General features: G+C 43.2%; 6 protein-coding genes across 14 annotated transcripts in view; 4 read left to right on the forward strand and 2 right to left on the reverse strand.

Moving 5' to 3' along the window:
- LOC110498217 (G-protein coupled receptor family C group 6 member A) overlaps positions 1-1,348 on the reverse strand; it is an 11,565-nt gene extending 10,217 nt beyond the window's left edge. Inside the window, exons 1-2 of the mRNA XM_036955220.1 lie at positions 989-1,348; positions 321-606 (exon numbers count right to left, since the gene is read on the reverse strand). Of these exons, the coding sequence (XP_036811115.1) occupies positions 321-606; positions 989-1,173 (471 nt within the window). The 5' untranslated portion in view covers positions 1,174-1,348. The remainder of the gene's footprint in view (positions 1-320; positions 607-988) is intronic.
- A 7,393-nt stretch (positions 1,349-8,741) lies between these two features.
- Positions 8,742-29,899, forward strand: LOC110498214 (NACHT, LRR and PYD domains-containing protein 3). 2 transcript variants are annotated; one of them, XM_021574841.2, is made up of 11 exons: positions 8,742-10,115; positions 11,836-11,888; positions 13,408-13,521; positions 19,507-19,553; positions 22,377-24,165; positions 24,281-24,454; positions 26,591-26,761; positions 26,933-27,103; positions 28,349-28,558; positions 28,659-28,693; positions 28,981-29,899. In XM_021574841.2, the coding sequence occupies exons 1-11, from the start codon at positions 10,071-10,073 to the stop codon at positions 29,544-29,546; spliced, it is 3,375 nt and encodes a 1,124-aa protein (XP_021430516.2). In that variant the 5' UTR covers positions 8,742-10,070; the 3' UTR covers positions 29,547-29,899. The 2 variants fall into 2 exon arrangements, with proteins under 2 accessions (XP_021430516.2, XP_021430519.2); XM_021574844.2 differs by lacking the exons at positions 8,742-10,115; positions 11,836-11,888; positions 19,507-19,553.
- Positions 29,900-43,151: 13,252 nt separating this feature from the next.
- On the forward strand, positions 43,152-68,771 carry LOC110498234 (hippocalcin-like protein 1). Of its 3 annotated transcripts, none has more exons than XM_036955262.1 (4): positions 43,152-43,383; positions 61,792-62,335; positions 66,110-66,215; positions 67,305-68,771. In XM_036955262.1, the coding sequence occupies exons 2-4, from the start codon at positions 61,958-61,960 to the stop codon at positions 67,400-67,402; spliced, it is 582 nt and encodes a 193-aa protein (XP_036811157.1). In that variant the 5' UTR covers positions 43,152-43,383; positions 61,792-61,957; the 3' UTR covers positions 67,403-68,771. The 3 variants fall into 3 exon arrangements, with proteins under 3 accessions (XP_036811157.1, XP_036811159.1, XP_036811158.1); XM_036955264.1 differs by having other exon boundaries at positions 67,309-68,771; XM_036955263.1 differs by lacking the exon at positions 43,152-43,383 and adding an exon at positions 58,515-58,625.
- Positions 68,563-80,720, reverse strand: khk (ketohexokinase). Of its 6 annotated transcripts, XM_036955257.1 has the most exons (9): positions 80,464-80,720; positions 79,783-79,899; positions 78,850-78,984; positions 78,088-78,222; positions 72,793-72,865; positions 70,425-70,571; positions 69,640-69,728; positions 69,246-69,403; positions 68,563-69,130 (listed from the first exon to the last, which is right to left on the reverse strand). In XM_036955257.1, exons 1-9 carry the CDS (start codon positions 80,553-80,555, stop codon positions 69,033-69,035), a joined length of 1,044 nt encoding a protein of 347 aa, XP_036811152.1. In that variant the 5' UTR covers positions 80,556-80,720; the 3' UTR covers positions 68,563-69,032. The 6 variants fall into 6 exon arrangements, with proteins under 6 accessions (XP_036811152.1, XP_021430540.2, XP_021430541.1 ...); XM_021574865.2 differs by lacking the exon at positions 78,850-78,984; XM_021574866.2 differs by lacking the exon at positions 78,088-78,222.
- Positions 80,721-83,784: 3,064 nt separating this feature from the next.
- ankef1b (ankyrin repeat and EF-hand domain containing 1b) lies at positions 83,785-109,040 on the forward strand. The gene is made up of 11 exons (XM_036955269.1): positions 83,785-84,030; positions 85,661-85,796; positions 92,722-92,921; positions 93,215-93,364; positions 99,347-99,470; positions 99,984-100,303; positions 100,552-101,066; positions 102,264-102,490; positions 104,991-105,145; positions 105,938-106,072; positions 107,145-109,040. The coding sequence occupies exons 1-11, from the start codon at positions 83,791-83,793 to the stop codon at positions 107,298-107,300; spliced, it is 2,358 nt and encodes a 785-aa protein (XP_036811164.1). The 5' UTR covers positions 83,785-83,790; the 3' UTR covers positions 107,301-109,040.
- A 25,735-nt stretch (positions 109,041-134,775) lies between these two features.
- LOC110510484 (synaptosomal-associated protein 25-B) overlaps positions 134,776-144,179 on the forward strand; it is a 96,126-nt gene continuing 86,722 nt past the window's right edge. The window contains exon 1 of the mRNA XM_036955261.1: positions 134,776-134,913. The gene's annotated coding sequence lies outside the window, so the exon portion shown is untranslated. The remainder of the gene's footprint in view (positions 134,914-144,179) is intronic.

The following is a 144,179-nucleotide window of genomic DNA, read 5'->3' on the forward strand; positions in this document are numbered from 1 at the left end:
AGGGTTAGTCACTAGATAAAGGGTTAGGGTTAGTCACTAGATAAAAGGTTAGGGTTAGTCACTAGATAAAGGGTTAGTCACTAGATAAAGGGTTTGGGTTAGTCACTAGATAAAAGCTTAGGGTTAGTCACTAGATAAAGGTTTAGTCACTACATCAAGGGTTAGTCACTACATCAAGGGTTAGGGTTAGTCACTACATCAAGGGTTAGGGTTAGTCACTACATGAAAAGTTAGGGTTAGTCACTACATGAAAGGTTAGGGTTAGTCACTACATCAAAGGTTAGGGTTAGTCACTACATCAAAGGTTAGGGTTAGCATACCTGAGCCACTAAAGGTAGAGCTAGTAGACGGGCAACAGCTATTGACTTCTCCGAATACCTCTCCCCAATTACCACTTTAACATGTGGTGTGGTTACATTAGGCTCCACCCCCTGCCCCTGGATGTCCTCCATCATGCTCAGTGTTGCTCTGATGGCATTTGTTACATCCCCACAGGTGTCGTATATTTCGTATCCGACACTCACATTGGGCAACATCTGAGACCTGTTTATCTCTTGGATGGCATAAATCATCACTTGCGATCGGAGAAACATCTGCACGTCGTAACTGCAAACATCATACAATTAGAATGGTTTGGAATAGCGGACTGTACGTTCTAGTTGCAGTCTTCTAGTTACATAGAATTCTAGTTACATAGCATTCTAGTTACATAGCATTCTAGTTGCAGTCTTCTAGTTACATAGAATTCTAGTTACATAGCATTCTAGTTACATAGCATTCTGGTTACATAGCATTCTAGTTGCAGTCTTCTAGTTACATAGCATTCTAGTTACATAGCATTCTAGTTACATAGCATGCTACAGTAGTTGCAGTCTTCTAATTACATGGAATTCTAGTTAATAGCATTCTAGTTGACAGCAAAGTACACATTACCTACAAAGACACAACACTTATTGATGACGCTCATTGATGTTCACTGTATACTCACTCAATGCATGTCTTTTGCGGAGGAATCGTGGATCCATTAGTTTTCACCTGCAGGTAAACAGGAAAAAGTCCACCCACAACAATGTCCCCAGGGACATAAATATGACGAGGATTGTTGTTGACTGAACAAGAAGGTCCCGAGACTATTGAGGTTACAGTCACAATTAAGAGCAACAAGACCCACATTGTGTATTTACTGTAGACTGGTGCTGAGGTCCTGTCTGTGTAATAACTCTGTGTCACTCCCTGTCTATTGAAGACCTGTATATGACAGAGGAAGTTTGAATATTTGCATACAGACTACAAAACAGAATTCAGAGTAACAGCATTGTCTGTTTTTTTTTACCTTTATTTTACTAGGCAAGTCAGTTAAGAACAAATTCTTATTTTCAATGACGGCCTAGGAACAGTGGGTTAACTGCCTGTTCAGGGGCAGAACGACAGATTTGTACCTTGTCAGCTCGGGGATTTGAACTTGCAACCTTTCGCTTACTAGTCGCTTACTAGTCCAATGCTCACTAGGCTACCCTGCCGTGCTCTAACCACTAGGCTGCCCTACTTTCTAATTAAGGCAATGAAATTAATGTGTAGTTCTTATCTATGAAGATGAAAGGAAACCAAACACTTGTAGAATAAAACCCACCAATGTATAATAGTATTAATGATGTATTCTTTAGGTTCTCAATATGAAACTTCTGGTTTGTGGTTTGTTTACAACCATTGTCATTTTCTAAGCACTCGTATTCAGTTTTTTGAGGGGGCTTTCTAGACACAATCCAACAGGATAATTGCCTTGTTCAAGGGCACAGCGGCAGTCGGTTTGGAATCGGACACCAGTATCCCCTCAAATGCCAGTTGAGTGTGTCAGTGTGTTATTCTTTTAGTACTGTAGCAAGATGACTTTGAAAAGATTAAAGAGGGACTTGACTTGCAGGATCCGGGTAGAAGTAAATGTTTTAATACAGAGTTTTGGGGTACAATGGCGTAAATAATGTGTGCCTCGGCTATCTTGCAGTGACTGTGTCTGTTGGAGCTGCTGGCACTGTCACATGAACCAATGGCTGGAAACACTTGCCTGGAAAACAAAGATAGAGGAGAGACAGTAGCACAGCTACCGCAGGCCATCTGAGTAGTGACAGCTGGTTTGTCTGTGACCAATCCTCGTCTGGCATGGTAGGAGATGCTTACGCTAAGGGAGATTTGCAGTAACTCAAGAGACAGGAGTAGTTGTCATTCTTACACGTCATTCCACCATAACAGCTCTTCAGAGCACCCGGTTAAATAGTGTTTAGGAGTGCTTCTCCATGATAAAAATAGTAAGAAATAGATGTCATTGTTGTATTTTTGGGGGATTGTGTTTAATTTACCTTAATCTTAAATAGAAATACTGAACTATTTTAACATGGTTTATTTTAAGCTAATTTCCCTATGGCGGACAGAACGTGTTGCTACATTACACTGACTAACGTTTTCACCACAATAACTACAGGAAATACACATCCCTTTTTACTTCAGATTAGTGATGTTTGTATAAAAGTTTACAGTCGTCACAATCTCACGAAATCGATTGCTTAAAACAGATCAATATATTTGGTTTAGCTCGTGTTTTTCTCATGTGCACCTGTCTGTAGATGATCTTTGAACTCCGCTGTGATTTTCAGACCATGGAGGCAATCTTTTAAATTGTTTAATTTTACGGCTCCTCGTATGAATGTTTTTAAGCTATCATTCAAATGAAAACCGACCCCTGTTTGTCACGTATCCACCCCCAGGCTGCCCTGCATCACGCACACCTGCCTTCCCTTGTCACGCACGTCAGTGTTGTTGGACTCACCCATGATCTATTTATTTCCTTCCCTATATTTGTCCGTTCCCCAGCTCTGTATTGATTGTCTTTTGTCTCTGTTCCTGTCTCGTGTCATATCCGTTATTTAGTAAATGTTTGACTCCCGTACCTGCTTCGTCTCAGCCAGATCGTCAGTTTTTGTTCGCCCAGCCGGTACAGGAGTTTTTTTGTTTTGTTTTGTTGGTGACGTCGGGGTGCATTCCGCCACGGATGGAACCGGGGGTACCTAAGCCAGCCCGTCGGGCATCCACGCCCTGGCTGGCCGGAGAGGTTTCCTTGCCTCTGTCAGCTCCGCGGCATCCTATCCCTCATCACGCACCACCGGATCATCGAGCTTCCTCTCTGCAGCGGGATCGTCAGGCTCCCATGCCTCAGCCAACTCGCCAGGCTCTTACGCTCCTGCGGGTTCGTCGGGCTTCCACGCCTCAACCGGCTGGCCCAGCGCCCATGTCTCGGCTGGTTCGCCCAGGTGGTAGGCCGGGTGGTGCCCTACGGTCACGTCTGCTCCCGCAGTACCCATGAACACAAGTTTGACACATGAGTGTGTCGGGAGTAATTTTTATGCCTTCGTCTTCAAAATATCACAGCTTATTTCAGCATATTGATTATGAATTTAGACATTTAAAACCAGTGTTTTGACACTCGGCTATAACTCAAAATACACGACAACAGAATATAAACGGTAATTGTAACAATTTTCCAACAGCATTCTATTTAAGCCAGTAAAAACTACTGAATGAGCCCAAAACATGTGGTATGATTTATTGATTTTGATGATATTATTGAAATCGTGAAAATACGTTTGTCTTGCCTGTCAGAACTCGTAAACTACAACACAACATGTCAATCTAACATACATGCTACTGTATATTCACAATTACCAAAGTTTGAAACCGTAAATGAATCAACTTATAACTATATTCCAAAATGAGTTTACCAAAGTTGAGAGTTAACTATTGAACAAGAACCGATCAACTCAGATTTAGATTAGAGAGCCGCTTTCTTGTCGATTCAGTGTGACAGCCTTCTCACCCGCACTTAAAACGCGCACAGAGGCTCAAGGTCATCCACACACTAGTGCTGAGCGATTAGTGTTTTTGAGGTCACTTCACGTTTCAGTTCGATAAAAAAAAATCACTGTTTTCAATTTCGCAAATGTTTTAAAACTTTAAATGCGTTATGAAATAATGACATGAAAATGATTTTAGGGCAGGTTGTCAGCTCTATCTGCCCGGACGCTAACTGCCAATCATGATAAGCACCCGGCCCGTTAGAGTAAGTTCGAGATTTCCCCGTCTGCCCTTACGCTAACTCACCAAGACCACCCAACCTGTCTATTAGGTTAGGTTCAAAACAAAGAAATCAAAACGTCTTACCTGCGTGAACATCTGTAGGAGGATTTTAAAGAGTAGTTTTTTGGTAAACTCCGTTCCCTTCTTTGTCAATTACACATGCTGTGCTGTTCATCAGTCTCTTCCTATCACGAGACAATTTATAATATTGTCACCCCATCAGACTATTGTCTATCGCCAGTTTTGTACGGCGCAGCGCGGCTCGGAACGGAACATACCGGACCAATTTTTCTCTCCATGTCCCTGGATTTCAACTGCTCTCTGGACATTCATACCCGGATCTCACAGCTAGCTAGCTGCTATCCGTGTGACAGTCGGCTTTCGTCGATTCCGGAGCAAACATCGATTGTTCCGGTGCTAGCCAGCTCCGTCAATCACTCCTGAGTTCCATCATTCACTCCTGGGCTGCAGTCACCTATCCGGACCCGTTTCACTGCCTACGCGGAGCCCCACCGGGCCTTCACAACTGGACTGCCGACGTTATCTACCTGAAGGAGATCCGGCTGGCTCCTCTGTCGCGACGTTACCTGAACGCCCATCTGCGGCCCGCTAACCGTTAGCTGTCTTACCGGCTGCTATCTGAATAGACAATCGGACAATTTATTTATTTTTATTATTATTATGTTTTCTTCTCGGGCCTCTATAACTATATCTATTGTTCTTATTTTTGTTGTTGTTGTGTGATTTGGATTAATCCCCTCTACCTCACGGAACCCCACTAATCTACTGACCGAACGCAAGAGGTGGCTAACAACAGACTCCATCCTATGCTAGCTTGCTACCGGTTGGCTTGGCTAGCTGTCTAAATCGCCGTGACCCTCAACCAACCTCTCCACTCACTGGACCCTTTTGATCACTCGACTAAGCATGCCTCTCCTTAATGTCAATATGTCTTGTCCATTGCTGTTCTGGTTAGTGTTTATTGGCTTATTTCACTGTAGAGCCTCTAGTCCTGCTCACTATACCTTATCCAACCTATTAGTTCCACCACCCACACATGCAATGACATCTCCTGGTTTCAATGATGTTTCTAGAGACAATATCTCTCTCTTCATCACTCAATACCTAGGTTTACCTCCACTGTATTCACATCCTACCTTACCTTTGTCTGTACATTATACCTTGATGCTATTTTATCGCCCCCAGAAACCTCCTTTTACTCTCTGTTCCAGACGTTCTAGACGACCAATTCTTATTGCTTTTAGTCGCACCCTTATTCTACTCCTCCTATGTTCCTCTGGCGATGTAGAGGTGAATCCAGGCCCTGCAGTGCCTAGCTCCACTCCTATTCCCCAGGCGCTCTCTTTTGATGACTTCTGTAACCGTAATAGCCTTGGTTTCATGCATGTTAACATTAGAAGCCTCCTCCCTAAGTTTGTTCTATTCACTGCTTTAGCACACTCTGCCAACCCGGATGTTCTAGCTGTGTCTGAATCCTGGCTTAGGAAGACCACCAAAAATTCAGACATTTTAATTCCAAACTACAACATTTTCAGACAAGATAGAACTGCCAAAGGGGGCGGTGTTGCAATCTACTGCAAAGATAGCCTGCAGAGTTCTGTCCTACTATCCAGGTCTGTACCCAAACAATTTGAACTTCTACTTTTAAAAATCCACCTCTCTAAAAACAAGTCTCTCACCGTTGCCGCCTGCTATAGACCACCCTCTGCCCCCAGCTGTGCTCTGGACACCATATGTGAACTGATTGCCCCCCATCTATCTTCAGAGCTCGTGCTGCTAGGCGACCTAAACTGGAACATGCTTAACACCCCAGCCATCCTACAATCTAAACTTGATGCCCTCAATCTCACACAAATTATCAATGAACCTACCAGGTACCTCCCCAAAGCCTTAAACATGGGCACCCTCATAGATATCATCCTAACCAACTTCCCCTCTAAATACACCTCTGCTGTCTTCAACCAAGATCTCAGCGATCACTGCCTCATTGCCTGCATCCGTAATGGGTCAGCGGTCAAACGACCTCCTCTCATCACTGTAAAACGCTCCCTGAAACACTTCAGCGAGCAGGCCTTTCTAATCGACCTGGCCGGGGTATCCTGGAAGGATATTAACCTCATCCCGTCAGTAGAGGATGCCTGGATATTTTTTAAAAATGCCTTCCTAACCATCTTAAATAAACATGCCCCATTCAAGAAATTTAGAACCAGGAACAGATATAGCCCTTGGTTCTCCCCAGACCTGACTGCCCTTAACCAACACAAAAACATCCTATGGCGTTCTGCATTAGCATCGAACAGCCCCCGTGATATGCAGCTGTTCAGGGAAGCTAGAAACCATTATACACAGGCAGTTAGAAAAGCCAAGGCTAGCTTTTTCAAGCAGAAATTTGCTTCTTGCAACACTAACTCAAAAAAGTTCTGGGACACTGTAAAGTCCATGGAGAATAAGAACACCTCCTCCCAGCTGCCCACTGCACTGAAGATAGGAAACACTGTCACCACTGATAAATCCACCATAATTGAAAATTTCAATAAGCATTTTTCTACTGCTGGCCATGCTTTCCACCTGGCTACTCCTACCCCTGTCAACAGCACTGCACCCCCAACAGCAACTCGCCCAAGCCTTCCCCATTTCTCCTTCTCCCAAATCCATTCAGCTGATGTTCTGAAAGAGCTGCAAAATCTGGACCCCTACAAATCAGCCGGGCTAGACAATCTGGACCCTTTCTTTCTAAAATTATCTGCCGAAATTGTTGCCACCCCTATTACTAGCCTGTTCAACCTCTCTTTCGTGTCGTCTGAGATTCCCAAAGATTGGAAAGCAGCTGCGGTCATCCCCCTCTTCAAAGGGGGGGACACTCTTGACCCAAACTGCTACAGACCTATATCTATCCTACCATGCCTTTCTAAGGTCTTCGAAAGCCAAGTCAACAAACAGATTACCGACCATTTTGAATCTCACCATACCTTCTCTGCTATGCAATCTGGTTTCAGAGCTGGTCATGGGTGCACCTCAGCCACGCTCAAGGTCCTAAACGATATCTTAACCGCCATCGATAAGAAACATTACTGTGCAGCCGTATTCATTGATCTGGCCAAGGCTTTCGACTCTGTCAATCACCACATCCTCATCGGCAGACTCAACAGCCTTGGTTTCTCAAATGATTGCCTCGCCTGGTTCACCAACTACTTCTCTGATAGAGTTCAGTGTGTCAAATCGGAGGGTCTGTTGTCCGGACCTCTGGCAGTCTCTATGGGGGTGCCACAGGGTTCAATTCTTGGACCGACTCTCTTCTCTGTATACATCAATGAGGTCGCTCTTGCTGCTGGTGAGTCTCTGATCCACCTCTACGCAGACGACACCATTCTGTATACTTCCGGCCCTTCTTTGGACACTGTGTTAACAACCCTCCAGGCAAGCTTCAATGCCATACAACTCTCCTTCCGTGGCCTCCAATTGCTCTTAAATACAAGTAAAACTAAATGCATGCTCTTCAACCGATCGCTACCTGCACCTACCCGCCTGTCCAACATCACTACTCTGGACGGCTCTGACTTAGAATACGTGGACAACTACAAATACTTAGGTGTCTGGTTAGACTGTAAACTCTCCTTCCAGACCCATATCAAACATCTCCAATCCAAAGTTAAATCTAGAATTGGCTTCCTATTTCGCAACAAAGCATCCTTCACTCATGCTGCCAAACATACCCTTGTAAAACTGACCATCCTACCAATCCTCGACTTTGGCGATGTAATTTACAAAATAGCCTCCAATACCCTACTCAACAAATTGGATGCAGTCTATCACAGTGCAATCCGTTTTGTCACCAAAGCCCCATATACTACCCACCATTGCGACCTGTACGCTCTCGTTGGCTGGCCCTCGCTTCATACTCGTCGCCAAACCCACTGGCTCCATGTCATCTACAAGACCCTGCTAGGTAAAGTCCCCCCTTATCTCAGCTCGCTGGTCACCATAGCATCTCCCACCTGTAGCACACGCTCCAGCAGGTATATCTCTCTAGTCACCCCCAAAACCAATTATTTATTTGGCCGCCTCTCTTTCCAGTTCTCTGCTGCCAATGACTGGAACGAACTACAAAAATCTCTGAAACTGGAAACACTTATCTCCCTCACTAGCTTTAAGCACCAACTGTCAGAGCAGCTCACAGATTACTGCACCTGTACATAGCCCACCTATAATTTAGCCCTATCAACTACCTCTTTCCCAACTGTATTTTATTTATTTATTTATTTTGCTCCTTTGCACCCCATTATTTTTATTTCTACTTTGCACATTCTTCCATTGCAAAACTACCATTGCAGTGTTTTACTTGCTATATTGTATTTACCTTGCCACCAAGGCCTTTTTTGCCTTTACCTCCCTTCTCACCTCATTTGCTCACATTGTATATAGACTTGTTTATACTTTATTATTGACTGTATGTTTGTTTTACTCCATGTGTAACTCTGTGTTGTTGTATCTGTCGAACTGCTTTGCTTTATCTTGGCCAGGTCGCAATTGTAAATGAGAACTTGTTCTCAACTTGCCTACCTGGTTAAATAAAGGTAAAATAAATAAAAATACATAAATTGTCAATTTAGACTACATCTATAAATATGATGGGCCAGTGGTCGCTCAGACCTTCTGGGGGGACTGTGAAACTGTGGATGCCACTGATAGACTTATTTAGAAAAATGTCAAGGACGGAGGTGGACATGACTTTAAAATTGTAACGACATTAACATTTTAAATATGTTCCAAAGACATCGGCAGCTGTTCTAGCGTTAAACAATTGCAGCCATGGTTGCCAATTGGTTGTCAACAGCCTTTTGGCTATTGTAGTCTTTTGACTGTTAACAAACCGGAATCTCTAAAGTTGTCAGAAGTGAGGCATGCAGCATGCAACTAACTGTGCCAGCGCCTGACCTAAAACCAACCCGTGATCTTACCGCATTTGACCACTTCCTGTTTTTTGCTGTTTAACAGGAAACCAGACTTCTAGGAAACCAGTTTAAGCAAAGATTGTCTATTAAATTGACAAGACAGTCAAGTAACCGCTCTAAATATGGAAATACATGTCCTCAGATGGAAGACAGGCAGGAGAAGGCGAGATCAGGTGGGACTATTCTAGCCAATGAGAGGACAGATACGTGTGTGAACAGCAGGCCATGGAGATAGACACTGTATATAGACATAAGAGGACATTTGAAATATATTTAATATATTTTTTACTTTTGTGAGTGTAATGTTCATTTTTGTTTGTATTTCACTGTTGTTTATCAATTTCACTTGCTTTGGCAATGTAAACATGTTTCCCATGCCTATAAAGCCCCTTAAATGGAAAATTGAATTGATAGAGGGCTCATCTTTTTGTATCTGTGCCATTATAGTGTCTGACAATATGGGCAGCGTCATTGAGGCTATCTCCATTTTTAAAGAAGTAAATGTTGTTCTTCTTCATTGGCTGATTGCTCCCAAATCATAGGAAACCCCCACCCACTGTACTGCTTTAAAATGGTGGAAGCCCTCAATGGCAATGTCCATGCTAAAACAGATTATATCCATGACCAGTCCTCTCTCTATGACAACTGGCACAAGATATAGTCTTTTTTTTTTTTTTTAAGTTGCCGAAATGCCACTTGCCTCTACTTATATCAGTGTATTCGTAACAACTCAACCATTACAAAATGTATATTCGATAAAATAAGCCTCACGTAGCAAATTCGCAATACATTTTTCCGTTACCAAATTTGACTGTTACCAAATTCAACACTCTCATTTGACTCCGTACAAAAACTCCTCACTTTGTGCGATTATTTTTGAGGATAGATTTTGGCCGGAGGGAAACCTCTCGCATACCTCTTCCTCTCTGGTTTAAAGCTACCTAGTAACCAGACTGCCATTTTCTGTGTCAAATGCAATGGGGTGGTTCCAAGACCAACAGTAAATACACCAAACCTGTAAGTCTGTTTTTTTAAATCCACATTTTTTACAGTCCCATTATACTATTTTTAATAGTTTATTGATGTTCCTGATTGTTTTCGGTGGCTGCTGTGGTGTATCTGTTCTTGATAATAAGAGGGGAGGGAACCCAGTGTGAGGAATATGTGAACCCTTGTTTGCTTACATTCTGTCCCGCTCTCTTACATCCTGTTTACCCAGTTATCGAAAAAAACACACCCATTTAACCTGAACATCAACAACGTTGCTATGTGATTTGAATCAACACTATTGTGTTTCGTGATCTCAAGCTTTAATATTTTGTGATTCCTCACCAAACCGTGTTTTAGGGACCATCCGCAGTAGAAATCTGACTGCCTAAATTTTCACCCGATTCTACATGTAAAATCTGTGAGCACTCGGTTAGCAAATTATAGCCAACACTGTACTTTGTTCAGAGGTGCTAAGTACTCTCGGCCAGCAAACGCTATTGGTGTGTCTGAACCCTTAGATTTGAGGTTGGTTCAGGGGTTTGTCTCATTAGTTCCATTGCGGCGCATATTCTCGTCTGATATTTATGCAGACAATGTCCTAGTTATCGGCACCCCAAAAGGCTGCATGACTGGGGTTGGTTTTAATCGTGTTCGAATCACTTCTAGATGAACACACGATGGCAACATTCCTGTGTATTCATGGTATGGAGGTAGGAGATATGAAAATGAAAGTAGTCCTGTTTTGTAGTATTGCTATAGGTCTAGCGGGTGTGTAAGAAATATATTAGCTATTTTCACAGCCGGAATTATGAGTGCAATAGCTGTCGGTGGGGTGAAGGAGCTGGGTTTTGATGAATTAGCAAGTTGTATGTGTGAGGAAGGCTTGGCCACTCACTGGCCAATCAATTAGTTCCATGGCTTAATTCTGCATGTGTTGGTCTCAAGTTTTGTAGGTTACTGACAGTCTCTACTTTGTCATCAACTCCAATGCCCGTAATCTAACACCTACCTCAGACCACTCGTAGAAAAGCTAAGTGTGTCGTTTGATGCTTTTTTTGCCCTCCATGCGTCACTTTATACACAGATCTCCACTCAACATAGAATCACATGGTTTATCCATCTCTATGTGACCATGATAACTTCAGAACAAAGTTGACTACAAATACCAAGTTGTAATATATATAATATATATATATATATAATATATAGTTTTCATGAGTGACTTGGTGTATAGAGAGAAGAGGAGAGGGCCGAGCCCTGGTAGACATCAGTAGTGAGGGCCGAGCCCTGGTAGACATCAGTAGTGAGGGCCGAGCCCTGGTAGACCTCAGTATTGAGGGCCGAGCCCTGGTAGACCTCAGTAGTGAGGGCCGAGCCCTGGTAGACCTCAGTAGTGGGGGCCGAGCCCTGGTAGACATCAGTAGTGAGCCGTCTTGAAGCTTGACTGGTTAGTGTAGCTTTTACTACTTGAGAAAAAGTTACAGGGACTCTGTTCAAAAGGTTATCTTAATTTGAACCCTGCATTTGTTTCTGTAGCCCACCAGAGGGGTGTGATTTTTGTAAAGAGGGTGTGCTATCCTCAGTGTATGAAATCTGGATCACCTACTTTCGGAGATACGCTCGCCAATCCAAAATGGGTAGATTTTGGGAAGTGTGTTGCTAAATATCTGCGCTATGCTCAGGAAAATGAGAAAATGCCCCAAAAGGTCTTCCAGTGACATCTTTCTTTTTCCTTTCACCTCACCAGAGGAGCAAGATGGAGAGGAAGAGAGAATGTGGTTGTGGCCATAGATCTCCACTGTAAGTTTGGGTGTGTGTGTGTGTGTGTGTGTGTGTGTGTGTGTGTGTGTGTGTGTGTGTGTGAGAAATCAACAAACATAATCTTGGTCAGACTTTTGGCAAGTCAAGATGATGAAAAATACCATAACACATAATCTGCTCTACTGTGTCAATCTCCAAAACTAAATATATATCTTTTTGTTATGTTAAGGAATGGATCATGAATTGTCTACTCGTATCTGATAATCATTTCAAGTAGCATGCAGACACAATATCAGTCCGATTTATTAAAGGTACACTATGCAGAAATCACTCATTTGCTTGTTGCAAATGTTGACAAAACAAGCAATTGTAGTCTAGGTAATCATTGTACCATCTAAACCACTTTTGAATATATTTTCTATAACCAAAAATATAGTATTTTCAGCTGATTGAAGCTGGTGTACAAAACCGAAAGTATAAGATACAAAGAAAACTAAATTTAACTTAACAGGAAGCATAAAAAATAGAGCAGATAAAACAGATCTACCACTTCTTAGACTTGCTTTCAATAATGTTTTATTTAATAATTATTAAACAAGGCAAGTCAGTTAAAGAACGAATGAATAAGAATGACAGATCTACTGTATAATAGTAATAAAAATGTATTTTTGAATTTGGTCACCCAAAAAAGTGGATGTATTACAGCTTTAATTAAACAGAAATGTAACTTTAAATGAAACTCACATGGCCAGATCAGCTAAATTACGAAACGGTGATACATCAGACTTCTTGCACACTGCCGTTTCTGTGCTGAAATCCATGCTTGTTTCTAAATGTGTGTGTTTTAATATAATAACAGCCGGGCCACTATCAGTATGATCATTAAATCAGGGCTAAAGCTATTTATTGTGTCGTGGTGTTGTGGTTAGGGGCAAGGAGACATGTTGGTGGTAGGAATGTTGTTTAAAAAAAAAAATGCACATCAATGTCCCTTTTCATTATATTATTCATTACATTGTACTTATTCATTCAAATATATTAACAAAAAATGCATGTTGCATGCTGAAGTGTAGAACTAAATGACTAAATAAATTACACTCCAAAATCACACATTCAGAAGTTTTCAGACCGCTGATGTACAAAACTCAGGTCTCAAAATGTGCAGGTTGTCATGAATCTTGCCCTGGTGGCCATGCTGCAGAGTGGTCACTAGCTGGCACATACAATCTGATTTTAAACCTTACCCTAACCTTAACCACACTGCTAACCCTAATGCTTAACCCTAACTTAAAATTTACGATGTAGCCAATTTTGACATTGCAGCTGGCCCATTTAGCGTAAAAAAAATCGCTCAGTTTTGCCTCCAGGACAAGATTCATGACCATAAATATCAACCACAACATTGCAGAATGTGCTTTTGTAGTGTAATGTGCCTTTTAACTTGAAGTGTCATTCCTCCAATTGCAATTCGACATAGCACAAAACAGAATCCAGATGGAAAATGTCTCCACTGTGTCAACTTCAAATAGAATGAACCTAGTGTCTTTGTTTTTATCAGGGTCCATCAGGAGAGACCCGGCTCACCTGTACCCAGCTGTGTATCTATGAAGAGTGAAAATTCTATATATCTGCCAATCGACTTCAGTGGTGGAGACTTTACCCATGAACCAAGGTACAGTAAAACAATATATATGACTATATATTTGCAATGAATGAATTATACAAAAAATCGAAGTCACATAGTCAGATTTTTTCAGTCATCCGTTGTACGAAAACAGCAGTGGTGGAAAAAAGTACCCAGTTGTTATACTTGAGTATAAGTAAAGATACCATAATAGAAGATGACTCAAGTGAGTCTCCTAGTAAAATAACAGTTGAGAAAAATTTTAAAGTATTTGGTTTTAAATATACTTAAGTATCATCAAATCAAATCAATTTATTTATATAGCCTTTCGTACATCAGCTGATAAGCCCTTCGTACATCATAAGTAAATGTAATTGCTAAAATATACTTGAGCATCAAAAGTAAAAAATAATTTCAAATTCCTTACATGAAGCAAACCAGACTTCACTATTTTCTTGTTTTCTTTTTAGCCAGGGGGCACACTCCAACACTCAGACATCTTTTCAAATGAAGCATGTGTGTTTAGTGAGTCCACCAGATCAGAGGCAGTAGGGGTGACCAGGGATGTTCTCTGTTTAGTGAGTCCTCCAGATAAGAGGCAGTAGGGATGACCAGGGATGTTCTCTGTTTAGTGAGTCCACCAGATCAGAGGCAGTAGGGGTGACCAGGGATGTTCTCTGTTTAGTGAGTCCACCAGATCAGAGGCAGTAGGGGTGACCAGGGATGTTCTCTGTTTAGTGAGTCCACCAGATCAGAGGCAGTAGGGATGACCAGGGATGTTCTCTGTTTAGTGAGTCCACCAGATCAGAGGCAGGAGGGATGACCAGGGATGTAATCTGTTTAGTGAGTCCACCAGATCAGAGGCAGTAGGGATGACAGGGATGTTCTATTGATAAGTGTATGAATTAGACCAATTTCCTTTCCTGCTAAGCGTTCAAAATGTAACGAGGACTTTTGGGCGCCAGGTAAAAAAGTATATCATTTTCTATAGGAATGTGGTGAAGGTAAAGTAAAAGTTGTCTAAAATATGAATAGTAAAGTACAGACACCCCCAAAAAACATCTTGAGATGTACTTCAAAGTATTTTTTGCTTAAGTACTTTACACCACTGCAAAACAAATGGACTCAACTTGACATAGACTCTGAAAACCAGACCGCTGGGAACAAACTGGTTCTATCAACGTTGTTTCAATCTAATTTGTTGACGTATTGTGACATGGCATCTACGTGGAAAATATATTGGATTTGAAAAAAGTAATCACCTGTTGTTTTGAGGGTGAAATTTCAACCACAGGATTATGTCATCAGGGTAACCACATTTCAACATAGACAAAACCTTACATAAAATATGTTGAATGTATACCTTTAAAACAACGTCAGATTTTCAACGTTATATCTACAATCAGAAGAAAAAAAACAGTAGGTTGGGCTACACCTCCTAGGGGAGAATTGATCTATAGCTACGGTTTGGGCTCCTACCCAAGGCTTTAACCATTCCCAGCCCTGCTTAGCTATGATATTTGTCCCTGATCAATACCGACGTGATATCGTGAGAATGATTGTTGAGAGATCTCCACTTAAAAACAAAATCGATTCACTGTTGTCTATAGAATTAATCTCAAAGGGTAGGTTTAACAGAGCAAATGAAATATGACCATGCTTTATCAATCATCAATGATGCTATTTAGGACAATATTGCATTTGCAAAGCCATCAACAGCAATTGTTTAAATTCAACCCAGAATTCAACAGCAAAAATTGTCAATAGCATAAGCCTTGGGTTTCAAGGTCTGGTTGATTTTAAAATTCAATGATATTTAGTGATATTGAATTGTGTTTGATTGTGAATGCAACCAAATATCAACATTTGAAGGAGATGTATCTTCTGCTTGGATAGTTCCATCTGTACCACTGACTTAGTCTGGCTTTAATGTCAGTTTTTCTACAAATTGATATGTTGCATTCACTTCTCCATTGCAACCAAAAATCGAAGATAAAGAATAGGATTAAATCAAATCAAATTTGTATTTTAAAGTGCTTAAAAACAGTTATTTGATTTAGTCCTATTCTATAACATAGATTTTTGGTAAAGAGGGAGATGTGAATCCAACATATACATTATTAATTTGTAGACAAACTGAAATTAAAGCCAGACTAACAAACCGGAATTAAAGCCAGACTAACAAACCGGAATGAAAACCAGACTAACAAACTGGAATGAAAGCCAGACTAACAAACTGGAATGAAAGCCAGACTAACAAACTGGGATTAAAGCCAGACTAACAAACTGGGATTAAAGACAGACTAACAAACTGGAATTAAAGCCAGACTAACAAACTGGAATTAAAGCCAGACTAACAAACTGGAATTAAAGCCAGAGTAAATTAGTGTCTCAGATCCAAGCAGAAGATAAATCTCCTCCAAATGTTGATATTTGTTTGCGTTGTCAACCAAACACAATTTCATATTTATTTTGTAAGACAGTAAATAGCCTAAAATTAAGGCTGTTTTACAAACTAATGTAACATTCAACCTTAAAATGAGTAACACATCCATGGCCACATTTTGAGGTTACTGTAACTATAAACGTCTTCTTATGTAATCATATAAAGTGTGCATGTACAAGACAGCATGCAAGGTTCGCCGCAGGTCAGTGTAGATCTTCACATTGCTGTAATAATCTGTCAGAATCTCAAACGCCATTGATCACCATGCAGTCCAGGTTGTTTGGTTCTGCTATTAGACGAAGCACAGTGATACATTAATCTGATGTAGAAATAAACAAAATATCTGACATTGACTTCTCACTGTGATTTTAAATGGTTGAAAGCGCAGAGATAAAAATGTGGGTGACAATTAAACCAAAAATCTGACATTGTTCGTGCATTGGAATATGGTTGTGTTTTTAGATGGTTGAAAGCAAGGTGATAACACATTGGAAATTCAACTAACATTTTGTGTGGGTGATTATAGCTTGTAATGTCATTGATCAATGTCTCAACTAAATATTACTCAACTATCCACATTAACATGATGTAGGTTACCCAGTGGGAGGACTGGGTTCAATTTGAGTTGAAGGCAGTCAATTCAGGAAGTAACAATTCAACATTAGAAAAAAGCCTATATATTTTCAATGACTGAGGAATAGAATCTATTTATGTACATTTTTTTTAAAAACTTTATTTAATTAAATAAAAATCACTTCCTGAATTGACTGCTTACAAGTTGAATTGACCCCAACCCGGCTGGAAACATCTGACAATGTGATTTTTCGAGAGAAATGTTCCTCTACAGTAAAGTGGTATTCCTTAAATCGCAGTTTAACATACCACAAAACAGCATCCAGATTAAAAAACGATGTTTTTCCATGTATGAATATGTTATCCCATGTGTTTCCATGGGCTAATAGCATTAAGGCCAAATCCAATGTTTCAACAACAACAAAAATCTCACCAGTCTACAGACAATGCCACATAATGACAAATCAAAAACAGTTTTCTTGAAATTGTTGCTAATATATTAAAAATTAAAAACACAAATACCTTATTTAGATAAGTATTCAGACCCTTTGCTATTAGACTTGATATTGAGCTCAGGTGCATCCTGTTTCCATTGATTATCCTACAACTTGATTGGAATCCACCTGTGGTGAATTCAATTGATTTGACATGATTTGGAAAGGCACGCACCTGTCTATATAACGTCCCACAGCTGACAGTGCATGTCAGAACAAAAACCAAGCCATGAGGTCAAAGGAATTGTCCGTAGAGCTCCGAGACAGGATTTTGTCAAGGCACAGATCTGGGGAAGGGTACCAAAAAATGTCTGCAGCATTGAAGGTCCCCAAGAACACGGTGGCCTCCATCAGTTTAGAACCACCAAGACTCTTCCTATGGCTGGCCGCCTGGCCAAACTGAGCAATTGCGGGAGAAGGGCCTTGGTCAGGGAGGTGACCAAGAACCCGATGGTCACTCTGACAGAGCTCCAGAGTTTATCTGTGGAGATGGGAGAACCTTCCAGAAGGACAACCATCTCTGCAGCATCTGCAACACTGGGAGACTAGTCAGATTGAGGGGAAGATAAACGGAGCAAAGTACAGAGAGAACCTTGATGAAAACGCTCGTGACCTCAGACTGGAACGAAGGTTCAACTTCCAACAGGTCAATGACCCTAAGCACACAGCCAAGACAATGTAGGAGTGGCTTCGGGACAAGTCTCTGAATGTCCTTGAGTGGCCCAGCCAGAGCCCGGTCTTGAACCCGGTCAAACATCTCTGGAGAGACCTGAAAATAGCTGTGCAGCTACTCTCCCCATCCAGCCTGACAGAGCTTGAGAGGATCTGTAGAGAAGAATGGGAGAAACTCCCCAAATACAGGTGTGCCAAGCTTGTAGCATCATACCAAAGAAGACTTGAGGCTGTAATCCCTGCCAAAGATGCTTCAACAAATTTCTGAGTAAAAAGTCTGAATACCCACGTAAATGTGATATGTCAGTTTTTTTTTTTTTTTTGGCTAAAATTTCAAAAAATCTGTTTTTGCTTTGTCATTATGGGGTACAATTTAGAATCAGTCTGTAATGTAACAAAATGTGGAAAAAGTCAAGGAGTCTGAATCTTTTCTGAATGCACTGTACAAGGGTTCTAAAATTCAAAATCAAATAGCTACATAAATGATTCATGGTATGACCATCATAAAACAATTCTTAGCATTCTCAAGTATTTAAGGAAAGCAAATTGGCTTGCCCCAGAAGTGTAGAGTTCCAGTGACAAGAGGATTTTGAGATATCTATCTATTTCTGATGCTAGAAAGTGAATAAAAGTATATTGTATAGATCAATAAAAATAAAGAAGGCTAACTTAAAAAAAAAAAAACATCTTTACAAGTACAGTATTTATTTGTTATTTTACCAGGAAGTTGACTGAGAACACATTCTCATTTGCAGCAACGATCTGGGGAATAGTTACAGGGGAGAGGAATGAGCCAATTGTAAACTGGGGATTATTAGGTGACCGTGACGGTTTGAGGGTCAGATTGGGAATTTAGCCAGGACACCGGGGTTAACACCCCTACAATAAGTGCCATGGGATCTTTAATGACCTCAGAGAGTCAGGACACCCGTTTAACATCCCATCCAAAAGACAGCACCCTACACTGCCCTGGGGCATTTGGGATATTTCTTTAGACCAGAGGAAAGAGTACCTCCTACTGGCTCTCTAACACCATTTCCAGCAGCATCTGGTGTCCCATCCAGGGACTGACCAGGACAAACCCTGCTTAGCTTCAGAAGCAAGCCAGCAGTGGTATGCTGGGTGGTATGCTGTATAATCACTGTTTGTCAGTTTTATGTAATTGGTGTTACCACCTTGAAATTCACTCATTACAAAAATATACGAGCGCCTTGAGCATTTTCTCCAGTGTGCAAATTGTTACCAGGAGAGGGGTCTGTATTAAAGAAAATGATTAGTTAATCACACCCTTTTAGTGTGTTATAAATGTTTGTGTTCTGTTGAAGCTATGCCTTTTCTAAATCCAAAATGTAATTTAGTGTTACTCAATTGAATTAAGTGAAATAACAATTTGAGCAAAATGATTAATCATATAACATTTAGTAAATTATTTTTTAAACATTGATGACCTTAGATTTTAGAATTTGTGGCCTCCATTTCAGAAAATCCTAATTTTCCTAAAATGTCTCATTGGTGTTACCATCGTTGGTGTTACTACTCCTACTGATGGCACAATGTTATCATATTGGTAAAAAAAATATTTGTAGTAATTAAGCTTCTACAAATTGCCATGCCTAAATGCCACCATAATTCAAGAAACACCTACATGTGCAGGGTTGTTCAGTGCACATGAACGGGTATCCTGAACACAGGTCTCACAGCCACTCCATATGTACTGTATAATAGGCCATGGTTGCCTGACATTTTGTTTTCATGATAAGAGTCAAATGAAAACATATTTTTCTAAACAATTGAAAGCAAAACATGTTCTGCAAAAAAATATTCTGAATTGCTTCTTCTTTTTTTCAGAACAATTGGTGACCAAGAGCAGAGGTCAGAGTCAGAGATTCCGAGTGGTCAGTACACTTGTTCACTGATTGGCCAGCTTTAGTCCTTTCTTGGTATCAATTCATAAGGAATGGATCACTATGATTGTTTAAATTAAATCCTTCATAAATGATACATTGTTTTCAAGGGATAGTTCTCTCAAAATAGAGCTTCATGATGTTTTCCAACTTGTCTTGGCTGTAGTCGATCCCCAGGAAAGTTGTTGTGTGTGTTTCGATAACACTTTGCTACGACACAGTGGAGCAGCTAAAAGACCTACTGTTGTCGCGACGCCCCAGTCGACGCCCCAATCATGTAAAGACTTCTTTTTCACACAAATGATGGTGCAGTGAAACATGATGCAATAATTTATTCAGTTAACAGTGTCAGTGTGGAGGACAGCAAATGGTTACTGTAGTCTGATGAGGGCTCCTCTCTTGTATTACTGTAGTCTGATGAGGGCTCCTCTCCTATATTACTGTAGTCTGACGAGGGCTCCTCTCCTACATTACTGTAGTATGACGAGGGCTCCTCTCTTGTATTGCTGTAGTCTGAGGGCTTCTCTCCTACATTACTGTAGTCTGACGAGGGCTCCTCTCCTACATTACTTTAGTCTGATGTCTCCTCTCCTACATCACTGTAGTCTGACGAGGGCTCCTCTCCTACATTACTGTAGTCTGACGAGGGCTCCTCTCTTGTATTACTGTAGTCTGACGAGGGCTCCTCTCTTGTATTACTGTAGTCTGACGAGGGCTCCTCTCTTGTATTACTGTAGTCTGACGAGGGCTCCTCCTACATTACTGTAGTCTGATGTCTCCTCTCCTACATTACTGTAGTCTGACGAGGGCTCCTCCTGTATTACTGTAGTATGACGAGGGCTCCTCTCTTGTATTACTGTAGTCTGATGAGGGCTTCTCTCCTACATTACTGTAGTCTGACGAGGGCTCCTCTCCTACATTACTGTAGTCTGACGAGGGCTCCTCTCTTGTATTACTGTAGTCTGACGAGGGCTCCTCTCTTGTATTACTGTAGTCTGACGAGGGCTCCTCCTGCATTACTGTAGTCTGATGTCTCCTCTCCTACATTACTGTAGTCTGTCTCCTCTCCTACATTACTGTAGTCTGACGAGGGCTCCTCCTGTATTACTGTAGTCTGACGAGGGCTCCTCTCTTGATTTACTGTAGTCTGACGAGGGCTCCTCTTGTATTACTGTAGTCTGATGAGGGCTCCTATCTTGTATTACTGTAGTCTGATGAGGGCTCCTCTCCTACATTACTGTAGTCTGACGAGGGCTCCTCTCTTATATTACTGTAGTCTGACGAGGGCTCCTCTCTTGTATTACTGTAGTCTGACGAGGGCTCCTCTCTTGTATTACTGTAGTCTGACGAGGGCTCCTCTCTTGTATTACTGTAGTCTGACGAGGGCTCCTCTCCTACATTACTGTAGTCTGACGAGGGCTCCTCTCCTACATTACTGTAGTCTGACGAGGGCTCCTCACCTACATTACTGTAGTCTGACGAGGGCTCCTCTCTTGTATTACTGTAGTCTGACGAGGGCTATTCTCTTGTATTACTGTAGTCTGACGAGGGCTCCTCTCTTGTATTACTGTAGTCTGACGAGGGCTCCTCTCCTACATTACTGTAGTCTGATGACGGCTCCTCTCTTGTATTACTGTAGTCTGACGAGGGCTCCTCTCCTACATTACTGTAGTCTGACGAGGGCTCCTCTCCTACATTACTGTAGTCTGACGAGGGCTCCTCTCCTACATTACTGTAGTCTGACGAGGGCTCCTCTCCTACATTACTGTAGTCTGACGAGGGCTCCGCTCTTGTATTACTGTAGTCTGACGAGGGCTCCTCTCCTACATTACTGTAGTCTGACGAGTGCTCCTCTCTTGTATTACTGTAGTCTGACGAGGGCTCCTCTCTTGTATTACTGTAGTCTGACGAGGGCTCCTCTCTTGTATTACTGTAGTCTGACGAGGGCTCCTCTCTTGTATTACTGTAGTCTGACAAGGGCTCCTCTCTTGTATTACTGTAGTCTGACGAGGGCTCCTCACCTACATTACTGTAGTCTGACGAGGGCCCCTCTCCTACATTACTGTATTCTGATGAGGGCTCCTCTCTTGTATTACTGTAGTCTGACGAGGGCTCCTCTCCTATATTTTCTCTCGTCCCGACTCCTGGGTGCTGCTTGACTTTCGCGCTCTACTCTACTGTCACCCAGAATTCTGCAAACTGAAGTGGATTTCTCAAGTATGGAGCATAATATTCTGCTCATATCTGGCCAATGTAGGGATCTGTAATTATGTGAATGTTAGTTTGCGCACAAGCAAATTATCATGTAAAATGTATTTATGCAGTGAACTTGTTTCCGCTCAGATCAGTCATATAGAAAACTTTGATAAATCAGATGTACACTTTTGTGCTCAACCGCCTCTGTGGAAAAAAATGCATATCCAAAAATAGCCAAGGTAAGTGGAGACATCATATGAGATTGTGTTTTGAGTGGAAGATCCCTTTAATTACCCTCTATACTGCTAGAGCTAACAAATCAAAATGAGGAGTTATCATCCTTCATATCAGTGTTTCTAATGTTGAGAGTCCTTAGGACTGCATGTCATTCCTCCTAATACATTTCTTTGACCAGTGATGCTGAAAATGATACATGTAATGTAACTGTGAAACGAATGGTTTCAGGATTATGGAAAATGTATTTGTAATTTGCATTCTTAAAACATTGAGCTGTACACTACACTTTTTAGTAATTATCAGGGTACATTGGGATATCTGTCAAACTACATCTGTAAAGTTAAGGATTTTGCTATTTATAATACTTGTTTCATCAAATAGATGAACTTCATCTGGTGTACCAACTCAAATCTACCCTGAAGAAGAGACATGAATGCATATTTGAGGGAATAGCTAAACAAGGCCACTCAACACTTCTCAATAAGATCTACACAGAGCTCTACATCACAGAGGGTGGAAGCGGAGATGTCAATAACGAACATGAGGTGAGACAGATTGAAACAGCTTCCAGGAAATCAGCAGCACAAGGGACAAAAATCAAATGTAACGACATCTTTAAACCCTCACCTGGACAAGACAAACCTATCAAAACTGTGCTGACAAAGGGAGTTGCTGGCATTGGAAAAACTGTCTCTGTGCAGAAGTTCATTCTGGACTGGGCTGAAGGAAAAGCTAATCATGATGTCCAATTCATATTTCCACTTCCTTTTCGGGAGCTGAATTTGATGAAAAATAAAAAAATCTGTTTGAATGAACTTATAGATCACTATTTCATTGAGATTAGAGAATCTGGAATCTCCAACTTTGACAGCTACAAAGTTATGTTTGTTCTTGATGGTCTGGATGAGTTTCGACTTCCTCTAGACTTCAAGAACAACAAGAGCTGCTGTGATGTCACAGAGTCAACCTCCGTGGATGTGCTGCTAACAAACCTCATCAAGGGGAATCTGCTCCCCTCTGCTCTTGTCTGGATAACATCCCGACCAGCAGCAGCCAATCAGATTCCTCCAGAGTGTGTTGATCAGGTGACAGAGGTACAAGGATTCAACGACCCACAGAAGGAGGAGTACTTCAAGAATAGAATCAGTGATGAGAACCTGGCCTGCAGAATCATCACACACATTAAGTCATCAAGGAGCCTCCACATCATGTGCCACATACCAGTCTTCAGTTGGATTACGGCCACTGTTCTAGAGAGACTGTTGTGTCAGGCAGAGAGTGGAGAGATGCCCAGGAATCAGACTCAAATGTACACACACTTCCTGGTATTTCAGACCAAACAAGGGATTCAGAAGTATCTCGAAGACCATGACCGAGATCCACACTGGGATAAAACGATAATTCTCTCTCTGGGAAAACTGGCCCTCAAACAACTGGAAAAAGGCAATCTGATCTTCTATGAGGAAGACCTAAGGGAGTGTGGCATTGATGTCAGAGAAGCATCAGTGTACTCAGGAGTGTGCACACAGATCTTCAGAGAGGAGTGTGGGCTGTACCAGGAGAATGTGTACTGCTTTGTGCATCTGAGCATCCAGGAGTTTCTTGCTGCTTTATATGTGTTTCTCACATTCAACCAAAGCAGAGAGAATCCACTGGTCAAAAAGAGATCTTCATTCAGGGACCAGGAATCATCAATCGGACACAAATCTACGATCGACTTCTACAACAGTGCAGTAGATAAAGCTTTACAGAGCGAGAATGGACACCTGGATCTGTTCCTCCGCTTTCTTCTGGGCCTTTCACTTGAGTCCAATCAGACTCTCCTACGAGGCCTACTGTCACAAACAGAGAGCAGCTCACTGACAAATGTGGAAACAGTCAAATACATCAACGAGAAGATAAGAGAGAATCCCTCACCAGAGAAATGCATCAATCTGTTCCATTGTCTGAATGAGCTGAATGACCACTATCTAGTGTGGGAGATGCAAAGCTACTTGAACTCAGGAAGTCTCTCAGAAGCCAAATTGTCACTTACAGAGTGGTCAGCTCTGGCCTTTGTGTTGCTGACTTCAGAAGAGGAGCTTGATGTTCTTGACCTAAATAGATTCTCCAGTACAGAGGAATGTCTTCTAAGGCTGCTGCCAGTGGTCAAAGCCTCCAGAACAGCTCTGTAAGTACTTATAACGGTTTCATAACTTGGCTGGGTGCGTTAGACTTAATATTTTGGCAGTTATGTTTGAAAATGTTCATTATGTTGATTCAATTTTAATTGATGTCCTATTCAGGTTGAATAGATGTAAACTCACAGAGAGATGCTGTAAAGAGTTGGCATCAGCTCTCAGCTCAAACTCCTCACAACTGAGACAACTGGACCTGAGTGACAATGACCTGCAAGATTCGGGAGTGGGGCTGCTGTGTGCCGGACTCGGCAATCCACAGTGTAAACTGGAAACACTGAGGTGAGGTTATTTACATTGGCCCTTATCAAATGAAGGTGCACAGATATGGTCATAAAGTGGATTTTCCTACCCAAATATCGCGACGTAAGGGTGTGTGATTATGTTAGTTTCATGTCGCATGCAGGTGAACATTGAACTCTGATTTAACAATCAGATCCGTCAAATACGAAACTTTGATCAATCAGGCACGCACCCTTTGTTGGATCTGAACCACTGCCACTCGTGGATTACGAGTCCTGCGTATCACACTATTGCTTTTTGTCGACTCCGTCACTGATGGCTAACCACCTTCAGATTGATTTCGTTGGTCTATTGAATATATAGAATATTTTCTGCTAAATAATTTTTTTTAAAATCACTCTTCTGCAAGATATACATAAACAATTGAAGTATTTTCTGTGTTAGACTTAAGAGATAGTGTTTGCTTTGTATATGTTGTATTATGTCCTAAATCTAGAAAATCTAGAAAAAAAACATGCCAAAATGCTAACTCAAATCAAATCAAATGTATTTCTATAGCCCTTCTTACATCAGCTGATATCTCAAAGTGCTGTACGGAAACCCAGCCTAAAAACCCCAAACAGCAAGCAATGCAGGTGTAGAAGCACGGTGGCTAGGAAAAACTCCCTAGAAAGGCCAAAACTTAGGAAGAAACCTAGAGAGGAACCAGGCTATGAGGGGGGGCCAGTCCTCTTCTGGCTGTGCCGGGTGGAGATTATAACAGAACATGGCCAAGATGTTAAAATGTTCATAAATGACCAGCATGGTCAAATTATAATAATCACAGTAGTTGTTGAGGGTGCAACAAGTCAGCACCCCAGGAGTAAATGTCAGTTGGCTTTTCATGGCTGATCATTAAGAGTATCTCTACTGCTCCTGCTGTCTCTAGAGAGTTGCAAACAGCAGGTCTGGGACAGGTAGCACGTCCAGTGAACAGGTCACGGTTCCATAGCCGCAGGCAGAACAGTTGAAACTAGAGCAGCAGCACGGCCAGGTGGACTGAGGACAGCAAGGAGTCATTATGCCAGGTAGTCCTGAGGCATGGTCCTAGGGCTCAGGTCCTCCAAGAGAGAGAAAGAAAGAAAGAGAGAATTAGAGAGAGCATACTTAAATTCACACAGGACACAAGATAAGACAGGAGAAGTACTCCAGATATAACAGACTGACCCTAGCCCCCCGACACATAAACTACTGCAGCATAAATACTGGAGGCTGAGACAGGAGGGGTCAGGAGACACTGTGGCCCCATCCGATGATACCCCCGGACAGGGCCAAACAGGCAGGATATAACCCCACCCACTTTGCCAAAGCACAGCCCCCATATCACTAGAGGGATATCTTCAACCACCAACTTACCATCCTGAGACAAGGCCGAGTATAGCCCACAAAGATCTCCGCCACGGCACAAACCAAGGCGAACCCACACAGGAAGACCACGTCAGTGACTCAACCCACTCAAGTGACACACCCCTCCTAGGCACGGCATGGAACAGCACCAGTAAGCCAGTGACTCAGCCCCTGTAATAGGGTTAACCCTGAAGCATTTAATAATACTATAAAACAAAAGAAATATAAGTTCAGAGTTTTTTATTACATATTTGAATCATCTAATGTTAGAAGTAAACAATCAATATTAACAATATTTTAAATATATATTTTGATAGACCAAGGTATCAGCTATCATATAATGGAACAACTTAATTTTGTAGAAAAAAATAAAACACATAAGATGCAAATTACTGGATTCATGTCGACTTTGTCAGACAACATAAAAGGCGTTTTTTAAATTATAGTCCAACAAGTGTTTTAAGGCCTTATGAGAAATGTTGATTGTCCCGTCTTTCAAACAGCAACTTTTTTTCTCAGTCTCATGGCAAAATATGTAAAATAGCACGAGAACAAATGATCTGTTGGCATTTATAAAATAGTACCAAAACTTCCTGTTTCCATTACAGCGGTTATGATGATTTTTTTATACCGTATGACTTTTCTCACATGAAAACTGTGAATGGAAATGTGGTTAATGAGTCTATTGTTATGCCTCTGAAGTGATAATGGCCTGTTACTTTCATGAGTAGAATCTAAGTAGTGGATGATTCTTATCCAATTTGTGCTGTCCATCTTGTTTCATTTTAGGTTGAATAGCTGTAAACTCACAGAGAGATGTTGTGAACAGTTGGCCTCAGTTCTCATCTCAAACTCAAACCTGAGAGAACTGGATCTGAGTGACAATGACCTGCAGGATTCAGGAGTGAAGCTGCTCTCTGCCGGACTGGGCAGTCCAACCTGTAAACTACAGACACTGAGGTCAGTATTACTGGCATCGTTGAAGAGCAGAACCTTGTTGAATTCCTTAATTTATAATATTTATTTGAAAGCTTTTGAAATAAACATAAATTCAGGGAGGTCTGGTGTTACACTGTGCAAATACAGGTGGATTTTGATTCAATTTGTTTTGTCCAACTTGTTTTCTTTTAGGTTGAATAGATGTAAACTCACAGAAAGCTGTTGTGAACAGTTGGCCTCAGTTCTCATCTCAAACTCAAACCTGAGAGAGCTGGATCTGAGTGACAATGACCTGCAGGATTCAGGAGTGGAGCTGCTGTCTGCTGGACTGGGGAGTCTGCAATGTAAACTGGAGACACTGAGGTGAATTATTTAGCAACTTGACTTTACAACCATATATTAACTTTGGCCCTCATTTATTAAATGAACGTGACTGATCATAAAATGGACATTTATCAATATCAACGTGGTCATATGGTGTGTTCGAATTAATCCCACGTCTGCTCTGAGATGTGCGTACAGTAAGTTTTACTGGTGAACAAGTGAATGTCTGTACATGATATATCTTCTCTGCTCTACTGTTCATACAACAGTGGATTCTTCTACCCAAATATGGTGATGTTGGGCATGTCATTATGTTAATTTCAGGCTACATGCACGTGAACCTTCAGGTCAGATTTATGAAGTGAATTCATGTATGATCAAATCAGAGGGCTTGAACTGACTTTTAAAAAAACGTTTTATTTATTTATTAGACATTTTGCAGGATGAAATCTCTTGAGATGCACCATATCATTTTCAAGAGTCCAAATGGAAACAACAAAACAATACTTAGTAACAAGAACAATATGGCACCTACTGTCTAATAATATTAACAATTAAATAATAAATATGGCTGCTACTGTCTAATAATATTAACAATTAGATAATATGGAAACTACTGTCTAATAATATAAAACATTTAATAATAATTATATTGCAACTGTCAAATATATCGTCCTGAATATGAAACCATTTGTTTAGAAAACAAATATCTCTGTAAATAGTTGTCAAGGTGTGGGTGTAGCTGGTGCAATGAAAGTCAGGCTCAGGAGAGCAGAGATGAGTGGACAAGGCAACTTTACTGAGGCAACATCATAAGAATAGAACGCAACCGCGTCTCAAAAACAAATGCCATCAGAATAGGTGAGGCAGCACTAAGTACAAAATAACAAGGTACAGAGTACAGGCTGTCAAAAAGCATGGGTGTAAAATAGAACCCGGCGCAAACCAGCCGGAAGAGTGCCAACCTGACAAACAATTACACACACAGACATGGGGGGAACAGAGGGTTAAATGCACGACATGTAATGAGGGAATGAATACCAGGTGTGTGGGAAAACAAGACAAAACAAATGGAAAATGAAAGGTGGATCGGCGATGGCTAGAAGACCGGTGATGTTGACTGCCGAACGCCGCCTGAACAAGGAGAGGGACTGACTTCGGCGGAAGTCGTGACAATAGTTCCCTCCTGATAACTCTAGTGTTAGTGGCCGCCCCCAATACATTACAATTCCACTTTACATTAGCCACTAGGATGTAGCTTTCATTTTTTAAATTTTGTTTTAGGCTGGACCGATGTAACATCACAAAGAAAAACTTGGAAGAATGTTCCTCAACTCTCAGCTCAAACTCATCCCACCTGAGAGAACTGGACCTGAGTTACAGTCAGCCAGGAGACCCAGGAGATCTAGGAGACCCAGGAGATCTAGGAGACCCAGGAGTAGAGTTGCTCACTGCTGTCCTGGAGGATCCTCAATATCATCTCAAAACAGTCAGGTAAAACAGTTCTGTTTTTTTAATCTGTCAAATGTATATAAATGTACAATATACAATAAGGTTTTCAGAGTCACTTCATGTCCTTGTGCTTTTCTTGCAGTGGCCACGGTGAAGAGTTTTTGCTGTTTCAGAGATGTAAGTTATTTGCTGTTAAATGAAGCTTTTATATCTTGAATAGGGCATATTACTAAGTATCCAAAAAGTATGAAAGAACAGCACACTGGTGAAGGCGGACGGCCAACCATGACAGTCATTTTTCACTGCAGTGTATGAAGGAACAACACATTTTTTTCATGTAGTTTTTATCGGGCTTATTACGGATGAAGTCAGTTGTCCGTCTTCACTAATATTTAGAAGATTGTTCTGGATACTTACAGCGCATTGCATAATGACTTTTCCATACTCTGTTCTTCCTTGTTTAGCCTCAGTAGTTGCATGTGAGCTAACACTGGACCCGAACACAACATACAGACATCTCTCTCTGTCTGAGGACAACAGAAAGGTGACATGGGAGATAGAAGAGCAGCTGTATCCTGATCACCCAGACAGATTTATGGACTGGACACAGGTGCTTTGTAGAGAAGGTCTGACTGGGCGCTGCTACTGGGAGGCGGAGTGGAGCGGGGATGTGGTTGATATAGCAGTAACGTATAAAGAAATCAGCAGGAAAGGAGTGGGGAAAGACTGTGGGTTTGGATTTAATGACAAGTCCTGGAGAATGTTGTGCTCTGATCAGAAGTACACTGCCTTGTACAATAATAAGTGTACTTTCATACCGGTCCCTTGCTCCAACAGAGTAGGAGTGTATCTGGACTGGCCGGCTGGCACTCTGTCCTTCTACAGCATCTCCTCGGACACAGCAACTCTACTGCACACGTTCCAAGCCAAATTCACTAAGCCTCTTTACCCAGGGTTTAGGCTTTGGGTTGGTTCTTCAGTGACCCTGTGCCATGTAGACACCAAAGCCATCAAAGAAACACAGTCATAAGTTTGTCGTGATAAATGTGACGGCCACACATTTGATGTGTTCAGTGAAACATAATACCAATTAGTGGAAAAAATATCAGAATTTGGCTGCCTAACTAAACGCAGCCATTAAAAATCAGTTTACTCATGCAGTTTAAAATTCACTTTGCATAACACACCAAGCTTTAAAAGACGCATGGTTTTAAAATATCCCCAAAATATTTATTAAAAGAGAGAACTTACCCAAGCCTCCCCATTTCTCCTTCACCCAAATCCAGATAGCTGATGTTCTGAAAGAGTTGCAAAATTTGGACCCCTACAAATCAGCTGGGCTAAACAATCTGGACCCTCTCTTACTAAGATTATCTTCTGCAATTGTTGCAACCCCTATTACTAGCCTGTTCAACCTCTCTTTCGTATCCTCTGAGATCCTCAAAAATTGGAAAGCTGCCACGGTCATCCTCCTCTTCAGAGGGGGAGACACTAGACCCAAACTGTTACAGATCTATATCCATCCTGCTCTGTCTTTCTAAGGTCTTCGGAAGGCAAGTTAACAAGCAGATCACCGACCATTTCGAATCCTACCATACCTTCTCCGCTTTGCAATCTGGTTTCCGAGCTGGTCATGGATCCACCTCAGCCATGCTCAAGGTCCTAAACAATATTGTAACCGCCATCGATAAAAGACAATACCGTGCAGGCTTATTCAACCACCCCGCCAAGGCCTTCGACTCTGTCAATCACCACATTCTTATCGGCAGACTCAACAGCCTTGGTTTCTCAAAAGATTGCCTCGCCTGGTTCTCAGACCGAGTTTAGTGTGTCAAATCGGAGGGCCTGTTGTCCGGATCTCTGGTAGTCTCTATGGGGGTGCCTCGGTTCAATTATCGGGCCGACTCTCTTCTCTGTACACATCAATGATGTCGCTCTTGCTGCTGGTGATTCTCTGATCCACCTCTACGCAGACAACACCATTCTGTATACTTCTAGCCCTTCTTTGGACACTGTGCTAACTAACCTCCAGACAAGCTTCAATGTCATATAACTCTCCTTCCGTAGCCTCTATCTTAATTGAAAGTAAAACTAAATGCATGCTCTTCAACCGATCGCTGCCCGTATGTCCAGCATCACTATTCTGGACAGGTCTGACTTAAAATATGTGGACAACTACAAACACCTAGGTGTCTGGCTAGACTAAACTCTCCTTCCAGACTCACATTAAGCATCTCCAATCCAAAATTAAATCTAGAATCGGCTTCCTATTTCGCAACAAAGCATCCTTCACTCATGCTGCCGAACATACCCAGGTGCAGCCGCAAAGCACCATCAGCGACCGTCTTATTCTGTTAAGGTGCTGTGCAGAGAGATTCTTTAATGAATCTATGAGATGGACCATATGTTGATTTATGTACACTAGACTGATTTCTAAGGATGCCAATTTTTGTATTAGTGATCTCATGATGGTAATTGTCTGTTATTGTGGGTTTATTGATTCGATATTTGATGCAACTGGTTCTACTATGTTGTATTGTGGTACCGTATGTATTTATTAATGCTGTTTGATTGATGCTGCTGTTAGCTATGCTATGGTTGTAAGACAACAACCACCCGGGCCACTGCCTGTTCACCCCGCTATCATCCAGAAGGCAAGGTCAGTACATGTGCATCAAAGTTGGGACAGAGGGACTGAAAAATAGCTTCTAAGGCCATCAGACTGTTAAAACAGCCATCAATAACATTGAGTGGCTGCTGCCAACATACTGACTCAAATCTCTAGCCACTTTAATAATTAAACATTGGATGTATCACTAGTCACTTTAAACAATGCCACTTTATATAATGTTTGCATACCCTACATTACTCATCTCATATGTATACTGTACTCTATACCATCTACTGCATCCTGCCTATGCCGTTCGGCCGTTGCTCATCAATATATTTATATGTACATATTTTTATTCATTCCTTTACACTTGTGTATAAGGTAGTTGTTGTGAAATTGTTAGATTACTTGTTAGATATTACTGCAAGGTTAGAGGATATGTTAGACTATTGTCACACCCTGACCATAGTTTGCTTTGTATGTTTCTATGTTTTGTTTGGTCAGGGTGTGATCTGAGTGGGCATTCTATGTTGTGTGTCTAGTTTGTCTGTTTCTGTGTTTGGCCTGATATGGTTCTCAATCAGAGGCAGGTGTTAGTCATTGTCTCTGATTGGGAACCATATTTAGGTAGCCTGTTTGGTGTTGGGTTTTGTGGCTGATTGTTCCTGTCTTTGTGTTTGTTGCACCAGATAGGGCTGTTTTGGTTTATGTTCATGTTTAGTTTTCTTATTAAAAAACATGAACTTCAACCACGTTGCATTTGGGTCCGCCTCTCCTTCCCAGGAAGAATCTCGTGACAACTATTACTGCACCGTCGGAACTAGAAGCAAAAGCATTTCGCTACACTCGCATTAACATCTGCTAACCATGTGTATGTGACCAATAACATTTGATTTGGTTGATTTTTATGGCTCTTGACTTTCTATTCTGTTTTTGTTCTGTACGGTATGTATATTTTGTCAAACATTGTTTTTCAAAATGCTTTTTGATACTACATACGATGCGTTTTGACTAGAACCATTTCAAACATTTGCATAAAAGCTCCTTCAATGGCTTCAATGGTACATTTTTGGGGGGGATTCGCCACTGCTCTTGAACCGGCTAAGCTACAAACACCAAACCAACATTGTCATCTGCAGTCTGACGTAACTTACATTGCTTCAACACAGCTTTTTGCTACCAATTATAGGTTATAAATTATAACGCTTGTTGAGTAACACTTTATATGAAGTGGTTTACATAACACCTTTCTAAAAAAACAGTCATAACACATTTACTTTTGCAGTATCATTCATAACAACCACCATAACACATTTATTGAACATCATTCATTAGGAGTTATAAAGTAGAAGTCCCCTCCCACATACATGTTTATCAATCCATTGTACAACAACAAATCTCTTATTTTTACTGTCACAGCACCCGACCTCCTGACACACTATTGAAACAACAGGCTGGAACTGGCACAGTGTCAACCCACCACGGAGAAAAGGGGAAACACAGATTACACGTGGGGTTAAAACCTCAAGCAACCACTGGGGGCTTTCCACTCACCACCGAATAGGGAAAGGGGGATGTGAAACTCAGAGTGACACATTTTAAAATATGACTACATGATCTTACAATGCAAGATTATTTTATGGAATAGAGAGAGAGAGATACAGATATGACACACAGGATCTTAATTGGACCATTTTCTCACAGCAGGAAAATAATCCTGCAGCTACAGGAAATGTGAATTATTATGCGGATTATAATTAATGGACATTTTTGGAGGGGTTGATGGGAAAAAAATATATTCTCGCAAATCAAGTCTGACATTTTTTATTGGAAATGTAAATTGTTACGAGCCTTTTTATAACTCAAATACACAGAACATTTAAAAATTAAAATACAATAAGTCTCTGACAACAGGGTGATCATTATAAGCTCCTTAATAGGGCCCTAGCCGTTTGCGAGATTTGGTTGAAAAATAAACTTTTAGTATCTGTGTCCCGCTGGACGGTGTGCAATTCAAATAAATAATCATACATTTTATGGATTTTAAACATTTATGTACATATAAGTGTCTTATATCGGCTGAAAGCTTAAATTCTTGTTAATTTAACTGCACTGTCTGATTTACAGTAGCTATTACAGCGAAAACATGCCATGCGGTTGTTTGCGGACTGCGCCCCACATCAAAATATTTTTGCCACCGGCACAGGTTTCTTACATTCAAATATAACGATTTAAATATTCACTTACTTTTTGAAAATCTTCCACTGATTTGTCATCCAAAGGGTCCCTGCTATAACATGTAGCGTCGTTTTGTTAGATAAAATCCTTCTTAATATCCCAAAAAGTGAGTTTAGTTGGCGCCATCGATTTGAGTAATCCTCTCGTTCAACTTGCAGAGAAAGGAATCCGAAAATCTTCCCTTAAACTCTTATTTTTGAAGTAAAAAGCCTGAAACCTTGAACATAGACTGCTTACACCCTGTGGAAGCCATGGGAATTGCATCCAGGGAGCTAATTTTGTATATGACCTTTTTCTTGCATTTCTAAGAGGATGGTCTCTCATAAAAAAAAGTTCAGGTTTGGTTTTCTATGGATTTTCTACTACCATATCTATTGTGTTATATTCTCCTACATTATTTTAACATTTCTACAAACTTCAAAGTTTTTTTCTTTACAATGCTACCAATTATATGCATATCCTGGCTTCAGGCAGTTTACTTTGGGCACGCAATTCAGACAGGAAGTGGAGAAGAAAAGGGCCTAGCCCTAAGAAGTTAAGTTAATTTCCTAAACTTCTACACATTTTGCCATGGGGCGGAGAGAAACATTTGTACTTTTAAAACTAATTATCTGCAATTCTACACAGTTAGCCATTTCTGATGCTATCTCTTATGCCATGTTAGTATGATAGCAGAGTGAGAATGAATAACAAAATCAATGGAGGCCCCTTGGAGGTCAGGGCCCCTGGGCACGTGTCCTTCACGTCCGGTCTGTAATTCAGCCATGATTTAGATAGCTGGGTAGACTAATTTACCAATCCAAAACATTTTAGCTGACATGGGCTAATTGAGTGACTGTCAGTGACTGACATAACAAGAGGAAAACTGCTGATGAACCACCAAGTTTATTTTTTTTATTTGGTAGCTACTGTACCTATGTTGCTTACGACACAGGGCTGGCCCTGCTCCCCAACTCGGTGGCCTTGTGGTTAAATCGTCTGCCCTGAGATTGGAAGGTTGTGAGTTTGATCCCAGGTCAAGTGATACCAACGACTGTAAACATGGAGTCCAATACGTCTCTGTTTGGCATTAAGGAGATACACCCGGGAAAGTGTTCAGACTTTACTCCCCTTGACTTTGTCCACATTTTGTTACGTTACAGCCTTATTCAACCATGGATTCAATTCAATATTTTCCTCACCAATCTACACACAATACCCCACAATAACAAAGTGAAAACTGGTTTTTGAGATGTTTTGCTAATTTATTAATAACAACAACAACAACAAAAACGTATTTACATAAGTATTCAGACCTTTTGGTAAGAGACTCGAAAATTCCGATCTGGTGTATCCTGTTTCCATTGATCATCCTTGAGATGTTTCTACAACTTGATTGGAGTCCACCTGTGGTAGGTTAAATTGATTGAACATGATTTGGAAAGGCACACACCTGTCCCACAGTTGACAGTGCATGTCAGAGCAAAATGAGGTCGAAGGAATTGTCCTCATCTGCTAAATGACTAAAATGTGTAAATGTAGATTAGGAGTAAGGCCCTGCGACAGGCTAGCATCCTGTCCAGAGTGTGTACATCAAGATTAGTCATGCTACAGAAACAGGATATCTACTCCTACGAGCCATTTGGGTCAAGGCTACTTACCTCATTTTAACATGGACAAAGAGATGCCTGTCCTTTCTGTACGGTTCTGGGTATTTAAATATAACCTATACTATAGCACAATAAAACAAGCATATGCAGAAGCATATCTATATTTCAATTAAGTGTTTCTGTAAATTGTGTAGCAGTTCTTGGAATATTTATTTTTTCCAGAGATGTTTTCTAAAGACATTCACCAACCTCATGGAGTGTCCTCCATTTTGTTTTCTTCAGTGGTGGGATTGGTGGATATTCTTCTGATTTGAAAGATGTTCAAATAGTAAGCCTTTTATTCAGAAAGACAAGAATAAACCATGAAAAATGACAGTCACACAGCACCCCTACAATTTCCTCTGTCTTTTGTCATGCCGAAGCGAACAGAGAAGCAGTGGAGACTGGAACAATAGAGAGGAGATGAAAGGTAGGTATAAAAAAAAAACAGGTGGAAGTAGGAGAAGAGAGAGAGAGAGAGAAGAATAGAAAACGAGTGGGGGGTTGAGTGGGGGCCTTTTTGTGGCCAAGACCTGGAGATTTCACCAACCTTAGAGATCTGCAGACAAATCCCCGAAGAACAACAAGACCCCTGGCCCTTTTATTCATTTTTTATTTAACCAGGCAAGTCAGTTAAGAACAAATTCTTATTTTCAATGACGGCCTGGGAACAGTGGGTTAACTGCCTGTTCAGGGGCAGAACGACAACCCAGCTCGGGGGTTTGAACTCGCAACCCTCCGGTTACTAGTCCAACGCTCTAACCACTAGGCTACCCTGCCGCCCTGACAGCATCCCTGCTGAGATGTCCAAACCCGTGCTCCCCGCACATTCTGCTTATTACCAAAGTCTGTTAGCATGAAACCGTCTCCCAGCAGTGGTGGCACACCAAAATGATAACAAATCCACTTGGGGCTGCTGCTGCCAAAGTCCCAGCAAAAGTAGTTCTTCACAGACTGGTCCGGAACATCACTGAAGAACTCACATTGACGGGGCTGTAGTGAGCGGGTCAACAGCTTCATGTTCCTTTGTGTCCACATCACTAAGGACCTATCATGGTCCAAACGCACCAAGACGGTTGTGAAGAGGGCACGACAACGCCTCTTACCCCCTCAGGAGGCTGAAAAGAAAAGAGACCTCAGACCTCCGATCCTCAAAAAGTTCTACAGCTTCACCAATGGTTGCATCACCGCTTGGTATGGCAACTGCAGAGGGTAGTGCGTATGGCCCACGACATCACTGGGGCCGAGCTTCCTGCCATTCAGGACCTCTATACTAGGCGGTGTCGGAGGAGGACCCTAAGAATTGTGAAAGACTCCAGCCACCCTTAGTCATAGACTGTCCTCTCTGCCACCGCACAGCAAGCGGTACCGGAGCTCCAAGTCTGGGACCAACAGGCTCCTGAACAGCTTCTACCCATCAAGCCATAAGACTGCTGAACAGTTAATCAAATGGCCACCCAGACTATTTACATCGACCCCCTTATTTTATTATTTTTTATTGTATTTTCAACACTGACTGTCTTGCACAGTCTCAATGTACACTCCCTGGACTCTACTCACACACGCACACATTCACATTCCTTCACCCTTTTCACATATGCTGCTGCTACACTGTGTTTAGTATCTATGCATAGTCACTTTACCCCGACGTGTACATATTACCTCAATTACCATGACTAACCTGTACCCCCGCACATTGCCTCTGTACCTCTTCATTGTTATTTTATTGTAGTACTATTTTTCCTGTAGTTTATTTAGCAAATTTTTCATACTTTTTTTTTTAAACCCTCCATTGTTGGTTAAGGGCTTGTAAAGTAAACATTTTACAGTAAGGTCAACACATGTTGTATTTGGGGCATGTGACAAATAACATTCGATTGGATTTGAGGAACAACATAGTGAGGAGAGATCATCATTCTTTTTCACTGCGTAATAAAATCAATTGCAGGCTATCTAATAATTTGTTCAGGTGAGAATCTATTTGAATGGTAATTTCACTATATGACATAATGTTTTTTGTCTTTTTTCATGTTTTTTTTCTCCTTCCATTTTAAGCCTTACTGAACGAAGAGCCGTTTGGGAGCCAAATGAACATGGCTCTTGTAGGTGAATGCAGCCAAATTAACATGGCTCTTGTAGGTGAATGGAGCCAAATGATCATGGCTCTTGTAGGTGAATGGAGTCAAATTAACATGGCTCTTGTAGGTGAATGGAGCCAAATGAACATGGCTCTTGTAGGTGAATGGAGCCAAATGAACATGGCTCTTGTAGGTGAATGGAGCCAAATGAACATGGCTCTTGTAGGTGAATGGAGCCAAATGATCATGGCTCTTGTAGGTGAATGGAGCCAAATGATCATGGCTCTTGTAGGTGAATGGAGTCAAATTAACATGGCTCTTGTAGGTGAATGGAGCCAAATGAACATGGCTCTTGTAGGTGAATGGAGCCAAATGAACATGGCTCTTGTAGGTGAATGGAGCCAAATGATCATGACTCTTGTAGGTGAATGGAGTCAAATGAACATGGCTCTTGTAGGTGAATGGAGCCAAATGAACATGGCTCTTGTAGGTGAATGGAGTTAAATTAACATGGCTCTTGTAGGTGAATGGAGCCAAATGAACATGGCTCTTGTAGGTGAATGGAGCCAAATGAACATGGCTCTTGTAGGTGAATGGGGCCAAATGAACATGGCTCTTGTAGGTGAATGGAGCCAAATGAACATGGCTCTTGTAGGTGAATGGAGCCAAATGAACATGGCTCTTGTAGGTGAATGGAGCCAAATGTACATGGCTCTTGTAGGTGAATGGAGCCAAATGTACATGGCTCTTGTAGGTGAATGGAGCCAAATGATCATGGCTCTTGTAGGTGAATGGAGCCAAATGAACATGGCTCTTGTAGGTGAATGGAGCCAAATGAACATGGCTCTTGTAGGTGAATGGAGCCAAATGAACATGGCTCTTGTAGGTGAATGGAGCCAAATGTACATGGCTCTTGTAGGTGAATGGAGCCAAATGTACATGGCTCTTGTAGGTGAATGGAGCCAAATGAACATGGCTCTTGTAGGTGAATGGAGCCAAATGATCATGGCTCTTGTAGGTGAATGGAGCCAAATGAACATGGCTCTTGTAGGTGAATGGAGCCAAATGAACATGGCTCTTGTAGGTGAATGGAGCCAAATGAACATGGCTCTTGTAGGTGAATGGAGCCAAATGAACATGGCTCTGGTAGGTGAATGGAGCCAAATGATCATGGCTCTTGTAGGTGAATGGAGCCAAATGATCCGGCTCACAGAAAAGACTCACTACAGAACAGAGCTCAAAGGGGACAATGGCGTTTAAAAGGGCAATTACATACTTTTTTTTCCTTCTTTTTTTTTCTTCGAGTGAATAATTATTATTTATATTTATAATGAAACACTAATTAATAATAATAATATCAATCAGGATGTTGTTCCCAGTGGGGTAAATGCAGATGGAACAACGGCATGCTTCGCCCTACGTGCATTTTAAGCCACTATGCTGCATCAGTTGGGCTACAGGTGATAATGCTTATTACTAATAGCAACTCTGATAATAGACCAATAGGCCATATGGTAAACACAGTTTCAGCATCTTTAACCTGTCTCCTCCCCTTCATTTTTACCAATATGTTTTTGGGCTCATTTCTGGAGATGCTAATTATATTTTCATTTGGTGTCGGCATCATTTCATTTTAATTCATTTTGGAGTAATAAGACTTTAAAAAGTCACCAGAACTGAGCTTCTCGGTACTTCTTTCTAAAAATGATCCCGGGGAGGACTCCGGATCACCTAAGCAAGGGGACTGGACTTAGTCAAACGCGCACTTTCCCTAAAAGCATGATGGTCACGACTTTCTGACATGAAAGGGCAGGTTAATTTGGCCCCAGACAATCGATCTGAGATCGACTTGAGATCCAGTCACGGCATTTTTATGTTATTTTAAACCCTGAGTTAGGGGCAAAGCACGTTGCTGGCTCACACCTAAGAACCAATTTGTTATGTACCTTGTGTCTAGGATTCCTGTTCCTCTCAGTGTGTCTTGGTACACAACTCCGGTTTGAGTTTTCAGTTTAAGATCTTAGATACTGTATTATCGACAATGTTACAAACGGCAACAATGTGGGAGATTTTGGGTATTAAAGAACTACAGAAAGAGGACCTATCAGCTTTTAGCAACCAGCAGAAAAACAATGCTTTGGGACAATGCTTTGTGATTCGTTACACCACTTTTTATCTGACAACAACATTATCAGCTACTTTACTCCTATACTTTTTTTTGGTCATGTTTAAGATTCTAAAGCCTGATGCACCCACCAATGGGGGACAGATTTAGAGTTTAGGCCTAAAACCAAGAGAGACGTCAGCCCTGATAGAGTGGCAGGACTAGTTGTGACGAACCCTGTGGCTTGGCTATTATCTGGTGTTTCTGGTTGTGACGTCAGCAAGTCTCTGGGGTATTGCCACAGATATGGTGCATGCACACAATAGTAGTGTTCACTTCAGCACCAATTTAATTATCTGTCTGAACTAGTGCTTTTGAGACTGAAGAGATGACCTTCGCATAACCCTCTTTTGAAGAAACAAGTTGGTTCTCGTTTGTGTGTATTGGTACTTACTGTGTTTTGGGGGCGTTGTCTGTCTGCCTGTCTGCTTGTCTGCATTGGGTACATTGGCTACAAAGCATTTTTGGTGCCAATACCTGTATGTTTGTCTTTGAAAGAAGAAAGAAAAAGTATATGAATTCAAACGAGTATGTCGCAGACAATGTTATTGTTGAATCCAAGTTGAACCCAGGTTGAACCCATGGTGGGTGCGTCAGGCTTTAGAATCTTAAACATTACAAAAAAAGTATAGGAGTAAAGTAGCTGATAATGTTGTTGTCAGATAAAAGTGGTGTTGAACCCAGGTGAACCCATGTTGAACCCAGGTGAACCCATGTTGAACCCATGTTGAACTCAAGTGAACCCAGGTGTCAAAGAGAGCACATGGTCAGGTGCATTCTGATGTCTTTATTGGGTAACTGGTGTCATTAATTTGATCCAGGCACAAATCACCGTTTGTGAATTTTCAAGGAACATTTCCAACTCTTCCCCGGAGTCAAGTGGATTAACCCCAAACTTGATCCAAACTATTCCAGTACCACTCTCTGTTTAGACCATCGTCCTTTCATTGTCGTATTTTCCCAGTTTTCATTGCTGATTCTTTCTTTCCTGTGCTTCTTTCCTACACTATCCCCACCCTTCTTCCACTCTTGTATCCATCTCTTTGTCCCCCTGTGTGTGTGGAGTGCCGTGTAGCATTGGGAGCGGATCTGGTTTCTGCTGCTCCTTTATGAGTTAAAGTGGATGAGGAAATCAGACTAATATCTATTACTGATGAGGACATCAGACTGACATCTATTACTGATGAGGACATCAGACTGACATCTATTACTGATGAGGACATCAGACTGACATCTATTAGTGATGAGGACATCAGACTGACATCTATTAGTGACAGGGAGATCAGACTGACATCTATGAGTGGTGAGGAACATCAGACTGATATCTATTAGTGACAGGAACATCAGACAGACATCTATTAGTGACCGGGACATCAAACTGGCATCTATTAGAGACAGGAACATCAGATTGACATCTATTAGTGACAGGAACATCAGACTGACATCTATTAGTGATGAGGACATCAGACTGACATCTATTAGTGATGAGGACATCAGACTGACATCTATTAGTGACGAGGACATCAGACTGGCATCTATTAGTGACTGGGACATCAGACTAACATCAATTAGTGATGAGGACATCAGACTGACATCTATTAGTGAAGGGGACATCAGACTGACATCTATTAGTGAAGGGGACATCAAATGTGATATAAAATGCATATAGGAAGCGACCAGAAAATCTAGTCACAATGCAGACACAGTGGACTGATAACAAACACATTTTAATATCAAATTTCTTTAAATGTGGGCACAATCAGAATGTAGACAGGATCAGGACAAAGGACCCATGTTAGCACCAGGTATAAACGGGGCTACTGAAGAGGAGTTTGAAATGGCATTATGAGCGTTATGAATGATGTTGTTTTTCTAAATTGATTGTCTTTTTTGTTGTTGCTTGAAAGCGCTTTGAGATTATTTATGTAATGAAGAGCGTTATACAAGCTGAATAAACAATAATAATAATTGTTATTATTGTTATTGTTGTTATTATTATTATTATCATTGTTGTTATTATTATTAATGTTTTATTATGATTATTGTTATTATTAGTATTATTATTATTAGTATTGTTATTATTGATATTGTTGTTGTTATTATTATCATGATTATTATGATTATTGTTGTTATTATTTTTTATTATTTTTATTATGAGTGTTGTTATTATTAGTATTATTATTAGTAGTATTGTTATTATTGATATTGTTATTGTTGTTGTTATTATTATCATGATTATTATGATTATTGTTGTTATTATTTTTTATTATTTTTATTATGATTGTTGTTATTATTAGTATTATTATTATTTGTATTGTTATTAGTGATATTTTTATTGTTGTTGTTGTTGTTGTTGTTATTATTATTAATATTATTAGCAGATTGGGGTGATGACAGTTGATATAAAGCTGAAACCAACTCTCACTTGACCCTTTTAAGCCACACCAATAGAATGTTAAACAAAGAATAAAAAGCATTCAAGGTCTCATTTTTCACAGTGATTTAACTGTCAGACATTTACATAATTACACTATAAAACCGTCAGGGTCTCATGGAAAAAGACTATGGAGTGGAAAGCAAGTGTCTGTCTGGCAGAGTTGATGATTATACATTTAGGGCTAAAATAGTCATATTAATACTATTGCGTAACAGAGTTTGACAGTCTTTGTGTCCTTACTGAAAGCCACCAGACCTCGACATGTTTAGGTCTCTGCATGTCCTGTTATTCTCATTGAATAAACTTGTGAAGTTGGTAAGAACCTAGACGTGAGAAACATTTCAGTCAAAGGGTTCTCCTAGTCAAGGGTTCTCCTAGTCAATCTCCTCTCTCGTTGTTGTGTGTGTTGTATGTCGTTAGTAAGACTGGGTAGTAAGAATGTTCATTGTCTCACAAATGCAGACCTGGGTTCAGGTAGCCTAGTGGTTAGAGCGTTGGACTAGAAACTGAAAGGTTGTAAGGTCAAATCCCCGAGCTGAGAACTTAAAAGTTTTTGTTCAACCCCTGAATAAGGCTGTTAACCCACTGTTCCTAGGCTGTCATTGAAAACAAGAATTTGTTCATAACTGATTGACCTAATAAAATAAAAACAGCATTCCATTGGCTCTGTTGCGCCAGGCTAGCCTCAGGATCCTTTCAAGTATTTGAAAGAAAACTACAAATACTATTTAAACCCAGGTATGTTCCTTAATTGCAGTGTCTTTTGTTTGGTTCGGTCCAAGGCTCTCCTTGTCAAGTCTGTGAAACCTCTTTTTTTAATGGAGAAAAAAAAACTTCCCCACTCGCACTACCAGTTTGGTCTTGTCAGTATAATTTGATGTGCCTTAATACAGTATGTTATGTCTGAATGTGTTCTAATACAGTATGTTATGCCTGAATGTGTTCTAATACAGTATGCTATGTCTGAATGTGTTCTAATACAGTATGTTATGCCTGAATGTGTTCTAATACAGTATGTTATGCCTGAATGTGTTCTAATACAGTATGTTATGTCTGAATGTGTTCTAATACAGTATGTTATGCCTGAATGTGTTCTAATACAGTATGTTATGCCTGAATGTGTTCTAATACAGTATGTTATGCCTGAAGGTGTTCTAATACAGTATGTTATGTCTGAATGTGCCTTAATACAGTATGTTATGTCTGAATGTGTTCTAATACAGTATGTTATGCCTGAATGTGTTCTAATACAGTATGTTATGCCTGAATGTGCTCTAATACAGTATGTTAACTTATCTCTGAACCAACTGCATCCTCCAGTCAGAGTGTGTTAGCCGTCAAGCCTGCTGGGAGGAGCGACCCTGTGTGTGTGTGTGTGTGTGTGTGTTTACGTGTGTGTGTGTGTTTACGTGTGTGTGTGTGTGAGTGAGTGCTGGGAGGGGTAGTGACCCTGTTAGAGGAGGAGGGAGGGATTGTGGGATGTGTGGGGATCTGGTGAATGTCTCCTGCCTGCCGCAGTGAGAGAATTACCCTCACTTCTCTCTATTTCTCCCGGGAGTGACGTCGTTAGGCAGTACTTAGTGGCGGAGTAGCGGTGGTTTTGCCTGGGGGCCTCGACTATGATCAGATCAGATGAGCCCCTCTGAATCCTGTTACACTCTGGCTTAGAGAAGACAGTGGAGAGAAGAAGAGGGAGTCAGAGTTCCATGTGGTAAGCTGACTAGATATGCACGCTTATTCTGGGAGAGAGAAAGAGAGGAACATTTGAAAGTCATGCAAAAACTATTGCATGTGTAGCTGTTATTTGGAGTGTGTGTGTGTGTGTGTGTGTGTGTGTGTGTGTGTGTGTGTGTGTGTGTGTGTACTGTCTGTCTGTCTGTCTGTCTGTCTGTCTGTCTGTCTGTCTGTCTGTCTGTCTGTCTGTCTGTCTGTCTGCCTGCCTGCCTGCCTGCCTGTCTGTCTCTCTGCCTGTCTGTCCTGTCTGTGTGTGTGTCCTGTCTGTCTGTCTGTATGTCTGTCTGAGTGTTTTTGTATTTGATATGTGATGATAGGGATCCTCTGGATCCCCTGTATTAAGGACCTGCTGCCATTAGGACATTAGAGTTTGGCTGTTGTAATTGGCCGTTACGAATAGTTGAACTGGAGAAAGTAAAAAAAAAAAAAAACGATTCAGGGACTATCAAATGCATTCCTTTTGGGAATGACATTTTTTGCTGTTTAAAAAAAATAAATATATATATATATATATATATATATATATATATATATATATATATATATATGACATGGTTGGGAAGATTTCTGTAAGCTATACGGTAGTTTGAGCTGTGGACAAATTATTTTACCTGTACTAACAAATGTGGAAATTAATTTGAAACTGCCGTTGCAAAAATCACCAGTCCTGTTTTTTTCTCCACAAAATTCTGGTTTAGAACTGATTAAATCAGTACGTCACCTGACTAATATAAATAATATCAATATAATGGTGCTTCAAGCCAAGGACTTGCGTTTTAAAAGGACAGTGAGCTAGAAACCTAAAACGAACTATTATAGATTCCGCACAACACACAAGAAGCCGGCAAGTGCCAGAGAGGAAGGAACTGAGCCCAAAGCTAAAGGGATCGTCTCTCTCTCTGTGTGAAAACATTGGGATTGATTGGATTCCCTGAAACGTGCTTCACTGAGTTGGATTGATCATCTCTCTCTCTGTGTGAAAACATTGGGATTGATTGAATTCCCTGAAACGTGCTTCACTGAGTTGGATTGATCATCTCTCTGTGTGAAAACATTGGGATTGATTGGATTCCCTGAAACGTGCTTCACTGAGTTGGATTGTAGTTGAAAGTGGTGCTGTACACAGAGGTGGCCAAGATGGCCCCTCAGGCAATCTGTTATTGTGTCAACTCCTTATTGTTTCTTTTAACGTTGCAAAGGGAGTCTACGATAAATACTATGAGCTGTCTCGATCACTGAAGTCTAGCGATGTCCTGAATTTATTGAGCAATTTGTGGTTAGCACACTTTCGAAAAGGTTAGAGCTGCCCTAAACATCATGACTGTCACTGATAATGACTGAGGAACTGGCATCATGTCCTATGATTGACAGCTGTAGAACATAACGCTCCACTGGAGGGTCTCTGTTGGTCTCCTTGCATTGTATCAACTAAAAACAGAGGTGAATTTTAAAAGGAGGGACGAGTGCAGGTAGACGTGTTACAGTAAGTCCTTAGCAACATGGAGACATTCAGAGCGTGTCCCTAAGATAGGGGAGAGGTACGGTGGGGAATTCCGTTTCCTAACATCGTGTTTTCACAGGAAATCTCTCGCCCTTCCCGTCTTGGGGAGCGTTCAGCAGGACACAACCTTTTGGAACTATGCTATGTAGAATAAACATGCCTGACATGTATGCACATCAAAGCATCCCATTGGCTGTTTGTGGCACTTGTATCTGCAATGTTCGATAGCGTTTGGCTACTGAATGTAGCCCTGTGTCCTAATAGTGTTGCTTTAAAGGTCCAATGCGGCCGTTTTTATCTCAATATCAAATCCTTTCTGGGTGACAATTAAGCACCTTACTGTTATTGTTTTCAATTAAAATAGGTAAAAAGACACAAAAATAGCTCATTAGAAAAGAAAAATGTCTCACTGATTGTCTGGGAGTGGTCTGAGTGGGGAGGGGGGAAACTGAAAAGTAACTGTTATTGGCAGAGGGGTTTGGAACTTTCAGTCTTATTGGTCTATTTAAGATGCACTCTAAAACCCTTATTTTTCTTTTAATTTTCGTTTTTTTTACCCTTTTTTTCTCCCCAATTTCGTGGTATCCAATTGGTAGTTACAGTCTTGTCTCATCACTGCAACTCCCGTACGGACTCGGGAGAGGCGAAGGTCGAGAGCTGTGCGTCCTCCGAAACACAACCCAACCGCACTGCTTCTTGACACAATGCCCACTTAACCTGGAAGCCAGCCGCACCAATGTGTCCGAGGAAACACCGTACACCTGGCGACTGTGTCAGCGTACACTGCACCCGGCCTAACACAGGAGTCGCTAGAGCGCGATGGGACATCCCTGTCATCCAAATCCTCCCCTAACCCGGACGACGCTGGGCTAATTGTGCGCCGCCCCATGGGTCTGCCGGTCGGGGGACAGAGCCTTGACTCAAACCCAGAATCTCTAGTCGCACAGCTAGCACTGCGATTCAGAGCCTTAGACCACTGCGCCACTCAGGAGGCCTACACTGTCAAACTTTTGTATAATTTCAGCCAGTGGTTTTGAAAGTGGCCAAAAGTAATCCCTGTTTCTGTTGTGTACTACGTCACGAATCGAATTCGTACTATATGTTACGAATTTAATGAGGTTAAGATCCTGGAGTTCATCTTTAACTAATTTTCCACCTGGTGATGTCATCACACAGGCCAAAACTCCATCCCACCAAAACAGGCTGAAATTTCAGGTAGGTCTTTCCATACAGCTCTGACACTAAAAGGATATTATCATAATTTTCATAATTTTACAGTATTATTCCAACATCATAGTGTGGAAATATAACACAAGAAAATCACACTTTTGGCTGCACTAGGCTTTTATGAGTGTGCAGTGTCATCTCATTTCATGTGTGGTGCACCCTGGGAGAAGGCATACCCCGTTAGACAGAATCAGAAGGTGAGAGAAAGAAATCAAGGAAGTTATTTATACAAAATACTTAATGTGGTGAGACACAGGACACAGATTTTACATTTCAATCAATGTGCTACAGTAATAAAAATAGATCCTTCCTTCACTCTGTGTGTGTGTGTGTGTGTGTGTGTGTGTGTGTGTGTGTGTGTGTGTGTGTGTGTGTGTGTGTGTGTGTGTGTGTGTGTGTGTGTGTGTGTGTGTGTGTATGTGTGTGTGTGTGTGTGTATCCAGGCTGGGTATGGTCTCCAAGCCTATTGTCATCCACAATGACTTCCTTCCCTCGATGAACGGAGGCGATGGCCAAAACCCCACACCAGGAAGTGGATAGCCCTTTTGTTACCCAGCAGCCCACAGGATATTTTGGGGCTGCTCGATTTTCCACTTCCTGTTTTTCTTATTCCTTGTTGTTGTCCCACCTTCTAAATGTTTCTTATTATGATGATTGGATGATTTATTTTTCTGAATCATTTCCAGAACGTTTAAAATGATTGATCATACACTACTGTATGTTTCCTAAAGTCTCACCCTGTCCAGATAAGTCACACTCCTTTCAGACTTAGTTTTTGTCAGTTTTTGAAGCATCATAACATATTTCCAGATAGAAACTGTGATGTGAAATTTTTTATATCAATAGGACCCTGGATCCATCACTGACCCCTATTGTAATGCTGAATCCATTCCAAGCCCATCACTGACCCCTATTGTAATACTGAATCCATCCCAAGCCCATCACTGACCCCTATTGTAATGCTGAATCCATTCCAAGCCCATCACTGACCCCTATTGTAATGCTGAATCCATTCCAAGCCCATCACTGACCCCTATTGTAATGCTGAATCCATTCCAAGCCCATCACTGACCTCTATTGTAATGCTGAATCCATTCCAAGCCCATCACTGACCCCTATTGTAATGTTGAATCCATTTCAAGCCCATCACTGACCCCTATCCTTATGGCCTCCCATTGACGACTCCTTTGCAGATCTGAAAATACTGCGCGCGTGTTTATGTATCCCAGGAAGTTAGAGATTGGTATCTAGTTCCCCTTCCTTATTCCTCCTTCCTGGTTATTAGACAGGAGGGAATCCCCATGGAAACCCATACTGCTGATATTAGTCCCATCCTTTCAGATCCTGAAAAGAAAAAGGTCAAGGAATCAGTCTGGAGTCATTTAGTGAGTCTGTCTCGTGTGTGTGTGTGTGTGTGTGTGTGTGTGTGTGTGTGTGTGTGTGTGTGTGTGTGTGTGTGTGTGTGTGTGTGTGTGTGTGTGTGTGCGTGCGTGTGCGTGCCTGCGCGCATGTGTTTGTGTATCCCAGGAAGTTAGAGATTGGTATCTAGTTCTCCTTCCTTATCCTTCCTTCCTGGTTATTAGATAAGGGGAGAGCAGGCACTCAGTAAAGGAGGGAATCGGGATTAGAGGAGGGGAAGGTAGAAAGCATTACTAATAGTGAATGTGATGTCATAAAGCATTATTAATAGTGAATGTGGTGTCATAAAGCATTATTAATAGTGAATGTGATGTCATAAAGCATTACTAATAGTGAATGTAATGTCATAAAGCATTATTAATAGTGAATGTGATGTCATAAAGCATTATTAATAGTGAATGTGATGTCATAAAGCATTATTCATAGTGAATGTGATGTCATAAAGCATTACTAATAGTGAATGTGATGTCATAAAGCATTATTAATAGTGGATGTGATGTCATAAAGCATTATTAATAGTGAATGTGATGTCATAAAGCATTATTAATAGTGAATGTGATGTCATAAAGCCTTACTAATAGTGAATGTAATGTCATAAAGCATTATTAATAGTGAATGTGATGTCATAAAGCATTATTAATAGTGGATGTGATGTCATAGAGCATTATTAATAGTGAATATGATGTCATAGAGCATTATTAATAGTGAATGTGATGTCATAAAGCATTATTAATAGTGAATGTGATGTCATAAAGCATTATTAATTGTGAATGTGATGTCATAAAGCATTACTAATAGTGAATGTGATGTCATAAAGCATTACTAATAGTGAATGTGATGTCATAAAGCATTATTAATAGTGAATGTGATGTCATAAAGCAGTATTAATAGTGAATGTGATGTCATAAGGCATTATTAATAGTGAATGTGATGTCATAAGGCATTATTAATAGTGAATGTAATGTCAAAGTAATATAATTAGTCAATGTAATATAAAGTAACACAATTGTCAGGTTGAAGGTAAATCAGGAAGTAAATAATGTATATAACTTTTTCTGACATGAACACAATCATTGAGCTAACCCTCGGTCACTGCAGATGTGGCCAGAGCATTGAGCAATGTGACTTTAAACGTTACAGTTTGAGTTGGATTTATTATGGATCCCCATTAACTGCTGCCAAGGCATCAGCTACTCTTCCTGGGGTCCAGCAAAATTAAGGCAGTTCTAATATTTTTAAAAACAATACAAGACATTCACAACAGATTTCACTACATTTTAAGTGTGTGCCCTCAGGCCCCTACTCTACTACCACATATCCACAACACTGTGTATAGTGCGTATGTTATCATGTGTGTGTATGCATGTGTCTGTACCTCTGTGTGTGTGTGTGTGTGTGTGTATGCCTCTGCACAGTCCCTGCTGTTCCATAAGGTGTTTTTGTATCTGTTTTTTTAAATCTGATTCTACTGTTTGCATCAGTTACTTGATGTGGAATAGAGTACCATGTGGTCATGGCTCTATGTAGTACTGTGGAATAGAGTTCCATGTAGTCATGGTTCTATGTAGCACTGTGGAATAGAGTTCCATGTAGTCATGGCTCTATGTGGTACTGTGGAATAGAGTTCCATGTAGTCATGGCTCTATGTGGTACTGTGGAATAGAGTTCCATGTAGTCATGGCTCTATGTAGTACTGTGGAATAGAGGTCCATGTAGTCATGGCTCTATGTAGTACTGTGGAATAGAGTTCCATGTAGTCATGGCTCTATGTAGTACTGTGGAATAGAGTTCCATGTAGTCATGGCTCTATGTAGTACTGTGGAATAGAGTACCATGTAGTCATGGCTCTATGTAGTACTGTGGAATAGAGTTCCATGTAGTCATGGTTCTATGTAGCACTGTGGAATAGAGGTCCATGTAGTCATGGCTCTATGTAGAACTGTGGAATAGAGTTCCATGTAGTCATGGCTCTATGTAGTACTGTGGAATAGAGTTCCATGTAGTCATGGCTCTATGTAGTACTGTGGAATAGAGTTCCATGTAGTCATGGTTCTATGTAGTACTGTGGAATAGAGTTCCGTGTAGTCATGGCTCTATGTAGTACTGTGGAATATAGTTCCATTTAGTCATGGTTCTATATAGTACTGTTTGCCTCCCATAGTCTGTTCTGGACTTGGGGACTGTGAAGAGACCTCTGGTGGCGTGTCTTGTGGGGTATGCATGGGTGTCCGAGTTGTGTGCCAGTAGTTCAAACTACTGGCAAACTGCTCGGTGCTTTCAACATGTCAATACCTCTCACAAATAAAAGTGGTGATGAAGTCAATCTCTCCTCCACTTTTAGCCAAGAGAGATTAACATGCATATTATTAATATTAGCTCTCTGTGTTTATCCAAGGACCAGCTATGCTGTCAACTGAAATTTTCCTAAGTCCCTCTTTGTGGTACCTGACCACACAACTGAACAGTAGTCAAGGTGTGACAAAATTAGGGCCTTTAGGACCTGCCTGGCTGATAGTGTTGTTAAGAAGGTAGAAACTAGGGCCTGTAGGACCTGCCTTGCTGATAGTGTTGTTAAGAAGGTAGAAACTAGGGCCTGTAGGACCTGCCTTGCTGATAGAGTTGTTAAGAAGGTAGAAACTAGGGCCTGTAGGCCCTGCCTTGCTGATAGTGTTGTTAAGAAGGCAGAGCAGCGCTTTATTATGGACAGACTTTTCCCCATCCTAGCTACTGTTGTATCAATATGTTTTGACTATGACTGTTTACAATCCAGGGTTACTCCAAACAGTTTAGTCTCCTCAACTTGCTCAATTACCACATTATTAATTACAAGATTTAGTTAAGGGTTAGGATTTTGTGAATGATTTGTCCCAAATGAAATGCTTTCAGTTCTTGAAATATTTAGGACGAACTTATCCCTTGCCACCCATTCTGAAACTAATTTGATACTTTGATAAGTGTTGCAGTCCTTTCAGCCGCTGTGGTAGCTGTCGTGTGCAGTGTTGAGGCATCCGCATACAGAGACACAATGCCTTTACTCAGTGTGTCTCTGTGGCACGTCGTTAGTAAAGATTGCAAAAAAGTAAGGGGCCTAGACTGTGCCCTGGGGAATTCCTGATTCTACCTAGATTATGTTAGAGAGGCTCCTATAAGAATTTGTTCTTAACTGACTTGCCTAGCTAAATAAATACAAATATATATATTGGTTTCATTCTGTACTTTCTTAGTTTTATTCAGTTTAGTCACATGATTTCTCAATTTGCAGTACGTTTGCCAATCGGTTGTACAGCCAGACCTATTTGCCAATTATTTTTCCTCATCCCTCTCAACTATACAGTTTTTCAATTCCTCATCATTACACAGGGATTTAACAGTGTTTACAGTAATTTTCTTAATGGATTCATGCTTATTAGTAACTGGGATAAGCAATTTCATAAATGTGTCAAGTGCAGCGTCTGGTTGCTCCTCATTACACACCACTGACCAACAACATATGAATCGCTACAAAACTTATTGTATGACCTCTTAGGCCCAGCCTTAGGATATGGATCTTTGGTTTTCCTATGGCTACTATATTGTGATCACTATATCAAATGGATTCGGATACTGCTTTCAAACTAATTTCTGCAGCATTAGTAAAGATTTGATCAATACATGTTGGTTGATTTAATTCCTGTGCTGTTTGTAACCCTGATAGGCTGATTGTTAACCCTGATAGGCTGATTGTTAACCCTGATAGGCTGATTGTTAACCCTGATAGGCTGTTTGTAACCCTGATAGGCTGATTGTTAACCCTGATAGGCTGATTGTTAACCCTGATATGCTGCTTGTTGATAGGCTGATTGTTAACCCTGATAGGCTGATTATTGATAGGCTGATTGTTAACCCTGATAGGCTGATTGTTAACCCTGATAGGCTGATTGTTAACCCTGATAGGCTGATTGTTAACACTGATAGGCTGATTGTTAACCCTGATAGGCTGATTGTTAACCCTGATAGGCTGATTGTTGATAGGCTGATTGTTAACCCTGATAGGCTGATTGTTAACCCTGATAGGCTGATTGTTAACCCTGATAGGCTGATTGTTAACCTGTACCAGGTAACAGGCACTAGTTACAGTTTGTGGATTTCTCTTGAGTGGGCAGCCTGATGATAGCCAGTCAATATTTAAATCTCCCAGTAAATATACTTCTCTATTGATATCACATTATCAAGCATTTCACACATGTTATCCAGATACTGACTGTAAGCACTTGGTGGTCTATAGCAGCTTCCCACCAGAATGGGTTTTTAGGTGAGGCAGATGAACCTGTAGCCATATTACTTCAACAGTATTTAACATGAGATCCTCTCTAAGCTTTACAGGAATGTGGTACTGAATATAGACAGCCACAACTCCACCTTTGGCATTTGTCTTTTCTATAGTTCTTATAACCATATATTGCTACCACTGCATCACGACTCAGGCTATGACCCAGATACAGACACAGGAAGCAGACTGTACAGTTGTCAGATAATTTACTGTAAACACGGGGCAGGCAAAGGGCAGTTCGAATACAGGCAGGGGTTTGTGATCAGGTCAGAGTCAGGCAGGTACAGGATGGCAGACAGGCTCGGGGTCAGGACAGGCAGAGGTTCGTAATTAGGTCAGAGTCAGACAGGTACAGGACAGCAGGCAGGCTCGGGGTCAGGACAGGCAGAGGTTCGTAATTAGCTCAGAGTCAGGCAGGCACAGGATGGCAGCCGTTGGCTTGGCTGTGTATTGTGTACCTCTCCCTGACTAGGACAGGGAGAGGTAGCTGAAGGGGCATCCACAGCCATGGAGGCGGGGGGGTGCCGCCAGGGGGTGCCGAGCACCTGCCAACACAATACACAGCCAAGCCAGGGGGTTTCAAGCACCTGCCAACACAATACACAGCCACGCCAGGGGGTGCCAAGCACCTGCCAACACAATACACAGCCAAGCCAGGGGGTGCCAAGCACCTGCCAACACAATACACAGCCAAGCCAGGGGGTGCCAAGCACCTGCCAACACAATACACAGCCAAGCCAGGGGGTGACAAGCACCTGCCAACACAATACACAGCCAAGCCAGGGGTTTCAAGCACCTGCCAACACAATACACAGCCAAGCCAGGGGGTGCCAAGCACCTGCCAACACAAAACACAGCCAAGCCAGGGGTTTCAAGCACCTGCCAACACAATACACAGCCATGCCAGGGGGTGCCAAGCCAGGGGGTGCCAAGCACCTGCCAACACAATACACAGCCAAGCCAGGGGGGTGCCAAGCACCTGCCAACACAATACACAACCAAGCCAGGGGGGTGCCAAGCACCTGCCAACACAATACACAGCCAAGCCAGGGGTTGCCAAGCCAGGGGGTTTCAAGCACCTGCCAACACAATACACAGCCAAGCCAGGGGGGTGCCAAGCACCTGCCAACACAATACACAGCTAAGCCAGGGGGGTGCCAAGCACCTGCCAACACAATACACAGCCAAGCCAGGGGTTGCCAAGCACCTGCCAACACAATACACAGCCAAGCCAGGGGTTGCCAAGCCAGGGGGTTTCAAGCACCTGCCAACACAATACACAGCCAAGCCAGGGAGGTGCCAAGCACCTGCCAACACAATACACAGCTAAGCCAGGGGGGTGCCAAGCACCTGCCAACACAATACACAGCCAAGCCAGGGGGTGCCAAGCCAGGGGGTGCCAAGCACCTGCCAACACAATACACAGCCAAGCCAGGGGGTGCCAAGCCAGGGGGTGCCAAGCACCTGCCAACACAATACACAGCCAAGCCAGGGGGTGCCAATCACCTGCCAACACAATACACAGCCAGGCCAGGGGGTGCCAAGCACCTGCCAACACAATACACAGCCAAGCCAACGGGTGCCAAGCCAACGGGTGCCAAGCACCTGCCAACACAATACACAGCCAAGCCAGGGGGTGCTAAGCACCTGCCAATACAATACACAGCCAAGCCAGGGGGTGCCAAGCCAGGGGATGCCAAGCCAGGGGGAAAGGAGGGAGCACATATTGTTACACTATATTCGCATGACAAATAAAATGATCAATGTCGGTCTTGGAGGGCAGAATCCCTTCTGGTTTACATTCTCTCCTTTTAATAAGGGACTGATTCAGACCAGGGACACCAGACGAGTGCAATTAACTACCAGGCAGAAACAAACAGTTTTTCAACCCTTCAGAACCGTAATTGAACAGCCCTGGCTTGGAACAAGCATCCCCAGGAGAGGGCATATTTTGGATCAGAGAGGATGGATAACTGTCATAATGACAGTCAGCCAAAATAGCGTTCCACATGACAAACATTTTTTTGGGGGTTCAAATCAAAATGGCTGCAGTCAATTGCATTCACATATAACAACATAGGGGACATATGTGGTCCTCTGTGGCGCAGTTGATAAAGGAAGGCACTTGCTACTCCAGGGTTGTGGGTTTGATTCCCGCTGGGGCCACCTTTATGGAAAATGTAAGCGTGCATGATTGTAAGTTGCTTTTAAATAAAAGTCGTCAGCTAATTGGCACATCATCCTTCAAATAATCACACGTAGTTTCTATCTAACAACTGTGTGTCTGAGCTGACTAATGAAAGAAAAAGCAGCAGAAATTATGTTGTACTCTAGTCCTATTAAGCAGTTTGGACTGGAATTGACTTGAGTGTCTGCTGCAATTATCTTTGAGTTGACTAGCAGGCCGAAGAATTCGACCCCTCCTATAGTCAATGATCATCCAGCACCACTTAATGTGTGTGTGTGTGTGTGTGTGTGTGTGTGTGTGTGTGTGTGTGTGTGGCAGGGCTCTAATGCCCTGATATGAGATTTCCACAGAGAACGACTGCAGTGTAACCCATTCTGCATGCTCCATCTACTCACACCAGGGCATTAGAGCCACTAGCAGGTCTCCCACACAGACACACACCAAGATTATTATAGTGTTTATATTATACATGTATCTTGAATTCAGTTTAGTTTCAGTTAGTTTTTTAGACCACGCCAGCCCAGGACCTCCAAATCCGATTTCTTCACCTGCGGGATCGTCTGAGAACAGCCACCGAGACAGCTGATGAATCTGTGGGTTTGTACAACTGAATAACTTCTGCACAAACTATCAGAGAGCGTCTTAGGGAAGCTCATCTGTGTGCTCGTCGTCCTCACCAGTCGTAACTGAGTTCAGTGGGAAAATACTCCCCTTCAATGGCCACTGGCACACTGGAAAAGTGTGCTCCTCACCGATAAATCCCGGTTTCAATTGTACCAGGCAGATGGCAGCGTGTATGGCGTCATGTGGGTGAGCGGTTTACTGATGTCAACGTTGTGAACAGAGTGCCCCATGGTGGCGGTGTGGTTATGGTATGGGCAGGCATAAGCTACAGACAACGAACACAATTTAATTTTATCGGTGGCAATTTGAATGCACAGAGATACCCTGAGGAGATCTTGAGGCCAATTGTCGCGCCTATAATCCACCGCCATCACCTCATGTTTCAGCATGATAATGCACGGCCCCATGTTGCAAGGGTCTGTACACAATTCCTGGAGGCTGAAAATGTCCCAGTTCTTTCATGGCCTCCATACTCGCCAGACATGTTACCCATTGAGCATGTTTGGGATGCTTTGGATCGACGTGTACGACAGCGTGTTCCAGTTCCCACCAATATCCAGCAACTTCGCACAGCCAACTCTATGCGAAGGAGATGTGTCGAGCTGCATGAGGCAAATGGTGGTCACTCCAGATACTGACTGGTTTTCTGATCCACGCCCCTACCTTTCTTTAAGGTGTCTGTGACCAACCGATGCATATCTGTATTCCCAGTCATGTGAAATCCATAGATTAGGGCCTTAGTTATTTATTTCAATTGATTGATGTCCTTCTATGAACTCAGTAAACATGTTTGAAATGGTTGCATGTTGTGTTAATATCTTTGTTCAGTGTACATGCATACATATGAAATGTATAACAGTTGATCTGTCCCAAACCAGTTAGCTTAGTCCCAGTTATATGATCTGAAACAAGTCTTCCCAAGGTGCAGACAGGAACAATGTTTTTTTTTAGTGCAGATTTGATTGAACTGCTAAACCTAGCCCTGGTTGAACAGTCTGAACCCTGCGCTCACTATTGTTGTGAGGTGAAACAATACCCCTTTCAGTTCAACATCTAGTTTGATTTACATTTCATTGAGTTAATTCAACATGAAATCAACAAATAATTTTTACCAAGTCATTGGATTTAAAACATTTTTAAAAGGACATATTTCCCAAATTCCTTTACATTGATGACTTTTTGCAAATCGAATCAGTTTTCCACAACGTCATCACATTGCATTTTTCTGTTGAAATGATGTGGAAAAACATTGATTCAACCAGTTTGTGATTATGGGGTAGTGAGTGCAGCAGTCCTTAGAAAACCTCCCAGGGAAGTCCCAGAAGGCCCCAAAGCAGATGCCCTGGTCTCCTGGCTCTGAGGGCATAGTGCCAGCTGTCGGACCATCACACAAAGGGCTCACTGGGACCCGAGCCAGGGGGTGCCGAGCACCTGCCAACACAATACACAGCTAAGCCAGGGGGTGCCGAGCACCTGCCAACACAATACACAGCCAAGCCAGGGGGTTTCAAGCACCTGCCAACACAATACACAGCCAAGCCAGGGGGTGCCAAGCACCTGCCAACACAATACACAGCCAAGCCAGGGGGTGCCAAGCACCTGCCAACACAATACACAGCCAAGCCAGGGGGTGCCAAGCACCTGCCAACACAATACACAGCCAAGCCAGGGGGTGCCAAGCCAGGGGGTGCCAAGCACCTGCCAACACAATACACAGCCAAGCCAGGGGTTTCAAGCACCTGCCAACACAATACACAGCCAAGCCAGGGGGTGCCAAGCACCTGCCAACACAATACACAGCCAAGCCAGGGGTTTCAAGCACCTGCCAACACAATACACAGCCATGCCAGGGGGTGCCAAGCCAGGGGGTGCCAAGCACCTGCCAACACAATACACAGCCAAGCCAGGGGGGTGCCAAGCACCTGCCAACACAATACACAACCAAGCCAGGGGGGTGCCAAGCACCTGCCAACACAATACACAGCCAAGCCAGGGGGTGCCAAGCCAGGGGGTGCCAAGCACCTGCCAACACAATACACAGCCAAGCCAGGGGGTGTCAAGCACCTGCCAACACAATACACAGCCAAGCCAGGGGGTGCCAAGCACCTGCCAACACAATACACAGCCAAGCCAGGGGGTGCCAAGCCAGGGTGTTTCAAGCACCTGCCAACACAATACACAGCCAAGCCAGGGGGGTGCCAAGCACCTGCCAACACAATACACAGCTAAGCCAGGGGGGTGCCAAGCACCTGCCAACACAATACACAGCCAAGCCAGGGGGTGCCAAGCCAGGGGGTGCCAAGCACCTGCCAACACAATACACAGCCAAGCCAGGGGGGTTTCAAGCACCTGCCAACACAATACACAGCCAAGCCAGGGGGTGCCAAGCCAGGGGGTGCCAAGCACCTGCCAACACAATACACAGCCAAGCCAGGGGGTGCCAATCACCTGCCAACACAATACACAGCCAGGCCAGGGGGTGCCAAGCACCTGCCAACACAATACACAGCCAAGCCAACAGGTGCCAAGCCAGGGGGTGCCAAGCACCTGCCAACACAATACACAGCCAAGCCAGGGGGTGCTAAGCACCTGCCAATACAATACACAGCCAAGCCAGGGGGTGCCAAGCCAGGGGATGCCAAGCCAGGGGGAAAGGAGGGAGCACATATTGTTACACTATATTCGCATGACAAATAAAATGATCAATGTCGGTCTTGGAGGGCAGAATCCCTTCTGGTTTACATTCTCTCCTTTTAATAAGGGACTGATTCAGACCAGGGACACCAGACGAGTGCAATTAACTACCAGGCAGAAACAAACCGTTTTTCAACCCTTCAGAACCGTAATTGAACAGCCCTGGCTTGGAACAAGCATCCCCAGGAGAGGGCATATTTTGGATCAGAGAGGATGGATAACTGTCATAAACAGTCAGCCAAAATAGCGTTCCACATGACAAACATTTTTTGGGGGGTTCAAATCAAAATGGCTGCAGTCAATTGCATTCACATATAACAACATAGGGGACATATGTGGTCCTCTGTGGCGCAGTTGATAAAGGAAGGCACTTGCTACTCTAGGGTTGTGGGTTCGATTCCCGCTGGGGCCACCTTTATGGAAAATGTAAGCGTGCATGATTGTAAGTTGCTTTTAAATAAAAGTCGTCAGCTAATTGGCACATCATCCTTCAAATAATCACACGTAGTTTCTATCTAACAACTGTGTGTCTGAGCTGACTAATGAAAGAAAAAGCAGCAGAAATTATGTTGTACTCTAGTCCTATTAAGCAGTTTGGACTGGAATTGACTTGAGTGTCTGCTGCAATTATCTTTGAGTTGACTAGCAGGCCGAAGAATTCGACCCCTCCTATAGTCAGTGATCATCCAGCACCACTTAATGTGTGTGTGTGTGTGTGTGTGTGGCAGGGCTCTAATGCCCTGATATGAGATTTCCACAGAGAACGACTGCAGTGTAACCCATTCTGCATGCTCCATCTACTCACATCAGGGCATTAGAGCCACTAGCAGGTCTCCCACACAGACACACACCAAAATTATTATAGTGTTTATATTATACATGTATCTTGAATTCAGTTTAGTTTCAGTCAGTTTTTTAGACCTGATTTGCTATTGTTTGTTTAGTTGAAGTTGTATACAGATATTTATATTTTGTTTTAATATTATTTAAGGCTCTATTCAATCCGTATTGCTCGAGATCCGTTGTATAGTGCGATTGGCAATTAAAAGCGGAGACTGCATTCACGGTAAACACTGCATATGTCGGCTCAATCGGTAATTACCTTTATATTTTAATGCGGATCTTCCACGATACTTCGGCGACACGGATTGAATCCAGCCCCTTAGTTTCAGTTTTAGGCCACTTTCACATATCCCCTTATGATCCAGATACTGGAGCGTTTGGTAGCGGGTCCAAGATCCAGGACCAGATTACCAGGTATTGTGACTCGCGTGGAACTTTTGTGCCCGTTGTAAACAATCTCACGAACGTCATGTAGAATGTGCGTCTTGCTAATCGCACCCTGAAACTGTTTTGTGAAAGCAAAACGTATTCTGTTGAATTCTCACAAACACTCCAGGAACTAAACCAGGGTAGTGACTTTCATATATATAAATGCCCTTAGTTTTAGTGTTTAGGTTAAAGAAAACATGCGTGGGACGCAAGGAGCCTTTTGGGTTGTATATTGATTTGATTCCCACCGGGGGCAGTATGAAGATGTATACACCCACTTACTGTACGTCGTTCTGGATAAGAGTGTCTGCTAAATTACTCAAATATAAATGTAAAATGTAATATGTTTTGTGGATGTCACTTTTTGCAACAGGGGGTTAGGAATACATAAGGAGATGGGTCAGGCCGTAGGTTAGCCCTTATTATGACTATGCAAATTGACGTTTATTGTCACGAGTCTTGCCGTGGAGGCAGAACTGACCGATTTCCCCGTAGATAGGCCAGCTGCAAAGTTAAAACTGGCTAAATTGTATAAAAAAAATTTTTTTTTAAAGATTTTTGTTCCTAATTTGAGGTTAGGGTTAGGCATTAGGGTTAGCAGTGTGATTAAGGTTGGGTTGAAAATCAAATTCACTCGGCAGAGCTGCCACCAGAACAAGACCCCATCATGAAAAGCTTGTAACTTGCTCATTCCACATCCCTTTGATTAAAAATGCATCCTTGATTGATATACAGCTCTGCACACCTTGAACGCTAAACTCAAAAGTATAAAAACAGTAAAGTACACACACTAAAGCGTACAAAAACATGTTTAGACACAACTGCAAAGTGGAAGGAGTAGGGCTTTCAAGGAGTTGGTCTGATGTTCTGATGTGATGTCATCGGCCTCCATCTTGCTTGAAGAACAATAGAGGAGCAATAGAGGACAAAATAGCTATTGTGTAATACCACAATGCAGGATTGCAGTTCATCATGTCTTCTATGGTACCTTCCATCCTCCTGTAGTTCATCATGTCTTCTATGGTACCTTCCATCCTCCTGTAGTTCATCATGTCCTGTATAGTACCTTCCATCCTCCTGTAGTTCATCATGTAATGTATAGTACCTTCCATCTTCCTGTAGTTCATCATGTCCTGTATAGTACCTTCCATCTTCCTATAGTTCATCATGTCCTCTATGGTACCTTCCATCTTCCTGTAGTTCATCATGTCCTCTATGGTACCTTCCATCTTCCTGTAGTTCATCATGTCCTGTATAGTACCTTCCATCCTCCTGTAGTTCATCATGTCCTGTATAGTACCTTCCATCTTCCTGTAGTTCATCATGTCCTCTATGGTACCTTCCATCTTCCTGTAGTTCATCATGTCCTCTATGGTACCTTCCATCTTCCTGTAGTTCATCATGTCCTCTATAGTACCTTCCATCTTCCTGTAGTTCATCATGTCCTCTATAGTACCTTCCATCTTCCTGTAGTTCATCATGTCCTGTATAGTACCTTCCATCTTCCTGTAGTTCATCATGTCCTGTATAGTACCTTCCATCTTCCTGTAGTTCATCATGTCCTGTATAGTACCTTCCATCTTCCTGTAGTTCATCATGTCCTGTATAGTACCTTCCATCTTCCTGTAGTTCATCATGTCCTGTATAGTACCTTCCATCTTCCTGTAGTTCATCATGTCCTGTATAGTACCTTCCATCTTCCTGTACTTCATCTGAAACTAGTGTTTATTTTATAGCAGATGGTAGTTGTTTCTCATTAATCGTAATGCAGTCTTATTAATTAATGGATTATCAGACACTCAAATATAAAGGCATACACACAACTAATACACTCAGTGTTCATAGCTAAACTCACGACAATGGAAAATCCCACACACTCAGTGTGCATAGCTAAACTCACGACAATGGAAAATCACACATGTATTTGAAAAACCATTTAGACATCATTGTAAAACACTCTGATGATGTAAGGTTTTTTTCTTTAAGGTCAATAATGATGCCTAATGAATATGCTCTGCGTGTGAATTTTTCATCTCCTAATAGACAAATGAATTGGCAAATTAGTCAGGATTTACCAGCTAATTGATGTATTGTAGGTTTTCCATCAGATGCATAAAGCGATTTATCTAAAAATGTAGATCTCATTGTGTTTCATTACGGACAGCTGGAGTTTCATATTTTGAGCTGCTCGTTGCCTTAGTAACCTCTTGTTTGTTTCATTTGTGAATGAGTACACTGTATGTTAAAGGGATAGTTCACTCAAAACTATATATTTTTTTTTATTAGTCCGCTGTTAATACAATCCCATAAAAGTGTGTCAGCAGTGAAGTTTTCAAGAAATAAGTCGACTCATTTCAGATTATACCATTATTGAAGACTGCAGTTTTTATGTTTGGTTTTCATTGATTGAGAACTAGAATGAGTAATGGCTTGTGGCAGGGCTGTTGATCAATTAGACATTTATGACATTCTAACTAATTTCCTCAGAGCTGGCTAGACGTTGTCATGCAGATGCTACCTCAGAGCTGGCCAGACGTTGTCATGCAGATGCTACCTCAGAGTTGGCCAGACGTTGTCATGCAGATGCTACCTCAGAGTTGGCTAGATGTTGTCATGCAGATTCTACCTCAGAGCTGGCTAGATGTTGTCATGCAGATTCTACCTCAGAGCTGGCTAGATGTTGTCATGCAGATTCTACCTCAGAGCTGGCTAGATGTTGTCATGCAGATGCTACCTCAGAGCTGGCCAGATGTTGTCATGCAGATTCTACCTCAGAGCTGGCTAGATGTTGTCATGCAGATTCTACCTCAGAGCTGGCCAGATGTTGTCATGCAGATTCTACCTCAGAGCTGGCTAGATGTTGTCATGCAGATTCTACCTCAGAGCTGGCCAGACGTTGTCATGCAGATGCTACCTCAGAGCTTGACAGACGTTGTCATGCAGATGCTACCTCAGAGCTTGACAGACGTTGTCATGCAGATGCTACCTCAGAGCTTGACAGACGTTGTCATGCAGATGCTAACTCAAAGTTGGCCAGATGTTGTCATGGGTTCTTTCCAAACAAACTGGATCCTAGCCTTCTAAAGGATAAAAAATATACCTAGTGTACGTATCCCTATTACCAGGTTCTCTCTCTCTGTCCTCTCTATAGGCTATCTTCCATCAACCCCCCTGCCCATTCCCCTCCAAGAAAAAGGAGTCAGTTGCAGAGTGGAGGAAAACACAAGACTGTGAAAGAAAACAAGAAAACGTCAAAAGACTCATCTTGAAGGAGGGAGAGAAACACAAACTGGGCGAGAGGAGGGGCTGCCTCAGCCATGGGCAAACAGAACAGCAAGCTACGGCCGGAGGTGTTGAATGACCTGCGCGAGAACACAGAGTTCACTGATCACGAGCTCCAGGAGTGGTACAGAGGCTTCCTAAAAGACTGCCCCACGGGCCACCTGACTGTGGATGAGTTCAAGAAGATCTATGCCAACTTCTTCCCGTACGGGGACGCCTCCAAATTTTCCGAGCACGTCTTCCGCACGTTCGACACCAACGCAGACGGGACGATAGACTTCAGGGAGTTCATCATTGCGCTGAGCGTAACGTCACGAGGCAAGCTGGAGCAGAAGCTCAAGTGGGCCTTCAGCATGTACGACCTGGATGGGAACGGATACATCAGCCGCGCGGAGATGCTGGAGATCGTACAGGTTAGTCTCAATCTATCTTCCACCGATGTATCGTAACATCCGGTCGTGATTGGGTGTCCCGTAAGGCGGCGCACAATTGGCCCACCATCGTCCGGGTTTGGTCTGGGGTAGGCCGTCGTTGTAAATACGAATTTAAAATTTGTTATAAAATCAACACAAGGACCAATGGATTATAGAAATGAGTAAAGTTTGTGGAAGCTAATAGACTGAAGTGTCAAAACACAGCATCTATCACATAGTAAGTAGACAGTGCTAATCAGTGTATCCCTCATTTATCCACCGTGAAGCTACAATCTGCAGTTGCTACATACATTTTTGGAATTACAGGGCATTCGGAAAGTAGTCAGACCTCATCTTTTCCCCGTTTTGTTACGTTACAGCCTTAAAAAAATAATTAAATCATTTTTTTCCCTTCATCAATCCACACACAATACCCCATAATGTCAAAGCAAAAACAGATTTTTAGACATTTTTTCTAATTGTGTAAAATTTCAAAAATGCAAATATCATTTTAACATAAGTATTCAGACACTTTACTCAGTACTTTGCTGAAGCACCTTTGATAGCGATTACAGCCTCGAGTCTTCTTAGGGATGCTTGGCACACCTGTAGTTGGGGTGTTCCTCTCATTCTTCTCTGCAGATCCTCTCAAGCTCTGTCAGGTTGGATGGGGAGTGTAGCTGGATAGCTATTTTCAGGTCTCTCCAGAGATGTTCGATCGGTTTCAAATCCAGGCTCTGGCTGGGCCACTCAAGGACATTCACAGACCTGTCCCGAAGCCACTCCTGTATTGTCTTGGCTGTGTGCTTAGGGTCATTGTCCTGTTGGAAGATGAACCTTCGCCCCAGTCTGAGGTCCTCAGAGCTCTGGAGCAGATTTTCATCAAGGATCTCTCTGTACTTTGCTCCGTTCATCTTTCCCTCGATCCTGACTATCCCGTAAAACATCCCCACAGTATGATGCTTCCACCACCGTGCTTCACCATAGAGATGATGGCAAGTTTCCTCCAGATGTGACGCTTGGCATTTAGGCCAAAGAGTTCAGTCTTGGTTTTATCAGACCAGAGAATGTTGTTTCTCATGGTCTGAGAGTCCTTTAGGTGCCTTTGACAAACTCCAAGTGGGCTGAGGAGTGGCTTCTGTCTGGCCACTCAAACATAAAAGCCTGATTGGTGGAGCGGTGCACAGATGGTTTTCCTTCTGAGAGATTTTCCCATCTCCATAGAGGAACTCGGGAGCTCTGTCAGAGTAGTACCATTGGGTTCTTGGTCACCTCCCTGATCAAGGCCCTTCTCCTCCGATTGCTCAGTTTGGCTGGGCAGCCAGCTAAAGGAAGAGTCTTTAGTGGTTCCAATCTTCTTCTATTTAAGAATGATGGAGGCCACTGTGTTCTTGGGGACCTTAAATGCTGCAGAAATGTTTTGGCACCCTTCCCAAGATCTCTGCCTGTCTCGGAGCTCTACGGACAATTCCTTCGACCTCATGGCTTAGTTTTTGCTCTGCACTTTCAACTGTGGGACCTTATATAGACAGGGGTTTGCCTATCCAAATCATGTCCAATCAATTGAATTCACCACAGGTTGATTCCAATCAAGTTGTAGAAACATCTCAAGGATGATCAATGGAAACAGGATGCACCTGAGCTCAATTTCGAGTCTCATAACAAAGGGTCAGAATACTTATGTCAAAAAGGTATTTCTGTTTTTTGTTGTAATAAATGTGATACAAATTCTAAACAACATGTGTGTAGATTGATGAGGGAAACATTTAATACATTTTAGAATAAGGCTGTAAAGTAACAATGTTTAGGGAAATGAATTGGTCTGAATACTTTCCGAATGCACTGTAGCTACGAACCTCTTAGTGTAACTGTTAAGGTGTTGGCTTGACAGACGCTGGATCAGGGGTTGAGTCCCAGTCGGGGCTTCCCCCAGAATTCACTACATTGGTTTTCAGAAGTCGGATGGTGCCCTAGAGGCCATCCAAGAGACGTGTACACGTGAGGGAGTTGGTATAGTAAGTGGGGACACACTCTCCTGAAGGAAGGAGGTAGTGTTGCAACCATAGATCCATTTCCTGTAGTCTAGTGGCCTCATGGGTGGAATGCTATTGTTCTTTTTCATAATTAATAAACATTTTTAAAAAATAACCCACCGAAAATCCGGTGTTTCACTATCAAACAGTTTTGTTATATTTCAGTCTTCTGTGATGTGTAAAAAGTGCAATATTGGGACGCAAACTCAAAAGGTAATATATTTCATCTCCATATCTGTATTGGTACAGGTGTGTTCTTGTTTTTAAGCCCATAACCGTGTGTGAAGTGTATTCATTTGTTTCAAAGTGGATTTGTTTTAAGACTACCAAGAAACACTCTGTGTGATCCTGATTTAGCCCACCACAATAAAAAGGTTAAGCCAACATCTAGCGAGCTCGTCAAGAGGTCATATGATGCAAAATGCATCATACTGTGAAACTTTCTGTATTTTGAAAGTTCTAAATCTTGACACCTTGATCACTGACATGTAAAACAGTTTGGGACTGAATCAATAGAGGACTAATGAAACAAATACCAAAATAGTTATTTTGTGGATTTTACCTTTAACTGACCCACATTATTTACTACAACCTCTGAGCATGTTGGAGAGGATCAGCAACGTGAGATATACTGTACAGTCGTGGCCAAACGTTTTAAAGATGATACAAATATTAATTTTCACAAAGTCTGCTGCCTCAGTTTGTATGATGGCAATTTGCATATACTCCAGAATGTTATGAAGAGTGATCAGATTAATTGCAAAGTCCCTCTTTGCCATGCAAATGAACTGAATCCCCCAAAACCATTTCCACTGCATTTCAGCCCTGCCACAAAAGGACCAGCTGACATCATGTCAGTGATTCTCTCGTTAACACAGGTGTGAGTGTTGACGAGGACAAGGCTGGAGATCACTCTGTCATGCTGATTGAGTTCGAATAACAGACTGGAAGCTTGAAAAGGAGGATGGTGCTTGGAATCATTGTTCTTCCTCTGTCAACCATGGTTACCTGCAAGGAAACAAGTGCCGTCATCATTGCTTTGCACAAAAAGGGCTTCACAGGCAAGGATATTGCTGCCAGTAAGATTGCACCTAAATCAACCATTTATTGGATCATCAAGAACTTCAAGGAGAGCGGTTCAATTGTTGTGAAGAAGGCTTCAGGGTGCCCAAGAAAGTCCAGCAAGTGCCAGGACCGTCTCCTAAAGTTGATTCAGCTGCGGGGTACCACCAGTACAGAGCTTGCTCAGGAATGGCAGCAGGCAGGTGTGAGTGCATCTGCAAGACTTTTGGAGGATGGCCTGGTGTCAATTACAGAACATTTCCTAGAATCTTCTGCCTGCAGCAACAGTAGTGGATAACGCTAGAAACACCGGTAAAATCACAGTGCCTCAAAAAGTGCATCATAAACCACGGCTCCAACTCATGAGCTTGTCGTACCCCAACTGTCGTACCCCATCAGAACCCAAAATAGAATCTTGTTTTACTACAATGTTTATAAACAATATAAATGTAAACAAACACTGTATAGCTTATAAAAAAATGGTTAAAACTATAGTTTTCAGTCAGTCCTGGCATCCTTAGCTCTATATGAATTTTAGGGGTTATATGTATACATTCCTCAGCTTTTTAAGAAAACAGAGGCGGGGTGCCTGCATTGTTATTGTTTCAATTAAGGATTCTAGCTTTAACTATCTACTCCTATGGTCCTCTCTCTATTCATCAATGTGCCATCTCCCTAGGCCATCTACAAAATGGTGTCCTCGGTCATGAAGATGCCAGAAGACGAGTCCACACCTGAGAAGAGGACAGACAAGATCTTCAGACAGATGGACTCAAACAACGACGGTGAGGAACCCAGCATGGGATTCGTGCCAAATGGCACCCTATTCCACAAATACAGGGAATAGGGAATAATTTGGGACTATATAGGGAATATGGTGCCATTTGGGGTCTATATAGGGAATATGGTGCCATTTGGGGACTATATAGGTAATATGGCACCCTATATATGCCATTTGGGACATATCCAACCCAGGACTTTTTAGTGCCGTCGCTATTAAGTGGTTTCTTCTGCATGGATATTCAACTACAGGCCCATAAAGGGGTTAGGATAAAAACAACTTTACTGATGGTTCTCTCTTCTCCCTGATCATTTGATAGTTTGATAGCTTGATAGTCTGATATTTAAATAGTTTGATAGCAATTGATTGAAAGAAAGAAGCAAATTATTTCTGCACATCATTTAATGGCCTGCTTTATTAGGCGAATCTCTATCTTTATGTGAAGGAGCCCTCTATCTTTATGTGAAGGCATAAGATACATGGACTCCGACAATAGAGACCTTAACCCAACATCTAGCGACCTTGTCAAAGGGTTCGGATCTCTTGGCGTAACAGCTATGTTGGGTTGATAGTCATTGGACTGGAGTTTGAGTATGTGTGATCCCTGGGGGAATTGAACCCATGACCTTCCAACTGAGCCACACAGGTAGCCGAGGGGTTAGAGCGTTGAGCCCGTAACTGAAAGGTTGCTGGATCGACATCCCTGAGCTGACAAGGTAAAATTCTGTCGTTCTACCCCTGAGCAAGGCAGTTAACCCACTTTTCCCTCAGTGCCGTGGATGTTGACTATGGCAGCCCCCTGTACCTCTCTGATTCAGAGGGGTTGGGTTAAATGCAGAAGATGCATTCAGTTGTACAACTGACTAGGTATCCCTCTTTCCTTTCCCCACAGGCTAAGTGATAGCTTTGAACTGAGCCACACAGGCTAAGTGGGTTGCAGAAGAGGGAAATCAGTGTATGAGAGGGAGCCACTTTAGACTGTACCTCTTTCTCTGCCTCCACCCATTAGCTCTTATTTTAACCAATTTTAATTATTCTTAACCTGCGATGAGTAACCAAGTTCCTCATCCAATCATGTGGCTTATTATTGCAGGTAGGCTGTCCCTGGAGGAATTCATCAAAGGTGCCAAGAGTGACCCGTCAATAGTCCGCCTGTTACAGTGTGACCCCAGCAGTGCCAGTCAGTTCTGAACACACACACACACACACACTACTTTTAAGCCCACTGTCACATGACTAATATTATATAAATATTGTAATTATCATCACTGTTGTTTTGAAGATGGTTTGATTTGTACTGTGACAGTTCCATTTCAATCCATAGGAAGATGTTTATAAAATGTAATCATTTTCATATTGTATTTCCCTGTAAATGTAATATGTGTCCACATGTTTTGGTCCATAAGTATGTTTTAGTATCCTGATAGTGTTTGTTGCGCAACAATGACATCTAGAATGAAGTGAAGTATTGCATATGCTGTATCAAGCCCCTGAGAAAGGCCCAAGGCCCCTGAGAAAGGCCCAAGGCCCCTGAGAAAGGCCCAAGGCCCTTGAGAAAGGCCCAAGGCCCTTGAGAAAGGCCCAAGGCACCTGAGAAAGGCCCAAGCCCCTGAGAAAGGCCCAAGGCACCTGAGAAAGGCCCAAGCCCCTGAGAAAGGCCCAAGCCCCTTGAGAAATGCCCAAGGCCCCTGAGAAAGGCCCAAGCCCCTGAGAAAGGCCCAAGCCCCTGAGAAAGGCCCAAGGCACCTGAGAAAGGCCCAAGGCACCTGAGAAAGGCCCAAGGCACCTGAGAAAGGCCCAAGGCACCTGAGAAAGGCCCAAGGCACCTGAGAAAGGCCCAAGGCACTTGAGAAAGGCCCAAGGCACCTGAGAAAGGCCCAAGGCACCTGAGAAAGGCCCAAGGCCCTTGAGAAAGGCCCAAGGCCCTTGAGAAAGGCCCAAGGCACCTGAGAAAGGCCCAAGCCCCTGAGAAAGGCCCAAGGCACCTGAGAAAGGCCCAAGCCCCTGAGAAAGGCCCAAGCCCCTTGAGAAATGCCCAAGGCCCCTGAGAAAGGCCCAAGCCCCTGAGAAAGGCCCAAGCCCCTGAGAAAGGCCCAAGGCACCTGAGAAAGGCCCAAGGCACCTGAGAAAGGCCCAAGGCACCTGAGAAAGGCCCAAGGCACCTGAGAAAGGCCCAAGGCACCTGAGAAAGGCCCAAGGCACTTGAGAAAGGCCCAAGGCACCTGAGAAAGGCCCAAGGCACCTGAGAAAGGCCCAAGGCACCTGAGAAAGGCCCAAGGCACCTGAGAAAGACACAAGGCACCTGAGAAAGGCCCAAGGCACCTGAGAAAAACTTACAAGACTCTTTGATGCCAGATAACTATAAATGTGATATTTATTCTGTTTAATTGCAAAAACATTTTTGTTAAATTCATATGGTTAAATTCACCATAAGTTAGGTTTTAGGCCCTGTGCCTTTGAATGTGTGGCTAACTGATACAACCCACTTCCGCTAGCATTGCTAGATTCTCAAAAAAAAAAATGCTAGCCAGGAGAATCTGGACATTGCTTAACAAACAGCTAACAATGGTTGGGAGGAAACGAAAATAGGAAAAGATGAGAATAAAACTGCTAAATAATTACTTTAACCTCCAAAACACAGGGGTTTGCCTTGAAATGTGTCTGTTAAAACTAATAATACCTCTAATGCTGTTTTGCTGAGTGTTGAGTTTTGTGACATGACAAAACATTCCTATACCTACTGCCAAGTTTGTGTTTGTAGAGTTGAAAATAAAGTGAACTGTTTTGTCAAAAACCCTCCAGCTACAGTGCACGTTATTCTTCACTCCGTCTTTGTCACTATTTCGTCATATCCGTGGACACCACACTTCCTGCCTGCCACCTGGCAACCGAACGTGAGAGCTTCCTGTACTCCTCCTCCTACCAGGGGAGAGGGAGACAAGATGATTGATTGCATTTTGGGTGTAGAAAATACAAATATCACCTTACCATTTGACTATGTGTAAAAAAATAAATAAAAGTAATATCCTCTCACCATTTGACAGGGTGTAGATCACTGAAGCATTGAAAGTGTCGCCTGCTCCAAGCGTGTCCACAACGGCCTCCGGTGGAAAGGCATCTGAGTGGACCACTATGCCATCAGGACCCATCGCATCTGCCCCTTTCTCTGCCCAGGCACATATGAGGACAGCCCTGGAACACAGGAAGCCTGCTTTCAGGTGTTGAGACTACAATGGCAAACTGGATCAGAATATGAAGAGTTAACAGTGACATAAAGTTTTAGACTGCACATCCTCGCCCTCTTTTCCCCCAATCCGTCTGTCAGCCAGTCTCTTTCCAGCCATCTTTCCGTCCATCGGTCTCTCTACCTACCTACCTGCCTACCTGCCTGTCCCTCGCTCTCTTCCTCCATATGTGTGTCCACTCACCCTTTCTTCACTCTGTGGTAGAGGCCCTTCAGAGCACTGGCAGCAGAGTGGAAGCCAAAATGCATGGCCACGTCTTTACTGACAAACACCTGGAGAGGAGAGAAAAACGTTCTTTCAGGTCAGGTACAGGGCAGTGCTATGACAGTTACCAGGTTTGGTAATGCCCTCTTTAATGCCAGCAATGACATAATCAGGATAAATAGTGATGAACTATCATTCTATACATGTTATATAGGGGGGCTGGGCATCCTTATAAGGCCATGTGGGCTGGGCATCCTTATAAGGCCATGTGGGCCGGGCATCCTTATAAGGCCATGTGGGCCGGGCATCCTTATAAGGCCATGTGGGCCGGGCATCCTTATAAGGCCATGTGGGCCGGGCATCCTTATAAGGCCATGTGGGCCGGGCATCCTTATAAGGCCATGTGGGCCGGGCATCCTTATAAGGCCATGTGGGCCGGGCATCCTTATAAGGCCATGTGGACTGGGCATCCTTATAAGGCCATGTGGACTGGGCATCCTTATAAGGCCATGTGGACTGGGCATCCTTATAAGGCCATGTGGACTGGGCATCCTTATAAGGCCATGTGGACTGGGCATCCTTATAAGGCCATGTGGACTGGGCATCCTGAAGATGCAAGGCACTCTCACAATAAAAATGTATCAAAATCAATCTCCAAACCTGTAGAGAACACTGAACATGTTTTTGTCTGTCTAAATGTTGTCGGGAGGCATTGTTCCAGAGTGTTATGGGTGATACTCATGCTGTCAGCGAGGGCGTCGTACCACATCACCATAGTGGAAGAGCTGGTACAGAGGCTCCCTGGTCTTCTCTATCTCCACGGATACGGTGATCCTGTGTTGCTGTGGCAACGTGTTGTTAGACAGCTCCACCTGCTGGATCATCTTCACCTGCTCCTCGGCATTACGGCCCTGTCATGTGTCAAACATGTTATAAACATGATCAAAACCGGTCATGGGATGTTACACTGTTGGTCATGTTTATAACATGTTCGTATTTTAAGTGTTATAAACAGTACATGATACAAAAATGGTCGAATCATGATTAAATATAGAGTTCTATGAAATGAAGGTTAAAGGGTCAATCTGCAGTTCAAATAACAGCCAAAGTGGACACCAAGACACCTTTTTAGGTAAACAGTTGAGGGATGGGGCTGGAGAAATGTAACCACTCACAAATTCATAGACAGGGTTATGGATAAAAGGATCCATGACATTAAAATTATTGTTTTAACCATGAGTCTTACAATTACATTGTTTACAAACAATGGCGTAAAACAAGCTTATACTTTGGGTTATGATGGGGTTACGCAGCTGAACAAAGCTCATGAGGCATATATAAAAGTTATATTCTTCAATAATCAATGGCTATATATCATTAATTTCAAAGTCCAGGCAATCGATTGCACCTTTAGCCTCGGAGTAGAGTGTCCGGATGACTGTGTGATCACGCTCTCCGTAGCCGATGTGAGCAAGACATTTAAACAGGTATTCACAAGGCCGCAGGGCCAGACGGATTACCAAGGACGTGTACTCAGAGCATGCGCGGACCAACTGGCAAGAGTCTTCATTGACATATTTTTAAACTCTCCCTGACCAACTCTGTAATACCTACATGTTTAAAGTAGACCACCATTGTCCCTGTGCCCAAGAGAGCGAAGGTAACCTGCCTAAAAGACTACCGCCCCGTAGCACACACATCAGTAGCCATGAAGTGCTTTAAAAGGCTGGTCGTGGCTCACATCAACACAATCATCCCGGAAACCCTAGACCCACTCCAATTCATATACCGCACCAACAGACACACAGATGAGAATGCTGTTCCTTGACAACAGCTCAGCGTTCAAAACCATAGTGTCCACAAAGATCACCACTAAGCTAAGGACCCTGGGACTAAACACCTCCCTCTGCAACTGGATCCTGGACTTCCTGACGGGCCGACCCCAGGTGGTAAGAGTAGGTAACGACATATCTGCCACGCTGATCCTCAACACAAGGGCCCCACAGGGGTGCGTGCTTAGTCCCTCCTGTACTCCCTGCTCACACAAGACTGCGTGGCCAAGCATGACTTCAACACCATCATTAAGTTTGCTGACGACACAACGGCGGTAGGCCTGATCACCGACAACAATGAGACAGCCTATAGGGAGGAGGTCAGTGCCCTGTCAGTATGGTGGTGTCAGGACAACAACCTCTTCCTCAACGTGAGCAAAACAAAGGAGATGATCGTGGACTACAGGAAAAGGAGGGCTGAACACGCCCCCATTAACATCACTAGGGCTGGTGTGCACATCACCAACAAACTATCATGGTCCAAACACACCAAAGAAGTTGTGAAGAGGGCACGACAACGCCTTTTACCCCTCAGGAGACTGAAAATATTTGGCATGGGTCCCCAGATCCTCAAAAAAGTTATACAGCTGCACCATCGAGAGCATGGTTGCATCACCACCTGGTCTGGCAACTTCTCGGCATACGTAAGGCGCTACAGAGGGTAGTGCATACAGCCCAGTATATCACGGGGGCCAAGCTTCCTGCCCTCCAGGACCTCTATACCAGGCGGTGTCAGATGAAGGCCCAATACATTGTCAAAGACTCCAGTCACCCAAGTAATAGACGGTTCTCTCTGCTACCACACAGCAAGTGGTACCGGAGCGCCAAGTCTAGGACCAAAAGGCTCCTTAACAGCTTCTACCCCCAAGCCATAAGACTGCTGAACAATTAATCAAATGGCCACCGGACTATTTACATTGACCCCCCCTCCCTCCCCCCTCCATTTGTTTTGTACACTGCTGCTACTCACTGTTTATTATCTATGCATACCCACTTTACCCCTACCGACATGTACAAATTACTTCGACTAACCTGTACCCCCTCACATGGACTCGGTACCAGTACCCTCTGTATAAAGCCTCATTACTGTGATTTTATTGTGGTACTTTTTTTTAGTTATTTTTTTACTTTAGTTTATTTAGTAAATACTTTCTTAAAACTGCATTGTTGGTTAAGGTCTTGTAAGGTCTACACATGTTGTATTTGGTGAATGTGACAAATAACATTTGATTTGATCAATAAGGTCAAAGTTGAACCTAAATCTAGAGTAGAGTGTTCTATAACCTCTTTGTGAGCTCACCTCCCAGTGGATCCATTTGTACTGACTGAGATCTACCTTAGAGAAATCTGCTGCTGACACATCAGGCAGGTTTCTGAGAGAAGGAGAGGGGGGGGGGGAAGAAAGAGGGGAAGAGGGAGAAGAGAGAGAGGGGAGAGAGTTGGAGAGAGGGGAGGGAGGGGGAGGAAGAGAGAAAGAGAGAGGAGGGGAAGAGGGGAAAGAGAAACAAAGAGATGTCCTTTTGTAAACAAAATTATTAGTAACCTTATTGGATAGGCAACCTGGACTCAGGGGTAGATGTAACATAGAAAATGTTATTCCGGGACACAATTAGTATGACAGGTCGCAGTTGTAAATGAGAACTTGTTCTCAACTGGCCTACCAGGTTAAATAATAGTGAAATAAAAAGTTGTGTTTCGTATGGTATGTATTAATTTGTGGATGTCCATTATCCATTTCGTATGATATGTTATGAACTGCAATTCGTACAATATGCTACGAATTTGCAAAACGTATAATATATTACGAATTCCAATTTGTTGTAGCTAGCATTAGCTCGGTGGCAAATACTAACATTAGCTAGGTTGCTAAAGTTAGCTAGGCTGGGGGGTTGGGGAGTCAAGGTTAAAGGGTTAAGGTTAGTGGAAGGGTTAGCTAAGAAGTTACAACGTAGCAATTAGCAGCAAAGTAGCTAGTTAGCAAAAATGTTAAATTTGTCCATGATGACATTCTAACACACAACCTTTGGGTTGCTAGACATTTGCTTTATATGCCTGCTCATCCACCCTACTTTAGTGTTTGCCTTAAGTAACCTTCTGTCTTTCGTAAACATAACAAACGTAACATATCATACGAATTTGAGTGTCCCCGGATTTACATTTATATATTAAGTCTACGAGAACAGGCTGAGATAGGAAATCAAGCTAGCGTAATAGATATAGAATAGATTAGAATGAGAAAAGTTAGGCTACTGAGTTCATAATCAGAAACTGGGAGGGGAGGAGGGTGTCAATCTCAAATCTGATTGGTTGTCATGTTACACCATAGAGCCCCAGAAATGCACCCTACCAAGTTTGACAGAGAACTCATCTTGAAACGAGGGAAGTTCATACTCCCACCCTACTAGCTGATTGGCTGCTTTTTAGGCAATTGAGAAATAAATGGACCGGAAGAATAAAATAAAAAAAGGCTATTATTAGTATTTTTGGTTATGTTGCACTTCCTAAGGCTTCCACTAGATGTAAACAGTCTTTAGAACTTTGTTTGAGCCTTCTACTGTGAAGTGGGACCGAATGAGAGAGGAATGAGTCAGGTGTCTGGCAGAGTGCCACAGGCTCGTATCGCGCGGTCACAAGAGCGTTAGCTCTCGTTCCATTGCTTTTCTACAGACATAGGAATTCTCCGGTTAGAACATTATTGAAGATTTATGATAAAAACATCCTAAAGATTGATTCTATACTTAATTTGACAAGTTTCTACGGGCTGTAACGGAACTTTTTTAAACTTTTCGTCCGATGTTCGGCTGGACCTGAACGCGCGTTTGGATTTGTTTACCAAAAGAAGCTATTTGGTCATAAATTATTAACTTTATTGAACAAATCAAACATTTATGGTGGAACTGGGATTCCTGTGAGTGCATTCTGATGAAGATAATCAAAGGTAAGTGAATATTTGTAATGCTATTTCTGACTAATGTTGACTACACATATGGCAGATATCTTTTTGGCTGCTTTGTTGTCTGAACGCTGTACTCAGATTATTGCATGGTTAGCTTTTTCCGTAAAGTTTTCAAATCTGACACAGCGGTTGCATTAAGGAGAAGTATCTCTGTAATTCCATGTATAACACTTGTATTTTCATCAACATTTATGATGAGTATTTCTGTAAATTGATGTGGCTCTCTGTAAGATCACCGCATGTTTTAGAACTACTGAACGTGTAATGCGCCAATGTAAAATTTGATTTTTTGATATAAATATGCACTTTAGCGAACAAAACATACATGTATTGTGTAACATGAAGTACTATGAGTGTCATCTGATGAAGATCAAAGGTTAGTGATTAATTTGATCTCTATTTGTGCTTTTTGTGACTCCTCTCTTTGGCTGGAAAAATGGCTGTGTTTTTCTGTGACTTGGTGGTGACCTAACATAATCGTTTGTGGTGCTTTCGCTGTAAAGCCTTTTTGAAATCAGACACTGTGGCTGGATTAAAGAGAAATGTTTCTTTAAAATTGTGTAAAATACTTGTATGCTTGAGGAATTTTAATTATGAGATTTTTGTTGTTTTGAATTTGGAGACCTGCACATTCACTGGCTGTTGGCGGAGTGGGACGCTACCGTCCCGAATATCCCAGCGAGATTAACTCACTTAAACGAGGAAACTCCTCGACGTCCCTGCCAAAGCAAATTACATCGGAATCTAGGATCGTCAGTGACCAAACTTACATTTGTGATGTTTTTAATTGGCACTTTATTTCTGCTGGTTCTCTTTAAATAAATAAAAAGGCCAATACCATCCTGACCGGTCTATTGTTTCAGCCCGCTGGCCCCCAGCTGATGTGGAAAACAGTAAGCCAGTTTTTAATTTCCAAAAGGTCACAGAAGACAATCTGGATAAATCTGGATCCATATTTACTCAAGTGTGTGGCACCCATCATTGCTGGTGTATTGACGCATATCTTCAATCAAAGTGGTAGGAAAGATTCCTAAAGCTTGGAAAACAGGTTTTGTTTAACCACTCCTCAAGGGAGGTGATTGTAGTGAATTGGATAATTTTCGGCTCATCTCTAAGATCTCCTGTTTGGCTAACATTCTAGAGTCATTGGTGAATAGGCAACTACAATCATTTTTAACTGTTAACAATACTCTTTCTAGCAATCAATCTGGCTTCAGACCTAAACACAGTACCACTACGGCCACTGTACGTGTTGTAAATTATATTGCTAATGCCCTAGATAATAGAAAGTACTGTGCTGCCTTGTTCATAGATTTGTCTAAAGCTTTTGACACTGTCGACCATGCGATACTTTTGGGTAAGCTGTTGTTAATAGGACTAGGATTGGATGCCTGTCGTTTGTTTCATGACTAGCTAAAGGATAGAAGTCAAGCTGTTTGGCTTCGACTGGTTGCCATCAACTCTTTGGAATTGGTTAAAGGGGTCCCACAAGGCTCTATACCTGGTCCATTACTGTTCACTCTCTACATAAACAATGTCGGTGATGAGATAAGAAAGTGTCAAATTAATCTATATGCATGACACTGTCATGTACTATGTTGCTTCAACGGCTGACCAAGCACTTTTTTACAGTTGAAATGGGTTTTAAATGCAAAGAAAAAACACATTTTATGATTTTTAATAGGTCCAAAAAGTTGGTTGAAAATACTCTTGCACTTACGAGCTCAGATGGCTCTTGAATGAATCAGGTCTCTGCATATAAATAAGTATTAACACCATGGGACCACACAGCCATCATACCTCTCTGGAAGGAGACGCATTATAGAACTGGCCATATTGACCATCGTTATGTTTGGAGGAAAAATGGGGAAGCTTGCAAGCCGAAGAACACCATCCCAACCGTGAAGCACGGGGGTGGCACTATCATGTTTGTGAGGGTGCTTTGCTGCAGGAGGGACTGGTGCACTTCACAAAATAGATGGCATCATGAGTAAGGAAAATTATGTAGATATATTGAAGCAACATCTCAGGACATCAGTCAGGAAGTTGAAGCTTGGTCGCAAATGGGTCTTCCAAATGCACAATTACCCCAAGCATACTACCAAAGTTGTGGCAAAATGGCTTAAGGACAACAAAGTCACGGTATTGGAGTGCCCATCACAAAGCCCTGACTTCAATCCTATAGAAAATGTGTGGGCAGAACTGAAAAGGCGTGTGCGAGCAAGGAGATCTACAAACCTGACTCAGTTACACCAGCTCTGTCAGGAGGAATGGGCCAAAATTCACCCAACTTATTGTGGGACGCTTGTGGAAGGCTAACCAAAACTTTTGACCCAAGTTAAACAATTTAAAGGCAATGCTACCAAATACTAATTGAGTGTATGTAAATTTCGGGCCCACTGGGAATGTGTTGAAAGAAAGCAATGCTGAAATAAATCATTCTCTCTACTATTATTCTGACATTTTACATTCTTAAAAGGAAGTGGTGATCCTAACTGACCTAAAACAGGGATTTTTTACTAGGATTAAATGTCAGGAATTGTGCAAAACTGGAGTTTAAATGTAGTTGGCGACGGTGTATGTAAACTTCCGTTTTCAACTGTACATGCATTGTACATGCATGCTACGGCATCAACACTTAAACCACTGGATGCTACTTATCATTGCGCACTTAGGTTTATTACGGGCGCTAGCTACAGAACTCACCACTGTGTTTTATATCAAAATGTGGGTTGGACTTCGCTGTCCGTGAGACGAGAACAACATGCTCTCGAATGTCTATAAAGCACTTCTGAATAAACTACCTTCTGATTTATCATCACTTCTCAACATTATAATTATAATTCATTAAAACAGGTCTCAAACATGGATTACACTTGAGGCCCATGTGATTTCCACAGAGTTGGGTATGGCTGCCTTTTCCTGTTTTTATTTTTCTATTGCTTGTAACTGCTTGTGTTATCTGTGATTGTTTTGTCTTGTGTAGTTTCTTAATCATTGTACCTGAACTGTATGTGTAAACATGTATAAGCAGGGCCCAGCTGTAACAGAGACCTTGGTCTCAGTATGTGTTCCTTGTTGAAATAAAGGTATAGTACTACTTCTCCTTGGAAATCACATCACATGATACAGTATTATCAATGGATGAAATGACATTGTGACAACACATTTAGCATGCAACGATCGAATTGGTAGAATTAGAGATAATCCCCAGAATTAACCCACGCAGCGCCACTACAGACTGACACGCCCCTAACCCTAGGTTTACGGGACATACTGCTACAAACTGTAAAGCTGATGATACATCGGCAATATTGCCTCAAAAATTTGCTAGTGTATCATGGCCTTAACTGACTTGGCTTCTGAGTAACATTAATCTATAGTGTAATGAATATCTCACTCACTAATGATTAACTCACTCACTAATTATTAACTCACTTGGCTCAAGAAGTTTGACTAAGAATGACAATCTTCCAACACCCTTTGAGCTGATATTGTGAGGCAGTTATCTGGCTACAGCGTTGTGTGACGCTCCATTCTGGCTCTAGTCTACTGCAGTGGAGCTGCACATCCCGTATTAGACCCAAACACAGCATTACAGAATCCAGCGCCGGATCGTCCATCGCCTGCGTGTCTTACGTGTCGGAGAGCACGACCGTGCGTGAGCCTCTGGGGGGACACACCACGCAACAGGCACACGGGGTCTCCCCCTCCCGCTGCCAGGCAACGGATGAAATGTCCACCCCGCGGCGCGAGAAATCGCCCACGATGAAGCTGACAGAGCAGAGAGACAGACACACACAAACACGCAAACCCTCAATGAACCCAATGATAATGATACTATATACATTGTCGTTATATCATATCATTATTGTAATAGAATAATGATGATAAATAACACGCGTTTCCTCTGGCCTGAAGGGACGGAGCAGGTGGGAACATTTGCTGCAGGCTGGGAGACCAGGGCATAACCTATGACCTCTGAGAAGCATACCTGGGAGATGGGGTAGAGCAGGGGGTTAGTGGGGACAGGTTTCCACCTAGTGGTAGAGACAGGGATAGCAGCACAGGAGAGCCCAAGTGGAAAAGTGAGCAAGTGGAGAAGTGAGTGAGGAATTTCAGGAGAGGATCTGAATTGAACCTACAGACACACACCTAACCACAGACACACACACCTAACCACAGACACACACACACCTAACCACAGACACACACACCTAACCACAGACACAAACCTAAACACAGACACACACACCTAACCACAGACACCTAACCACAGACACACAAATCTAAACACAGACACAAACCTAAACACAGACACAAACACACACCTAAACACACACTTAAACACAGACACAGACCTAAACACAGACACACACCTAAACACAGACACACACAAACCTGTTCATGTGTAGGATGGTGCGAGTGCCCGTGGTCACATTGCTTATGATCATAGAGGTAGGGAAGGAGCTGTGAAGGTGTTCTGATAGGAGAGAGATGTCAATCTGGTACTTCTGAAAGTCATCTAGTACGAAGCTGTGGGATATAGTTACTGTATAAGAAAGAGAGACATCTAGATAGACAGTTAGTTGTTGTTGAGATCCATAACTGTTCTTGATCATAGCACCGCCACCACCTCAGGAAAAACTGGAATAAATGATGGCAGTTCACAGAAGTTTTGGAAGATGTCTTTGTAACACCAAAAGGACATGAAATAACAACAAAAAAATAGCATGTCTTAATTGATTCTAAACACATTAAATAAATCCCTAAAAGTAGACCTAAGGATTTGATTCTACCTAAACACATGAAATAAACCCCCAAAGAGTAGACCTAAGGATTTGATTCTACCTAAACACATGAAATAAATCCCCCGAAAGTAGACCTAAGGAATTGATTCTACCAAAACACATGAAATAAATCCCCCGAAAGTAGACCTAAGGAATTGATTCTACCTAAACACATTAAATAAATCCCCCAAAAGTAGACCTAAGGAAGATGATAAAAATAATATGTATTTTATTCTATGATAATCCAAGAGTTTGTCAGATGTAATATCTGTTTTTATAAACTGGGTGGTTTGAGCCCTGAATGCTGATTGTCTGGCAGCCATGGTATATCAGACAGTATACCATGGGTTATGACAAAACATTTATTTTTACTGCTCTAATTGCGTTGGCAACCAGTTTATAATAGCAATAAGGCACCTTTGGGGGATTGTGATATATGGCCAATATACCACTGCTAAGGGCTGTGTCCAGGCACACGACGCATACAGCCCTTAGCCACACCTCCTCGGGCCTTATTGCTTTAAATTGACAACATACTACTTACTCTGCAACATGCCCAGGAGCTAGGGACCCCATGAACGCACAGGGAGCGCCAAGGAGTGACAGCACAGTGCACGAGTTGGACGCGTTCCCACCACGCTGCCATCGTTGAGACAAACACCTGTGCGCACATGCAGAGGCATGGGTGGAACAACAGACAGTTTAGGTAGTAACCATGACTGCCCTCCTTCAAGTCATTAATTTGCTGTTGTGAATTTACTGACTAGGGTAGCAATATTGAAACAACGGCTTTCATGTTTCTTTTCGGGCTAGTCTAGTGCAAGTAGGATATATCTTAGTAGGTCTAGGCGTGAAGAACGTCAGATCGAAGTTAACGTAAAATTCACTTCATTATCATTTTTGCAAGCCAGTGGTACAGCGAAGTGTGTAGTTCGTTCACAAGTGGATCTGTCACAGCCCCTAGCCATAACATTTACGCGTACCCTTACTCTAACCTTAACCAACCCTAACCATTTTAAATGTCAACTTCAAATGGGGTAGGGACGTACCAAGGATCCCGCATCGCAATGAGCTAAGTAGCAGAGTATTGCGCATGCGCGGAGCTTTATTCGCTCCGCTCCGTAGTCATAAAAAGGGTGTGAGTGTTTTTAGGACTGTAGCTATGTAATTGAAACGGTAAATGCACCAGAGATGATGAGTGCATTCAGTATGAAACATCACTTACCTGGTGTCAGTGTCCTCTTCCGGGTATTTGTCCACTACATTGATAATATCCAGACATACCAGCCCGATACACAGTATCTTTTTGTCACCCATGTTCCCTGCGTGAAATAACGGGACTTTGAACTTCGGATACAAAGTTGCTCATATCACACTTGTGTGGTCTTTGAACCCCAGATAGGTGACCACCAATAGGGCGAGACGAACACGGTCTGGCTCTGCTTTGCGGAGCGTGTGCGCCTGCGCCGCTTATCCTTTATCTTTAAAGAAACATGTTTCCCTCCTCCTGAAAGTTCCCGAGTGTAACCGAAAGATGGTGCTGTTGAACGCCCAACTTTAATCATACGGTATGCTTCAGGTACTCTAAGCTACCTGGTAGTTAATTGCGTTCGCCTGATAGTTCATTGGATTCATCTGGTGTCCCAGCTCTAAATCAGCCCCTGATTAGAGTGATATAATTAAAACCAGCAGCACTCGGGTCTCTAGGCTCGGAGTTGAGAACCACTGAGCTAGCATATCAGAAATGATTTTGTTATGGCTTGAATAAAGTGTTGGAAAGTTGCAAGTGCTTATTTATTTGCGCACGTTTTCGAAATGTATAAATAGGTCAGAGTGACTTGACATGAAAGCCTACGACATATACCATGTACCCAGTGTTTACATTGAAATAAAGTGTTACAATAGTAACTTGATATTCCTGGCCTGTGGCGTTTAGAATGCAGACCCGTTCTACCAGCTCAGAATGTGATCTCACAGTGCGCGGGTTGCTCCGGTGACCAGACAAATCCCAGACTGAGAGGTTCTGCTTCGAAACAATATGTCCTGTCACTAGTGATTTGTTACGAGTTAGGTACAGTGGTCAACAGCGCAGTGTCACCATGTTGCTGAATAGAATGGTGGTATTTGGACTCTTTTGTCTGGGGATACTGTAGAGAGGCAGTGGCAATTCGAAGGCACTGGATTTGACAGGGTAAGGTTATGGGGCCTGAACTATGCTACCGGGTAGCCCGAAAATATTGTTGGTTTCTCAGATTGTTCTGGCAAGTCTCACATAGAAACGTCATTGGGAGGAAGGATGTTTGAAACGCTTTTTACATTTCTATCCAAAACAATGTTTTAGAAAATTATGAAAGTGGCAATTTTATGCTCTTTGGAGACCTACCTATACATACCATGTATAGTTCTAAAAAGATGCAGACATCTTATGATACAGACGTCTTGTTGTCATTATATTCCTCATAGTGTGCTCTAACATATGCAGTGTCTTGATGAAATGTTTTTTTTTTTTTTAAATCACATTCATTTCTTAAACAAAAAAAAAGGTAATATCTAAAAAGAAAAGTACTATTTTTTTTAAATGTATTTTTAGAAAGAATGTTTGGAACATTATATTCGTCAAATTCATCACATTTCCAGAGTGGGCTACCAGGTACTTTTGAAGATATGACATTATTGATGTTATAGGTCATTAATTAACCAATCACAGCAGTCCTTTACAATTGCACATTCAGTAACTCACCAACAGAGGGAGTTCTTTTTTAATCTGTTTTCCCATTCACTGTGTTGGAGGTGCTCATTAAATGCGTCATCACTTAAAAATGAGCAGAGAGCCCACTCTGGAAATGTGATGTACTTGTAGAGCGGTGGTCATCAACCCGGGCGATCGACTGGTTGATCTCCAAGGAATTCCTGGTCGATCACCAAACATTTCTGTTTAAAAAAACAATGATAAAGCCTTGCGTACATATTTTTGCGGGGGTTTTGTGCTGTTGGTGGTAGGTGCACTTGATTCAGCAGCCCTAGCGCCGGGAAGGCAAAGTGTTTCCTTTTTGAACAATTTCCTTTGTCTGAAGGTAGAACTCTGCCTCCCCGGCAGGCCCAGAGAGCAAATCAAGTGCACCATATAGGCCTACCGCAGGCCAATCAGATAGCTCAGATCACCACGGCTGTACAGTTTCCTCAAGCCATAGACAGTAATAAGAAGCCTCGAACAATGTTAGAACCAAGACTTCAGAGAGACTCAAGGAATACAGCACAGAGCTGCTGTTTTTATGAGTAAGTTCATGTTTAAGTTTCTATTCAGACTGTCAACACTTTCATGAGCCATAAAATGTGCGTTCTCTCTACTTCCACTCAGGCTACAACCAGCACTGCGGCTGCACTGAATGAGTATAGCAAAGTGTTCTGATAAGACACTAATATAACAACGCAATCTTGTCTTTTTTTTAATATCAAGAAATATTTCACTTTCTCTGGTCACAGGAGTAACAACATGAATTGGTGCATGAGGCCTTACAGGAGGCATTTGAAGGTCTATAAAGAGGCCTTAGAGGAGGCATGTGAAGATCTATAAAGAGGCCTTACAGGAGGTATGCGAAGGTCTATAAAGAGGCCTTACAGGAGGCATGTGAAGGTCTATAAAGAGGCCTTACAGGAGGCATGTGAAGGTCTATAAAGTGGCCTTACAGGAGTTATTTGAAGGTCTATAAAGAGGCCTTACAGGAGGCATGTGAAGGTCTATTAAGAGGCCTTACAAGAGTCTTGTGAAGGTCTATTAAGAGGCCTTACAGGAGGCATGTGAAGGTCTATAAAGAGGCCTTACAGGAGGCATGTGAAGGTCTATTAAGAGGCCTTACAAGAGTCTTGTGAAGGTCTATTAAGAGGCCTTACAAGAGTATTGTGAAGGTCTATTAAGAGGCCTTACAAAAGTCTTGTGAAGTTCTATAAAGAGGCCTTACATAAGGCATGTGAAAGTCTATAAACAGCCTAAAATGTCCACATATGATTTTCACTGAAATAGCTGGTGGTAGAAATGTAAAAAGCATTTCAAACATCCTTCCTCCCAAAGAAGTTTCAATGTGAGAATTGGCAGAACAGTCTGAGATTCCCAAAATATTTTCTGGCTATTTTCCCGGCGTGGAATCGGCTAGATAAATACAGTAAGCGTTATTGGTAGAAAATACAATTTGAGAAAAATCAAATGTAACCCTTGCCAATACCTCCTCCCCTACTCACCCTATATACACCCCTCCTCTCCTCTCTTCTCTCCCATCCTCTCTCGTATCTACACCCACTCTCTTCTCCTCTCCTCTCTCCCCTCCTCTCTCGTATCTACACCCACTATCTTCTCCTCTACCTCTCTCCCCTCCTCTCTAGTATCTACACTCACTCTCTCCTCTCCTCTCCTCTCTCCCCTCCTCTCTCGTAGCTACACTCACTCTCTTCTTCTCTCCTCTCCTCTCTCCCCTACTCTCTCGTATCTACATTCACTCTCTTCTTCTCTCCCCTGCCCATCATCTCTCCATCTCCTCTCCCTCCCCAGGCTGCAACCATGACCCAGAGTGGAGGTGTGAACGTGCACAGCGCAGTGGCCGAGGATCGTCTGGAGGTGCTGCAGGTGTACCGTCTGCTGCAGTGCGTACGCGAGGGAGACACGCCCGCGATAGAGAAGATGGTGCGCCTGGGCGTGCCCAACCTCATCAACCTGACAGAGCCCAGCGAGGGAAACGCCGCCATGCACCTGGCCTCCGTGGCCAACGACACCGACATGGTGCGCTTCCTACTCTCACAGGTAGGCCCGGTGTCCAATCTACCAATCATCATTTAGCGTTATCAGGCCCGGTGTCCAATCTACCAATCATCATTTAGCGTTATCAGGCCCGGTGTCCAGTCTACCAATCATCATTTAGCGTTATCAGACCCGGTGTCCAATCTACCAATCATCATTTAGCGTTATCAGGCCCGGTGTCCAATCTACCAATCATCATTTAGCGTTATCAGGCCCGGTGTCCAATCTACCAATCATCATTTAGCGTTATCAGGCCCGGTGTCCAATCTACCAATCATCATTTAGCGTTATCAGGCCCGGTGTCCAATCTACCAATCATCATTTAGCGTTATCAGGCCCGGTGTCCAATCTACCAATCATCATTTAGCGTTATCAGGCCCGGTGTCCAGTCTACCAATCATCATTTAGCGTTATCAGGCCCGGTGTCCAATCTACCAATCATCATTTAGCGTTATCAGGCCCGGTGTCCAGTCTACCAATCATCATTTAGCGTTATCAGGCCCGGTGTCCAATCTACCAATCATCATTTAGCGTTATCAGGCCCGGTATCCAATCTACCAATCATCATTTAGCGTTATCAGGCCCGGTGTCCAATCTACCAATCATCATTTAGCGTTATCAGGCCCGGCGTCCAGTCTACCAATCATCATTTAGCGTTATCAGGCCCGGTGTCCAGTCTACCAATCATCATTTAGCGTTATCAGGCCCGGTGTCCAATCTACCAATCATCATTTAGCGTTATCAGGCTCGGTGTCCAGTCTACCAATCATCATTTAGCGTTATCAGGCCCGGTGTCCAGTCTACCAATCATCATTTAGCGTTATCAGGCCCGGTGTCCAGTCTACCAATCATCATTTAGCGTTATCAGGCCCGGTGTCCAATCTACCAATCATCATTTAGCGTTATCAGGCCCGGTGTCCAGTCTACCAATCATCATTTAGCGTTATCAGGCCCGGTGTCCAATCTACCAATCATCATTTAGCGTTATCAGGCCCGGTATCCAATCTACCAATCATCATTTAGCGTTATCAGGCCCGGTGTCCAATCTACCAATCATCATTTAGCGTTATCAGGCCCGGCGTCCAGTCTACCAATCATCATTTAGCGTTATCAGGCCCGGTGTCCAGTCTACCAATCATCATTTAGCGTTATCAGGCCCGGTGTCCAATCTACCAATCATCATTTAGCGTTATCAGGCCCGGTGTCCAGTCTACCAATCATCATTTAGCGTTATCAGGCCCGGTGTCCAGTCTACCAAACATCATTTAGCGTTATCAGGCCCGGTGTCCAGTCTAGCAATCATCATTTAGCGTTATCAAAACCATCGCCTTCATCCAAAACTGGGTTTGTTGTCCTTTTAAATCCTGATACCAGTGTAGTTCCCCTATTTGTGATTACAGTACAACATCGACCAAGAGGTCTGGACCTTTGTGCCGCAGGTGGGCGTGCAGTCATACAGTCTCTGGTTCAAGCCCTGCTCTAGCTCATTCCCTGAACCGTTACAGTATCCATCGTCATATTTCCTGCTTGTTCTTTGGGCGGTTTAGACCAGGTTTTACTGTTAAGCACTTTTTCACAAATGTATTTGATAAAACCTTTATCTCTATTGATCTTCCCCACCGTTTCCTCCCAGGGTGCACACCCTAACATCCAGGACAAGAAGGGGCGTACGCCCGTCATCCTGGCAGCTCAGCTGGGCCATGACAACATGGTCGCCCTGCTGGCCAAGAATCACGCCAACATGGACGTGGTCGACACCGAGGGAAAAGGTAGGTAGGGAGAGGTTCTCTACCCTGCTCCCAGATCTGTTTGCACTGTCTTTCCGACTCCCGTGGTCGTTGTCTGTGACAGTGACTCCCGTGGTCGTTGTCTGTGACAGTGACTCCTGCGGTCGTTGTCTGTGACAGTGACTCCTGCGGTCGTTGTCTGTGACAGTGACTCCTGCGGTCGTTGTCTGTGACAGTGACTCCTGTGGTCGTTGTCTGTGACAGTGACTCCTGCGGTCGTTGTCTGTGACAGTGCCTCCTGTAGTTGTTGCCTGTGACAGTGACTCCCGTGGTCGTTGTCTGTGACAGTGACTCCCGTGGTCTTTGTCTGTGACAGTGACTCCCGTGGTCAAGCCAGAACAAACAGATGTGGGAGCAGGCTAAGGGATGTTGAAAATGATGGGCCAAACATCACCAGAGCCATATACTTAGAGGGTTGGGCCAACTTTCATATCGTTCTAATTCTAGACATTCAGTGGCATGGCGTTGTTTAAATATTCCTCATGTTATGTTAATGGACAGCTAACATGGCTGCCATATCATCATGTAAATGCATGATAATGAGGAAACTTCAATGTCCCATCTCTCTAAATACATGGCTCTGAACAACACCAACTGTAGAGGAGTTTTGTATCTGTTCTAACCCCCCCTATAACCCTAACCCTAACCCTAACCTAACCTCACCTAACCCTAACCCCCCCTAACCCTAACCTCACCTAACCCCCCTAACCCTAACCTCACCTAACCCTAAACCCTAACCCTAACCCCTAACCCAACCCTAACCTCACCTAACCCTAACCCCCCCTAACCCTAACCTCACCTAACCCTAACCCTAACCCTAACCCTAACCCCCAACCCTAACCCTAACCTAACCCTAACCTCACCTAACCCTAACCCCCAACCCCAACCCTAACCCCCCCTAACCCTAACCCCCAATCCTAACCCTAACCCCCCCTAACCCTAACCCCCAACCCTAACCCTAACCTCACCTAACCCTAACCCCCAACCCTAACCCTAACCCCCCCTAACCCTAACCCCCAACCCTAACCCCCCCTAACCCTAACCCTAACCCTATTATAGCCCAATACCGAACCTAATTCCAACCCCAGCCTCAAATGTAGGTCTAATTAGGACCCCAAGCCTAACCCCTTGGCTCACCCTAACTATAAGCCTAAACCTAAGCTTAAAACCTAATTTTAATTCTGACTATAACCCTAACCCTAACTCTGACCTTAACCTCATCCTTAACCGTAGCAGTCCCCACCCTAGCTCTAACCTTAACCCCGATCCTAAATTTAACCTCAGCCCTGACAATAACCTCAGATCTAATCCTGACCCTAAATATAATCCTAATTTTAACCCCACTTTAACAAGCCCTAATCCCAGGGCAATTTTTTCCTAACCCTAATCCTAAACCCTAACTCTAACCCTAACCTTAACCCTATAAACCTACACCTAATCCTAAAACCTAATTCTGACTACAACCCTAACCCTAACCTCACCTAACCCTAACCCTAACCCCCAACCCTAACCTCACCTAACCCTAACCCCCAACCCTAACCCTAACCTAACCCTAACCTCACCTAACCCTAACCTCACCTAACCCTAACCCCCCCTAACCCTAACCCCCAATCCTAACCCTAACCCCCCTAACCCTAACCTCACCTAACCCTAACCCCCAACCCTAACCCTAACCCCCAACCCTAACCCTAACCCCCAACCCTAACCCTAACCCCCCCTTACCCTAACCCCCAACCCTAACCCTAACCCCCCCTAACCCTAACCCTATTATAGCCCAATACCGAACCTAATTCCAACCCCAGCCTCAAATGTAGGTCTAATTAGGACCCCAAACCTAACCCCTTGGCTCACCCTAACTATAAGCCTAAACCTAAGCTTAAAACCTAATTTTAATTCTGACTATAACCCTAACCCTAACTCTGACCTCAACCTCACCCTTAACCGTAGCAATCCCCACCCTAGCTCTAACCTTAACCCCGATCCTAAATTTAACCTCAGCCCTGACAATAACCTCAGATCTAATCCTGACCCTAAATATAATCCTAATTTTAACCCCACTTTAACAAGCCCTAATCCCAGGGCAATTTTTTCCTAACCGTAATCCTAAACCCTAACTCAAACCCTAACCTTAACCCTATAAACCTAAACCTAATCCTAAAACCTAATTTTGACTATAACCCTGACCCTAACCCTGACCTTAACCTCACCCTTAACCGCAGCAATCCCCACCCTAGCTCTAACCTTAACCCCGATCCTGAATTTAACCTCAGCCCTGACAATAACCTCAGATCTAATCCTGACCCTGAACATAATCCTGAGCTTAACCCCACCTCAAACTCTAATCCCTAATCCTGAACCTTGACCTAGATTCTGACTTGAATTCGAACCCAAGCCTTTTAAACTAACCCTAACCTTAAACCTAACCCCTTGGGCTCAAAACGTGGACATAAGGAATCCCTTCAGGCCTGATAGAGATTAACCAGCCTAACCCTAAACCGGATTCTTAAACTTGAACTCGGGCTCCATAAAGAGGCATCCTGAAGAGCCTGGGAATTAGGGAGCAGGGGTCGATGCATTGCCTGGGGGTTTATCCTCATGGAGGAAAAGGTTAATTTAATTTGCTTTCCTTCCGGTATGAACCATAACCCCTGCTCTTGGGGAATACCTCCTAATTTCCCGTAGAACAATTATGTATCCTTAGGAGCAATAGAATTAGAGAACAGGCGCCCGTGTATTTGGTCCTCTTGAAGGGCAATTTTCTCCTAAACCTAACCCTAACCTCACCTAATCCTAACCCCCCCCTAACCCTAACCCACCTGACCCCCCCTAACCCCAACCCACCTGACCCTAACCCCCAATCCTAACCCTAACCCCCCCTAACCCTAACCCCCAACCCTAACCCTAACCTCACCTAACCCTAACCCCCAACCCTAACCCTAACCCCCCCTAACCCTAACCCCCAACCCTAACCCCCCCTAACCCTAACCCTAACCCTATTATAGCCCAATACCGAACCTAATTCCAACCCCAGCCTCAAATGTAGGTCTAATTAGGACCCCAAGCCTAACCCCTTGGCTCACCCTAACTATAAGCCTAAACCTAAGCTTAAAACCTAATTTTAATTCTGACTATAACCCTAACCCTAACTCTGACCTTAACCTCATCCTTAACCGTAGCAGTCCCCACCCTAGCTCTAACCTTAACCCCGATCCTAAATTTAACCTCAGCCCTGACAATAACCTCAGATCTAATCCTGACCCTAAATATAATCCTAATTTTAACCCCACTTTAACAAGCCCTAATCCCAGGGCAATTTTTTCCTAACCCTAATCCTAAACCCTAACTCTAACCCTAACCTTAACCCTATAAACCTACACCTAATCCTAAAACCTAATTCTGACTACAACCCTAACCCTAACCTCACCTAACCCTAACCCTAACCCCCAACCCTAACCTCACCTAACCCTAACCCCCAACCCTAACCCTAACCTAACCCTAACCTCACCTAACCCTAACCTCACCTAACCCTAACCCCCCCTAACCCTAACCCCCAATCCTAACCCTAACCCCCCTAACCCTAACCTCACCTAACCCTAACCCCCAACCCTAACCCTAACCCCCAACCCTAACCCTAACCCCCAACCCTAACCCTAACCCCCCCTTACCCTAACCCCCAACCCTAACCCTAACCCCCCCTAACCCTAACCCTATTATAGCCCAATACCGAACCTAATTCCAACCCCAGCCTCAAATGTAGGTCTAATTAGGACCCCAAACCTAACCCCTTGGCTCACCCTAACTATAAGCCTAAACCTAAGCTTAAAACCTAATTTTAATTCTGACTATAACCCTAACCCTAACTCTGACCTCAACCTCACCCTTAACCGTAGCAATCCCCACCCTAGCTCTAACCTTAACCCCGATCCTAAATTTAACCTCAGCCCTGACAATAACCTCAGATCTAATCCTGACCCTAAATATAATCCTAATTTTAACCCCACTTTAACAAGCCCTAATCCCAGGGCAATTTTTTCCTAACCGTAATCCTAAACCCTAACTCAAACCCTAACCTTAACCCTATAAACCTAAACCTAATCCTAAAACCTAATTTTGACTATAACCCTGACCCTAACCCTGACCTTAACCTCACCCTTAACCGCAGCAATCCCCACCCTAGCTCTAACCTTAACCCCGATCCTGAATTTAACCTCAGCCCTGACAATAACCTCAGATCTAATCCTGACCCTGAACATAATCCTGAGCTTAACCCCACCTCAAACTCTAATCCCTAATCCTGAACCTTGACCTAGATTCTGACTTGAATTCGAACCCAAGCCTTTTAAACTAACCCTAACCTTAAACCTAACCCCTTGGGCTCAAAACGTGGACATAAGGAATCCCTTCAGGCCTGATAGAGATTAACCAGCCTAACCCTAAACCGGATTCTTAAACTTGAACTCGGGCTCCATAAAGAGGCATCCTGAAGAGCCTGGGAATTAGGGAGCAGGGGTCGATGCATTGCCTGGGGGTTTATCCTCATGGAGGAAAAGGTTAATTTAATTTGCTTTCCTTCCGGTATGAACCATAACCCCTGCTCTTGGGGAATACCTCCTAATTTCCCGTAGAACAATTATGTATCCTTAGGAGCAATAGAATTAGAGAACAGGCGCCCGTGTATTTGGTCCTCTTGAAGGGCAATTTTCTCCTAAACCTAACCCTAACCTCACCTAATCCTAACCCCCCCCTAACCCTAACCCACCTGACCCCCCCTAACCCCAACCCACCTGACCCTAACCCCCAACCCTAACCCTAACCTCACCTAACCCTAACCCCCAACCGTAACCCTAACCTCACCTAACCCTAACCCCCAACTCTAACCCTAACCCCCCCTAACCCTAACCCCCAACCCTAACCCTAACCTAACCCTAACCTCACCTAACCCTAACCTCACCTAACCCTAACCCCCCCTAACCCTAACCCCCAATCCTAACCCTAACCCCCCTAACCCTAACCTCACCTAACCCTAACCCCCAACCCTAACCCTAACCCCCAACCCTAACCCTAACCCCCAACCCTAACCCTAACCCCCCCTTACCCTAACCCCCAACCCTAACCCTAACCCCCCCTAACCCTAACCCTATTATAGCCCAATACCGAACCTAATTCCAACCCCAGCCTCAAATGTAGGTCTAATTAGGACCCCAAACCTAACCCCTTGGCTCACCCTAACTATAAGCCTAAACCTAAGCTTAAAACCTAATTTTAATTCTGACTATAACCCTAACCCTAACTCTGACCTCAACCTCACCCTTAACCGTAGCAATCCCCACCCTAGCTCTAACCTTAACCCCGATCCTAAATTTAACCTCAGCCCTGACAATAACCTCAGATCTAATCCTGACCCTAAATATAATCCTAATTTTAACCCCACTTTAACAAGCCCTAATCCCAGGGCAATTTTTTCCTAACCGTAATCCTAAACCCTAACTCAAACCCTAACCTTAACCCTATAAACCTAAACCTAATCCTAAAACCTAATTTTGACTATAACCCTGACCCTAACCCTGACCTTAACCTCACCCTTAACCGCAGCAATCCCCACCCTAGCTCTAACCTTAACCCCGATCCTGAATTTAACCTCAGCCCTGACAATAACCTCAGATCTAATCCTGACCCTGAACATAATCCTGAGCTTAACCCCACCTCAAACTCTAATCCCTAATCCTGAACCTTGACCTAGATTCTGACTTGAATTCGAACCCAAGCCTTTTAAACTAACCCTAACCTTAAACCTAACCCCTTGGGCTCAAAACGTGGACATAAGGAATCCCTTCAGGCCTGATAGAGATTAACCAGCCTAACCCTAAACCGGATTCTTAAACTTGAACTCGGGCTCCATAAAGAGGCATCCTGAAGAGCCTGGGAATTAGGGAGCAGGGGTCGATGCATTGCCTGGGGGTTTATCCTCATGGAGGAAAAGGTTAATTTAATTTGCTTTCCTTCCGGTATGAACCATAACCCCTGCTCTTGGGGAATACCTCCTAATTTCCCGTAGAACAATTATGTATCCTTAGGAGCAATAGAATTAGAGAACAGGCGCCCGTGTATTTGGTCCTCTTGAAGGGCAATTTTCTCCTAAACCTAACCCTAACCTCACCTAATCCTAACCCCCCCCTAACCCTAACCCACCTGACCCCCCCTAACCCCAACCCACCTGACCCTAACCCCCAACCCTAACCCTAACCTCACCTAACCCTAACCCCCAACCGTAACCCTAACCTCACCTAACCCTAACCCCCAACTCTAACCCTAACCCCCCCTAACCCTAACCCCAAACCCTAACCCTAACCCCCCCTAACCCTAACCCCCAACCCTAACCCTAACCCCCCCTAACCCTAACCCTAACCCCCAACCCTAACCCTAACCTCACCTAATCCTAACCCCCCCTAACCCTAACCCTAACCCACCTGACCCTAACCCCCCCAACCCTAACCCTAACCCACCTAACCCCCCCTAACCCCAACCCACTTGACCCTAACCCCCAACCCCAACCCTAACCTCACCTAACCCTAACCCCCCCTTAACCCTAACCCACCTGACCCTAACCCCCAACCCTAACCTAACCCTAACCCCCCCTAACCCTAACCACTAACCCCCAACCCTAACCCACCTAACCCTAACCTCCCCTAACCCCCCCAACCCTAACCTCCTAACCCTAACCCACCTAACCCTAACCCCCCTAACCCTAACCACTAACCCCCAACCCTAACCCACCTAACCCTAACCCCCCTAGCCTACCTACCCCTAACCCCCCCTAACCCTAACCCCCAACCCACCTAACCCACCTAACCTTAACCCCCCCTAACCCTAACATCTTAACCCTAACAGACAAGACGTTTCTCTCCAGGCACACTGTTCTACTGCATCTCTCCCACCAAGCGTCACATGCGCTGCCTGCAGGTGGCGCTCAACAGCAAGGCCAACGTCAACAACGTGTCCACAGCCGGGACGCCCGTCTTTCTGCTGGCCTGCGAGCGCGCCCACGACTGTGAGAACATGTGCATCAGCATCCTGGAAAGAGGGGCTGACCCCAACGCCACCAACGAGGTAATCACAAGACAACCGCGCTGGACAGGACGCAATTGGCTATGACATCATCAGACATCAAATCACATGTTATTTGTCACATGTGCCGAATACTCTGTAAATGAGGCGTTTGGTCTTGATAAAATTAAGAGTGTTCTTTTTGTACTTTACTTCAATCCTTTCTTGTAATGATTATAAAATAGTGACAACCGAGATCTCCGCTCTCTTCCTAATACTCCGCCCTTCATTGCCTTCGTCTCCTTCACTTTGTCATTAACATTAGCCTGTTGTTGGCTCTCCTCTCCCCCCTCCAGGCGTCTGGTCGTTCGGCTCTGATGGAGGCAGCCAGGGCGGGAGCGGTAGACCTGGTCAGGGCCATCCTCCAGAAAGGGGGAAACCCCAACGCTGTGGACAAGAAGAGGATACACACTGCCCACCTCGCTGCAGAGGGGGGCTTCTTTGAGGTACTACAGAGGTGCTGGTTAACAAAAGGATACCTTAGTAATCAGGTTTAAAACCAGGTTCTTCAACATACGGTGCATTCCGAAAGTATTCAGACCCCTTGTTACGTTAGAGCCTTATTCTAAAATGGATGACATAGTTTTTTCCCCCCTCATCAATCTACACACAATACCCCATAATGACCAAGCAAAAAATGTTTTGGGAATTTGTTGCAAATTTAATCAAATAAAAAAACTGAAATACCACATTTACTCTACTCTGTTGACGCACCTTTGGCAGCGATTACAGCCTTGACTCTTCTTGGGTATGACGCTACAAGCTTAGCACACCTGTATTTGGGGAGTTTCTCCAATTTTTCTCTGTAGATCCTCTCAAGCCCTGTCAGGTTGGATGGGGAGTGTCCCTGCACAGCTATTTCCAGGTCTCTCCAGAGATGTTAGATTGGATTCAAGTCTAGGCTCTGGCTGGGCCACTCAAGGACCTTCAGAGACTTGTCCCGAAGCTACTCCTGCGTTGTCTTGGCTGTGTGCTTAGGGTCATTGTCCTGTTGGAAGGTGAACCTTCGCCCCAGTCTGAGGTCCTGAGCAGGTTTTCATCAAGGATCTCTCTGTACTTTGCTCCGTTCATCTTTCCCTCGATGCTGACTAGTCTCCCAGTCCCTGCCGCTGAAAAACATCCCCACAGCATGATTCTGCCACCACCATGCTTCACCGTAGGTCTGGTGCCAAGTTTCCTCCAGACATGACGCTTGGCATTCAGGCCAAAGAGTTCAATCTTGGTTTCATCAGACCAGAGAATCGTGTTTCTCATGGTCTGAGAGTTATTTTACGTGCCTTTTGGCAAACTCCAAGCGGGGCTGTCATTTGCTGTCACTGAGGAGTCTGAACACTCTACCATAAAGGCCTGATTGGTAGAGTGCAGCAGAGATGGTTGTCCTTCTGGAAGGTTCTCCCATCTCCACAGAGGAACTCTGAAGCTCTGTCAGAGTGACCATCGGGTTCTGACCAAGGTCCTTCTCCCCTGATTTCTCAGTTTGGCCGGGTGGCCAGCTCTCGGAAGAGTCTTGGTGGTTCCAAACGTCTTCCATTTAAGAATTATGGAGGCCACTGTGTTCTTGGGGACCTTCAATGCTGCAGACGTTTTTTGGTACCCTTCCCCAGATCTGTACCTCGACACAAACCTGTCTCGGAGCTCTACTGGAATTCCTTCAACCTCATGTGTTGGTTTTTGCTCTGACATGCACCATCAACTGTGAGACCTTATATAGACAGGTGTGTGCCTTTCAAAATCATGTCCAATTACATTTACCACAGGTGGATTCCAATCAAGTTGTAGAATCATCTCAAGGATGATCAATGGAAACAGGATTAACCTGAGCTCAATTTCAAGTCTCAAATTGTCTGAATATTTATGTAAAGAAGGGCATTTCTGTTTTTTATTTTAAATACATTTGCAAAACTTTCTAAACCTGTTTCCACTTTGTCATTTATAGGTTATTATTTGTAGATTGATGAGGAAATGTGTTTATTTAATCAATTTTAGAACAAGGCTGTAAAGGTAACAAAATGTAGGAAAAAGGGGTCTGAATAGTTTCCGAAAGCACTGCACTAAACTGTTATGTGAAGTGTTCTGGCTACATGACGAACACAGGCTGGAATCATGTTTCAGAAAGGCTGTATTTCATAATGGCCCATTTATTTTCAAAGGGGGAAATAAATAATAAATAAACGATAAATGTATTGTTTGTATAATGTGACAGGGTGGCGATAGACGGACCCTGTAGCGTTAGACAGACCCTATACTTGCCATGATGATTAATTATGCATTTAATTTGTCAAACGTTATTTTGTTTTGCATTTTGTGCACACAGGCTTACAGAAATAGTGTCTCATAAGCCCATGTGGGCTAGGCACCAATTGGTGTATGACACTGAAATAAAAATGAATAGGTTTGCAAAGGGAGGGTACAGTGCCTTGCGAAAGTATTCGGCCCCCTTGAACTTTGCGACCTTTTGCCACATTTCAGGCTTCAAACATAAAGATATAAAACTGTATTTTTTTGTGAAGAATCAACAACAAGTGGGACACAATCATGAAGTGGAACGACATTTATTGGATATTTCAAACTTTTTTAACAAATCAAAAAACTGAAAAATTGGGCGTGCAAAATGATTCAGCCCCTTTACTTTCAGTGCAGCAAACTCTCTCCAGAAGTTCAGTGATGATCTCTGAATGATCCAATGTTGACCTAAATGACTAATGATGATAAATACAATCCACCTGTGTGTAATCAAGTCTCCGTATAAATGCACCTGCACTGTGATAGTCTAAGAGGTTTGTTAAAAGCGCAGAGAGCATCATGAAGAACAAGGAACACACCAGGCAGGTCCGAGATACTGTTGTGAAGAAGTTTAAAGCCAGATTTGGATACAAAAAGATTTCCCAAGCTTTAAACATCCCAAGGAGCACTGTGCAAGCGATAATATTGAAATGGAAGGAGTATCAAACCACTGCAAATCTACCAAGACCTGGCCATCCCTCTAAACGTTCAGCTCATACAAGGAGAAGACTGATCAGAAATGCAGCCAAGAGGCCCATGATCACTCTGGATGAACTGCAGAGATCTACAGCTGAGGTGGGAGACTTTGTCCATAGGAAAACAATCAGTTGTATATTGCACAAATCTGGCCTTTATGGAAGAGTGGCAAGAAGAAAGCCATTTCTTAAAGATATCCATAAAAAGTGTTGTTTAAAGTTTGCCACAAGCCACCTGGGAGACACCAAACATGTGGAAGAAGGTGCTCTGGTCAGATGAAACCAAAATTGAACTTTTTGGCAACAATGCAAAACGTTATGTTTGGCGTAAAAGCAACACAGCTGAACACACCATCCCCACTGTCAAACATGGTGGTGGCAGCATCATGGTTTGGGCCTGCTTTTCTTCAGCAGGGACAGGGAAGATGGTTAAAATTGATGGGAAGATGGATGGAGCCAAATACAGGACAATTCTGGAAGAAAACCTGATGGAGTCTGCGAAAGACCTGAGACTGGGACGGAGATTTGTCTTCCAACAAGACAATGATCCAAAACATAAAGCAAAATCTACAATGGAATGGTTCAAAAATAAACATATCCAGGTGTTAGAATGGCCAAGTCAAAGTCCAGAACTGAATCCAATCGAGAATCTGTGGAAAGAACTGAAAACTGCTGTTCACAAATGCTCTCCATCCAACCTCACTGAGCTCGAGCTGTTTTGCAAGGAGGAATGGGAAAAAATGTCAGTCTCTCGATGTGCAAAACTGATAGAGACATACCCCAAGCGACTTACAGCTGTAATCGCAGCAAAAGGTGGCGCTACAAAGTATTAACTTAAGGGGGCTGAATAATTTTGCACGCCCAATTTTTCAGTTTTTGATTTGTTAAAAAAGTTTGAAATATCCAATAAATGTCGTTCCACTTGTTGTTGATTCTTCACAAAAAAATACAGTTTTATATCTTTATGTTTGAAGCCTGAAATGTGGCAAAAGGTCGCAAAGTTCAAGGGGGCCGAATACTTTCGCAAGGCACTGTATATTACTGGAAACTTTCTAGTTTTACCAGTAAACTACCAGAATTTTGGTAACTTTCAAGTTTTTGGAGAGCAAACTGGTGGCAGTTGTGAAAAACGTCAATAGTTGGAAGAGTTGTAAAGTTAATTAAAAATGATTCCATTGTTGATTAGCTGTTTTTTTTTATTAACTAGGCTATCTTCTCTTGAACCATATGGTCTATCCATCCACTAGAAACTCATGTACTGTATGGACACATATACAGTACCAGTCAAAAGTTTGGACACACCTACTTATTCAAGGGTTTTTCTTGATTTTTACTATTTTCTACATTGTAGAATAATAGTGAAGACATCAAACCTATTAAATAACACAAAAAAGTGTTCAACAAATCAAAATATATTTGAGATTCTTCAAATAGCCACCCTTTGCCTTGATGACAGCTTTGCACGTTCTTGGCATTCTCTCAACCAGCTTCATGAGGTAGTCACCTGGAAGACGGTTCAATTAACAGGTGTGCCTTGTTAAAAGTTAATTTGTGGGATTTCTTTCCTTTGTAATGCGTTTGAGCCAATCATTTGTGTTGTGACAAGGTAGGGCTGGTATACAGAAGATAGCCCTATTTGGTAAAAGACCAAGTCCATATTATGGCAAGAACAGCTCAAATAAGCAAAGAGAAATGACAATCCATCATTACTTTAAGACATGGTCAGTCAATCTGGAACATTTCAAGAACTTGAAAGGTTCTTCCAGTGCAGTCGAAAAAAACATAAAGTGCTGTGAAGAAACTGGCTCTCATGAGGACCACCACAGGACAGGAAGACCCAGAGTTATCTCTGCTGTAGAGGATAAGTTCATTAGAGTTACCTGGCTCTCATGAGGACCACCACAGGACAGGAAGACCCAGAGTTACCTCTGCTGCAGAGGATAAGTTCATTAGAGTTACCTGGCTCTCATGAGGACCACCACAGGACAGGAAGACCCAGAGTTACCTCTGTTGCAGAGGATAAGTTCATTAGAGTTAACTGGCTCTCACGAGGACCACCACAGGAAAGGGAGACCCAGAGTTACCTCTGCTGCAGAGGATAAGTTCATTAGAGTTACCTGGCTCTTATGAAGACCACCACGGGACAGGAAGACCCAGAGTTACCTCTGCTGCAGAGGATAAGTTCATTAGAGTTACCTGGCTCTCATGAGGACCACCACAGGACAGGAAGACCCAGAGTTACCTCTGCTGCAGAGGATAAGTTCATTAGAGTTACCTGGCCCTCATGAGGACCACCACAGGACAGGAAGACCCAGAGTTACCTCTGCTGCAGAGGATAAGTTCATTGGAGTTACCTGCACCTCAAATTGCATCCCAAATAAATGCTTCACAGAGTTAATGAAACAGACACATCTCAACATCAACTGTTCAGAGGAGACTGCGTGAATCAGGCCTTCATTTTTGTATTTTTTTTATTTGACCTTTGTTTAAACAGGTAGGCAAGTTGAGAACAAGTTCTCATTTACAATTGTGACCTGGCCAAGATAAAGCAAAGCAGTTTGACACATACAACAACACAGAGTTACACATGCAGTAAAACAAACATACAGTCAATAATACAGTACAAAAACAAGTCTATATACAATGTGAGCAAATGAGGTGAGATAAGGGAGATAAAGGCAATAAAAAGGCCATGGTGGCGAAGTAAATAAAATATAGCAATTAGAAGAACTAGAATGGTAGATTTGCAGTAGATGAATGTGCAAAGTAGAAATACTGGGGTGCAAAGGAGCAAAATAAATAAATATATACAGTAAATAAATTCATGGTCGAATTTCTGCAAAGAAACCACTACTAAAGGACACCAATAATAAGAAGAGACTTGCTTGGGCCAAGAAACATGAGCAATGGACATTAAACAGGTGGAAATCTGTTCTCTGGTCTGATGAGTCCAAATTTGAGATTGTTGGTTCCAACCGCCTTGTCTTTGTGAGACGCAGAGCAGGTGAACGGATGATCTCGGCATGTGTGGTTCCCACCGTGAAGCATGGAGGAGGAGGTGTGATGGTGTGGGTGTGCTAAAATATTGTGATTTTTTTTAAACACTTTTTTTGGTTACTACATGATTCTATATGTGTTATTTAATAGTTTTTAATGTATTTACTATTATTCTACAATGTAGAAAATAGTAAAAATTATTTTTAAAAACTTGAATGATTAGGTGTGTCCAAACTTTTGACTGGTACTGTACACAAAAATTAATACTATATAGGAATATATATATTTTTAAGTTATTCAAGTGTACATTACCAATGTTACCGCACATTGCCATAGATTACCTGTTAATTACCAAAATTACCGTAACTTTGGTAAATTACTGCTAGCTTTGCAACCCTAAAAATAAATGGAATCAAATTGATAGATTAGGTCTAATTCTCTTTTCCCTTCCAGGTGATAGTGGTGCTGTCTGCTTACTCTGCAGACTTGAGTGTGACTGCCATGGACGGAAACACCCCCTTGCACTTGGCTGCAGCTGGAGGCTTCACTGAGTGCTGCAGGTTCCTGGCTCAGAGAGGTGGGGAACCTGACTGACTGGGCAGAGAGCCCACGGGTTGTGCAGGCTTTGGTTCCAGCCCAGCACTGCTAGCACACTGAAATTCAATAAATCAGTCAACTGCTCATGAAGACATTTGATTGGCCGAATCTGATGTTTTAGTGATGGGATGGGTTTTAGTGACGGAACAAAAAGCCTGCACACCCTGTATCTCTCTAGGACCACGGGTGTTGACCTCTCTTTCATCCACAGAAGATTAGAAAGTCTCTAACCCAGCACCATATATACTGTAGCTAAAGTCAAGCAACTCTAATCCCAGCACCATATATACTGTAGCTAAAGTCAAGCAACTCTAATCCCAGCACCATATATACTGTAGCTAAAGTCAAGCAACTCTAATCCCAGCACCATATATACTGTAGCTAAAGTCAAGCAACTCTAATCCCAGCACCATATATACTGTAGATAAAGCCAGCCAACTCTTACCTGTAGATTACATTTAAAAATTCAAATTGCCTCCTGTGTCAACCCCAGGCTGCAACGCCAAGCTGAAGAATACCGAGGGTTTCATCCCCAGTCAGATTGCCAAGAACAACAACCAGAAGCCAGCCATGAAGGAGCTGAAGAAGGCAGAGCGTCTGGAGGTGAAGTTCTCCAAACCGGGCGCCGTCAATCCCAATGAGCTGTGGGCGCTCACGCTGCACGACTGGTCCTGCGAGCACGAGGCATCGCTTCGCACCGCCATGGAGATCGCTGAGGAGGCTGTGGGTCCCATGGAGACGGTTACCCGGGAGACGTTTGTGGCGGTGTTGCAGGATCACCGGGCGCCAGTGGATGACGAGAACCTCCAGAAGGTCATTCTAGAACTGATTGTCATTCTAGAATGTATAGAGCTGATGTTTAACTGTATGTGTTTGATATCTGATCTGTGGGACGTTGGGTTGTGTTCTTGTTTTTGGCTTTAATGGACAACCCTCATGGGCAAAGCAGTACAGTTTTACATTGCGCTCTTATTCTGCAGTATGTCCTGATCTATAGCTTCATGGATGCCAGAAGAAAAACACTTGAATTAAAATGAATTGTTGTGATTATTTCTATCCAGGTGATTCTGGAGCACGACAAGAAGCGCGAGGGACTGATCAACGTGACTGATTTCTTCAAAGGGGTGCGCTACCTCCAAAAAGCCTTTACCCTTCCCTCCTACGAGCCCAAGAAGAAGAAAGCTGGGAAAGGGGGGAAGGGGAAAAAGAAAGGTAAGTTCGTCCTCCCCATGCCCATTTGCATTGTCCCTCCGGAGCTCATCTTCCGGCGCGAGGACGGCGGGCCGCCAAACTTCATGGTGGAGAGCTACCAGCAGTTCACCGACACCAAGCGGTTCGACCGCGACCACCCGCCGGGCCACCCCATCGAAGACGACTCAGCGTGGTACGTGGACGAGCCGGAGAAAATCTATATCAACATCAACTACTGTGTGAAGACGGGGGACCTGGAGTCTCTGAGCCTGGCCTTCAGTCAGGGGGTCCCTGTGGATGTGAAGGACTGCTACTATAAGACGCCCCTGATGACGGCCTGCGGGAGCGGGAACTACGAGGTGGCCAAGTTCCTCATCAGCCTGGGGTGAGCAATGAGCGTTATACCACGGTTGTGGTCAATTCCATTTAAATTCCAGTCAATTTAGAAAGTTAACCAAATACCAATTCCAAATATTCCTAATTGAAAAGCATGAAAAAATTATTGGAATTGCAATTTGAATTGAACATGGAATTGACCCCAATCCTGGTGAACAATGAGCATTATACAGCCCTCATTTTCAGTGCTGATGCTGGTTTATTCAGTAGTGATCAGGTCTCAGTGCTGATGCTGGTTTATTCAGTAGTGATCAGGTCTCAGTGCTAATGCTGGTTTATTCAGTAGTGATCAGGTCTCAGTGCTGATGCTGGTTTATTCAGTAGTGATCAGGTCTCAGTGCTGATGCTGGTTTATTCAGTAGTGATCAGGTCTCAGTGCTGATGCTGGTTTATTCAGTAGTGATCAGGTCTCAGTGCTGATGCTGGTTTATTCAGTAGTGATCAGGTCTCAGTGCTGATGCTGGTTTATTCAGTAGTGATCAGGTCTCAGTGCTGATGCTGGTTTATTCAGTAGTGATCAGGTCTCAGTGCTGATGCTGGTTTATTCAGTAGTGATCAGGTCTCAGTGCTGATGCTGGTTTATTCAGTAGTGATCAGGTCTCAGTGCTGATGCTGGTTTATTCAGTAGTGATCAGGTCTCAGTGCTGATGCTGGTTTATTCAGTAGTGATCAGGTCTCAGTGCTGATGCTGGTTTATTCAGTAGTGATCAGGTCTCAGTGCTGATGCTGGTTTATTCAGTAGTGATCAGGTCTCAGTGCTGATGCTGGTTTAATCAGTAGTGATCAGGTCTCAGTGCTGATGCTGGTTTAATCAGTAGTGATCAGGTCTCAGTGCTGATGCTGGTTTATTCAGTAGTGATCAGGTCTCAGTGCTGATGCTGGTTTATTCAGTAGTGATCAGGTCTCAGTGCTGATGCTGGTTTATTCAGTAGTGATCAGGTCTCATTGCTGATGCTGGTTTATTCAGTAGTGATCAGGTCTCAGTGCTGATGCTGGTTTATTCAGTAGTGATCATTTTTTTTTTTTTTGATCATTAGTCAATGAGCCAGCTCTGGACCACAAGGGGGTTTCACTTATCAAGTCTATTGATCCCTATTTTGAGTGAATCTTATTCGATACTTGCCGATGCATCTTCGGTCAGTGATCAGGTTAATGGCCATTAATCAGGTATATGGATCTGCTACAGTGCTGACGTGACCGCGTGCGACCAGTTCAGCTGGACACCGCTGCACCACGCCTCCCATGCAGGCCAGGTGGACATCGTGGACCTCCTGGTGCATTCTGGGTCAGTGGTGGACGCCGTGGCCATGAATGGAGCCACGCCCCTCATGAGGGCCATCGAGAGCTGCAGACCGTGCTGTGTGGACTACCTCATCAAGGCCGGAGCCAAGGTGCAGGCAGAGAACAAGAAAGGTACTACTATTCATACTCTGTACACAAAAAAAACGGATGACTCTTTTAAACGCTTGGTAAGACTGGTCAAAAGGGAGTGGACAAAACATTAGGAACACCTGCTCTTTCCATGACATAGACTGACCAGGTGAATCCAGGTGAAAGCTTTTGATCCCTTATTGACGCCACTTGTTAAATCCACTTCAATCAGTGTAGATGAAGGGGAGAAGACAGGTTAAAGAAGGATTTCAATAGCCCTTTTGAGAAAATGGAGACATGGATTGTGTATATATGCCATTCAGAGGGTGAATCGGCAAGACAAAATATTTAAGTGCCTTTGAATGGGGTATGTTAGTAGGTGCCAGGCGCACCGGTTTGAGTGTGTCAAGAACTGAAACGCTGCTGGGTTTTTTTCACGCTCAACAGTTTCCTGTTTGTATGAAGAATGGTCCATCACCCAAAGGACATCCAGCCAATTTGACACAACTGTGGGAAGCATTAGAGTCTACATGGGACCAGCATCCCTGTGGAAACGCTTTCGACACCTTGTAGAGTCAACATGGGGCCAGCATCCCTGTGGAACGCTTTCGACATTTTGTAGAGTCAACATGGGGCCAGCATCCCTGTGGAACGCTTTCGACACCTTGTAGAGTCCATGTCCTCAATATTAGAAAGGTGTTCCTAATTTTTTGTCCACTCAGTGTATCGGGAAAAGGGTGGCACGTTCATGTTATCAATAGTCCAGCAGACGGCCCTGTTTCCCTTGATGTGATGTATTCCTCCACTCCCCTCCAGCCCTCCCACCTCCTCCCCCCATCCCTCTCCACCCCTTCCACCTCCCCCTCAACCTCTTCCAGCCCAGCTCACAGTCTCTGGCTCCTCACTCACGCGTGAAATTAAAATGTGATACGATAACAGGTCTATCATCCCCAAAATCCCTGTAGCAACTGTGGACAGGTGGAGAGAAAGGTGCAGGATAGAGGACTACTGTTATGTATGAAAGGTCCAGAGTAGAGGACTACTGTTATGTATGAAAGGTGCAGGATAGAGGACTACTGTTATGTATGAAAGGTCCAGAGTAGAGGACTACTGTTATGTTATCTATGCTATTTCTTGTCCACATTGATTTCCAATTATTACCTCCATGTGTATCTGTGTATCACTGGTTTAGATTTTAATATACACTACCGTTCAAAAGTTTGGTGTCTCTTAGAAATGTCCTTGTTTTTGAAAGAAAGTCATTTTTTTGTCCATTTTTAAAATAACATCAGATTGATCAGAAACACAGTGTAGACATTGTTAATGTTGTAAATGACTATTGTAGCTGGAAATGGTTGATATTTAATGGAATATCTACATAGGCATACAGAGGCCCATTATCAGCAACCATCACTCCCGTGTTAGCTAATCCAAGTTTAACATTTTAAAAGGCCAAAAAGGCCCTTTTGCAATTATATTAGTAGATCTGAAAACTGTTGTCCTGACTAAAGAAGCAATAAAACTGGCCTTCTTTAGACTACGTGAGTATCTGGAGCATCAGCATTTGTGGGTTCGATTACAGGCTCAAAATGGCCATAAACAAATAACTTTCTTCTTGAAACTCATCAGTCTATTCTTGTTCTGAGAAATGAAGGCTATTCCATGTGAGAAATTGCCAAGAAACTGAAGATCTTATACAACGCTGTGTACTACTCCCTTCACAGAACAGTGTAAAATGTCTCTAACCAGAATATCTTTTGCCAAGATAATCCATCCACCTGATAGGTGTGGCATATCAATAAGCTAATTAAACAGCATGATCATTACACAGGTGCACCTGTGCTGGGGACAATGAAAGGCTCCTCTAAAATGTGCAGTTTTGTCACCCAACACAATTCCACACAACACAATGACTGAGCGTGCAATTGGCATGCTGACTGCAGGAATGTCCACCAGAGCTGTTGCCAGTGAATGGAATGTAAATTTCTCTACCATAAGCCGCCTCCAACATTGTTTTAAAAAATTTGGCAGTACGTCCAACCAGCCTCACAACCTCAGACCACATGTAACCACGCCAGCCAAGGACCTCCACATCCGGCTTCTTTATCCGCGGGATCGTCTGAGACCAGCCACCCGGACAGCTGAAGAAACAGAGGAGTATTTCTGTCTGTAAAAAGGCCCTTTTCTGGAGAAAAACTCGGTCTGATTGGCTGGGCCAGGCTCTCTGCGCCCCTGCCCAGTCATGTGAAATCAATAGATTAGGGCCTAATGAATGTATTTCAATTGACTGTTTTCCTTAGATGAACGAACTGTAACTTTGCAAAATCTTAGAAATGGTTGCATGTTACATTCATATTTTTGTTCAGTATAATAATATAGGCCATTTAGCCAATGCTTTTATCATTGCTTTTATCACTCTGTCAACTGAGCTCTGTAAGACCACTGTGTATCTAGAGCATGTGTAACTGCTTTAGCTACTGTTATGTTACTCGGGAAGGTACAGAATAGGGTTCTAATTAAAACGCTATGGGTCTCATTTCAGAGCAGAATTGCCTGGACATTGCCAGAGCATATGGAGACATCAGGATAACTGATCTGGTCCAGGCTAAGTTTGACAGCCTCCCCAAGTCCAAGGAGGGGAAGGGGAAGGGAGGAGGCAAACCTGTGGCCAAGCTAGCCAGTCTAGCTGCTCCTAAGGTAAATAACTACCTGGTTGTGGGGTTATGTTATTTCCTCACCATGGTTACAAACATACACATAGTGCAGACTAGTTTTATGTGTCTTTTATATACACTGAGTGGACAAAACATTAGGAACACCTGCTCTCTCCATGACATAGACTGACCAGGTGAATCCAGGTGAAAGCTATGATCCCTTATTGATGTCACTTGTTAAATCCACTTCAGTCAGTTTAGATGAAGGGGAGGAGACAGGTTCTAGCGAGATTTTTGAGACATGGATTGTGTTAATATGTGCTATTCAGAGGGTGAAAGGGCAAGACAAAATATTTCAGTGCTTTCGAATGGGGTATGGTAGTAGGTGCCAGGTGCACCGGATTGAGTGTGTCAAGAACTGCAACGCTGCTGAGTATTTCACGCTCGGCAGTTTCCCTGTGTGTATCAATAATGGTCCAGCACCCAAAGGACATCCAGCCGACTGGACACAACTGTGGGGAAAGATTGGAGACAACATGGACCAGCATCCCTGTGGAACTCTTTAGACACCTTGTTGAGTCCATGCCCCCGATGAATTGAGGCTGTTCTGAGGAAAGGGGGGGTGCAACTCAATATCAGGATGATGTTCCTTATGTATGGTAAACTCAGTGTGTTTTTTTTAAATGTATGACATATGCTTCAATATGTATGTTATTTGCTATGTGTGTTATGTGTAGTGTTTGATTTGATGTGTGGATCTGCCTGTGCATGTGTGTCTTCGTGTGTAACGTTTGTGTGCATGTGTGTGTGTTTCCGTCTATCCGTCTCCATCCAGTCTGACTCTGTGTCTGCGACCTCCTCTGAGACGACGGTGAGGAAGGTTTCTCTGAAGGACAACATCATCTTCCTCAACACCCAGATCACCAGCGGAGCCACCAACCGCCTCGACATCAGCTTTGTGCCAAAAACAGTAGGTTCTCACTTCTCCGCTTCCTCCGTGACAGAAGGCACCTGATCTAGCCAATGACCTCATCCTTTGATTAGCCTGTTGTTTTGTTCTCAACTAGTTTTTTCTATGGAGGCACTCTTAGGTGGCTATTACATAACGTCAATTTCTTTCTCCCTCCTCCCCTTTGTCTCGCTCTGCTGCCCCTCCTCCCCCCTCTTTGTCTCGCTCTGCTGCCCCTCTCCCCCCTCTTTGTCTCTGCTGCCCCTCTCCACCCTCTTTGTCTCGCTCTGCTGCCCCTCTCCCCCTCTTTGTCTCTGCTGCCCCTCTCCCCCCTCTTTGTCTCTGCTGCCCCTCTCCACCCTCTTTGTCTCTGCTGCCCCTCTCCCCCTCTTTGTCTCTGCTGCCCCTCTCCCCCTCTTTGTCTCTGCTGCCCCTCTCCCCCTCTTTGTCTCTGCTGCACCTCTCCCCCTTCTTTGTCTCTGCTGCCCCATTCCCCCCTCTTTGTCTCGCTCTGCTGTCCCTCTCCCCCCTCTGTGTTTCGCTCTGCTGCCCCTCTCCCCCTCTTTGTCTCGCTCTGCTGCCCCTCTCCCCACTCTGTGTTTCACTCTGCTGCCCCTCTCCCCCCTCTTTGTCTCGCTCTGCTGCCCCTTTCCCCCCTCTGTGTTTCGCTCTGCTGCCCCTCTCCCCCCTCTTTGTCTCTGCTGCCCCTCTCCCCCTCTTTGTCTCTGCTGCCCCTCCCCCTCTTTGTTTCTCTCTGCTGCCCCTCCCCCCCTCTTTGTTTCTCTCTGCTGCCCCTCCTCCCAACCTTGTCTCGCTCTGCTGCCCCTCTCCCCCCTTTGTCTCACTCTGCTGCCCCTCTCCCCCAACATTGTCTCGCTCTGCTGCCCCTCTCCCAACCCACCCTCTTTGTCTCACTCTGCTGTCCTCCCCCTTTGTTTCACTCTGCTGCCCCTCCCACCCCCCTCTCTCTTTTTTTCTCACTCTAACATCTCTTCTCTCTATTTCTCTACCAATCTTTCCTTCTCTCTTTCTCCCCTTCTCTAATTCTCTCTCTCTCTCGCTCTCTCTCTCTCCCTCCTCACTCCCTTGTCAGGTGTGGGGTAAGCAGCTGACCAGCAGCCAGCTGATTGAGAGGAAGGAGGAGAGGAGAGACCGTCTGTCCTACGAGGTGGACTTTGAGGACTTCATGATGCCTTTCAACCAGAACATCAGGCAGAAGGCCCAGGAACTGGGAGGCCTCAACAACTGACACAGACAGGGTGTCCCAAATGGACACCCTTTTCCTATTATATAGTGCACTACATTTGACCAGTGCCCATAGGGCACAAACATAGTGTTTGTCAACATAGTGCAGTATATGAGGAATAGGGTGCCATTTCAGATGCATGCAGAAAGAGACAAAAATAAACCATATGTCCAGTCAGTTTTGATTCAACTAGCAGTTTTTATAATGCCAGCATGCTATCATATTGTTACTGAAATACAGGTCACATATGCCATATTGTAGCATTGTAACATAACGATAGACACCATAGTTCTTAGTACATCACAGGAGGTCGGTGGCACCTTAATTGGGGGAGGACGGGCTTGTGGTAATGACTGGAGCGGAATCAGTGGAATGGGATCAAATACATCAAACACGTGGTTTCATTCCATTCGCTCTGTTCCAGACATTATTATGAGCCATCCTCTCCTCAGCAGCCTCCTGTGCTCTACATGTTTTAATTAAAGTTAATAGTAGTTGATAGGAGTTGATAGTATAGGAGTTGATAGTATAGGAGTTGATAGGAGTTAATAGTATAGGAGTTGATAGGAGTTAATAGTATAGGAGTTGATAGGAGTTAATAGTATATGAGTTTATAGTAGTTGGTAGTATAGGACTTAATAGATAAGTAGTTGATAGGAGCTAATAGTATAGAAGTTGATAGGAGTTAATAGTATAGTAGTTGATAGGAGTGAATAGTATAGTAGGTGATAGGAGTTGATAGTATAGGACTTGATAGTATAGTAGTTGATAGGGGTTGATAGTATATGAGTTAATAATATAGGAGTTGATAGTATCGGAGTTGATAATATAGGAGTTGATAGGAGTTAATAGTGATGGAGTTGATAGGAGTTAATAGTATAGGGGTTGATAGTATAGGAGTTGATAGTATAGGAGTTGGTAGGAGTTAATGGTATAGGAGTTGATATTATAGGAGTTGGTAGGAGTTGATAGTATAGGACTTGATAGTATAGGAGTTGATAGTATATGAGTTAATAGTATAGTAGTTGATAGTATCGGAGTTGATATGAGTTGATAGGAGTTAATAGTATAGGAGTTGATAGGAGCTAATAGTATAGGAGTTGATAGGAGTTGATAGTATAGGAGTTGATAGTATAGGAGTTGATAGTATAGGAGTTGATAGTATAGGAGTTAATAGTATAGGAGTTAATAGTATAGGAATTGATAGGAGTTAATAGTATAGGAGTTGATAGGAGTTAATAGTATAGTAGTTGATAGGCGCTAATAGTATAGGAGTTGATAGGAGTTGATAGTATAGGAGTTGATAGGAGTTGATGGTATAGGAGTTGATGGTATAGGAGTTGATAGTATAGGAGTTGATAGTATAGGAGTTGATAGGAGTTAATAGTTAATTGATAAGAGTTGATAGTATATGAGTTAATAGTATAGGAGTTGATAGTATCGGAGTTGATAGGAGTTGATATGAGTTAATAGTATAGGAGTTGATAGGAGTTGAAAGTAGTTGATAGGAGTTAATAGTATAGTAGTTAATTATATAATAGCTGATAGGGGTTAATAGTATTGTAGTTAATTATATAGGAGTTAATAGTATTGTAGTTTATTATATAGTAGTTGATAGGAGTTAATAGTATACGAGTTGATAGGAGTTGATTAGAAGTTAGTGGTATAGGAGTTAATAGTATAGGAGTTGATAGGAGTTGATAGCTGTTTTATTCAGATATGGAGTTGATAGGAGTTAATAGTATAGGGGTTGATAGTATAGGAGTTGATAGTATAGGAGTTGGTAGGAGTTAATGGTATAGGAGTTGATATTATAGGAGTTGGTAGGAGTTGATAGTATAGGACTTGATAGTATAGGAGTTGATAGTATATGAGTTAATAGTATAGTAGTTGATAGTATCGGAGTTGATATGAGTTGATAGGAGTTAATAGTATAGGAGTTGATAGGAGCTAATAGTATAGGAGTTGATAGGAGTTGATAGTATAGGAGTTGATAGTATAGGAGTTGATAGTATAGGAGTTGATAGTATAGGAGTTGATAGTATAGGAGTTGATAGTATAGGAGTTGATAGTATAGGAGTTAATAGTATAGGAGTTAATAGTATAGGAATTGATAGGAGTTAATAGTATAGGAGTTGATAGGAGTTAATAGTATAGTAGTTGATAGGCGCTAATAGTATAGGAGTTGATAGGAGTTGATAGTATAGGAGTTGATAGGAGTTGATGGTATAGGAGTTGATGGTATAGGAGTTGATAGTATAGGAGTTGATAGTATAGGAGTTGATAGGAGTTAATAGTTAATTGATAAGAGTTGATAGTATATGAGTTAATAGTATAGGAGTTGATAGTATCGGAGTTGATAGGAGTTGATATGAGTTAATAGTATAGGAGTTGATAGGAGTTGAAAGTAGTTGATAGGAGTTAATAGTATAGTAGTTAATTATATAATAGCTGATAGGGGTTAATAGTATTGTAGTTAATTATATAGGAGTTAATAGTATTGTAGTTTATTATATAGTAGTTGATAGGAGTTAATAGTATACGAGTTGATAGGAGTTGATTAGGAGTTAGTGGTATAGGAGTTAATAGTATAGGAGTTGATAGGAGTTGATAGCTGTTTTATTCAGATATCCTGCAGATGAAAGCAAGAGGGTTTAATCTTTCCTATTCCTTTACAACCCCTTCTTTATTGCATTTAGGTCACAATAATTACGTGTGTATACCTGACACTGTAAATGTCCATCGTTTGTTTACATAGTAAACAGAAAGACTAACAAGCTAAATTAACACATCTCCAGGCCCGGGGTTCATTGGCAACATATCTACTTCCTCACCCCACCCTCATGTGCTTATACAACATGTCCCTCTCGCTGTGAGCACCACCTGTCTCACACACACACACACACAAACACACACACACACACAAACACACACACACACACTCACACACACACACACACACACACACACACACACACACACACACACACACACACACACACCCTCCTTCCAGTATCCCTCTCTCTCTCTCTCCAAGCCGGTAGTCTGTGCTTCAGTCTTTCACTAACCTGCTGATGTTGAAAAGATAACTACAGTAGGCTTCTGCCTTTGTTGTCACCCATCCTGTGTTTTCGGCCTGTGCTGATGAAGGAGAGGAGACCTGGGACAGTATGTGTCAAGCCCCATGGGTCCTGGTCCAAAGTAGTGCACTATATATGGAATAGGGTGCGATTTGGGACACAAATTAAATGTCAGAGCCACCAAGAAGGCAGAGAAAACAACGGGAGCCAACTCTTCTCAGCGTGTGAAAGGGGCACTGTTAGTAGGTAGACTACTCTTCCCATTGGAGCCTAATGTTGAGCTGGTTTGCTGTGAAACAACATGATGTGTTCACGGTTTGTACCTCTGGAGTCATTGTGTTGAATGGGTTCAAACCAGTAAAGGGATCTGAGAGAAAGAACGAGAGAAGATAGAGAGAGAGAACGAGAGAGAAGGGTAGAGTGAAACATGCTGTTGAGGTGATAGACATGACTCTCAGATGGAGGGAGAGACACGGAGGGATGGAATGTGGGAGGGTGAGAAAGATGGGGAATGGATTTTTGAGGGTGAGACATTTAAAGGAGGAGATATTCATGAGCAGGGAGATGGTTGGAGGGCTGAGAGAGAGAGGGAACTAGAACGAGGGTGCACTCTTAGAAAAAAAGGTTATTCGGCTGTCCCCAAAGGAGAACCCTTTTTGGTTCCAGGTAGAACCCTTTTTAGTTCCAGGTAGAAACCTTTTTGGTTCCATGTAGAATCCTTTTTGGTTCCATGTAGAATCCTTTTTGGTTCCAGGTAGAATCCTTTTTGGTTCCATGTAGAATCCTTTTTGATTCCATGTAGAATCCTTTTTGATGCCATGTAGAACCCTTTTTGGTTCCAGGTAGAACCCTTTTTGGTTCCATGTAGAATCCTTTTTGGTTCCATGTAGAATCCTTTTTCGTTCCAGGTAGAATCCTTTTTGATTCCATGTAGAACCCTTTTTGGTTCCAGGTAGAACCCTTTTTGGTTCCATGTAGAATCCTTTTTGGTTCCATGTAGAATCGTTTTTGGTTCCAGGTAGAATCCTTTTTGGTTCCATGTAGAATCCTTTTTGGTTCCAGGTAGAATCCTTTTTGGTTCCATGTAGAATCCTTTTTGATTCCATGTAGAACCCTTTTTGGTTCCAGGTAGAATCCTTTTTGGTTCCATATAGAACCCTCTGTGGAAAGGGGTCTACAACCCAAAAGGGTTCTATCTGGAACCAAAAAGGGTCTACATAGTACCAAGAATTGTTTTACAACAAGTTTTTTTTACTAAGAGTGTAGTGGGGGAGGTCAGGGACTAGAGGGAGGGACTGGGTGAGGATGAGTGATACTGTTAATAAGGGCATGGAACAAAGGAATAAGGAGAGATGGGTGGAGGTAACGGAGGGGTGGAGTTAGAGGGAGGGATTGAACAGAGGGATAGAGAGAATGAGGTGGAGGTAACGGAGGGGTGGAGTTAGAGGGAGGGATTGAACAGAGGGATAGAGAGAATGAGGTGGAGGAAAGGAGATAAGAGGAGAGTGAGTCAGGGATAATGGTGAGGGTAGAGGGGAGGGGACAGGGGCCGGCTCCATTATTTAGATCAATAGTATGTAGCAGGGACGGACTGGGACCAGAAATTGGCTTGGGCATTTCTACCACACTGGCCCATTGTTTTCCCCAAGGCCCCTACATCGGCCAAAGTTTTTCCTCGAGGCCCGTTATATTAGCCAAATCAATTGCACTAAACCATCAATTTGGACAGGCACACTTGGCTAAAAATGGACCAGCCTATCTGAGTTTTGCCCAAACTGCCCTTTGGCCAGTCCGTTTCTGACTATGACTACTGAGCACATCCCCTCTGGAACTGTATGAGATGATGCTCTCTGTCTGTCTAGTCAGGCGCAGGAGAGCAAAAACTGATTTACAACGGCCCAGTTTAATTAACAAAACCACCGTAAACAGAACAATAAATCAATGGGTCAGCAAAACCCGTTACACACCAGCATAACGTGAACAAGCACTACAATAAACAACACAGGACAAGGACATGGGGGGAAGTGAGGGTTAAATACACAACATGTAATGATGGAATTGAAACCAGGTGTGTGGGAAGACAAGATAAAACAAATGGAAAATGAAAGGTGAATAGGCGATGGCTAGAAGACCGGTGACGTCGACCTCCGAACGCCGCCCGAACAAGGAGAGGGACCGACTTCGGCGGAAGTCGTGACACATACACTGCAATATATGATAATCTTACCAAGATTAAAATCAAATCAAATGTATTTGTCATATGCGCCGAATACAACAAGTGTAGAAATACCTTATTGTGAAATTCTTACTTACAAGCCATTAACCAACCATGCAGTTTTAAGAAAATAGAGTTAAGAAAATATTTACTAAAAAAAACTAAAGTTTTAAAAAAATGAAATAACCGAGGCTATATACAGGGGGTACCGGTACCGAGTCAATATGCAGGGGTACAAGTTAGTCTAGGTAATTTGTACATGTCGGTAGGGGTGAAGTGACTATGCATAGAAGATTATCAGCGAGTAGCAGCAGTGTAAAACAGGGGGTGGGAGGTCAATGCAAATAGTCTGGGTGGCCATTTTATTAATTGTTATGCAGTCTTATGGCTTGGGGGTGGAAGCTGTTAATTTTAAGGAGCCTTTTGGCAGTGGTGTAAATTACTTAGGTAAAAATACTTTACCCTACTACATATGTATTTTTTTGGGGGTATCTGTACTTTACTATTTATATTTTTGACAACTATTACTCAACTACATTCCTAATAAAAATATTATACTTTTTACTCCATACATTTTCCCTGACACTCAAAAGTACTCATTCCATTTCGAATGCTTAGCAGGACAGGAACATGGTCAAATTAACACACTTATCAAGAGAACATCCCTGGTGCCTCTAATCTGGCGAACTCACTAAACACAAATGCTTTGTTTTTAAATGATATCTGAGTGTTGCCCCTGGCATTTAAAAAACAAGAAAATCGTGCCGTCTAGTTTGCTAAATATAAGGAATGTGAAATGATTTATACATTTACTTTTGATACGTATATAAAACCTTTTTTTTTTTACTTTTTAAAAACTTTTGCTCAATTTGAATTTTACTGGGTAACTTTCACTTTTACTTGAGTTATTTTCTGTTAAGGCATTTTTACTTTTACTCAAGTATGACAACGGGGTATTTTTCCATCACTGCCATTTGGACCTAGACTTGGCACTCCGGTACCACTTACAATGCGGTAGCAGAGAGAAAAGTCTATCACTTGGGTGACTGCAGTCTTTGACAATTTTTTGGGCCTTCCTCTGACACCGCCTGGTGTATAGGTCCTGGATGGCAGGAGGCAACTGTACACACTACCCTCTGTAGTGCCTTAGGATTGGATGCCAAGCAGTCGTCATAACAGGCGGTGATGCTGTTGGTCAATTTCCTCAACAAATGATCAGGTCTATATAATTATCAAACATACATTAGTAATGGAAAGGAAACACAGCCTCTTTGTTTAAGTATTAAAATACTCCTTTTAGTAAAACAATTGTAGGCAGAAGTTGGTACAGTATAACAATATATGATAGTTCTCCACAAGTTCTGCAAAATGTCTAAGACATCCTGTAACTCATACAGTCTCTCCCAGTCCTCCGTGCGTGAGTTTCCTTGGCAACAACATTTTAATAAATCTGACCTCCCCCTGACAGCAGTAACCATCTTATCAGCAATTAAAAGTTCAGAAGTGGGTTTGACCGAAACTTGACCTTTCATCACAAGTATAGGGTCATAACAAGGTGAACGAAACCATCTTCTGACAGCTGGCTGGTTTCATCAGGTCTTTGGCAGCCTTGTGTTCTCAGAAAACCAGATAACCACAGTGGGATCCAGACAGGAGGAGTCTGAATGTAGATGCCTTCTGATAGTGTCTGAAGGTCAGAACACTCAGAAACAGGTTTTAACACACACACACAGAGAGAGGTCTCCTGAAGAGGAGACCTTACAGTCTATCATAATGTATTAACCCTTTTAAAGGTATAAGGCCTTGGTTTAACCCTCTTCAATGCAACCCGTCAGGATGCTCTCGATGGTGCAGCTGTAGATATTTTTGAGGATCTGGGGACCCATGCCACATCTTTTCAGTCTCCTGAGGGGTAAAAGGCGTTGTCGTGCCCTCTTCACAACTTTCTTGGTGTGTTTGGACCATGATAGTTTGTTGTTGATGTGCACACCAAGGAACTTGAAACTCTCGACCCGCTCCACTACAGCCCCTTCCATGCGAATGGGGGCATGTTCGGCCCTCCTTTTTCTGAAGTTCACGTTCATCTCACACTGAGGGAGAGGTTGATGTCCTGGCACCATACTGACAGGTCTCTGACCTCCTCCCTATAGGCTGTCTCATTGTTGTCGGTGATCAGGCCTACTGCCGTTGTGTCGTCAGTGAACTTAATGATGGTGTTGAAGTCATGCTTGGTCACGCAATCTTGTGTGAGCAGGGAGTACAGGAGGGGACTAAGCACGCACCCCTGTGGGGCCCTTGTGTTGAGGATCAGCGTGACAGATGTGTTGTTGCCTACCCTTACCATCTGGGGGCGGCCCATCAGGAAGTCCAGGATCCAGGTGCAGAGGGAGGAGTTTAGTCCCAGGGTCCTTAGCTTAGTGATGATATGTGGATCTGTTGTGGTGATATGCGAATTGGAGTGGGTCTAGGGTTTCTGGGATTATGGTGTTGATGTGACTCACGACCAGCCTTTCAAAGCACTTTGCTCTAGGGTGCTACGGGGCGGTAGTCATTTAGGCAGGTTACCTTCGCTTTCTTGGTCACAGGGACTATGGTGGTCTGCTTGAAACATGTAGGTATTACAGACTCAGTCACGAAAAGGTTGAAAATGTCAGTGAAGACACTTGCCAGTTGGTCTGCACATGCTTTGAGTACACGTCCTGGTAATCTGTCTGGCATCGCGGCCTTGTGAATATTGACCTCTTTAAAGGTCTTGCTCTAATTGGCTCCGGTGAGCGTGATCACACAGTTGTCCAGTTTCCACCTCATTTTGTGGGCAGTGTGCACATAGCCTGTCTTCTATTGAGAGCCAGGTCTGCCTTCAGCAACCTTTCTCAATAGCAAGGCTTTGCTCACTGAGTCTGTGCATAGTAAAAGCTTTCTTTCATTATGGGTCAGTCAGAGTGGTCAGGTATTCTGCCACTGTGTACTCTCTGTTTAGAGCCAAATAGCATTCTAGTTTGCTCTGTTTTGTTGTTAATTCTTTCCAATGTATCAAGTAATTATATTTTTGTTTTCTCATGAGGGGTCTGTTCGTGAACAGAACCCCAAAAACAGTTTGATTAGGGGTCTCTTCTCCAGGTTCATTTCTCTGTAGGTGATGGCTTTGTTATGGAAGGCGTTGGAATTGCTTCCTTATAGGTGGTTGTAGAATTTAACAATTATTTTCTAGATTTTGATCATTTGCGGGTATCGTCCTAATTCTGCTCTGCATGCATTATTTGGTGTTCTACGTTACACAAGGAGGACATATTTGCGGAATTCTGCAAGCAGATTCTCAATTTGGTGTTTGTCCCATTTTGTGAATTTTTGGTTGGTGAGCGGACCTCAGACCTCACAACCATAAAGGGCAATGGGTTCTATAACGGATTCAAGTATTTTTAGCCAGATTCTAATCGGTATGTCAAATTTTATGTTCCTTTTGATGGCATCAAAGGCCCTTCTTGCCTTGTCTCTCAGATCGTTCATAGCTTTTTGGAAGTTACCTGTGGCACTGATGTTTAGGCCGAGGTATGTATAGTTTTTTGTGTGCTCTAGGGCAACAGTGTCTAGATAGAATTTGTATTTGTGGTCCTGGCAACCGGTCTAACAGAATCTGTGCAGAATATCTAGGTGCTGCTGTAGGCCCTCCTTGGTTGGGGACAGAAGCACCAGATCATCAGCAAACAGTAGACATTTGACTTCAGATTCTAGTAGAGGTGAGACCGGGTGCAGCAGACTGCTCTAGTACCCTTGCCAATTTGTTGATATACATGTTGAAGAGGTTTAAGCTGCTCCCTGTCTCACCCCACGGCCCTGTGGAAAGAAATGTGTGTTTTGTGTACATGGATTTTATAATGTCATATGTTTTTCCCCCAACACCACTTTCCATCAATTGTTATAGCAGATCCTCATGCTAAATCAAGTCTAAAGCTTTTTTGAAGTCAACAAAGCATGAGAATACTTTGTTTTGATTTGTTTGTTTGTGAATTAGGGTGTGCAGGGTGAATATGTGGTCTGTTGTACGGTAATTTGGTAAAAATATCATTTGAAATGTGCTCAGTACATTGTTTTTCCTGTGTAAATGTACAAGTCTGCTGTTAATGATAAAGTAGAGGATTTTCCCAAGGTTGCTGTTGACGCATATCCCATGGTAGTTATTGGCGTCAAATTTGTCTCCACTTATGTGGATTGGGGTTTGGGGTTATCAGTTATTGGTTCCAAATATTTGGGAAGATGTCAGAGCTGAGGATGATGTTAAAGTATAGACAATTCTAGTCTGCATATTTTGTGGTCTGTATATTTGTGGTGTGTATATTTTATAATTTCATGTAGGATACCAGGCCTTTTTGGGTTGGGGAATTTGTATTTTATTCTGTAGTTCATTCAATGTAATTGGAGAATCCAGTGGATTCTGGTAGTCTTTAATAGATGATTCTTAATTGATCGTGTGTGTATGTTTTTGCTGTTTGTTCTTTGTTATAGAGACAAAAAGATTGGAGAAGTGGTTTACCCATACATCTCCATTTTGGATAGATAACTCTTCATGTTGTTGTTTGTTTAGTGTTTTCCAATTTTCCCAGAAGTGGATAGATTCTATCTATTCTTCAATGACATTGAGCTGATTTCTGACGTGCTGTTCCTTCTTTTCCCGTAGTGTGTTTCTGTATTGTTTTAGTGATTCACCATAGTGAAGGTGTAGACTCTGGGTTTTCTGGGTCTCTACGTTTTTGGTTGGAAAAGGTTTCTCAATTTCTTTCTTAGATTTTTGCATTCTTCATCAAACCGTTTGTCATTGTTGTTCATTTTCTTAGGTTGTTTCTTGAAATGTTTAGATTTGATAGAGAAGTTGAGAGGTCAAATACACTGTTTAGGTTTTTCTATTGCCAAGTTTACACCTTCACTATTACAGTGAAATGTATTGTCCAGGAAGTTGTCTAAAAGGGATTGAATTTGTTGTTATCTATTAATTTTTTTTTGGTAGGTTTCTATACTACTTTCCTTCCATCTATAGTATTTCTTAATATTGTGCAGTTCCTTTGGCTTTGATTCCTCATGATTGAGTTTTGCTCTGTTCAGGTAGACTGTGATTTTGCTGTGATCTGATAGAGGTGTTAGTGGACTGACTGAACGCTCTGAGAGACTCTGGGTTGAGGTCAGTGATAAAGTAATCTACAGTACTACTGCCAAGGCATGAGCTGTAGGTGTACCTACCATAGGAGTCTCCTCAAAGCCTACCATTTACTATCTGCAGACCCAGCGTGTGACAGAGCTGTAGGTGTACCTACCATAGGAGTCTCCTCAAAGCCTACCATTAACTATCTGCAGACCCAGCGTGTGACAGAGCTGTAGGAGTTGTGAACTGTTTTTGTTGATTGTTTTGCCATAGTTGTGTCTAGGGGGGCATATTTGGGAGGGAATACTGTCATCGTTCAAGTATGGGGATTTTATTGGGGGGATATAGGTAGCGCACATGAGGACATTTTTCTCTGTTGAGATAATTTCCTTATTAATTTATTAATTTCTCTTTCTCTCGCTCTCTCGTCTCTCCATCCCCCATCTTTCTCTTTCTCTCTACACTCTCTTTCTCCACCCACTCTCTTCACACTGAAACCTCCCTTGGGATGTGATGCATTTATCTGTCCCTGCTCATGTTGCCAGTGTGTTGGTGTTCTTAATGTATGAGCATGTCACTATGTAATAACTGCATGAATTAGTATGCTACTGTCTTATACAATAACGATTATGTATCACCTAACCTACATACTGTAGATCAGAGACAGCACTGTGAATGTGGATAAGGTTGGCCCTATCAATAATCTGACCCTATAGAATGACAATCTGAGTGTATTCTACATTAGAATTCTACATTCTACATTAGAATCGGAGTGAATTCTACATTCTACATTATAATCTGAGTGGATTCTACATTCTACGTTAGAATCTGAGAGAATTCTACATTCTACATTAGAATCTGAGTGAATTCTACAGTCCACATTAGAATCTGAGTGGATTCCACATTAGAATCTGAATGGATTCTACATTAGAATCTGAGTGGATTCTACATTCTACATTAGAATCTGAGTGAATTCTACATTAGAATCTGAGGGAATTCTACATTCTACATTACAATCTGAGGGAATTCTACAGTCTACATTAGAATCTGTGGGAATTCTACATTCTACATTAGAATCTGAGGGAATTGTAACTAGATTTCTAAATTCTAAGTTCTGTATTCCCCACAGTCTGGCAGAGCAGCATGTGGACAATCATTCCCAACGTCCCTGTTCTCCTGTATGTATGGATCTGACATGATCCTCAATGTGTACCGAGGCAGCGTGTGTGTGTGTGTGTGTGTGTGTGTGTGTGTGTGTGTGTGTGTGTGTGTTCCAAGTGTCCATGTGGGTATTCCCACTGGGATTGGATGCCCCTAACGCTTGAGGAGGAGAGCAATCTTAGTGTAACAGATTCACACCTAAATAAAGGGGGCATGAGTTCAGCTGCTAGCAGGATATTGTTGACATGGTGATTACCTGCCGTGCAGGAGTAGTACCTCTCTGTTACTGTGTATCACCCCAGGGTATAGATGTGCTGGGATTTCACAAGCAATATACTGTATATTTGACCATTGGCCGCATGGAAAATCATATAGCTGTATAGATTGCATTTAGGTTAAGTGTATTGTCTGATTGACACATTTGTTTGAAATGTAAATTCTATTATGCTAGCGTCAGTAGCCATTACTGACAACAACCTATAATCATGATTGTAACACAAATGCTAATTAATATTCCACCATTTTTCAGTTGCAGATGACTGCTTCCTCCAGCTCCTTTGTTTCTAGATTAGGATTGGTTCACCAGCCACATGACGCTGCAGTCTAACCGGGTGGAGGTTTATACACTACAGCCCTCCAGTCTAACAGGGTGGAGGTTTATACACTACAGCCCTCCAGTCTAACCGGGTGGAGGTTTATACACTACAGCCCTCCAGTCTAACCGGGTGGAGGTTTATACACTACAGCCCTCCAGTCTAACAGGGTGGAGGTTTATACACTACAGCCCTCCAGTCTAACCGGGTGGAGGTTTATACACTACAGCCCTCCAGTCTAACAGGGTGGAGGTTTATACACTACAGCCCCCCAGTCTAACAGGGTGGAGGTTTATACACTACAGCCCTCCAGTCTAACAGGGTGGATGGAGGTTTATACACTACAGCCCTCCAGTCTAACAGGGTGGAGGTTTATACACTACAGCCCTCCAGTCTAGTGAATAAAGAAACTGCTCTATAGCATGCAGAGCCTCTCTGAATACACAGCGACACTCAATACTTCAGGAAGCAATTAGACTGCGTTTAGACATCCAGACCAATTCTGATCTTGTTTTTCTCCATCAATTGGTCTTTTGGCCAATCAGATCAGCTCAGAAAAAAGATCTGATGGGATTGGTCAAAAGACCAATTAGTCGGGGAAAAGATCAGAATTGGGTTGGCTGTCTGAATGTAGCCTTAGTCTCATACCAAACCAATGGCAGCAGCAGACTCTCTTCCTGAAATCAGTGGGCCTCTGTTTTCTCCATTACCATCCTAATGAACCAGGTCCTGCATACACTGGGTCATGTGTTGTATAGTATATCACTTAGAATAGCTCTATAGGGGATGTTATGGTCTCATTAAGACGAAGGTAACTCTCGCATACTCTGTAAGCAGATCAGCACCTCAGCAATCCATTCTAATGCATACATGACATGCTCTATCGTGGTCAGATAGTATTGTTGTAAAAGAGAACGTGTTCTCAACGACTTAGCTTATTTAAATAAAGGAAACTAAAAGGTTTATTGGCCCCAGCTAGCGAATATTAAGTAGGCTTCTATTGGCTCGTATTTACAAGGCATGTCACATGTCTATTAGAGACAACATAAATGTGACATAGCAGCTTCATATTATTTGTACATTCACTGCTTGGTTAAACCCGTAGAACGATAGGGCTCTGGACAAAAGTAGTGCACTATGTAGGGAATAAGGTGGCACTTGGTACAGAGCCCGGGACTGTGTTAGTGATCTATGCTTTAGTATGTGTTCAGCAATGCACTGTGGAATCATCACGAAGAAACACCTTGCCTCCAGTACCTAATACTGCTTGTAAATCATGACAATCCACCATTGACTTAGGTGTCCGTGATCAATAAATAACTGTTATTGTTGGAACATCAGAGGCATCAATGGAACATCTATGCAGCAAACAATAGAATATGATTTTCCCGATCCGGACGGAGTAATGAGAACCAGGCTTGAGAAGATATGAGACATTTCATTTAAGGATAAGGTATTCGGTTCAGGTGAAATAGCAAGGCATTTTAAATCTTTCATCTAGCTCTATGACATGCATGGATTAGTCCACTGTGATACATGTATCTCTGACTCAACCGTGCAGAATCAGTATTCTGAACACTAGCCTGGTTCTAAACACAAACACACAAATGCACACGCACTGGTGCAACTATGATATCCAATGAGGTTTATATGGCAGATAGAGGAGAATAGTGTCATTAGAATGTACGTTTTGACACTTTTCTCACACTCAAAGCTCTCTTGTAATTGGTGGAACTCATCCCCCAACCAATAGCATCCACCTCCACCGTACATACAGATGAGACAATGACTGAGTCCGTCAGGATATATGAGCTAAATTGAAAACTTCGATCAGATAGATAACCTGTGTGTACCTCTGAGTGAAGGTCGTTCAGATCAGAAGGCTAACCGGTGTGTACCTCTGAGTGAAGGTCGTTCAGATCAGAAGGCTAACCTGTGTGTACCTCTGAGTGAAGGTCGTTCAGATCAGAAGGCTAACCTGTGTGTACCTCTGAGTGAAGGTCGTTCAGATCAGAAGGCTAACCTGTGTGTACCTCTGAGTGAAGGTCAGAGAACATAGCTACTGTATTAGTAATCAGTGGGTCACCCAGGATCACTAGGTAAACAGGCAGATGTGTTTGTTTATGTAGATAGGACACCAGCAAACACTGAAACACAGACTATGTATCACTGCCATGTGGCTACTCAGCCATGTCACATCGTTTCTCTCTGTTGTAGAAACACCCTGACACACACTCTACGACTCTCACTCGGCTAAAAAAACACACTCTTACCCACCCAGACCGCCACTGAAATGCATACAGTACTTGTGTGTACACACACACACACACACACACACACACACCAGCTTGTAACACTCCAGTACCCTCGTCCCTTGTCCTCCTCCCCAGGCTACCGTTTCCTCTCTCCCTTTCTCTCCTAGATAACCATGCTCTATCCAGTGGTGAGAGACTCATGACTTTCTCTCTCTAGATAACCCTGTGTCTGCTCTATCCAGTGGTGAGAGACTCATGACTTTCTCTCTCTAGATAACCCTGCTCTATCCAGTGGTGACAGACTCATGACTTTCTCTCCTAGATAACCCTGCTCTATCCAGTGGTGACTGACTCATGACTTTCTCTCTCTAGATAACCCTGCTCTATCCAGTGGTAAATGACTCATGACTTTCTCTCTCTAGATAACCCTGCTCTATCCAGTGGTGACAGACTCATGACTTTCTCTCTCTAGATAACCCTGCTCTATCCAGTGGTGACTGACTCATGACTTTCTCTCTCTAGATAACCCTGCTCTATCCAGTGGTGACTGACTCATGACTTTCTCTCCTAGATAACCCTGCTCTATCCAGTGGTGACTGACTCATGACTTTCTCTCCTAGATAACCCTGCTCTATCCAGTGGTGACAGACTCATTACTTTCTCTCTCTAGATAACCCTGCTCTATCCAGTGGTGACTGACTCATGACTTTCTCTCCTAGATAACCCTGTGTCTGCTCTATCCAGTGGTGACTGACTCATGACTTTCTCTCTCTAGATAACCCTGCTCTATCCAGTGGTGACTGACTCATGACTTTCTCTCCTAGATAACCCTGCTCTATCCAGTGGTGACTGACTCATTACTTTCTCTCCTAGATAACCCTGCTCTATCCAGTGGTGACTGACTCATGACTTTCTCTCCTAGATAACCCTGCTCTATCCAGTGGTGACTGACTCATGACTTTCTCTCCTAGATAACCCTGTGTCTGCTCTATCCAGTGGTGACTGACTCATGACTTTCTCTCCTAGATAACCCTGCTCTATCCAGTGGTGACAGACTCATGACTTTCTCTCCTAGATAACCCTGTGTCTGCTCTATCCAGTGGTGACAGACTCATGACTTTCTCTCCTAGATAACCCTGCTCTATCCAGTGGTGACAGACTCATGACTTTCTCTCTCTAGATAACCCTGCTCTATCCAGTGGTGACTGACTCATGACTTTCTCTCTCTAGATAACCCTGCTCTATCCAGTGGTGACTGACTCATGACTTTCTCTCCTAGATAACCCTGCTCTATCCAGTGGTGACTGACTCATGACTTTCTCTCCTAGATAACCCTGCTCTATCCAGTGGTGACAGACTCATTACTTTCTCTCTCTAGATAACCCTGCTCTATCCAGTGGTGACTGACTCATGACTTTCTCTCCTAGATAACCCTGTGTCTGCTCTATCCAGTGGTGACTGACTAATGACTTTCTCTCTCTAGATAACCATGCTCTATCCAGTGGTGACTGACTCATGACTTTCTCTCCTAGATAACCCTGCTCTATCCAGTGGTGACTGACTCATTACTTTCTCTCCTAGATAACCCTGCTCTATCCAGTGGTGACTGACTCATGACTTTCTCTCCTAGATAACCCTGCTCTATCCAGTGGTGACTGACTCATGACTTTCTCTCCTAGATAACCCTGTGTCTGCTCTATCCAGTGGTGACTGACTCATGACTTTCTCTCCTAGATAACCCTGCTCTATCCAGTGGTGACAGACTCATGACTTTCTCTCCTAGATAACCCTGTGTCTGCTCTATCCAGTGGTGACAGACTCATGACTTTCTCTCTCTAGATAACCCTGCTCTATCCAGTGGTGACTGACTCATGACTTGCTCTCTCTAGATAACCCTGCTCTATCCAGTGGTGACTGACTCATGACTTTCTCTCCTAGATAACCCTGCTCTATCCAGTGGTGACTGACTCATGACTTCCTCTCCTAGATAACCCTGCTCTATCCAGTGGTGACTGACTCATGACTTTCTCTCCTAGATAACCCTGCTCTATCCAGTGGTGACTGACTCATAACTTCCTCTCCTAGATAACCCTGCTCTATCCAGTGGTGACTGACTCATGACTTTCTCTCCTAGATAACCCTGCTCTATCCAGTGGTGACTGACTCATTACTTTCTCTCCTAGATAACCCTGCTCTATCCAGTGGTGACAGACTCATGACTTTCTCTCCTAGATAACCCTGCTCTATCCAGTGGTGACTGACTCATGACTTTCTCTCTCTAGATAACCCTGCTCTATCCAGTGGTGACAGACTCATGACTTTCTATCCTAGATAACCCTGCTCTATCCAGTGGTGGCAGACTCATGACTTTCTCTCCTAGATAACCCTGCTCTATCCAGTGGTGACAGACTCATGACTTTCTCCCTCTAGATAACCCTGCTCTATCCAGTGGTGACTGACTCATGACTTTCTCTCCTAGATAACCCTGCTCTATCCAGTGGTGACTGACTCATGACTTTCTCCCTCTAGATAACCCTGCTCTATCCAGTGGTGACAGACTCATGACTTTCTCTCCTAGATAACCCTGTGTCTGCTCTATCCAGTGGTGACTGACTCATGACTTTCTCTCCTAGATAACCCTGTGTCTGCACTATCCAGTGGTGACTGACTCATGACTTTCTCTCCTAGATAACCCTGCTCTATCCAGTGGTGACAGACTCATGACTTTCTCTCCTAGATAACCCTGCTCTATCCAGTGGTGACAGACTCATTACTTTCTCTCTCTAGATAACCCTGCTCTATCCAGTGGTGACTGACTCATGACTTTCTCTCTCTAGATAACCCTGCTCTATCCAGTGGTGACAGACTCATGACTTTCTCTCTCTAGATAACCCTGTGTCTGCTCTATCCAGTGGTGACTGACTCATGACTTTCTCTCCTAGATAACCCTGCTCTATCCAGTGGTGACTGACTCATGACTTTCTCTCTCTAGATAACCCTGCTCTATCCAGTGGTGACTGACTCATGACTTTCTCTCCTAGATAACCCTGCTCTATCCAGTGGTGACAGACTCATGACTTTCTCTCTCTAGATAACCCTGCTCTATCCAGTGGTGACTGACTCATGACTTTCTCCCTCTAGATAACCCTGCTCTATCCAGTGGTGACAGACTCATGACTTTCTCTCCTAGATAACCCTGCTCTATCCAGTGGTGACTGACTCATGACTTTCTATCCTAGATAACCCTGCTCTATCCAGTGGTGACAGACTCATGACTTTCTCTCTCTAGATAACCCTGTGTCTGCTCTATCCAGTGGTGACAGACTCATGACTTTCTCTCTCTAGATAAACCTGCTCTATCCAGTGGTGACAGACTCATTACTTTCTCTCTCTAGATAACCCTGTGTCTGCTCTATCCAGTGGTGACAGACTCATGATTTTCTCCCTCTAGATAACCCTGCTCTATCCAGTGGTGACAGACTCATGACTTTCTCTCCTAGATAACCCTGCTCTATCCAGTGGTGACTGACTCATTACTTTCTATCCTAGATAACCCTGCTCTATCCAGTGGTGACTGACTCATGACTTTCTCTCCTAGATAACCCTGCTCTATCCAGTGGTGACTGACTCATGACTTTCTCCCTCTAGATAACCCTGCTCTATCCAGTGGTGACAGACTCATGACTTTCTCTCCTAGATAACCCTGCTCTATCCAGTGGTGACAGACTCATGACTTTCTCTCCTAGATAACCCTGCTCTATCCAGTGGTGACTGACTCATGACTTTCTCTCCTAGATAACCCTGCTCTATCCAGTGGTGACAGACTCATGACTTTCTCTCTCTAGATAACCCTGCTCTATCCAGTGGTGACTGACTCATGACTTTCTATCCTAGATAACCCTGCTCTATCCAGTGGTGACAGACTCATGACTTTCTCTCTCTAGATAACCCTGTGTCTGCTCTATCCAGTGGTGACAGACTCATGACTTTCTCTCTCTAGATAAACCTGCTCTATCCAGTGGTGACAGACTCATTACTTTCTCTCTCTAGATTACCCTGTGTCTGCTCTATCCAGTGGTGACAGACTCATGACTTTCTCCCTCTAGATAACCCTGCTCTATCCAGTGGTGACAGACTCATGACTTTCTCTCCTAGATAACCCTGCTCTATCCAGTGGTGACTGACTCATGACTTTCTATCCTAGATAACCCTGCTCTATCCAGTGGTGACTGACTCATGACTTTCTCTCCTAGATAACCCTGCTCTATCCAGTGGTGACTGACTCATGACTTTCTCCCTCTAGATAACCCTGCTCTATCCAGTGGTGACAGACTCATGACTTTCTCTCCTAGATAACCCTGCTCTATCCAGTGGTGACAGACTCATGACTTTCTCTCCTAGATAACCCTGCTCTATCCAGTGGTGACTGACTCATGACTTTCTCTCCTAGATAACCCTGCTCTATCCAGTGGTGACAGACTCATGACTTTCTCTCTCTAGATAACCCTGCTCTATCCAGTGGTGACTGACTCATGACTTTCTCTCTCTAGATAACCCTGTGTCTGCTCTATCCAGTGGTGACAGACTCATGACTTTCTCTCTCTAGATAACCCTGCTCTATCCAGTGGTGACAGACTCATGACTTTCTCTCCTAGATAACCCTGTGTCTGCTCTATCCAGTGGTGACTGACTCATGACTTTCTCTCTCTAGATAACCCTGTGTCTGCTCTATCCAGTGGTGACAGACTCATGACTTTCTCTCCTAGATAACAATGTGTCTGCTCTATCCAGTGGTGACTGACTCATGACTTTCTCTCCTAGATAACCCTGCTCTATCCAGTGGTGACTGACTCATGACTTTCTCTCCTAGATAAACCTGCTCTATCCAGTGGTGACAGACTCATGACTTTCTCTCTCTAGATAACCCTGCTCTATCCAGTGGTGACAGACTCATGACTTTCTCTCTCTAGATAACCCTGCTCTATCCAGTGGTGACTGACTCATGACTTTCTCTCTCTAGATAACCCTGCTCTATCCAGTGGTGACAGACTCATGACTTTCTCTCCTAGATAACCCTGCTCTATCCAGTGGTGACAGACTCATGACTTTCTATCCTAGATAACCCTGCTCTATCCAGTGGTGACTGACTCATGACTTTCTCTCTCTAGATAACCCTGTGTCTGCTCTATCCAGTGGTGACTGACTCATTACTTTCTCTCTCTAGATAACCCTGCTCTATCCAGTGGTGACAGACTCATGACTTTCTCTCTCTAGATAACCCTGCTCTATCCAGTGGTGACAGACTCATGACTTTCTCTCTCTAGATAACCCTGCTCTATCCAGTGGTGACAGACTCATGACTTTCTCTCCTAGATAACCCTGCTCTATCCAGTGGTGACAGACTCATGACTTTCTCTCTCTAGATAAACCTGCTCTATCCAGTGGTGACTGACTCACAGCACATATAAGGAGCCTAAATCAATCAATCACAGAAAAAACATCTCACAACACACTGGTTGCCACATATAATGGCATCGGACCGAGGCTCTGCATCTGTCCTCGTGCTCCTAGACCTTAGTGCTGCTTTTGATACCATCGATCACCACATTCTTTTGGAGAGATTGGAAACCCAAATTGGACTACACGGACAAGTTCTGGCCTGGTCTAGATCTTATCTGTCGGGAAGATATCAGTTTGTCTCTGTGAATAGTTTGTCCTCTGACAAATCAACTGTAAATTTCGGTGTTCCTCAAGGTTCCGTTTTAGGACCACTATTGTTTTCACTATATATTTTACCTCTTGGGGATGTTATTCGAAAACATAATGTTAACTTTCACTGCTATGCGGATGACACACAGCTGTACATTTCAATTAAACATGGTGAAGCCCCAAAATTGCCCTTGCTAGAAGAATGTGTTTCAGACATAAGGAAGTGGATGGCTGCAAACTTTCTACTTTTAAACTCGGACAAAACAGAGATGCTTGTTCTAGGTCCCAAGAAACAAAGAGATCTTCTGTTGAATCTGACAATTAATCTTAATGGTTGTACAGTCATCTCAAATAAAACTGTGAAGGACCTCAACGTTACTCTGGACCCTGATCTCTCTTTTGAAGAACATATCAAGACCATTTCAAGGACAGCTTTTTTCCATCTACGTAACATTGCAAAAATCAGAAACTTTCTGTCCAAAAATGATGCAGAAAAATTAATCCATGCTTTTGTCACTTCTAGGTTAGACTACTGCAATGCTCTACTTTCCGGCTACCCGGATAAAGCACTAAATAAACTTCAGTTAGTGCTAAATACGGCTGCTAGAATCCTGACTAGAACCAAAAAATTGGATCATATTACTCCAGTGCTAGCCTCTCTACACTGGCTTCCTGTCAAAGCAAGGGCTGATTTCAAGGTTTTACTGCTAACCTACAAAGCATTACATGGGCTTGCTCCTACCTATCTCTCTGATTTGGTCCTGCCGTACATACCTACACGTACGCTACGGTCACAAGACGCAGGCCTCCTAATTGTCCCTAGAATTTCTAAGCAAACAGCTGGAGGCAGGGCTTTCTCCTATAGAGCTCCATTTTTATGGAACGGTCTGCCTACCCATGTCAGAGACGCAAACTCGGTCTCAACCTTTAAGTCTCTACTGAAGACTCATCTCTTCAGTGGGTCATATGATTGAGTGTAGTCTGGCCCAGGAGTGGGAGGGTGAACGGAAAGGCTCTGGAGCAACGAACCGCCCTTGCTGTCTCTGCCTGGCCGGTTCCCCTCTTTCCACTGGGATTCTCTGCCTCTAACCCTATTACAGGGGCTGAGTCACTGGCTTACTGGGGCTCTCTCATGCCGTCCATGGAGGGGGTGCGTCACCTGAGTGGGTTGAGTCACTGATGTGGTCATCCTGTCTGGGTTGCCCCCCCCCCCCCCCCCCCCCCCCCCCCCTTGGGTTGTGCCGTGGCGGAGGTCTTTGTGGGCTATACTCAGCCTTGTCTCAGGATGGTAAGTTGGTGGTTGAAGATATCCCTCTAGTGGTGTGGGGGCTGTGCTTTGGCAAAGTGGGTGGGGTTATATCCTTCCTGTTTGGCCCTGTCCGGGGGTGTCCTCGGAATGGGCCACAGTGTCTCCTGACCCCTCCTGTCTCAGCCTCCAGTATTTATGCTGCAGTAGTAGTTTATGTGTCGGGGGGCTAGGGTCAGTTTGTTATATCTGGAGTACTTCTCCTGTCCTATTCGGTGTCCTGTGTGAATCTAGGTGTGCGTTCTCTAATTCTCTCCTTCTCTCTTTCTCTCTCTCGGAGGACCTGAGCCCTAGGACCATGCCCCAGGACTACCTGACATGATGACTCCTTGCTGTCCCCAGTCCACCTGGCTGTGCTGCTGCTCCAGTTTCAACTGTTCTGCCTTAATATTATTCGACCATGCTGGTCATTTATGAACATTTGAACATCTTGACCATGTTTTGTTATAATCTCCACCCGGCACAGCCAGAAGAGGACTGGCCACCCCACATAGCCTGGTTCCTCTCTAGGTTTCTTCCTAGGTTTTGGCCTTTCTAGGGACTTTTTCCTAGCCACCGTGCTTCTACACCTGCATTGCTAGCTGTTTGGGGTTTTAGGCTGGGTTTCTGTACAGCACTTTGAGATATCAGCTGATGTTCGAAGGGCTATATAAATACATTTGATTTGATTTGATATAAAGGTCATGGGTAGATAGAACACAGCTTATGTCAAATTGACATCAGAAATAGATTTTTTTTTTTGTCGTATTTTAGCTATTCCTAACCCCAACCCTTTTCCTAATATTAACCTAATACTCCTAACCTGTTACGTTAATTATCCAAACCTGCTGGGTAAATTATCCTAACCTGCTATGAAAAGTCCATTCTGGTCAATTCTGACACAAGCTGTAAACTATTTAGTCAAAACCCTGAGAACCACGTGATCTAAACCACTCAAGAACTGGACGGTCAGAAAAATAACATGAACAGATCGATAAAGTAAGATCATAAAAGATTGAGAGAAAAAGAGAGAGGGAGAGAGAGAGAGATCCACAGATGGAGAGGGAGAGGGAGGGGAGAGAGATCCACAGATAGAGAGGGGGGGAGAGAGAGATCCACAGATAGAGAGGGAGAGTAGGGGAGAGAGAGAGAACCACAGATAGAGAGGGAGAGAGAGAGGGAGGGGAGAGAGAGATATCCACAGATAGAGAGGGGGAGAGAGAGACCCACAGATAGAGAGGGGAGAGAGAGAGACCCACAGACAGAGAGGGGAGAGAGAGACCCACAGATAGAGAGGGAGCGAGAGAGGGGGAGAGAGAGACCCACAGATAGAGAGGGAGCGAGAGAGGGGGAGAGAGAGAGAGAGATCCACAGATAGAGAGGGAGAGAGGGGGGAGAAATCCATAGATAGAGGGGGGAGAGAGAGATCCACAGATAGAGAGGGAGGGGCGAGATCCACAGATAGAGAGGGAGATGGGGGAGAGAGAGAGATCCACAGATGGAGAGGGGGGAGAGAGATCCACATAGAGAGGGAGGGGAGAGAGAGATCCACAGATAGAGGGGGGGGGAGATCCACAGATAGAGAGAGAGAGGTCCACAGATAGACGGGGGAGAGAGATCCACAGATAGAGAGAGAGAGCACAGTGGAGGTCATGATCAGATGAGCTCCTGCATTTTTCTGTATTTTCTTTAAAAAAGATAGATTTAGATCAACTTGGATATTTTGTCAGGAACATATATGGGATACTACCCTCTACAACATAACCTTCCCTCCAAATCAAAACTCAAAACCTACAACCTGATTTTGAACCGAATTACGGAATCACCTGGAAGGCTTACAACTACCAAAGATTATTATTCCAACGCTATACAGCAAATGCTCTGGAAAACAACAGAAACCTGAAAACACCATCCAACCTAAAACTGAGTGAGTAATGTTTAGTCTGAAGCTATATTTTATTTCCAAAAGCCAAGAAGAAAATTACATTACTTTATAAGGACTGAATGCTAAATTAATGCTGCCAACTTCAATTAGCACTGACGTGTCAAGAGAGAGGTGGCAAAGTCATTTAGCACAACAATGGCAGGAGAGTGGAGCAGTCTACTCCAACCAAATGGAGAGGCCGTAGAAGCTGCCTCCCGCTCATTGAAATTAAGGATACATTGACCCAGTTGTAGGTAAGGCATGTGGAGCTGGAAGAGCAGGTGATTACACTCCAGTCAGCACAGATCCAGACAACAGTCCAGCACAACAACACCCCCTTAACCAGACCCGGAGAGCTACATATCTGCTCTCTAGACTGTGGTGAGACAACCTCAACAATATAAAAAGCAAGCGCAGGAAAAGAACAGACCACCAGAGGAGAGGATCAGACTGCTGGAGGAGAGGTTGAGGGGGATGGCGTGTGACAGAGAACAGCCCACTAGAGAGGTGGCCACCCCCGCAGAGAAGCTAGCAGACCAGCCCACCTCAGTTCCTGACAAAAGTCTCGACACCACAGCAGAACAGTCCACACCAGACCCTGACCATAGCGTCGACATCACAGCAGAACAGACAAATGAAGAACCCCAAGCCCAGGGTCTCTCACCCCTCTCTGAGCCACCCTGATAGCCCTCCTGACAACCCCCCCCCCCCACACACACACACACACCCATTGAGGACATACACAAGACACAGATTGTACTCCTTATGGACTCAAATGGGAAATATAATAATAGTCTTTTGTACTTTAACCATTTGTACATCGTTATAACACTGTATATATATACATAATATGACATTTGTAATGTCTTTGCTCTTTTTGAACTACTTTGAGTGTAATGTTTACTGTTCATTTTTATTGTTTATCTCACTTTTGTATATTATCTACCTCACTTGCTTTGGCAATGTTAACATATGTTTCCCAAGCCAATAAAGCCCCTTGAATTGAATTGAATTGAATTGAGAGAGAGAGATCCACAGATAGAGAGAGAGAGATCCACAGACAGAGGGAGGAAGAGAGAGAGAGATTCACAGATAGAGAGGGAGAGAGAGATCCACAGACAGAGGGAGGAAGAGAGAGAAAGATCCACAGATAGAGAGGGAGAGAGAGATCCACAGATAGGGGAGAAAGGGAGAGAGATCCACAGACAGAGGGAGGAAGAGAGAGAAAGATCCACAGATAGAGAGGGAGAGAGAGATCCACAGACAGAGGGAGGAAGAGAGAGAGAGATCCACAGATAGAGGGAGGAAGAGAGAGAAAGATCCACAGAGAGGGAGAGAGAGATCCACAGATAGGGGGAGGAAGAGAGAGAGATCCACAGATAGAGAGGGAGAGAGAGATCCACAGATAGGGGGAGAAAGGGAGAGAGATCCACAGATAGAGTGAGAGAGAGAGAGAGACTTATTGAAATAGAGAGAGTGCAAAAGAGAGAAAGAGACTGATTTGAGAGAGACAGCGAGTGAGGGAAAGAAGAGAGAGAGAGAGATTAATTAATTGCTGGGTGTAGGGTACATTTATGTTCCCGCTGTGAGTGTGACGCAGTGAGCCTCTCTGAAATGGATGAGTAGACTCATCAGACAGACACAGGAGTTCACCATATTAGGGCACAGCAGAACAGGTGGTATGTAAGTTGTTTAGGCTGTTTATTCATATTGGTTATTGGCATGGACACTCACTCTCGCTATATAAAGGGCTGTCTCAACCTAGCTAGATATAGGGCTGTCTCAACCTAGCTAGATATAGGGCTGCCTCAGCCTAGTTAGATAAAGAGTTGTGTTTCATTATTGTTTATAGCGTTTCCTTTCCTCGTCTCCTGTTAGTGTCCTCCCTTTTAGCGTTTCCTTTCCTCTAAGCTCTTAGTGTCTCCCATGCCCCATCCCTAGACTAGAATATATGCTCTCTACAATTAAAGCCTGATCGATCCGATGGAAACACAGCACAACATCAACATTACAAGTCCGTGCTTCTTAACCTGCATTGCTTGCTGTTTGGGGTTTTAGGCTGGGTTTCTGTACAGCACTTTGAGATATCAGCTGATGTACGAAGGGCTATATAAAATAAATTTGATTGATTGAAATTTGATTGTTACACACACTAACGCACAACATAGTCGAGAGAGAGAGAGAGCGAGAGAGAGAGAGAGAGCGAGAGAGAGAGAGAGAGCGAGAGAGAGAGAGAGAGAGAGAGAGAGAGAGAGAGAGAGAGAGAGAGAGAGAAAAAGGAAGAGATCGAGAGAGAACCAGAGGGAGGGTGAGTAGCCTCTCCATTTCTTTACTCTCTAACTAACTCTCCAGCATTATGCCACACAGAGACCTAGTTCTCTTCATGGAGACCCAGAACACCTTGCTAGAGGACGACAGCACCACAGAGCCAGTCCCCAGTGGGTGGTCCACATGACGTGACCCTATTACAGGGGCTGAGTCACTGGCTTACTGGTGCTCTTCCATTCCGTCCCTAGGAGGGGTGCATCACTTGAGTGGGTTTAGTCACTGACTTGATCTTCCTGTCCGGGTTGGCGCCCTGGCAAAGTGGGTGGGGTTATATCCTGCCTGTTTGGCCCTGTCCGGGGGTATCGTCAGATGGGGCCACAGTGTCTCCCAGCCCCTCCTGTCTCAGCCTCCAGTATTTATGCTGCAATAGTTCAGGTGGCGGGGGACTAGGTTCAGTCTGTTATATCTGGAGTATTTATCCTGTCTTATCCAGTGTCCTGTGTGAATTTAAGTATGCTCTCTCTCTCTCTACCTGGCCTGATGACTCCTTGCTGTCCCCAGTCCACCTGGTCGTGCTGCTGCTCCAGTTTTAACTGTTCTGCCTGCGGCTATGGAACCCTAACCTGTTCACCGGACGTGCTACCTTGTCCCAGACCTGCTGTTTTCAACTCTCTAGAGACAGCAGGAGCGAAAGAGATACTCTGAATGATCGGCTATGAAAAGCCAACTGACATCTACTCCTGACGTGCTGACCTGTTGCACCCTCTACAACCAATGTGATTATTATTATATGAACCGGCTGGTCATCTATGAACATTTGAACATCTTGGCCATGTTCTGTTATAATCTCCAGAAGGGGACTGGCCACCCCTCAGAGCCTGGTTCCTCAATAGGTTTCTTCCTAAGTTCTAGGCACTTTTTCCTAGCCACCGTGCTTCTACACCTGCATTGCTTGCTGTTTGGATCTTAGGCTTGGTTTCTGTACAGCACTTTGTGACATCAGCTGATGTAAGAAGGGCTTTATAAATAAAGTTGATTGATTGAAGCTACTGATCTCAGATCGACGGTTTCCACTAGTTACCACAAAGTCAAAATGGACTATATCAAGATTCTTGAAGAAAAAAAATAGTTTTTTAAATGTATTTATTTAATGTTATGCATAAGGTTAGCAGTGTGGTTAAGGTTGGGGTTAGGTTGAAAAATCACATTTTAAGAAGAGAAATTGTAAAAAAAAAAAAAATAGGCCTGGTTTATGACTTTCTGGTTGTGGTATCTACTGACGACCAGCTCGAGGCGAGAGAAATTGACCGCCACCTTTTGTGTTTTGGTAAGGGCTAAGAGGGACGTCACGCACCCAACATCCCTCAGCCAATCACCCAAATTGAAATTAATCACATATGGTGTGTTCAAGACAACTTGGAATTCTGAAAAATATGAGGTCAAGTCATGACTTCAGGGATATTCAGGTCGGAAAGTTGGAGATCTAGAAAGAGACCCGAGATCGCGAGTTGGAATTCCGAGTTGGATGACCGTTCAAAACTAGTTTTCTCAGTCAAGGATAGTTTTTTTCCCCGAGGACTCAGTTGTCTTGAACACGCAGAAGTCGGAAATCTGACGTTTCCGAGTTCTCAGTTGTTCTGAACGTGGCATTTGCCTCCGGGTATTCGACGGAAATACATTTCGTGTCTAAAATTGGATCCTTGGGATGTCCCAACTCTAACGCCACCCCATTGAAGTTGACATTTAAAATTGTACAGGTATGGGTTAAGGTTAGGGTTATGTAAGGGTTGTGGTTAGGCTTATGGTAGGGGTTATAGTCAGAATTAGAGTTTAGGGTAGTGACGTCCCAAGGATCCCATATAGCATTAATGGGCGGGGCGTGGCTGTGAGGTTCCTCAGAGGGCAGTCCGTTTGAAACGAGGCGACAGTAGGAACTAAAAGCTGATATTTTCCAGTCCTGAACCGACAACGGTCCTCTAAAAACAACTTCAGGTAGGTTGCTGAACGATTTAATTCAGTTTAGATAAATGCTATGTTATTCAATTAATTAAAATAAGTGTTTATGTCTGACGACCGAGCCGAGTTTCGGATGAAAATATTAAACAATGTGGTTGTAAATATAGGTTTGTAAAATCTATCTTAATCACTTCCAATGCAGTATTCTGTAGTTTGGTCAACATAAATTCACTTTTACGTCGGTATCAATTCACATGATATTGTTTTTAAGACAGAGTAAATATTTAGCTCCGGGAAACGTCCCGTTTTAACTCAGTGATAAAGCCGCTTACCGACTATGTTACCTGTTCTAATGAGCGCGCGTTACGTGTGGTCGGTTTCAGAACCCTGGACAGCGCTGGAGCGCTCATTCTACAAACAGGCAACATCCCGACAAAAACAACACAGAAACGTTCAGAGAGATTTTAAAGTTTGTTTGTAGAAACGCTGTAAAAAAAGTTCAACTGTGTAATTTGTTTTGAAAAAACTCCGTGTTTTGTATTAAGAGGTCAGCATTGAAAGAGTAAGAGAGATGTTCTCCAATTGTGACATTCGCAAGCTAGACTTCATCATTTGTCACAGAAATGGGTCATTCAGTAGCCTAGACAAGGCAATACAGTAGCTCCGTAAGGTATTTCTCGGGGAAACAAATGTCAAGACGCTGTTTAAATGTAATTGGTAAGATGGTGCGATATTGCCATTGACCTTTTTTTTGGTAATCATTTAGGTTCAAATTGTAGGTTATATGGAGCGAAAGGTTAAGACAGTTTTGCTTGAGACACGTGGCTGTGTTATGTCAAGTATTTCTCAAGCCAAAACGACTATGGCGATGTATCATGCTCTTCGTGCCCACCTACAGCCTCTGCCAAAAGCTCATTCGCGTCGCTGGATGTGAACATGTGTCTCTTTCTTCGGTTCAAAGAGGTGTAGCCACACATTAAAGTAGTCACAGTTCCGTCAGCCAACACAGGGATAAGACGTGATTATGATATAGCCTACCTAATACACTATGTGTAGGCAGAGTTCCCGGTGGGAGAGGAGCTGTGGGTGGGGTTGCCAGATTCGCTGCCAAGGGGATATCCCTCCTTCACACTTCTTAATAGCTTACATTGAGCCTCAAGGCCCAGTGCTTTAACCCCGGGAGTTCTGGGTATTTAGATCTGTATAAATGTGTCAGGGGAGACAACCTGCTCAATCTGAGGTAGAGATATCCACATTGAGGTAGAATACAACACAATATTTGCTTTGTTGGTCCATTTGCATGGATATGCTTTATTTATTGCTGTCATAGTACCCAACCTGACACACTGCCGAGCAACGCCCCCTGGAGCAAAGTGCCGTGCTCAAGGGTACAATGGGGGAAGGCAGTATATGGGATAAATAGGTAGGCAGATCAAAACGTATTTGTTTCTGTATCAGTGACTGAGTGGTCTACCATTGGCCTGTATAGTGCTGCTGCTTTAATACACAAGATTCTATGTTATTCTCCAGGGTTTTGATCCGTGAAGAGGAAGCCGGCACTCTTTGACCCAGTCAGACAAACAATTGGTGAAGGAAAGCTGCTCAAAGAGAGCTTCAGAGACTCACCCAGATCACTTCTATTCAATGGGCTAAGTTAGGATAATGATGTTGAAGCACTTGACTCTCTTTGCACTATAGATCTAGTTGATTTGAAAGCAGGGTCTGGCAGACTGACGTTTATACTGTTCCCTCATGTCTTCCTGGGGTACAGTGTGTAGGCAGAACTTCAGTAGCCTGACATCCAAACTGATTTCCCAGTTGATTCGCTTCAATGATGAGTCTAGAACTTCACCAACTCACCTCGATCTCTCCCATTCACTGTTCTAACTCGGGATAATGAGACAGGAGCACTAGATTATCTCTGCTCTAGTTTTAATGGAATCAGGGAATGTCTGACAGACACATTATTGAGATGCTGTGTAGGCTACATAGCAGCATGTTGAAGTTGTTCACATGAGTAGTGTATTTACACGTGGAGTGTTGGTATTTTCCTTGTTGTCCCTGGCTTTGATAAGGGTTAGGGAGCCTGGGTTCGGCCAAGCAGGGTGACAACAGAACAGAACAGTAGGTGGCTTGGTGGCTGAGTTGGGCTATAAGGATCACTCACTAACACACGGAATGGAGTGGTTTTCCAAAGTGGTAGCCTAAGGGCTGGCTCCATGTAAAATATGACCTTATGAACAGATCTAGGATCAGCTTATTGTCCCCAAATACTAACCTTAACCATTGGTTGTCTTCCAACAACATGTGGGAGGAAACCGCACAATAGCCACATATGACCTTATGAACAGATCTAGGATCAGCTTACAATAGCCGCTCTAACTGCAATGTGAATAATCTATATTCAGTAGTCTATATCCCTGATAGGACTATAACCCCTTCTCCCCTAACCATGAATAGTCTATATTCAGTAGTCTATATCCCTGATAGGACTATAACCCCTTCTCCCCTAACCATGAATAGTCTATATTCAGTAGCCTATATCCCTGATAGGACTATAAAACCGTCTTCCCCAATCTGCATTGACTGCGCTCATAAATGCACTGCTACTCACATACCTCATGAATTTCATCACATACCTCGTGCATTTCCTCACATACCTCAGGCATTTCATCACATACCTCGTGCATTTCATCATATACCTCGGGCATTTCATCATATACCTCGGGCATTTCATCATATACCTCGGGCATTTCATCATATACCTCGGGCATTTCATCACATACCTCTGGCATTTCATCAATACGTCGTGCATTTCCTCACATACCTCAGGCATTTCATCACATACCTCGGGCATTTCATCAATACCTCATGCATTTCCTCACATACCTCGGGCATTTCATCACATACCTCAGGCATTTCATCACATACCTCGGGCATTTCATCAATACCTCGTGCATTTCCTCACATACCTCGGGCATTTCATCACATACCTCGGGCATTTCATCACATACCTCGGGCATTTCATCATATACCTCGGGCATTTCATCACATACCTCGGGCATTTCATCAATACCTCATGCATTTCCTCACATACCTCGGGCATTTCATCACATACCTCGGGCATTTCATCAATACCTCAGGCATTTCCTCACATACCTCGGGCATTTCATCACATACCTCGGGCATTTCATCACATACCTCGGGAATTTCATCAATACCTCGTGCATTTCCTCACATACCTCGGGCATTTCATCAATACCTCGTGCATTTCCTCACATACCTCGGGCATTTCATCACATACCTCGGGCATTTCATCATATACCTCGGGAATTTCATCACATACCTCGGGCATTTCATCAATAGCTCGTGCATTTCCTCACATACCTCGGGCATTTCATCACATACCTCGGGCATTTCATCACATACCTCGGGCATTTCATCATATACCTCTGGCATTTCATCACATACCTCGGGCATTTCATCACATACCTCGGGCATTTCCTCACATACCTCAGGCATTTCATCACATACCTCGGGCATTCCCTCTTCCCCAAACTGCATTGACTATGCTCATAAATGCACTGCTACTCACATACCTCATGATTTCATCACATACCTCGTGCATTTCCTCACATACCTCAGGCATTTCATCACATACCTCGTGCATTTCAACACATACCTCGTGCATTTCCTCACATACCTCAGGCATTTCATCACATACCTCGGGCATTCCCTCACATACCTCGGGCATTCCTTCACATACCTCATGCATTTCCTCACATACCTTGTGCATTTCCTCACATACCTCGTGCATTTCCTCACATACCTCATGCATTTCATCACATACCTCGGGCATTTCATCACATACCTTGGGCATTTCATCACATACCTCGGGCATTTCATCAATACCTCGTCAATTTCCTCACATACCTCGGGCATTTCATCACATACCTCGGGCATTTCATCACATACCTCGGGCATTTCATCATATACCTCGGGAATTTCATCAATACCTCGGGCATTTCATCACATACCTCGGGCATTTCATCAATACCTCGTGCATTTCCTCACATACCTCGGGCATTTCATCACATACCTCAGGCATTTCATCAATACCTCGTGCATTTCCTCACATACCTCGGGCATTTCATCACATACCTCGGGCATTTCATCAGATACCTCGGGCATTTCATCAATACCTCGTGCATTTCATCACATACCTCGGGCATTTCATCACATACCTCGGGCATTTCATCACATACCTCGGGCATTTCATCATATACCTCGGACATTTCATCATATACCTCGGACATTTCATCATATACCTCGGACATTTCATCATATACCTCGGACATTTCATCATATACCTCGGACATTTCATCACATACCTCGGACATTTCATCATATACCTCGGGAATTTCATCAATACCTCGGGCATTTCATCACATACCTCGGGCATTTCATCAATACCTCGTGCATTTCCTCACATACCTCGGGCATTTCATCACATACCTCAGGCATTTCATCAATACCTCGTGCATTTCCTCACATACCTCGGGCATTTCATCACATACCTCGGGCATTTCATCAGATACCTCGGGCATTTCATCAATACCTCGTGCATTTCATCACATACCTCGGGCATTTCATCACATACCTCGGGCATTTCATCACATACCTCGGGCATTTCATCATATACCTCGGACATTTCATCATATACCTCGGACATTTCATCATATACCTCGGACATTTCATCATATACCTCGGACATTTCATCATATACCTCGGACATTTCATCATATACCTCGGACATTTCATCATATACCTCGGACATTTCATCATATACCTCGGACATTTCATCATATACCTCGGGCATTTCGTCACATACCTTGTATATTTCATTACATACCTTGTATATTTCATTACATACCTTGTGTATTTCATTACATACCTTGTGTATTTCATTACATACCTCGTGAATTTCATTACATACCTCATGCATTTCATTACATACCTTGTGTATTTCATCACATCCTCTTCAGTCAAACAACCAATAATATTGTGCGCCTCTGGTTCTTTTCCTGTGTTTGGCCCGGACCTCGTTCTCACCTGCAGCGAACTGCACCACGGGACAAATTTAAATGGCTGTGCGTCATTTAGTGTGCACATCTGAGTGTGAATGATGTTCACACCAGTCCAGACGAACCGAACTAAGGGGAGAAACGCACCAGAGTTCGGGGGGGGGGGGGGGGGGGGAACAAGCATTTGGTGTGAAAGCCCCCTTAATTAGGTCTGTGGGGGGGTGTAGTTCAGGGGGAAGAGTCATCCACAAATTACTGTACACGGCAGAAGAGAGATGTTGTTGACTTCCACCTGCATGACAACTGATGACTAACAGTATATCAGAGTCAGGATAATTATATCTGTTCTACTGTACTGATCATGTCTTCATAGCTCTCAAACTCAACTGTGGACCCGGAAGCCAGTTCCACTGCTTTTTTAAATTGTTCAGGGACTGACTTAGACCAGGGACACCAGATGGGTGCCATAAATTATCAAGTAGAACAGAAAAGCAGCAGTAGTCCGGACTTCGTAGGGTAAGATTTGAAACCCCCTGCGTAGGCTGTTGGGCTGTGGGCAGGTAGTTTAGCAGGATAGAGCGTTGGCCCAGTAACCAAAAGGTCAGTGGTTCGAATACCTGAGCCGACAAGGATAAAAATCTGTCAATGTGCCCTTGAGTAAGGCACTTAACCCTAATTTGCTCCATGGGTGCCATACTACTATGGCTGACCCTGTAAAACAACACATTTCACTGAGCCTATGTGGCAATAAAACATTTAGGTTTTTTTTTTTTTATTCAGTAAGAAATAGGTCAGAATAAATTCACATCCAAATGGCTTTGTGCAGACTAGTATGAAAGTATGAAAAACACAGTATGTTCATCATCTGAATTTACATTTTTACTAATGATTTTTCATTTAGAAAAATACTTGAACGGGAAAAAGGTACAGAATCTTGGGTCTTGCCAGTCATCATATTAAGAGTCAACATTCCCAATACCGGTCTATGAGGCATCATCTAACTACATTGATGCGAAGTTAGTAAACGTCAATACAGTGTTTGCATAATGATGAATACAAGTGTCCTGTGGTCCGTTAGTACCCTTCTATGACACTGTATACATAGCGGTTCTATGACGGTTCTATGGTTCTATGACACTGTATACATAGCGGTTCTATGGTTCTATGACACTGTATACATATCGGTTCTATGACGGTTCTATGGTTCTATGACACTGTATACATAGCGGTTCTATGACGGTTCTGTGGTTCTATGACACTGTATACATATCGGTTCTATGACGGTTCTATGGTTCTATGACACTGTATACATAGCGGTTCTATGGCGGTTCTATGGTTCTATGACACTGTATACAGATCGTTTCTGAAACCTCTTGGAATCTGATCTGGGAATGCCTATTTGATCTGAATGAGAGTGCATATTTGCAGTAACCCGAATCCCCCCCCCCCCCGACACACACGGATGCATGCACACACAAACACACACTCAGAAGTCACCTCAAAGCAAGGGCAAGCTGGGCATGGTGATACTGTCATCCATCAGAACTGTGGAGCCTGTCGGACTAACTAACTCACTACCTAACTAACATAGACACAACAGCCCAGACAGTGTTCCTAATGATTCCACCATCTGTGTGGGTGGGAGTTAAGGTGTCAGCATGCTAGCAGAACTCCGCTAAGTGTGCTCGCATACACCCTTAAAAAACCTTCACTTGAAAAACGAGAAAAAAGCGGCGACTAGTACTGTTTGCCCATTTTGAGACGCCTTAGCCAATATACACTTCCTCAAAATAGTCAGAATGAATCTAAGGTAACTCAAGAAATCTGTCAATTAATTTTGAAGTTTTTGCGAAGGAGATCTTAGTCCCACAATTTTACATCTAACTAATATGTTTTTTTTAATGAAAAATGAGTTGTCTCTCAATGAATGACAACAAAGACTTTATTGAAGAATCCCTACTGGTGACCAATTATCGACGAAGGTAGCGTAGACATCGGCTCCGAACTTCGGCTTGCCTCCAGAAAAAAATCTTGTGTGCCTGAACAGCTGAAAAAACCCTCACCGAAGACCAAAACATCACGAAATGTCATCATCATAGATGCACAATCTCTTCCGAACTGATTCGGCTGGGAAGCTTTTAGACGCCTTTACAGTAGAGCAGAGGCACAGGGCACATCTGGGCACAGGAGTCCTGTCACTTTGAAGTCACCACAGAGCAAGGTATGTTTACAGCTCTGTGGAGGACGGGTATGTTTACAGCTCTGTGGAGGACGGATATGTTTACAGCGCTGTGGAGGATGGTTATGAACAACACACAGCTCTGTGGAGGATGGTTATGAACAACACAGCTCTGTGGAGGATGTGTATGAACAGCAACTCTGTGGAGGATGGATATGAACAACACACAGCTCTGTGGAGGATGCTTATGAACAACACACAGCTCTGTGGAGGATGTGTATGAACAGCAGCTCTGTGGAAGATGGGCATGATTAGAGTTGAGCTCTGTGGAGAATGACTATGTTTACAGCTCTGTGGAGGATGAGTATGTTTACAGCTCTGTGGAAGATGGGTATGTTTACAGCTCTGTGGAAGATGGGTATGTTTACAGCTCTGTGGAAGATGGGTATGTTTACAGCTCCGTGGAGGATGTGTACAGTGGCAAGAAAAAGTATGTGAACCCTTTGGAATTACCTGGATTTCTGCATAAATTGGTCATCAAATTTGATCTGATCTTCATCTAAGTCACAACAATAGACAAAAAATAGTGTGCTTAAACTAATAACACACAAATTATTGTATTTTTCTTGTCTATATTGAATACATAATTTAAACATTCACAGTGTAGGTTGAAAAACGTTTGTGAACCCCTAGGCTAATGACTTCTCCAAAAGCTAATTGGAGTCAGGAGCTAACCTGGAGTCCAATCAATGAGACGAGATTGGAGATGTTGGTTAGAGCTGAGCTGCCCTGCACTATAAAAAATACTCACTAAATTTGAGATTGCTATTCACAAGAAGCATTGCCTGATGTGAACCATGCCTTGAACAAAACAGATCTCAGAAGACCTAAGATTAAGAATTGTTGACTTAATAAAGCTGGAAAGGGTTACAAAAGTATCTCTAAAAGTCTTGATGTTCATCAGTCTATAGTAATACAAATTATCTATAAATGGAGAAAGTTCAGCACTGTTGCTACTCTCCCTAGGAGTGGCCATCCTGCAAAATGACTGCAAGAGCCCAGAGGAGAATGTTCAATGAGGTTAAGAAGAATCTTAGAGTGTCAGCTGAAGACTTTCAGAAATTTCTGGAACATGGTAACATCTCTGTTGACTAGTCTACAATACGTAAAACCCTAAACAGGAATGGTGTTCATGGGAGGACACAACGGAAGAAGCCACTGCAGTTCAAAAAAAACCATTGCTGCACACCTGAAGTTTGCAAAAGTGCACCTGGATGTTCCACAGCGCTACTGGCAAAATATTCTGTGGACAAATGAAACTACAGTTGAGTTGTTTGGAAGGAACACACAACTCCATGGGTGGAGAAAAAAGGCACAACACACCAACATCAAAACCTCATCCCAACTGTAAAGAATGGTGGAGGGAGCATCATGGTTTGGGGCTGCGTTGCTGCCTCAGGGCCTGGACAGCTTGCTATCATCGACGCAAAAATGAATTCCAAAGTTTATCAAGACATTTTGCAGGAGAATGTTAGGCTATCTCTCCGCCAATTGAAGCTCAACAGAAGTTGATTGATGCAACAGGACAACGACCCAAAACACAGAAGTAAATCAACAACAGAATGACTTCAACAGAAGAAAATACACCTTCTGGAGTGGCCCGGTCAGAGTCCACCTTAAGAGAGCAGTTCACACCCTACATCCCAAGAATATTGCTGAACTGAAACAGTTTTGTAAAGAGGAATTGTCCAAAATTCCTCCTGACCGTTATGCAGGTCTGATCCGCAACTACAGAAAACGTTTGGTTGAGGTTATTGCTGCCAAAGGAGGGCCAACCAGTTATTAAATCCAAGGGTTCACATACTTTTTCCACCCTGCTCTGTGACTGTTTACACAGTGTGTTCAATAAAGACATGAAAACATATCATTGTTTGTGTGTTATTAGTTTAAGCAGACTGTGTTTGTCTGTTGTTGTGACCTAGATGAAGATAAGATCACATTTTATGACGAATTTATGCAGAAATCCAGGTATTTAAAAA

The sequence above is a fragment of the Oncorhynchus mykiss genome, chromosome 19 (genome assembly GCF_013265735.2).
Source record: "Oncorhynchus mykiss isolate Arlee chromosome 19, USDA_OmykA_1.1, whole genome shotgun sequence".
NCBI classification, from domain to species: domain Eukaryota; kingdom Metazoa; phylum Chordata; class Actinopteri; order Salmoniformes; family Salmonidae; genus Oncorhynchus; species Oncorhynchus mykiss.

Excerpts from the sequence above, each read along its gene's own strand:
- LOC110498214 (XM_021574841.2), top strand. The coding sequence starts at position 10,071 with ATGCAATGGGGTGGTTCCAAGACCAACAGTAAATACACCAAACCT. Across the intron at positions 13,522-19,506 it reads GACTTTACCCATGAACCAAG|AACAATTGGTGACCAAGAGC; the intron begins GTACAGTAAAAC and ends TCTTTTTTTCAG. Across the intron at positions 24,166-24,280 it reads AAAGCCTCCAGAACAGCTCT|GTTGAATAGATGTAAACTCA; the intron begins GTAAGTACTTAT and ends TGTCCTATTCAG.
- LOC110498234 (XM_036955262.1), top strand. The coding sequence starts at position 61,958 with ATGGGCAAACAGAACAGCAAGCTACGGCCGGAGGTGTTGAATGACCTG. Across the intron at positions 62,336-66,109 it reads AGATGCTGGAGATCGTACAG|GCCATCTACAAAATGGTGTC; the intron begins GTTAGTCTCAAT and ends CCATCTCCCTAG. Across the intron at positions 66,216-67,304 it reads GATGGACTCAAACAACGACG|GTAGGCTGTCCCTGGAGGAA; the intron begins GTGAGGAACCCA and ends TTATTATTGCAG.
- khk (XM_036955257.1), bottom strand. The coding sequence starts at position 80,555 with ATGGGTGACAAAAAGATACTGTGTATCGGGCTGGTATGTCTGGATATT. Across the intron at positions 78,223-78,849 it reads ACCATCCTACACATGAACAG|CTTCATCGTGGGCGATTTCT; the intron begins GTTTGTGTGTGT and ends CTGCTCTGTCAG. Across the intron at positions 69,131-69,245 it reads GATCTACACCCTGTCAAATG|GAGGAGGAGTACAGGAAGCT; the intron begins GTGAGAGGATAT and ends CTCCCCTGGTAG.
- ankef1b (XM_036955269.1), top strand. The coding sequence starts at position 83,791 with ATGACCCAGAGTGGAGGTGTGAACGTGCACAGCGCAGTGGCCGAGGAT. Across the intron at positions 101,067-102,263 it reads AAGTTCCTCATCAGCCTGGG|TGCTGACGTGACCGCGTGCG; the intron begins GTGAGCAATGAG and ends GATCTGCTACAG. Across the intron at positions 105,146-105,937 it reads CCAGTCTAGCTGCTCCTAAG|TCTGACTCTGTGTCTGCGAC; the intron begins GTAAATAACTAC and ends GTCTCCATCCAG.